The sequence below is a fragment of the Ornithorhynchus anatinus genome, chromosome X1, assembly GCF_004115215.2.
Source record: "Ornithorhynchus anatinus isolate Pmale09 chromosome X1, mOrnAna1.pri.v4, whole genome shotgun sequence".
Taxonomy (NCBI): Eukaryota; Metazoa; Chordata; class Mammalia; order Monotremata; family Ornithorhynchidae; genus Ornithorhynchus; species Ornithorhynchus anatinus.
In genome coordinates, this window is record NC_041749.1 from 80,700,405 (window position 1) to 80,826,236 (window position 125,832).

General features: G+C 50.3%; 3 protein-coding genes and 1 long non-coding RNA gene across 10 annotated transcripts; 2 read left to right on the forward strand and 2 right to left on the reverse strand.

The window, feature by feature from the left end:
- Nucleotides 1–11,541: 11,541 nt before the first annotated feature.
- CTCF (CCCTC-binding factor) lies at nucleotides 11,542–69,672 on the forward strand. 6 transcript variants are annotated; one of them, XM_029049640.2, is made up of 15 exons: nucleotides 11,542–11,751; nucleotides 21,519–21,584; nucleotides 26,949–27,114; nucleotides 48,618–48,771; nucleotides 49,260–49,311; nucleotides 49,519–50,308; nucleotides 50,630–50,800; nucleotides 51,418–51,551; nucleotides 53,650–53,770; nucleotides 54,382–54,531; nucleotides 55,144–55,304; nucleotides 56,055–56,237; nucleotides 56,557–56,692; nucleotides 65,820–65,981; nucleotides 68,006–69,672. In XM_029049640.2, the coding sequence occupies exons 6-15, from the start codon at nucleotides 49,528–49,530 to the stop codon at nucleotides 68,188–68,190; spliced, it is 2,184 nt and encodes a 727-aa protein (XP_028905473.1). In that variant the 5' UTR covers nucleotides 11,542–11,751; nucleotides 21,519–21,584; nucleotides 26,949–27,114; nucleotides 48,618–48,771; nucleotides 49,260–49,311; nucleotides 49,519–49,527; the 3' UTR covers nucleotides 68,191–69,672.
- Nucleotides 69,673–71,403: 1,731 nt separating this feature from the next.
- On the reverse strand, nucleotides 71,404–73,088 carry LOC114806448. Its single transcript, XR_003754487.1, has 2 exons — nucleotides 72,979–73,088; nucleotides 71,404–71,692 (listed from the first exon to the last, which is right to left on the reverse strand). It is a non-coding gene; the product is annotated as an uncharacterized LOC114806448 (long non-coding RNA).
- A 9,869-nt stretch (nucleotides 73,089–82,957) lies between these two features.
- On the forward strand, nucleotides 82,958–107,417 carry CARMIL2 (capping protein regulator and myosin 1 linker 2). Of its 2 annotated transcripts, XM_029051177.1 has the most exons (40): nucleotides 82,958–83,068; nucleotides 83,647–83,738; nucleotides 83,931–83,981; nucleotides 84,114–84,176; nucleotides 84,409–84,530; nucleotides 84,815–84,912; nucleotides 85,236–85,306; nucleotides 85,737–85,810; nucleotides 86,602–86,677; nucleotides 86,900–86,988; nucleotides 87,138–87,232; nucleotides 87,841–87,927; nucleotides 88,267–88,376; nucleotides 88,553–88,630; nucleotides 88,984–89,060; nucleotides 89,476–89,580; nucleotides 89,865–89,934; nucleotides 90,286–90,367; nucleotides 90,800–90,896; nucleotides 91,144–91,201; nucleotides 91,379–91,551; nucleotides 91,743–91,811; nucleotides 92,337–92,430; nucleotides 92,632–92,730; nucleotides 93,555–93,683; nucleotides 94,372–94,485; nucleotides 95,448–95,623; nucleotides 98,269–98,356; nucleotides 98,686–98,820; nucleotides 99,308–99,374; nucleotides 100,764–101,035; nucleotides 104,034–104,131; nucleotides 104,426–104,792; nucleotides 105,183–105,299; nucleotides 105,667–105,703; nucleotides 105,994–106,065; nucleotides 106,239–106,514; nucleotides 106,716–106,823; nucleotides 106,958–107,053; nucleotides 107,195–107,417. In XM_029051177.1, exons 1-40 carry the CDS (start codon nucleotides 83,029–83,031, stop codon nucleotides 107,365–107,367), a joined length of 4,395 nt encoding a protein of 1,464 aa, XP_028907010.1. In that variant the 5' UTR covers nucleotides 82,958–83,028; the 3' UTR covers nucleotides 107,368–107,417. The 2 variants fall into 2 exon arrangements, with proteins under 2 accessions (XP_028907010.1, XP_028907013.1); XM_029051180.1 differs by lacking the exon at nucleotides 106,239–106,514.
- ACD (ACD shelterin complex subunit and telomerase recruitment factor) lies at nucleotides 107,382–112,753 on the reverse strand. The gene is made up of 13 exons (XM_029051181.2): nucleotides 112,528–112,753; nucleotides 112,110–112,250; nucleotides 111,731–111,852; nucleotides 110,666–110,756; nucleotides 110,423–110,502; nucleotides 110,191–110,262; nucleotides 109,602–109,636; nucleotides 109,219–109,373; nucleotides 108,956–109,049; nucleotides 108,682–108,852; nucleotides 108,005–108,408; nucleotides 107,795–107,886; nucleotides 107,382–107,592 (listed from the first exon to the last, which is right to left on the reverse strand). Exons 2-13 carry the CDS (start codon nucleotides 112,212–112,214, stop codon nucleotides 107,526–107,528), a joined length of 1,488 nt encoding a protein of 495 aa, XP_028907014.1. The 5' UTR covers nucleotides 112,215–112,250; nucleotides 112,528–112,753; the 3' UTR covers nucleotides 107,382–107,525.
- Between the last annotated feature and the right edge of the window lie 13,079 nt (nucleotides 112,754–125,832).

Here is a 125,832-nt window from a genome sequence, read left to right on the forward strand (position 1 = left end):
AGCGCCTGTCATGACTGGGTGCTCAGCCCTGGGATAATCCAGAGGAAGTGTGACTCTGGCAGAGATCAACTCCAGCCACCAGGTCGGAGGGCTCGTCCAGGGAGAGTCAGTCAGTCAAATTAATTCATTCATTCAATCATATTTATTGAGTGCTTACTGTGTGCAGAGCACCATACTAAGCGCTTGCAAAGTACAATTTGGCAACAGATAGAGACAATCCCTACCCAACAAAGGGCTCACAGTCTAGAAGGGGGGAAACACATCAAAACAAGTAAACAGGCATCAATGTAAATAAATAGTCTGCATTGGCTGCCATAGGGAGGGATGGAGAAAGGAGAAGACAGAGTTCCTGCTTTCAAGGAGTTTACAGTCTGATGTGGGAAACGGGCAGATTCACAGATTTACAGACCCAAGCGGAAACATATCAACCAAATTTAGGGATGGATTGCCCAGGACTGGATTGGTTGGCACACCCAGAGTCATGTGGAATTAGTCTGGGTGCCGGGACACTGGATCCTCACTGAGCGTGGGTTGAAGCTGCTGTTCATCTCATGTCCCAGAAGCCATTAGTCTAGCATAGCCCATGCTGGCTTTGTTGGTAGGCTCTGATTAAATGAGGTAGCAGGGAGGCTGCTGGACAGGAGGGAGAACTGGGGGAGGGGGAGTTAGAGGGAGCAGGGGAAGACTGGAGAAGGAGGAAAAGGCATCAGTAAAGCTGGGCCTGAGCTGAACACAGAGACCTTGAGGTCAAGCACATTTTCCTGGGAAGCTGTAGGCTTAGACCTCTTGGTGGAAACCTGGTGCACACATTGTAGCTCTTCATGGGCCCAGGCCTGACCCCATGGGTCTCCACTGGGCTGTACCCAGCGAGGCAGGGCAAGCACACTCCTCACTTTGAACCATTTTAGATCAAGGGGATGGGAGAAGAGCCGAGGAGGGAAACAACGACTGAAGTTGGGCTGGGTACAGGTCCCGGACTAATGGAGCTTGGCTTGAACTAAACTGAACTCCACAGAAGTAGGGTGGCCTTAGTGGAAAAAGCCCTGGCCAGGGAGTTAGAGGACCTAGGTTCTAACCCCGGCTCCACCACTTGCCTGCCGTTTGACCTGGGGCAAGTCACTTAACTTTTCCGTTCCTCAATTTCCTCATCTATAAAAAATGGGGATGAATACCTGTTTTCCCTCCCAAGACTGTGAGCCCCTTATGGGCTAGGGACCATGTAGGATCTGATTAACCTGTACCTACTCCAGCCCTTAGTCCAGTGCTTGGCACACTGTAAACCCTTAACAGATATTATCATTATCATTGTTATTTTCATTCCCCAGGCTAATAGGTTGGGGTCCTGCATTCACCGAGACTGTCCTGGGAGCCCCTCATCTAACCTTGCACCCTCAGGGACAAGAATGAATATGGAGCCTCTATTTCTTCCTTTCTCTCTCTTCCCCCTCTGGACTTCCTGAGAGGGGACTTCCCTGGAGCTGGGGAGGGAAGAGGGGGAGAGTGCTTTCCAAATTGGGCTCTGCTCTGGAGCCATCTGAGTAGCACTTCTTCTAGGGATTGGGCAGAGCCTGAGGCTTGTTTGACCACAGGGACAGGGACTGGGGGCTCACCAGGCCCCCTGCTCACTAGAGTGGCAAGTTGGAATCACTAAACACTGCAGGGTGAGTCTCCTGCTGTTTGACAGTGCACTCTAACTTCTTGCAGCCAGGTCCTTCTCTTGCTCTGTATAGCTTAAACCTATGGTCCCAGAACAGGGACCTCAACAGATCATCTCATCTACTACCCCTTTCCTGTCTCCTACTTACTTCCCCTGCCTCATTTTTTAATGGTATTTATTAAGTTCTTACTCTGCGCCAAGCACTGTACTAAGCGCTTGAAAAGTTATTAAAATAATCAGGTTGGACACAGTCCCTGTCCCACATGGGACTGCCAGTCTAAGTGAGAGGGAAGAGGATTTAATCCCCATTTTACAGATGAAGTAACTGAGAGGACAGAGAAGTGACTTGTCCATGGGCACAAAACAAGAAAGTGGTGGAGCCAGGATTAGAACCCAGATTCTCCGATTCCCAGTCCCTTGCTCATTCCATCAGGCCACGCTGCTTCTCTCCCCCATACTGCTCATTCCCCAACAGTCTTAAAAGGTAGAGTGAGCTGCTGTCAAGCTTCTCTCTTTCTCCCTCTCCACACCCCTCCCCCCAGGAAGATACAATCAAGAAACCCCCAAGTTATGCCTCTGTAAAATCCACATAGAATTCACTTTCTGTTGTTCAAGCTCACTCAGTCCAGTGGGGTAATGATCCATAGGCCTGCCCCTCTGAAATACCCAGGTTGCCCTTGTTGCTGGAAGAACAGGCGGGTGTCTGGCTAGGATCTCCTGCTCCCCAGCTCTGCTCCCCACCCAGCAGAGTGAAGAAAAGTAGCAGCAGGAACCAGCCCAGGAAGCACCTGCTGGCAGAGTGCATTAAGTAGGCTCCTCAGCAGCCCAGCGGTTAAACTGGTTTGGCTTCCCAGCCCAAGAGGACTGGAGGGACAGAACATCAGGTTCAACTCCTGGTCCTTTGGTCAGGGAGAAGCCAAGCGGGAGATGAGGCCAGGAAGATACTGAGTCCAGCAGATGGTCCCCAGTACTCCATCTGAGAGCCCCCCACCTCCTTGGGAACAAGACACAGATGTTAACTGTAGGTACTGGAGCTCCGGTCAGAGCTGTAGGATGGGGATTTTATGTGACTGTTTGTGCTGTGGAATTCAGCACTGATTAGAGGCCAAAGGGTGTGCGTATGTGTTGGGGGATGGGGGAAGGGATGGCACAATCTAGAGACAGCCAAATAGTCCACGGCAGACCTATGATAAATAATATGGGAGTGAAGGAATGTGTAGCAGAAGGAACAAAGGGTGCTGGGAAGGAAGAAGGGGAAGGATCTGCCTCAGTCAGTCCATCTTAACAATAATAATAACTATGGTACTTGTTAAGCTCTTACTATGTGCCAAGCACTGTTCTAAGCACTGGGGTAGATACAAGTTAATCAGGTTGGAAACAATCCCTGTCCCATATAATAATTAATAATAATTATGGTACTTATTAAGCACTTATTATATGCCAAGCACTGTTCTAAGTGCTGGAGTAGATACAAGTTAATCAGGTTGGACACAGTCCCTGTCCCACAAAGGGCTCAAAGTCTTAATCCCCATTTTACAAATGAGGTAACTGAGCCCCAGAGAAATGAAGTGACTTGCCCAAGGTCACACAGCAGACGAATGGTGGAGCCGGAATTAGAACCCATGATCTTCTGACTCCCAGGCCCATGCTCTATCCATTATGCCATGCTGCTCACACTCATAATCTCCATTTTACTGATGAGGTAACTGAGTCCCGAGAAGTTAAGTGATTTGCCCATGGACACGCAGCAGACATGTGGCCGAACCAGGATTAGAACTCGGGTCCTTCTGATTCCCAGGTCCGTGCTCTATCCACTAAGCCATGCTGCTTCTACACTACCACTGTACTTGGATGACTGTAAAGAATATTAAGCCTACAGAGGTAGAAACACATAAGGGGCCCGAGATTAAGCGGTCACATGTGGTTTAAGATTTCTTTTTAAACTGAATATGTCTAGTGAGTTTTCTGGAATTTACTTGTGCTGTGAGGGCCATAAAATAATGGTCAGTGTTTCAATATGTAGCTGACAATCAAGCAATGTAAAACTGAGTGGGGCCTCTTAATTTGTCACCTTATATATGTACCACAGGCATATCTTAGAGTATACAGGGTGTGGACTGCCATACAAGAGGCTATTGGCAGGCCTAGGCCAGTCTGGATGGGTCTCTGAAGCCTCTTGAAGGAAGTTGTAGGGGGCAGGGAGGATGGGGAAGGAAGAGGAAGGGGAAGAGAAGAAGGATTGGAGCAAGGGATTTTCGGGTTCGGGCAAGGCCTCAGTCAAGGGTCTAAGTGTCAACTGTTTAGCATTCTGTAGAATGGAAGATGGGAGAGTAGCTGGTGGCCCCTGGAGATGGAGACCTGAGAGGTGGAGGGTGGGGGAAAGAAGCAGCATGCCCTAGTGGAAAGAGCCCAGGCCTGGGAATCAGGGGACCTGGGTTCTAATCCCAGATCCACCATGTCCCTGCTGAATGACCTTGGGCCAGTCACTAAATCTCTCTGGGCCTCATTTGTAAAATGAGGATTCAATGCTTGTTCTCCCTCCTACTTAGACTGTGAGCCCATGTGGGACAGGGACTGTGTCCAACCTGATAATCTTGTATCTATCCAAATGCTTAGTTCAGTGCTTGATACATAGTAAACACTTAATAACACAATTATTATTAGAGGGGAGAGAAGGCCAGGCTGCATAGGAGAGAGAAGTCAGGGAAGCCAAGTGACTGGTAAAGAGCTGTGGAGTCGGGGGGGAAGGGGAGGGATTTCCTGATGGAGGAATCCCACTTTTCCCTCTTTTTCTGGGGAAGCCCAGAAGCCTGCAGAGGCTGCGTGACCAGTTATCCAAGAGATGGTGCAAGGGGCCTGTTCTTGGGAGTGGGAACTTTCTGGAGGGACCCAGGGGAGGGACAAGTGAGTGGAGGGGTGACTTTAGGGAGAGAAGAGTAGGGTCTGGTATTTATTTGTGAAGGGGAGCAGAAAGAAGTACTTCATGTGGAATTAGGCCCAAGATGACAAGAGAAAAAGGCATAACATTGAAAAGTGTGATGACAAAGGATCTTAAAGGGAAATTTGGGTAATGAGAGCTCAGTAGATGCCCTACCTCAGTGGACCAAGGGACTGAGAGTCTGAGAGATCAAGCTTGGATGGAAGGGAATCCTTTCCATGCCTCAGTCGGTCCACTGAGATGGGGACCAACTGAGGCACAGAATAGATTCCCTCCCATCCTCCCAAGAAGAAATGTCCCAACCCATTCCTATAGCTGTTAAATATTTACTGGGTGCCCACCTTGGGCACTGCCAAGGGCCCAGAAAGAATCTAGGCACAGACCCATGGGACGACCAGACCGTTGCTTAGAATTGCAGCTCAGAAACCATTTATTCAATCCATCCTATCCCCCAGCATTTCCTTTCATTACATTATAACCAGATGAGGTCTGAGTCAGTCCTCTCCCACTTCACCGTCCTCTTCTTCCTTGGTTGGCTTGGAACAGCACCCTGGAGAACCATCCCCAATCCAAGGAAGACGCAGAAAGAGCAAGGTGATTGCAGACTTCTTTATTGCTTTGCTGTTCCCCTCTGCTTTTCCAGAAACCCCACCAATGCTGGCTCAGAACTGCAATTTTCTGGGACAGTGTGATGGTGGAGACCACTTTCTGAATAGTTGGTTGCACCTTATGTCTTTGAAGTTGGGCTAGGCAAAAGGCAAACATTAGCAGATCAGAGCATAGCACAGAGTAGTTACATTGGGTGAACAGAGCCAGAACATAAGGGAGTTGACCCAATCAATCAATCGTATTTATTGAGTGGTTACTAATAATGTTGATATTTGTTAAGCACTTACTACGTGCCGAGCACTGTTCTAAGCGCTGGGGATAGATACAGGGTAATCAGGTTGTCCCATGTGAGGCTCACAATTAATCCCCATTTTACAGATGAGGTAACTGAGGCCCAGAGAAGTGAAGTGACTTGCCCACAGTCACACAGCTGACAAGTGGCAGAGCCGGGAGTCAAACTCATGACCTCTGACTCCGAAGCCCAGGCTCTTTTCCATTGAGCCATGCTGCTTCCCCATGTGTCTACTATTTGTCTAGCACTATACTAAGCACTAAGAGTACAATACAGCATAATTAGCTGCCCATGACAAGTTTACAGTCTAGAGGGAAATTCTCCTCTTCAATGAGGTGAGAATGATGTCCTAACCTGTAGAGGTTGTGCCTGCCAGACCCATTCCAGTTTCTAACAGCAGAAAGATTCAAATTCAGTCACCTGGGGAAATTCTCCTCCAGAGAGATAAGGCTTCTTGAGGAAGGCTGGGAGAGTCAGAAAATGATCATGCAAACAATCCAGGGAACAACACTCCCCCCCCCTCCTTTTTTTTTAAATATTTGTTAAGCACTTACTATGTGTCAAATACCGTTCTAAGCACTGGGGTAGAAACAAGTTAATCAGGTTGGACACAGTCTCTATCCCACATGGGGCTCACAGTCTAAGTAGCGGGGAGAACAGATACTGAATCCCCATTTTACAGATAAGGGAATGGAGATATAGTGAAGTGAAGTGAAGTGACTTGCCCAGGGTCAGTCAGCAAACAAGTGGCAGATCTGGGATTAGAACCCAGGTCCTCTGACTCCCAGGCCCTTGGTCTTTCCACTAGGCCATGCTGCTCCTCAAATCCTGAAACCCAGCTTGATTCTCTGAGTCAGAAAAAAGTGACCACCCTAGGGTCTCTATCTGGGATTTCAGAGTCCCTTGCCCCTGGAGAATGTCTACCCCCAGAAAGAATTTCAACCACAGCTGGGACTTAGATAGAGCTGCCTGAAAACCAGAGGCAAGAAAAACAGAGAAGGAGCTGGTGAGACACAAACAGGGAAATGAAACAGGATCCTGAGAAGTCTCAGGGACCTCATGACTCTTCAACAGTAGCAGGTGGCAAAAAGAACTGAGTCAGTCTCCTGTGCATGGGGGCAGATGCTAGCATTTGGGAAGGGTTGTTGGAGCATTGGGTGCAAGGATAGGGCCAACCTGCTACCCACAGAGGACAGGCCATCTTGTATTAATATGGGAACTTCCACAGAAAAGTCCCTGCCTGAAGGGAATGGGGAAACATGAAATAGTTCAGGGGCAACCAGACTGCATTGCCTGGTGTATTCTCAGAACATGAGTCAGGTCCCCAGCTCAGCCAGCAGAAGCTGCTCTAGTTCTGAGCTAAGGGTCAAGAGCAAGTTGACAGATTCAATCAATCATTTTTATTGAGCGCTTGCTGGGTGCAGAGCACTCTACTAAGCGCTTGGGAGAGGCCGATATAATAGAGTTGGTAGACAGGTTCCCTGCCCACAACAAGCTTACAATCTAGAGGGGGAGACAATTAACATAAATAAATTACAAATATTGTACATAAATGCTGTGGGGCTGAAGGAGGAGTGAATAAAGGGTGCAAATCCCAGTACAAGGGTGATGCAGAAGGGAGTGGGAGAAGAGGAAATGAGGGTTTAGTCGGGGAAGGCCTTTTGGAGATTTGCTTTTAATAAGGCTCTGAAGGTGGAGAGAAATGACTGTCTGTCAGAGATGAAGAGGTAGGACGTCCCAGGCCAGAGGCAGGATTTGGGCGAGAGGTCGGTGTTGAGACAAACGAGATCGAGGCACAGCGAGCAGGTTGGCATTAGAGGAGCGCAGTGTGCGGGCTGGGTCATAGCAGGAAATCAGGGAAGTAAAGTGGGAGGGGTCAAGGTGATTGAGTGTTTTAAAGCCGATGGTAAGGAGTTTCTGTTCAATGTGGAGATGGATGGGCAACCTCTGGAGGTTTTTGAAGAGGGCTTATTGAGCACCTGCTGAGTGTAAAGCAGTGTACTAAATGCTTGGGAGAGTACAATCAAGACAAGCAGAGAAGCACTGTTGCCTAGTGGATAGAGCACAGGCCTGGGAGTCGGAAGGACCTGGGTTCTAATCCTAGCTCTGTCATCGGTCTGCTATGTGACCTTGGACAAGTCTGTACCTGTTACCTCAGCTGTAAAATCAGGATTAAGACTGTGAGCCCCATGTAGGACATGGACTGTGCCCAACCTGATAAGCTTATATTTACTCCAGCCCTTAGTACAGTGCCTGGCACATAGTAACTGCTGATCAATACCATAAAAAATTTTGAGATTAAGACATAATGTCTGCGCACAAGGAGCTCACACTTGACAGGGAAGACAGACACAGAATAAATGACTGACTGGAGGAAGAAGACTGGAAAGATGGTGAGCTGAATAAATGGTATTTATTGAGGGCCTAATGAGTATAGCACACTCTACTAAGCCCTTAGGAAGGACAACAAAAGCAAAATACACCTTCCCTATTTACAATCTACTGGGGAAGATACAAAACATTTACAAATAGCAGGCATGGTGGGGTAGGTGGTGGCTGAAAAGAAAAGAAGCAGCGTGGGGTGGTGGAAAGAGCCTGGCCCCCGAAGTCAAAGGTCCTGGGTTCTAATCCCGGCCCCGCCACTGGCCTGCTGTGTGACTTTCGGCAAGTCGCTTCACTTCTTTGTGCCTCAGTTTCCTCACCTGTAAAATGGGGGGTTGTCCCTCCCCCATTGATTGTGAGTTCCATGAGGGACAGCGACTGTGTGTGACCTGATTACCTTGTATCTACCCCGGCGCTTAGTACAGGACTTGACACCTAGTAAGCGCTTACCAAATACCATTACAAATGCCATTATAAAAGACAAGAATCAGATAGAGAGTAGAATGAATATACCAGGATGAAGTACCAGAATAAATGACTGTACAGTGACATATTTGCAAATACGTAAGTGGAAAGACGTTCTCCCTTTGGGAACGATGATGGATGAACCTTGGTCTTGTGACTTCGGGACCGAAAACCTGACCTGAGGAAATGATTCTAGTGCTAGTGATTTACACAGCACCACTCACACCATCTTGTCCCTGTCAGTTATGGTCCTACTGGGGCACGGAGTGTAACATGTGAGTAGGCGGGCAGAGACGCAGCAGACCGCAATGTGAGAGCAAAGGTTATTAAACGGATAGGACCTATTTATGGCTAAGGTAATGCTGTACTGTGGGACCGTGACCGGGCAGGCAGGTAGTCTCTGCGGACTTTGCACCATCCCCAGGTTAGCCAGTTAATCTTCAGGATTCCTGTTGGGCCTGGCCATCTCTAGGTGGTTCTCTGGTTGGAAACCTTCACCACTGATAGCATGGCCCCAATATGTATTCAAGTGGGAGTAGAACCCAGATCTCCTGGTTCCCAGAGCCAGGCTCTTTCCACTGGCCCAATAACAGAGTATTCTGAGAGAATAATCGGAATAAGTAACTGTCTGTACAACGATTGTGCAGCGGATGGATATAAATCAATACATATGTGCTAGAGGTGGCAATTGGGTTGATATGACTTGGGGTGTTGGGAGTTACTCAGGGAAGGCTTGCTGGATGGAGTGGGATTTTGGGAGGTCTGTATGATACACTTTAATATGGAACTATATAATCATTTGTTTACACCTACTGTCTTCCCCATTAGAGTGTATGACATTTTAGGGCAGGGGATTTTACTTTATGTTTTCCCCAAGTCTAGCAGTGTTCTGCACACATTTGACGCTCAACAAATACTTTTGCCAAGAGGTCGTGTAGCCTAGTGGAAAGAGCATGGAACTGGGAGTCAGGAGACATGGGTTCTAATGCCGATTTCCCCCACTTGCCTGCCATGCGGTCTTGGGGAATTGGCTTAACCTCTCTGTACCTTAGTTTCCCCACTTGTAAGCTGGGGGTGAAAGTCCCATTCTCCCTCTCCCTTAGACCGTGAACCTTCTATGGGCTACCCTAGTGGTTAGCGTAGCACTTGGCACCTAGTAAGCCTTAAGCAAAAACCAGAGTTATGATTTTGCTAGGCATCTCTCCACATCTTGGAAGTGTTCTTGGTTATTTTATATTCTTTTCTCAGTGTTTAGTTGTTAGTTGTACTTCGAAGGAGTGAGATTAGTAACTCATTTACCAGGGTCATTTGGGAAGGGCACTGATTCTGCAGAGGAATAGGCAGGATGGACCGACAGTGTGCAGTGTCCTTCATACATTCTAGAGCCTGATAAAAGATGATCTGGGAGGGAGCAAGTTTGTATTGCTGGGTACTGATTTAAGATAGCAGGATAGAAATGCCAGTCTCAGTCCCTGAATATGGCACTGCATTGGCAGGAAGAGCTATTAAAACTTCTCTGCTGTTGTCAGGCTTTGCTTTTCTGTTTGCTGCAGGTTGCTGTAGATGAAGTTGGTTCTGAGCGGGAGCAGTGCACTTGTCCCGAAGGTCCCCAGAGAAAGGCCCTTTGGCAGTGATTGTAAAGTTGGAGTGGACCCGGTTAGCTCAGTGGGCGGCCGAGGCTGGTAACAGCACAGTTCTTATCAACACCTTCCCCTGGGCAGGGCCGGGAGGTTGGTCGAAGCTGACTCTCTCAGTACTTGCTCGTGTTACTCATCAATCAATGAATCGATTGGTGGTACATACGGAGCACTTACTGTGTGCAGAGCACTGTACTAAGCTCTTGGGAGAGGACAATACGTTAGAGTTGGTAGACACCATCCAGTCTGGAGGGGGAGATATTTATGTAAGTTCCAGATATGAATTTTAAGTGCTGTGGGGCTGAAGGCAGGTTGACCATCGAAGTGCTTAAAATATACAGATCCTAACGCACAGGTGACGCAGAAGGGAGAGTGGATAGGGGAAATCAGGGCTTACTCAGGAAAGGCCTCTTGGACATGTGATTTTAGTAGGGCTTGGGGCTGGCCCCATGTGGCCCCAAATAAATCAATAAAATCAAATAAATCATTAGTATTTATTGAGCACTGTACATAAAGTTCTATACTGGTCCCTTGGCAGAGAATAATAGAATTAGTAAACATGGTCCCTGCCCTCAAGGAGCTTACGATCTAGCTGGGGGTGGGGGCAGAGGGGTAAGACAGACATTGAAATAAATTACAGGTAGGAGGAAGTAAGAGTATACACAGACACACACACACACACACAAAAGTACCTAGGTGTGTGCAAGCACCAAAGCGACAGTTGGGGAGGATATTAGTTGTGAGGAAAAAACAGGTGAAGGGGACTAGAAATTATTTGGTGGTGGTCTCCTGGAGATGTAATTTCAGAAAGACTTTGAAGATGGGGAGAGCTGTGATCTGTGGATATGAACGGGGAAGGAATTCTAGTCACGGGGGGAGGAGGGGGTGTAGAAGGAAACGCTAGATAGGGATGGGCAGTGAACGAGGTGAGGCGACATTAGGTTAGGTCAGCTGGAGAAGTACAAAGTCTGCGAGCTGGGGTGCAGTGGGAAATCAGTGGCTAAATAGGAGGGGGAGAGCTGAGTGCTCTGAGGCCAACGCTTAAGGGTTTCTGCTTAAGGTGGGGAGGAATGAGCAACCATTGGAGGCGTCGGAGGTAAGAATAGATGAGAATTTTACGCGAGAGGGCCGACCTTGGGATCGCCGTATTGCCCCACCTACTCCGAGCCGCCCCACCCTGCTCTCTCTGCGCTTCCCTCCCCGGGCCTCGATGGCAGGGCTGGCGGGAGAAGGGGCCCGGTACCACCGGCCCAACAGCCCCAGGCTGATACGCGCCCCGAACCGGGCTGAAGGGCGGAAAAGGAGAGGGGGGGAGGAGAACCCTAACCGATGACCCGGATGATTCTACGCTCGCGGGACCCACGCGCCATTCGGCCCGAGCGGGCGCGTGACGCGCGGCGTACCCCGTGACGCCATCGCGCCGGCATTTGAAAGTTGGCGCCCGGAGCGACTTCCCATGATGCTCTGCGCCCTCACCTTTACTCCCCCCCCCCCCCCCCCGCCCGCACCCTTCTCCCTCCACCGCCGGCCAGCTTCCCCCCTCCTCTCCCTTATCAGCACCAGCAGCACCGGCAGTCCCGACGCAGGCGCATTGCGCCGTGCCGCCGCCATTTTGTGTCCGAGGCTGTGGAGCGATTAAACCGTGCGCGGAGCTGCTTGTTTCCGAGCGGCGGCGGCGGCGGTTGGTGCGAGGCGGCCGGAGCAGGCCGGGCGCGGCCGGAACGGCCCGGGCAGCCGGAGGAGCGGGCGCCGTGGGGGGTGTGGCGCGGAGGTAAGGGGGAACGCGGGGTTTACAGGAGGTTTCGCGGGCCGCCTCTAGGTGTCACGATGGGGCCGCTCCGGTTGGCGCTGGCTGCAGCCCCGGCACCATCCGCCGCCGCCGGGGGGTGTTTGTCTCCCTCTATCGTCCCTGTTGTGGCGCCGGCCGCCGCCATTTCCCGACCGCTCGGCCTCCAGCCGCCCCGGGGCCGCCGCGCGGGCGGGGCCCGGCCCGGGCGGGGAGGCCCAAGTAGGCGGGCGGCTGGGCGGGCCGCACTGGAGTGTCGAGCGGCTCAGGCCCCGACTCCATTTTCCTTCCTTTGTCTCTCCCCGGCCCGGGCTCCGTTCGGTGGCCGAGCCCGGCCCGCTCCCCCCGCCCTTCCCCGCCGCCGCCTCCTCTGCCTTGCGCAGCAGCCCCCACCCCTCCCGCTTTCGGGGCCAAAGAACGACGGATCCCGGGGTTTTTCTTTCCTTCCTTCCCCCCGCCCCCCCGTCTCTTCCCGGGCCCCTTCCCCCCCCCTCCGCCCCGGGAACCTCGGGGCCTCGATCCCGCCTCCGCTGCGCTCCTGTCCGTAGGGATTGGCCCGGGCCGGGCCCCGCGGCGCTCCAGCTGGCCCCTCTCGCCCACCGGAGCCCCGATGGGCTGGGGTGGGGGGAGGGGGGGTTTGGGCCGGCCGGCCGCGCGTCTTCCGGGGTCGGCCGGCCGTCTCCCCGCCGTTGGCGTCAACGTCTTTCGCCTCTTCCCGCTGCTGGCAACCGTTGCGTTCTGGCCCTGCCGCCGCCGCGCCGCCTCCTTCGTCTCTGTCTCCTCCAGAGTGGCACAGGCGGCGCTGCTGCTGCTCTGAGGAGAGGGACCCCGACAGCTGGAGAGAGCTCCCTCTGCAAAGCAGGCTGAGCAGCTCCACGGATGCAGACATGAACTGCGGGGAGGGGGGAGGAGGCGAGGCGCGGGAGGGAGGAGGGGTGGCGGGGCGGCCGGGCGGCATACCTACCACACCGCCTTGAGCGGGTGCTCCTGCTCTGCGCTGCCCCTTGCCTGGCTTCCTCACCCTTATGGCAGCCCTGAAACAGAAGCAAGCACCCGGGCCTAGGCCTCCCCCGCTCGCCCCGCGTTAAAGCTGCGCCCGAAGCGAGCCGAGAGGAGACCGGAGGCCGACGGATTGTGCGCAGGATGCGTCTACCGACCGCTAAATTGTACTTCCCCCCCCAGCACTTAGTGTGCTGTTCTGCCCACCGTAAGCTCTCAATCAATACGATTGACTGATAATCCACTGATTCTTATGACCGGCCCTCCTGCCCACCGGAGGGCTGCTTCACGTTCTAGGGGACAGGGCAGCCTCATCCCTATTGAGGGAAATCCCTGGGCGGAAATAAACTTTTAATAAAGTATCCCCGGGAATTGGCGAGGCACCACAACTCCCTACCACTTTCCCCCCGCCCACCTCATAACTGTTCACTTCGTCCCGAAGTGAGACGAGGGAGCCCACCTTTTCCTCTCGATTCAGCCGTCACAGCCCGCAGTCTTCTAGGTGGGTGCATTTTAGAACCTTTAGAAACGTGGGATTGGTCCCGTAAGTGTTTTTAGTAAATCAACCTCTCAGAGCAATGAGTTACATATCCAAGTAGCACTTCCACTTTTTGAGAATAAACTGGAAAACGCAAACTGCCTTTGAGTCCATTGTGCTTAACGTGGCACCTTCTACGTACCTCTTTAAACCTCCTGCATTTCCTCATCTACTTCTTCCTCACAAACCCTAGCGCCCTTTTGCTTATCTCCTCTCTCTGGGTTCTCCTAGGCCTCTAACTTCTAGTTAGGGTCGGGCATCTCTATTTCTAAAATCCACGGTTCTTTGTGGTTCTCTTAGAGATCCTCAACTGAGCATAAAACTTGTCGAGGAGCTGACTGTCTTAATGAAGTGCAGTTTCAAGACCGAGTTTTTATTTCTGCTGCCTCGGCATCTACAGCCGAGGTTAATGGAGATTGTTTGCTCTGGAAGAAGTCTAATTCAGAGAGTAGCCAAGTAGTTTTAAATTAGGGATTCTGTATAAATCCACCAAACTTGATATCCACTCTTTTTGAACAGCATCTTCCTGTTCATCAGTAGATTATTTTTTTAGCCTCGACACTTTTAAAGCCACCCATTCTCTTTTGGACCATATGAAAAAACTGATATTCTTAGAAAGCGGTAACAGCACAAGAATAATAATTTAGAAGATGTTTTGGAGGTCCTATAAGGACCTCTCCCAGATGGGTTTTTGCCCTTCTCCCCAACCCTTAATCTGTCTTGGTTACCTTCTAAGTAATTGAGATGATGAATGTACTGACTACCCGCAATATGTTTGTTAGGTATTGGTATCACCCGTAACTTTTCTGGGAAACTGTAAACAAAGTTGGCCCCCCAGTTCTGCAGCTCTAGCTAATCTCGACTTCATTTCTTCTTGTCTTAAAATATTGCGACAGTCTCTTTGCTTCAGCTCTATTTTTTTTTTTATGGGGTATAGGATAGCGTTTTATGCTCATCGCGTTGAAGGGGCGATATCTGGATATTGTGACTGTCGTCATTCTTAGCTTTCCCAGAATAGGAAACTGAGAAGTGGAATGCCTGTGCTTGAACTCCCGAGTCTAATGCCCAATTGATTGCAGAAAATATTAAGTGCTTTACAGTGTTTGAGGCACTGAACCGAGTTCTGGGAAGAAGAATAATACATTGATCTTGATGCAGACACAGCCCCTTCCCATAAGGGGTTCAATCTAAAGGTGGGGAGGATAGATTAGGATAAGGGGAGCAAGGTAGAGAAGCTGACTAAAATAATAGCAACAACAGCAAAACAAACATTGGCAGCTAATGAGAGAGGAGAGCGTCCTTGATTTCCTCTCAGGTCATATGGGGCAAAGGATCGGTCCCAACCTTCTCAGGGTTCTAAAGGTTCGGAAGGTGACACTTCTGCCTGCCCTTCGCTTTTGGGGACAGTGCGGCTTCATTCCCAAACTAGCCAGCCAGAGGTTGGCGACTCCCCTGCTAGACTTTGTTGTGGGCAGGGAACATGTCTACCAACTCTGTTATATTTTACTCTCCCCAGTGCTTAGTACGGAGCTCTGCACACAGTAAGCGCTCAATATAAGTATGATTTGACTACTGATCCGGCAACCCCAGTGGCAGGGGGCTTCAGCGTGACTCAGTGGAAAGAGCCCGGGCTTGGGAGTCAGAGGTCATGAGTTTGGATCCCGCCTCTGCCAGTTGTCAGCTGTGTGACTGTGGGCAAGTCACTTAACTTCTCTGTGCCTCAGTTACCTCATCTGTAAAATGGGGATTAACTGTGAGCCTCACATGGGACAACCTGATTACCCTGTATCTACCCCAGCGCTTAGAACAGTGCTCTGCACATAGCGCTTAGCAAATACCAACATTATTATTCAGACAGTGTAGGCCCTCGCTCTTGGATTTGGCCAAATTATGGGTGTTTGAAAAGACAAAAAGGACTCTTGAACTCTCTTCTCATATAAAGCAAGAACTTTAGCCAATATTGTGGGCCTAGTTCATTCTGTATGTCAGTGTAAAGGGAGGAAAGATGAATTTTTTTCAGCGCACCCAGACCCATTTTGACAAGATTTTTTTCAGAGTTCCATTTCTGTATAACTTTTTCAGGATGATTGATCAGCTGGTTTGAATTCTTATACCTTTCCTTCAGACTGCCCTCTGGCTTCAACAACAACTCTGCAAATCCTGTCCAGCAGAATGTCCTATTTTAATGTGCGGTATAAGTCTACTCAATCAGTAGTACTCTGTTGAGCATCTTCTGGATGCAGAGCACTATGTCAAGTGCTTGAAAGTTCAAAAAAAAGTTAGACAAGGGCTTTACCTTCAAGAAGGAGTTTACAATCTATTCGGGGAAAGTGGCAGAGTCACCCATAGCTTTGAAACACAGAATGATGGGGCCCATTTGGTTTATTTTTATTTTTTCCTCTCCTTCCCATGTCCCAGTTTTCCAGTCCCCGATGATAATAGTAATAATGGTGGTGTTTAAACACTTACTATGTGCCAGGCACTGTACTAAGTGGTGGGGGTAGATGCATGATAATCAGGCTGGACACAGTCCCTGTCCCACATGGGGTTCACAGTCTTAAGTGGGAGGCAGGACAGTTATTGAATTTGAGGAGCTGCCTAAACCACCCACTATCCTTCCTGTCCCTGCAACCTAGTGTCCTCAACTCCTCATTGCTTTTCAGTGCCCACATCAATCATTTATCAAGCACTTACTATCTGCAGAGCAATACACTGAGGGCTTGGGGGAGAGTACAGTATAACAGAATTGATAGACACATACCCTGCCAACAAGAAGCTTATAGTCTAGCGGGGGAGGCAGACATTAATATAAAATTACAGATATGTACATAAGTGCCGACAAAAATCCAAGGGCAAGGCGATGCAGAAGGGAGAGGGAGCAGAGGAAATGAGGGCTTAGTTGGGGAAGGCCTTTTGGGGAGGAGGTGTGCTTTAAATAAGGCTTTGAAGGTGGGGAGAGTGATCATTTGTCAGATATTAAGGGGAGTTCAGGACAGGCAGGAGGTGGGTGCGAGGTTGTTGGTGAGATAGAAGAGATGGAGGTACAGCAAGTAGGTTGGCATTAGAGGAGAGAAATGTGCAGACCGGGTTGTAGTAGGAGATCATAGAGTTAGGGTAGGAGGGCACAAGGTGGTTGAGTGCTTTAAAGCATGTAGTAAGGAGTTTCTGTTTGCAGCCACTGGAGGTTCTTGAGTAGTGGGGAAATATGGACTGAGGTTTTGTTGAAAAATGATCTGGACAGCAGAGTGAAATATGGACTGGAGTGGGGAGAGGCAGGGAGCTCAGCAAGGAGGCTGATCCAGTAATCAAGGTGGGCTAGGATAAGTGCTTGGATCAGTGGGGTAGCAGTTTGGATGAAGAAGAAAGGGCGGAGTTTAGTGATGTTGCAAAGGTTGAACTGACAGGATTTAGTGACATATTGAACGTGTGGGTTGAGTGAGAGAGATGAGTCAAATAACACCAAGGTTATGGGGTCGTGAGACCAGGAGGATGGTGGTGCTGTCTACAGTGATGGGAAAGTCAGAGTGGGGGACAGAGTTTGGGTGGGAAGCTGAGTTCTGTTCCGGACATGTTAAGTTAGAGATGTCGGCAGGATATCCAAGTAGAGATGTTGTGAAGGCAGGAGAAAATACGAGACTGCCGAGAAGAGAGATCAAGCTACTTCTGCATTCAAACCCATGTTAAATTTTGCCATTTCCTCATGCATGTTACATCCTGTATCCTTCCATTCATCCAGCCAGATTGTTTCCACCTTCAATCACTCAGTGGTATTTATTGAAATCCTACTGTGTGACACACACTGTGTTTGGAAGAGTCCAATAAAAGACTTGAGCTCTGTCCTCAAGCATTTTACAGACATTAAAATAATTCAGGAGGAGGAAAAAGGGATACCGGTATGTGTTAGTGCTTAATAGGGTACGGAAGACACGTACATAAGTGCTACTGGTGGTTCAGTACACCGGTGTGTAGGTGGTGCAAAAGTGCTAAAGTGGCAATCGAGGACTATAACCTGAAGGGGTGAGATTAATTAGGGAGGACCTCCTGGAGGAGAGATTATTTCAGAAGGACTTTAAAGATGGGCAGAGCAGTGATCTGTAGAATTTGAGGGAGTTGAGAGGTGTTAGAGGTCAGCAGCTGGCAGTAGAAAAGGTTGAGGAACAAAGAGTGAGAGCTGGGGTGTAGTGGGAGAAGGGAGTGGGTAGGGAAGAGGGAGAGAACTGACTGTCCTTTAAAAATAATAATAATTATGGTATTTGTGAAGCACTTACTATGTGCCAGGCACTGTTAGGCCACAGTTCTCCTCATCTTCAGAGCCCTCCTAAAATCTCATCACCTCCAACAAGCTGTCCCTCATTAACTCCTGATATCCATCAGCCACCTTTAGCACTTGGGCATGTATTTATACCCTCCCTTATTCCATGTGTGCATGCATAATTTAAAAGTCCCTGTGTCCTTGGAACTGTGCTACCCTATCAGAATCAGGCTTATCTTCCTCCAGAATCGCCTTGTCTCACGTCCCCACACACATCCACAAAAAAAAAAGCCCTCACTTTACCAACTTGCATGAAGGTTTGTCCGTTTGTGTATTGAGGCAGTATTGGAGGTTGGAATAAAGACCAGATTTGACTCGGTCTAATATTCTCCATTGGTCTCCCCAACCCCTTCTGATCAGGTAATTGAGAGTTTATTAAGTGGGGTGCAGATTCATAAGAATGAATAAGGTTTCAGGGGTGGAGGGACCTAAATCAGTCCCTTATCTTTGAAGTGTCTTCTGTTCTTGTCCCTTATCACTTTCAGCCAAGGAATAGCAAGAGCCCTTTCTTTCTGAGATTGCTGTGCACACAGGGATCAGTTTCTGTTTTTCCTCGAATATCTAATTTCTCAATAAAAAGACTAATAATTATTTTCAAATTGTGTTTTTTTTCCCCTGGGGATAATGGGTGATTAAGTATTGAGTGGTGTTTTAGTAGGAACTTGTAGAATCCAGAGAACAAAGCAGTGCTTGATAGACTTTCTCATTAATCCATCATTTTGGGTGATTTTAGTATAGTGCACACACATGCAAAAAAACCTTTCTCGCTCTCATGCTTTTAACAAATAGGTCATTTCAATTGTTTCTGTGATGTGTAGTTAAATTAAAATCAGCTTTGCATTTTGTGAGGATTTGATAGTTGCTCACTTGCCAATATAGCTCAAATGTGTACTTCTGAAACTTTGTACAGTATGCACTTAGAATATGTTTCTTTGCTAACCTATTTTTTCAATAGAAGTGTTTGCAGCATCCAGTGATCTCTTGATCTTATGGCCGTGATTTGCGTTTTTTGTGGATTTTTTTTTTAAACTCACAAGGTGTTTGGAACTAATATTTAATTAGAGTAAAATATGACTAAGCAGTGTGCTTTTAGAATGTTGGAAAAAAGCAGTGGCAAACACTTTTTTCTTAAACTTTCTCAATCTAGTTGTAAAGCCTAGTTTCCATTTAAAAGTGAAAATTGACCTTTTTCAAGAACAGACAAATCAGGTATAAAGTCATGGGGACCATAGTATAATCAAATTCAGTAGTGTGAATATTTGTTTTAAGATGTAAGTTCCATATCCTGTAAACTGTAAACTTCTAGTGGGCAAGGATAATGGTTACTAACTCTATTATATTGTACTCGCTCAAGCTCTTAGTTCTGTACTCTGCACACAGTAAATACTGTGGCCTAGTGGATAGAGCACAGACCTGGGTTCTAATCCCAGCTCTACCACTTGTCAGCTGTGTGATCTGGGGAAGTCACTTAACTTTTCTGTGCCACAGTTTCCTCATTTGAAAAATGGGGATTAAGACTGTGAGCCCCATGTTGGACAGGGACTGAGTCCAACCTGATTAGCTTGTATCTACCCCCAGTGCTTAGTGCAGTGCCTGGCACATAGTAAGCATATAACAAATACCATAAAAAGAGAAATAAAAACCCAAATCCCATGATATACATTCAGCATAGAAAATGTAAAGTTGCAGTGCTATTTCTGATTTCCTACATTCTCTTATCTATTATTTGTGTACATAAGTAATTTTGTGTGTGTGTATGTTGGGTTTTTTTGTGTGTGTTTTAGTTTTCTGGGGTTTTTTTTTGTTGTTTTTTGTTTCTTTTTAAATAACGATATCCATCTCCTCATCACCAAGTATTTAACTGTCTTTGGGATCCAAAGCTCTGTCCTTGAAAAGAAAGGAAATGATTTGCCTATTCCTTTTCCAAAAGGCAACTGCTTTTACTGTTAAGTTGTGAGTGTGTGTTGTGGTGCAGGGAAACACATTATTGTGTGGCAACCAGTAAATAACGTAGCAAATCAGATTGCTGCTAATTCCTCTGAGGTCTCTTCCTTGATATCCTTCTTTAGCCCATCATACATGCCCCCATCTCCCAAGTTATTACAGAGATCCTCTTTGTAGATGTCAGTCATCTACCCATATGTTTTAGAACAATTTAAAATAATTGTTAACCTTCTACAGGAGTGTAAGGTGTAGTGATAGGGCCCTGGATGGGGCTTCAGAAAACTGGGCTTTAAGCCCATCTCTTCCCCCAAAGTGACTCTGCAGGCACAGTAAGGTATTGTGAGTTTTTTCTACTTCCTTATCTTTGAAAATGGGAACAATCCAACCTGATTCCTTCCTGCCTTTAGTAGTGATAATTGAGGCCTTCCTTGACTAAGCCATCATTTTCCCTACTTGCTCTCCCTTCTGCATCACCTATGCACTTGGCTCTGTATACCTTAAGCACTTTTGATACCCCAGTCGCACAGCTCATAAATACATATCTTTATATTCTGCCATTTCCCCTATCTGTAACTTATTTTAATGTCTGTCTTCCCCTCTAGATTAAGTCCTTGTGGACAGGCATCATGTCTACCAATTCTACTGTAGCCTTCCAACCTCTAAGGAGTTAGGAGTTAGTACAGTGCTCCACACTCAGAAGCCATGGATGGGATTTAAGTGCTTATTATGTGCCAAGCACTTGGGATAGAATATATGCAGATTGGACACACTCTGCCCCGCGGGGCTGTCTCAGTCTAGGGGAGGGGAGGAAGGGAGAACAGGAATTTAATCCCCATTTTACAGATGAGGAAATGGAGACACAGAATTTAATAATAGCTGTGGTATTTAAATGCTTACTATGCACAATGCACTGTAAATGACTTGCCCAAGGTCACCCAGCATGTGAGTAGCAGAACCAGGATTATATCCCACTTTGACTCTTGACTTCCAGTTCTGTGTTCTTTACACTAAGATACATTGCTAGCAATATTGCACTGAAGTAGTGCTTAAAGAGATGGAAGTTTCAGTGCTGGATTATACAAAGACCACGGTTCAACTGGATAGGGATAGTTTACTACTCTTTTTTTCACTAATTCATACCTGAAATTTTTATTTCTAAAACTCACATCGCAGTAGCTTGTTGAATTGGGGAGGAGCCATCAGTAGGCCGGAATTGTGTGGTTCCCAAAATAACTTGTACCCTGCAACTTCTGTTGGCAGGGTGGAAAGGGATTGCATTCTAATGAATTGCTCTGAAGAGAAGCGAATGGTGATGGAAAAGGTTTTTGATTCATCCAGCCTCCCAAACAGCTGGGATTTTTAGGAGCCCTTTAATTTTGTTGTATGCTAACTTTTTCTGGAGTAGATTTATTTAATTATTTGTCATCTTGGAGCTACTATCAACTTAGTAAGTGCTTACCAAATACCATTTTTATGATTATTATTAGCAGATGTCTAAAGAAAGTGGAGCCACTTCTTCATTGGTCCCACAGAGCTGGGGAACTTTCCCTGAGGCTGTCTCCCATGCAGTTGGATCTTATCAATAGCATTTGAGTGCCCCCATGCAGAGCACTGTACTAAGTCTGCTTGGATAAGTAGGCAGTTTTCTTATAAAGTGATGAGGCTAATTTGGGGAAATAGCCCTGAAAGGCCTGGTTGAGTGGCCCAGGATACAAGATGAGGATAACAGTGAGGGTTTGCTGGGGGAAATGGGGACTGAGGATGGGGACCGGGGGAGGCGGGATGGGGATGGAGATTGGGGAGGACCACTTTGTTAGACATGACTAAACCCAGGAGAAAACAAGTTTGTGTAAACTTAAATTGGGTGGATGGAAGACCAGAGTGAATGAAGACTTTGTTTAGCTCAAGGAGAAAATAGAAATGCATCCTGTTTAAACTATTTTGCTTTTTCCCCCTCAGAAAAGAAAATCAGGTGTTGGGGAGAGTGACAAAAGCCGAGAGGGTTGAGTTTCAATCCACGAGCAGGTATTTTGCCTATAGGCTTTCTGACTTTTCAACGTGGTGTTTTATGTGAGATTATACCATTAATAATACACACACGCCCATCTGGCATCTTCTGTATGTTGTCTTCGGGATGGTGCTGCTGATGGTGAAGTGAACTCATGGGTTTTGATGTGACTGAAGAAAATCAATGCAAGACTAACAGTCCCTATCCTACAAGGGCAAACCCAGACCATCTCTTGTTGGGTTTGCTCCCTGTCATTGTTTGCAATTTTGCCTTGATGTCATGATTCTCATGAAGCTTCTGCTCAAAAACAGCCAATCCTTTCTTGATTGCAGTGTGGCAGATTGGTCTGTCTCCTAACATTTAGCTGTGGTGCTGAATTGTCTGAGATGCTCTTCACTACATTCTTAGTGTGTATTCTCCATGTCCTCTCAGTCCCATGTTGTTTCCCCCGCTCCCCCGCCCCCCCGCCCCCCCACTCTCTTGCTTTCATTCACCATACCACAACCAGCTATTAGAGTACTCTGCTATTATGCACATGTCCCTCACAGCCAAGCTGTGTTGAGATGAACATAGCTTGAAGGAAGAAGTCTGACCACTTCAAGACCTCTTTGGCTGTGATCCTTTCTTGCTACTTAGTGTTGAACATAGGTAACATTGATGGGATTGCCCAAAGAGGCAGATGTCACCTGTGGTGAATTCACAACTTTGTAGGAGGTGGTTCCACTCTGTAGACATTGGGCTTCATCACCACAGTATCCTGAAGAAACGTTACTGATCTTGAGTGGATTTTTTTTGCCCATCCTTGTCTTGTTGTTGAATTGGTAGACAGTGAGTGGACTGCTCTGGCAGCAATTCAGTGATGGCCTTTAGTTCCGTATTGCCAGTGAAGATCTTTAGTTGTGTGTAGGGATTTCCCTGGTGCGGGCTGAGGGCATTTATCATATTTTCTCCCAACTTCTTGTCTAGCTGGCCCCGCAGAACTGTTCACAATCATTTGCTTGGCTGCTAATAGGTGCACCCGCATGGACCTTTAGAGCCTAATCAGCAGCAGGGCCTATTGGAAAAAGCCCAGCCCTGCGAGACAGAGGATTTAGGGGCTAATCCTGACTCTACCACTTCCCTGATGGGTAACCTTGGGCAATTCACTTCACTTCTCTGGGCCTCAGTTTCCTCAGCTATAAAATGGGGATTCAATACCTGTTCTCCCTCCTACTTAAAGTGTGAGCTCAATGAGGGACAGGAGCTGTTTCTTACCTGGTTATCTTCTACCTACCCCAGTGCTCATTACAGAGTTTGGCCCATATTAATAGCCTAGTTATTGTTGTTGTTGTTATTCATGAATGACAACTTCCAGGAGGGATCAAACACCTTTTGAGACACCAGCATCTTGGTCTCTTGCTTCTTCGCCATGGATGTTTAGGAAAAAGTTGAGTGTTTAACTCAATAAGTTGTATTTATTGAGCGCTTACTGTGTGCAGGGCCCTGTACTAAGCACTTGGGAGAGCACACTATAGCAGAGTTGGTAAACACATTGCCTGTCTACAATGAGCTTACAGCCTATAGGAGAAGACAGGCATTACTATAAATTATGGATACATATATAAGTGCTATGGGGGGAATAAAGTGCATATCCAAGTGTAAGGGTGATGCAGAGGGAGTGAGAGAAGAGGAAATGAGGCTTAGTTGGGGAAGGCCTGGAGGAGATGTGCTTTTAATAAGGCTTTGAAGGTAGGTAGAGTGATAGTCTGTTGGATATGAAGAGGGAGGGTGTTCCAGGCCAGAGGGAGGATGTGGGTGAGGAATCGGCAGCATGATAGACGAGATCGAGGTTGTTAGTTGGTTGGCAGTATAGGAGCAAGTATGTGGACTGGGTTATAGTAGGAAATGAGAAAGGTGAGGTTGGTAGGAGGGTGCAAGGTGATTGAGTGCTTTAAGGCTGATGGTAAGGAGTTTGTTTGATGCAGAGGTGGATGGACAACCACTGTGGAGGTTCTTGAGGGGCGGGGAAACATGGACTAAAGGGTTTTGTAGAAATCTGGGGAGCAGATTGAAATATGGACTGAAGTGGGGAGAGAGGAGGAACGGAAGTCAGCAAGGAGACTAATGCAGTAATCAAGTCAGGATAGAATAAGTGCTTGGATTACCATGGTAGCAGTTTGGAGAGGAGAGGGTGGATTTTAGTGGTGTGAAGATTGAACTGACATGATTTGGTGACAGATTGAATATGTGGGTTGAATGAGAGAGATGAGCTGGATAATGCCAAGGTTATGGGCTTGTGAAACAGGAAAAGTGATGGTGCTGTTTACAGTGATGAGAAAGACACTGGGGAGGACAGGGTTTTAGTGGGAAGATAGATAAGGAGTTCTGTTTTGGACATGTTAAGTTTGAGGTGTCAAGGGGACATCTAAGTAGAGATGTCCTGAAGGCAGGAGGAATTGTGAGACTGCAGAGAGGGAGAAAGATCAGGGCTGGAGATATAGATGTCGGTATCATCCACGTAGAGATGGTAGTTGAAGCCATGGGAGCGAATGAGTTTTCCAAGGGAGTGAGTGTAGATGGAGAATAGAGGGGAACCCAGAATTGAGCCTTGAGGGACTCCCACAGTTACCGTGTGCAGAGCACTGAACTAAGTGCTTGGGAAAGTACAATACAGCAGAGTTGGTAGACACGCTCCCTGCCCACAATGAACTTACAGTCTGTGGCTTCAGTTTTCTCAATAAAGTACATTGGCCAGGTCATTAGGGGCAAGAGATGGGGTGGGAGAGACAGGGGATTTGAGGAGGGAGTTGAACATGTGAAACAACTGGTAAGGGCAGTGGGCATAGGAGTCAATAAGGATGGAGAAATAATGTTGCCGGGCGAAGGAGAAGGCAGAGTTAAAGCAGGCAAGGATGAGTTTGAGATGGACCAGGTCAGCCTGGTATCTGGGTTTCCTCCAGCAGCTCTCTGCCTCATGCATGGGAGCGAAGGAAGTGGAGTGTAGAGGTGATCCAGGGTTGTGGGTTCGTGGTACAAGATCGGTGAAGGGATAGCAGAGAGAGTGAGTGGAGTTCAGTAGAAATGGTGGCGTTGAGGGTGTCAATTTGGTTGTTAAGGGAAGTAGTTTGGGTATGGAGACTAAATGGGGCATGATGACTTGAGAAAATTGGATGGTGTCAGAAGTTCTGAGTTTTGTGGGGAGGGGTTGTGTGGGCGGGAAGGCAGGTGAGGAGGTTGTGGTGGAATAGAGGCATTTCAGAATTGGTGAGTGACGAGACGTACAGTGACTAGAGAGGATGAGGTCAAGTGGGTGAGGTGGGGTGGAGCAGGAGGTCAGTGGAGTTAAAGGAGTGATAGAAAGTGGGCAGTCGAAGGGTTGTCAGGTACGTTTGTGTAGATATTGAAGTCCCCACTTCAACATAGGGATGGAGAAAAAGAGACGGAATGTGAGAAAGGGATCAAAATGGTTCAGAAAGTTGGAGGTGGAACCAGAAGGGGCACCTTTAGTCCTGATGCCTACAACAGGCCATTTCCATGAAATAAGGAATGCGAAAAGCACTATTCCAAATAACATGGAGTAGTCTTGGGATCCTGGACTTCTAAAGGCCAGCAGGGAAATATATTTCATCAGACTACTTGCTTTGTTTTGTTCTGTTTTGTCATCTGTCTCCCCCGTTTAGACTGTGAGCCTGTTGTTGGGCAGGGATTGTCTCTATCTGTTGCCGAGTTATACATTACAAGCTCTTAGTACAGTGCCCTGCTCATAGTAAGCGCTCAATAAATATTATTGAATGAATGATTGAATGAATGAACTTAGTAGCTTTCCAAAGCCCAGATTTGCTGAAGCTTTTATAAGGTCTGTCAAGAAGTATAGCGGCCTTGGTGGTCCTCACTGCACTTCAGATTGTGCTATACTGCAAAAATCACGTCTGTTGTGATCTAAAACCATATAGGTATTCTGGGAGTGTATGATATTCTTCAGTAAAATATGGTGCTTAAACATTGTGTCATGCTGTTGTAACGTTCTGAGCTTTGACTGAGATGGTAGTCTTCAGAACTATTGCTTATCAAATTCTAATGTAAAAATTAGAGCTGTAGGCTAAAATGGCCATCATGAAGTTTGTGCTGATCGGAGACCTCCCACTACTAATGCTCAAGATTTAATTCTGGATTCACTGACCTAGGGCAAGTGACTTAACCTCTGGGCCTCAGTGCCTCTAATGGGTGGTGGTTAGAAGTAGCTAATAAAATTAATTACTAAATGCCACTCAGCTGTTTCCTTTAACACTACTTGCCAAGTTGATTGTCTAGTTGCCCAAAAGCTGGCTTAAAATATTCAGGGTCTACGTAAGGGAGAGCAACCGACGGCAGTTAAGTATCTCATTATGTGGCTAAACTCTTTACCTCTTATCACACTTAACTATATGAGGGCATATAGAAATTGAGGATTTAATTGATTTCAGAAGAAAAATAAGATTGTTCCTGACTGTAAATTGTCATTCTGGAAATGCTCCCTTGGTTTAACCTTGGGGTTTTTTTTGTTGGTTTGTTTGCTTTTTGTAGAGGATACATATAGTTGTAGAGGTTGATCAGTCAGTGGTATTTGACTGCTTACTGTGTGCAGAGCACTGTATTAAGCGCTTGGGAAAGTACAATACAACAAAGTTGGTAGATGTGATCCCTGCCCACAAGGAGCTTACAGTTTACAGCAGTGATAGTATTTATTGAGCACCTACTGAATGCATTGTATTAAGTGCTTGGAAAGTACAACAGAAGTACAAGGCATGTTCCCTGCCTACGAGGCACTTACAGTCTAATAGCATAGACAAATATTCATAAACAGTGGAATAGGAATAAAATTGAGTGAACACAAACAAGGGTAGGCAAAAAGAATGTAAGTGCAAGAGACTAGGGTTAGGGTTAACCTGAAGGCTTTATGTGAGAGAGGGTGCTGTTGAGTAGTTGGAGACCAGTAAGGTGGGAGGGGGTGAGGCAAGTGGATCTGGGGAGGAAAGGAGTTCCAGGCCTTGGGGACCATGTGAGCAAGTGTGTAGTACAGTGCTCTGCTCGATAAATACCATGGATCGATTGGAGGCGGGCACGGCAAAGCAGGTGCTGAGCCAGTATAACTAAATGTAGGATCTTATAAGGAGCCTGTCCCTGAAGCATCCTCTTAATGGTTCTGACAGTTTAATACCAATAACCCAGGTAAAGGAATTGATTAGAATGCTAGTGGTGCGTGCAGAGCCACCCACTAGTAAAGGTTCTGCTGGGGCACAGAGTGCAGTGAGCAAGGCAGCGGGCAGGGTTGCAGCATGGTGCTGAGACAGTGCCCTAACCCAGTCGGTGGTTGTCTTGGTAACTCTTGCATTGTATGCCATTCATGTTCACTCTCTTTTTAGGATTCCGCCTGTACGGGAACGGAAGAGAATCGATCTCCTTTCTCCCATGTAAATTTCCAGCGCTCGGTCTCCTGAGATCAGATGTCTGGAGGTGTTAGAGTGGTTCCTTCTTCTCAAGGCTGAAGCTACAACAGGCTGGATTCCAAGCAGCTAGGTCAAACTTGTTGTAAGTTTGATCACATTTGTTGGCTTCAAGCTGTGGAAGTGCCTATTCCTCATCTCCAGCAGACTGAAAGTTTAGCGTCATTTATTTTGCTGCTCCTTCCAGAAGTGTGTGTGAAGGCCCGTGGGTCAATTCTTGCCCTGGTATAGCTCAATCAATCAGTCGTATTTATTGAGCACTTACTGTGTGCAGAGCATCGTACTCAAGTGCTTGGGGGAAGAGTACAATATAATAGAGTAGGTAGACACATTCCCTGCCCACATTTTGGGAGAGCCTGAAAGTTGCATATTTGTAGGATCTACCTCTTGATTAAACAACTAGCATTATAAGTCAGGAAATTACAGCTGGCTTGGCAATGTAGAGATTAGAAGCAAAAGCCTTCAGAGGATTCCCCAGTATGCCGGAGAGATAGCTACATTTATCAAAGCAGTTGAACTTTGTGAGGGTTGACAACGGGAACAGACAGCTGGGAGGGAGGAGGAATGTTTTTTGGAAGGGTCCTGGCTGGAATGCCCAAATAATAGGTGGGTTTAAAAGTGCTTAAAGCCCAAACTACATCTGAAATAGGTTATCTTTAAATAGCAATCATGCCCCTATTAAATTGGAAGAATATTTGGATAGAGTAGCTTCTGGCTTGTGAGCCAGGGGTTCTGTTTTGCCCTGTTTTTCCACTTTTTAGGAGGCAGTTTTTGCCTTTAATACTTAAACTAAAATGGTGATAACCTGCTCCTTATCGAATGGCTGGGAAGATTGATTTGATTTACATGTGACTTAATTATACAAGCTTTGCACTGTCATGTTTTTGAATTCCTATGGCTTACTAATGTGAAAAGAACCAAAATTGACTTTATTGGGATTTTCTGATTTCATTTAGTGTCTAATGGGGCTTCTATCCCCTGTAGAAGACACAGAAATGTGAAGTGTATCTTTTATGAGTAACCTAATAAGCAAACATTTTTAAAAAAAAGACCCAGAGTATGTCACATCTGATAGGCTGATACTGTAATTGGTCATACAATTTTAAAACCTTTTAGCTTTGACCCTTTTCTGGCTTCTTTTCTGAAAAGAGCCACCAATTCATGAATGAAGTAATGAGGTTCAGTGCTTAAATCTTTATCGTTTGAGCTTAAAATCCACTGTTTGCTAAGGATTTCGCCCCCTTATTTTATGGTGTAAAAGGCCTCTTTGAAACCTGATTACCTCTTTTGTAGGCGAAATCTAGCCCATCTCCTGTGAGCTTTTACCAGACTGCTCCCTGTAATTCACCTTTCAGAGTGTTCAGTGAACTCACTAGTGCTAAGTAATGGATCGTCCCCTTCATTTTATGGAGGTGGGGGTGGTATTCCTTAAGCTTTCGCTATGTGCTAGACACTATACTAAACACTGGCGTAGATATAAGATAATCAGTTTGGATACAGTACCATGTCCCACATGGGGTTCACAGTCTTTATCCCCATTTTGCAGATGAAGGAACGGAGGCACAGAAAAGTTAGGTGACTTGCCCAAGGTCACACAGCAGATACTTGGCGGAGCCCATATTAGAACCCCGGTCCTCTGACTCCCAGGCCCATGCTCTTTCCTCTAGGCCATGCTGTTTCTCCCTTCTCTGGGAAAAGTTCAATGATCATTTGATCTTCAGCTCCCCACTCTCATTTAGTTTGTGTGGTGTCATGCTAAATAATTCTTCGTTCACTCAGTAGTTATACTTTGGGGGTCTTTAGGTTATTTATGCAACACCTCCCTATTAACTAACCAAGCTTTTTTATGAATATGCCACATCGATCTTTTATTTCTTACCACAGAGCACTTAGTTTTGAGCCAAAAATTAGTTGAAATCATATCCAGACTATCTGAAACACTGAATCTAGAATCACATTCTTGTAATTCCAGGATATGGTCTCTTAGAGCCCTAAGCTGCATGACTTCAAGTAGTTCAGTAGTTTCAGGATATTTATACCCTTTGGTTATTTCAGGTCTCCTCAGTCAATCAATCTGTGGTATTAGAGTTTACTGCAGGCTCGTCCAACCCATTTCAAATGGTATTATGTTGTGGTTTTTTGTTAAGTGTTTACTATGTGCTAAGCACTGTACTAAGTGCTGTGGTACATACAAGATCATCAGGTTCCACATGGGGCTCCCATTTTAAGTAGGAGGTAGAACAGGAATTGAATCCCCATTTTGCAGAGGAGGGAACTGAGGTCCGAGGAAGTTGTGACATGCCCGAGGTCACGCAGCAGGCAAGAGATGGAGCCAGGATTAGAACCCAGTTCCTAAGAGTCCTCTGACTCTTAGGCCAGTGCTCTTTCCATTAGGCAATTCTGTCAGTCAATTGCATTTATTGAACATTTATTGTGTGCAGAGCACTGCACTAAGCACTTGGGAGAGTAAAGTGTAACAGATAGGGGGAAGTGTTCTCTGCCCACAACGAGCTTACAGTTTGGGGCGGGGGGAGACAGATATTAATATAAATAAATTAAAGATATGTCCATAAGTGCTGTGGGGCTGAGGGAGGAGCTAATAAAGGGTGTAAATCCAAGTGCAAGGGTAATGCAGACGGGAGTGGGAGAAGAGAAATGAGGGCTTAATCAGGGAAGGCCCCTTGGATGAGATGTGATTTTAATATAGTTTTGAAAGTGGGGAGAGTGATTGTAAAGTTTTTCATATTCCTTCGTATATTTAGAAGGCCCAATTCAGGGTTTATTTTGCAAATCAAGTTTAATGATGTTAGACATTTGGATTTTTTGGGGAGCAGGAGCTGATTTTTTTTCCCCTATACAATCAGCATCCACGTGACCCTTTCTCATCTCCAAACTGGCTTTTTTTTTTTTGGGTAGGGTGGAGGTAGTCCTTCATTTTCAAATAGTTTCCCAGTCCCAATGGACTAGGGAAGGTGAGAAACAGGAGGAAGATTGTGGTGGACAGAAGATTTAGTCATGCCAATTTCCCTTCATTAGTTTCCAATTTTTGAAGTATCACTGGTTCTTGGAAATTTCCCAGGCTGTTCTTTTCATATTACTTTTGCAATGTCTTATTTATTTATTTACTTTTGTTAAGCGCTTACTATGTGCAAAACACTGTTCTAAGCGCTGGGGGGATACAAGGTGATCAGGTTGTCCCATGTGGGGCTCAAAGTTTTAATCCCCATTTTACAGATGAGGTAACTGAGGCCCAGAGAAGTGAAGTGACTTGCCCAAAGTCACACAGCTGGCAAGCGGCAGATCCGGGATTGGAACCCACGACCTCTGACTCCTAAGCCCAGGCTCTTTCCACTGAGCCACGCTGCTTTTCTTATTAATACTTACCTATATATTTTTAAACCCTTTCTAAAAGGTCACTTAGGTATCTCGGTGATTTTGATCATCACTTTAATTTTTCCTTTGATTTGTTATTTTAAATCCCTTGGCTTGCGCTAATTTGTTGTTAATTCCATTGCGCCTCTTCCATGAAAACTAACCAATATTTGCATACATTTTCCAACACCAAATTTTCTTTGTTCTTTGAGCAGTTATTGAAATAATAGTAATAACAGTGGTATTAAGTTCTTATTATGTTCCAAGCACTGTGCTAAGTGTTGGAGCAAATTCAAGATAGCCGGCCCATGTTCCATCCAGGGCTCACGGTCTAAGTAGGAGGGAGCATAGGAAAGTGAGGTGCAGGAGTGACCTTACCCAAGGTCACACAGCAGCCAGGTGACAGGGCCGGGAGTAGAGCCCAGGTGATCTGACTCCCAGAACCGTGTTCTTTTCACTAGGCCATCCTGCTGCTCTCTTCAGAGAAGGATATAATGCTGCCTTTTTCTTTAAGCCTTAAGCAATGGTGGGGAAAGGGAAAGAGTCCAGTTAGGGCTCATTCCTTCCCAACTGATTATTGGTGTTCTGAAGTCCCCTATCTGGCCCTGGCCGCAGTTGCTGTCTGTGGGAAGGCAGAAAAAGAGGAGGCAGCAGAAACCTTTCCCAGGGAAGCTGTCCGTCCTGATGATCTTGAATCTACTCCGGTGCTTGGTACAGTGCTCGGCACGTAGTAAGTGCTTAAAAAATACCATAACTATTGTCCTGCAGTGACCTGATGGCTGCAGGTGAGAAACATAGGAGCATGTTAGTAATTAGGTATTTCCCTAAGAGCGTGTCTAACTTCCTAATGGCATTGTCGTGATAGGAGCCATTTTACTCTAAACTAGTATAATTCTGTGTTTTGGTTTTGTGAGTTTTTTTCCCTCCACCTGCAGCATTAGCTGGAGTTTCATCATAATGGAGCAAAGGAAACTACTCTAGAGCCATAATTAACCCAGACCTATGTTCTGTTTACAGTAGAACTAGCCATGTACTCACTTGCGTGAGTATCTGTATAAAACCTTCTAGGGCCTGGACTTGATTTCATAATTTTTCCAAAAAAAATTTTATCACATTTTACAAATTTTCTGGATGATCAGAAAGACGCCTTGCTCCAATTTGATCTCCGGGGTGCCCTTTAATGATAGAACACCCAAATTTCACAAAATGTCGTGTCTGTCTTTGTCACCTTGAATAGCATACAGAAGGGGTGGGGTTTTGTGCTGTCTCCAGTCATTTATTAGAAGAGGCCTACCCTACACTCAGCTGACAGCACAGTCTGGAACTGCCTGCACCCAATCCTCTAAGTGGTGAACAGGAACACCAGGGGAGCAGCATGGCCTAGTGGAAAGAGCTCAGGACTGGGAATCGGGATACCTGGATTATAATCCCAGCTCTGCCACCTACCTGCTCTGTGACCATGGACAAGTCACTTAACGCCTACATGCCCATGTTGTCTCATCTGTTTTTTGTTGTGTTTTTTTTTTAAAAAGTGGGGGAGACGATTAATTCATTCTTCTTCCCCCTTAGATTGTGAGCCCTATGTGGGGCAGGAACTGCATCTGATCTGATTGTATTGTATCTTCCCCAGAATTTAGCATGGTGCTTAGCATGTAAGTGCTTAACAGAGGCCATTATTATTATTATCATCATCATTATAACTACCATCCTGCTTTCAAAGAATTGAGAGAAGAGCAGGTTGTTGTAATCAATGGTATTTATTGAATGCTTACTGTGTGCAGAGTACTGCATCTAGTGTTTCAAAAAGTACCGGAACAATGGAGTTGGTAGGCATGATCCCTGCCCCACAAGGTGCTTACAACTAGAGGTGGAGACGGACAACAAGTAAATGTGAAGCAGCGTGGCCTAATGGATAAAACCCAGGCCCCGGAGTCAAAAATACCTGGATTTTAATCCCAGCTCAGCCAATTGTCCTGTGTGAACTTGAGCAAATCACTTAACTTCTCTGTGTCCAACCCCTGATTATCTTGTATCTACCCCAGTGCTTTGTACGGTGCCTGGCACATAATAAGCACTTAAATACTGTGGAAAAAAAATGCACCTAAGGGCTGTTGGTGGGGGGTGGGTGTACAGACATGATGTAGAAGGGAGGGGATGATGAGAGATCAGATAGGGAAGGCTTCCTGGAGGAGATGTGATTTTCATGGGGCTTTGAAGATGGGGAGAGCAGGGGTCTGTCAGCTGTACAGTGGGAGGGATTTCTAGTTTGGGGGCGGGGGAGTGTGAGCCCTTGATCAACTAATTGAGGCACAAGAAGTAAGTTGGTGCTAGAGGAGTGGAGTGTGCCGACTAGGTTGTGGTGAGAGAGGAACAAGGATAGGTAAGAGGAAAGAGCTGATTGAATGCCTTAAAGCCTAGGGTGAAGAATTTCTGCTTGATGTGATAATAGGTGGACAGCCATTGAAGGTTGTATATGAATGGGGAAGTGTGTGCTAGACAGGGCTCTTTTGTTTTGTTTATAATTTTAGGAAAAATGACCCAGGCAACAAAGCAGAGCGGCTAGAGGCAAGGTGGTCAATGAGGAGGCTGATGTAATAATGACCATGGACTATGACGTGTGTAGTCTAGAGTGTACAGGGTGTGGGAGGGAAATGTTCAGTTTTGGACACGTTGAATGCTTGGCGGAGGTTGGAGGGAGCGGCGGCGGCAAGTAAGCAGCAAATGGATAAGGTGAGATTCAGGCTTGAGGATTTCGCTCCATTCTGTCACTGTGTTTCGGGTGGCATGTGATAGCAAAATTAGGGAATGTTCTTCCGATAACAGGCATCTATCTGGATAATGTGATGCTGGAAGAAACAGTTGTGATGGATTCATATTAGACTCTTAAATACTTAGGAGAAATAGGAATAGCTCTTGGCCATTGGTATGGAATTTACCAGGAAGAAGATTAGTACAGCTTTTGACTTTGCTTGGCTACTTTTTTTTTTCGGTCTTTCTGAAATGTGCTTATAATTCAGTGAACACTTGGGTAGTTGTTGGCACAAGAACCGCCAGTTCTTCAGGCCTCTTATTAAACGCCCACCTTATTTTGTCGTCTATCTTGGTAATTTCACCTTGTTGCTATCCAAGGGATTTCACTACAGCACTTTAAATTATTATAGTGTTCAATAGCATGAAACTTTCAGAAGACAGATCCTAATGGAAAATCGTTCTTATCTTTAAGATTCCTAGTTCAATCAGTCAGTTGTATTTATTGAGTGCTTGCTGTGTGTTGAGCACTGTGCTAAGTGCTTGAGAAAGTACAATATAACACTGTAACACACACACATTCCCTGCCCACAGTGAGTTTATAGTCTAGAGCGGGAGTTTACTCACAATCATGTTCTCAGCACTGTGGTTAAAATGATTTTTTTTTTTGAAGAAAAGTGAATGAAGAATGAATTGCTAGCAAGCACTGTGAGATCTTTTAATTGTCCATCATAACTGACCCCAAAGGTGTGAATGTGGCTGAAAAGTACTGACCTTACTTTGTGCATAAAAAGATCGGCCCTCGTGATGCTGTTTGATATTGTCAGTGCCTGGTACTATGGTTTTCACTTCTTTCATCCTCTCAAACTCTCTTCTCCAAAGAGCCACTCCTTTCGTGATAGTAGTGTGCCAAGCCAATTCATTCAGTCATATTAATTGAGCGATTACCGTGTGCAGAGCACTGTACTAAGCCCTTGGAATGTACAATTCGGCAACAAAGACAATCCCTGCCCAACAATGGGCTCACAGTCTGAAAGTCATTTGGCTGCAATTGCCTCCACTTTTCAGCTGTGGTGATGTAAAACTCTTCCCAACTTCTAGGTCCTTTGATTTTTGTTTTTTAAATGGTATTCATTAAGTGCTAACTATGTGCCAGGCACTCTACTAAGTGCTGGGATAGATACAAGCTAATCAGGTTGGGCACAGTCCCTATCCCACATGGGGCTCACAGTCTTAGTCCCCATTTTACCGATGAGGAAACTGAGCCACAGAGAAGCGAAGTGAGCTGCCCAAGGTCACGCCGCAGGTCCTTAAGCTCTCAGGCCCATACTCTTTCCCCCAAGCCACACTTCTTGGGAGAATACAATATAACAAAGTTGGTAGACACATTCGCCCACAGTGACCTTATGATCTAGAGGAGGGGACAGCCATTAATATAAATGAATGAATTACAGATATGTACACAGGTGCTGTTGGGCTGAGGGAGGGATGAATAAAGGGTACAGTCCAAGTGAACATCAAAGATCATGCCTATCCTTCTGTGCAGCTGGTCCAGAAGAACTCTGGTTCTCCTCCTGTAGACTGTAAGACTGAATGTGTCTGCTAACTCGATTGTATTCCCCTAAGCACTTAGTACAGTGCTCTGCACATAGTAAGCGCTCAGTAAAAACCCTTGATTGATTAGTGTTTGGAGAACAATGAGATGGCGCTGTAGTTGTTGCAGCCTGATCTTTTTACTTTTCTAGGTGGTGGTGGTTCCTCCATGCTTGTAGATCTGAGCAGTTTTGTGCCGTTACTTCTGAGTACCTTGCCATTTTTTCAGAGTTCTGATTGTAATAGTTGGAAAAAGTGCTGTGTCTTCCTGAGTTGGTAGGTTTTTGTCCTTTGGGAATCCTCTTTGATTATTCAAGATGCGTTCAGAAGAATATTAATAATAATGTTGGTATTTGTTAAGCGCTTACTATATGCCAAGCACTGTTCTAAGCACTGGGGTAGATACAAGGGAATTAGGTTGTCCCACGTGGGGCTCACAGTCTTCATCCTCATTTTACAGATGAGGGAACTGAGGCACCGAGAAGTTAAGTGACTTGCCCAAAGTCACACAGCTGACAAATGGCTGAGCCGGGATTTGAACCCATGACCTCTGACTCCAAAGCCCGTGCTCTTTCCACTGAGCCACGCTGCTTAAAATACCATGGCCATCTTTAGAGGATTCCTCCCATGTCTGTTTCAAAGAGAGAGCCATCCGTACTCTTAAAGGTGCTCTAATAGCGGGGACAAGACCATATATAGCTTCTTTAGTGGTGTAGAGAAGTCCTCAGATTGGTCTGCATAATTTTGTTTCTCTTCAACTTTAGCCTCCCACGACTTGCCTGTTGTGTACCTTAAACTTTTGTCATGATGTCTAAAAGTCTTTTTGCCCTGGAGGGGGATGGGAGGAGTGGTCTGTAAGCCTGTCATTGGGCAGGGATTGTCTCTATCTGTTGCCGAATTGTATATTCCAAGCGCTTAGTACAGTGCTCTGCACATAGTAAGCACTCAATAAATACTATTGAATGAATGGTCTAGTGACGAATATCATTCTTTATAAGAGCATTCTTCATTGCAGATTGTCATATGTGTGATGATTGTGGCTAAAGCACTTTTGTTTTGGTGGCAGAATCGGTCAGAAGGACTTGAGTTCTAAGACCGGCTCTGCCACTTATCAGCTGGGTGACCTTGGGCAAGTCACTTAACCTCCGTGCCTCAGTTACCTTATCTGTAAAGTGGGGATTATGACTGTGAGCCCATTGTGGGAGAAGGACTGGTTTCAACCTGATTATCTTGTATCTACCCCAGTGCTTAGTATAGCGCCTGACACATATGTAACAAATACCACAGTTACTATTATCATTAGGCATAAAATCAGGTGGTCACTTAAGCCTTTCAAATTTGCCAGACGTCTGATTCAGATAACTGCTTGACTGATTCCAGTGCCTCGTAGCCATCCAGCCCATCTTTGTGAACAGTCCATCAGGTAGACTATTCATCATTAGTGGTATTTATTGAGTGCCTGCTGACTGCCAAGCTCCGTGCTAAGTGCTCCAGAGTATACACACACAAGGCAACTGCAGTCAAAGAGCTTACCGTCTAAAGGGTGAAAAGGCAGATGGGTCATTTTCAAATAGTGGGAGCAGGGGGAATAATAATAATAATGATGTTGGTATTTGTTAAGCACTTACTATGTGCAGCGCTGCGGTAGACACAGAATAATCAGATTGTCCCACGTGAGGCTCACAGTCTTAATCCCCATTTTACAGATGAGGTAACTGAGGCACAGAGAAGTTAAGTGACTTGCCCACAATCACACAACTGACAAGTGGCAGAGCGGGGATTTGAACCCATGACGTCTGACTCCCAAGCCCATGCTCTTTCCACTGAGCCATGCTTCTTCTCTATTAGAGCAGGAAGTAATGCACAAGTATCAGGGTAAAAATAACGGAATAAATGAAATAGGGAAGTGCTTAGATTAGTGTCAACTAATCTGGGGAGGCTTCCTGGAGGAAGTGGGCTTTTCAGGAAGGCTTTGAAGATGAGTGAGGGAGCTCTGGGTGAAGAGTGTGAGTGAGGGGTTGGAGGCAGATTGTTGCTCTCAAGGTACAGTTACAAGGTGGGAGGTGGGGAGGAGTGGGCAGAGAGACATGAAATGGAAGATAAAGCTGATGGAGAGCCTTGAGGCCAGTGATAAGTCTCCTTTTGTGGAGAGAATGAGAGCCCCCCCCCCCCCCCCCCCCCCCCCCCCCACTGTGAGCCCGTTGGTGGGTAGGGATTGTCTCTATCTGTCGCCAAATTGTACTTTCTAAGCATAGTACAGTGCTCTGCACACAATAAGCGCTCAATAAATACGATTGAATGAATGATTGTAGTTTTGAGACTAACAAGTGCTGTGTATAGCTGCCAACCTCTTTATAGCCTAGAGGTGAATTTGAGGTAGAGCTTTGAGGAAGTGGGGCTTCTTAGGGTCAGGAGGGGGGTGGGAGGGCATTGATTGGCCCTGGAACTAGAAAGGGGCAGGAGGGACCTACCCGGCTTGAATGGCTTTGGCCAGGTGAGGGCCTGTCTGGTCCAGAAATGGACATGTCACCTTGGCCAACCCGCATCAGGAACCAAGAGGCATATGGGAGCATTGCTTCCAATTAACAGGGGCTCAGGTGTGGAGAAGTGCTTGTGAAATTCAGTATGGCCAAATACTGATTTGATTTTTCACACTTGAGGTTGGCTGACTAACTTGAGGCTCAGTATTTGTTTCATAACTGCCGAACTTTGTAGGAGCCCACAGAACCACTGACGATGCAACTCCTGCCTAGACGGCTTATGCCGTTTATTAAATTGGTCCCTGCCTGTCCTCTCCCATTCTGGCCCCGAAGTCCTATCAGTCACTCATGCATGGAAAGTGAGAATATGAAAGTTAACATGTTGTCACTTAGGAGAATCTTTCCCTGTTCTTCTCTTCTGAGCATAGCGATGGTCAAAAGCCTGGGAGAAGCAGTGATTAAATGGCTGATTTTTACTTGAATATATATTCTTTGGGATGGGCTAATAATAAGTTGTGGTATTTATTAAATGCTTAGTATGTGCCAAGCACTGTACTAGGCACTGGGACTGATACATGATAACCAGATCAGAATCCATCCCTGTCCCACATGGGGCGCACAGTCTAAGAGGGAGGGATAACAGGTATTTAATCCCCATTTTACAGAGGGGGACCAGGGAAGCGACTTGCCCACTGTCACACATCAGGCAAGTGGCAGAGTCAAGATTAGAGCCCAGGTCCTCTGACTCCCAGGCCCTTGCTCTTTACACTAAGGCTGCTTCCCTAGTGCTCTTGTTTGTTCTGCTGCCATCCGTATCATCAAATTGTGTATTTTATTTTTTTTTTTTAAATATAGTGCCTTTCTCCAAAAAGCCAGAACTCTTGCCAACCTTGCCCCTGCCTTGCAGAGGTGCTATGGAAGGCACAGGACCCAGTGATGGCACAAGAGGCAACTAAGCTCCTTAAGCTTACTTTGATAATCACCCCACAGCACTTATGTATATATTTGCATACTCTGCCATTTCCCCCTTATATCATTTTGTTTTAATGTCCATCTCCCCTTCTAGACTATAAGCTCCTTTTGAGCAAGGATCATTTCTACCAACTCTAGTGAATCAAACTCTCCTGAGTAATAATAGTTTTTTATTAAGCACTTACTGTTTGCGGGACACTATTAAACACTCCTGAGTAATAATACTATTTATTAAGCACTTACTGTATGCAGAACACTATACTAAATGCTGGGAAAGAATACATAGGTGGGAATTAGATACAGCCCCTGCACTGTACTAGACAATTGGGGAGTACAGAATACCAAAGTGATACAATCCCTGCCCACAAGGAGGTTGCATCCTAATGAGAGACAAGCCCAAAAGACAATTTTTTAATGGTATGAGTTAAGCATTTACTCTGTGTTAGGCACTGTACTACACACTGCGATAGATACAGGCTAATCAGGTTGGACATAGTCCCTGTCCCACTTAGGGCTCACGATTTTAATCCCCATTTTACAGATGAGGAAACAGGCACAGAAAAGTTAAGTGACTTGCCAGATTCAATGGCCTCTACTCCATCCTAATCCTCCTCGACCTCTCAGCTGCCTTCGACACTGTCGACCACCCCCTTCTCCTGGAAACATTATCCAGCTCTGGCTTCTGACACTGTCCTCTCCTGGTTCTCCTCCTATCTCTCCAACTGCTCATTCTCAGTCTTTCATGGGCTCCTCATCTGCCTCCTAACTGTGGGAGTCCCTTAAGGTCCAGTTCTGGATCCCCTTCTATTCTCCATCTACACCCACTCTCTTGGTGAACTCAATCCTCCCATGGCTTCAGATATCACCGCTTTGAGGATGATTTCCAAATCTACATCTCCAGCCCTTCTCTGCAGTCTTGCATTTCCTCTTGCCTTCAAGACATCTCTATTTGGATGTCCTCCCCATAATTTTCCCATCACTAGAGAGCACCACCATCCTTCCTGTCTCACAAGCCCATAACCTTGTCACTAGCCTCGACTAATCTCTCTCATTCAACCCACATATTCAGTCTGTCACTATATTGCTAAAATCCACTCTTTCGTCTCCATCTAGAGAAGAAGCATTACGTAGTGGATAGCGTAGCATGGGCCTGGGAGTCAGAAGGCCATGGGTTCTAATCCTGTCTCTGTCACTTGTCTGTTGTGTGACCTCAGACAAGTCACTTCACTTCTCTGGGCCTCAGTTACCTCATCTGTAAAATGGGGATTGAGACTATGATCCCCACATGGGATAGGGACTCTGTCCAACCCAATTTGCTTGTATCCACCGCAGTGCGTAATACAGTGCCTGGCACATAGTAAGCGCTTAACAAATACCATCATTATTATCTAGACTGCTACCACATTGATCCAAACAGTTATGCTATCGCACCTTGATTACTGAATCAACCTCCTTGCTGACCTCCCTGCCTCCCGGCTCTCCCCACTCCAGTCCATACTTCATTCTGCTGCCCAGATCATTTTTCTACAAAAAGGTTCAGTCCATATCCCGCCACTCCTCAAGAACCTCCACTGGTTGCCTGTCCACCTCTGCATCAAACAGAAACTCCTTACCATCGACTTTGCAGCACTCAATCACCTTGCCCCCTCCTACCTTACCTTGCTTCTCTCCTACTACAACCCACCTCTAATGTGAACCTGCTCACTATACCTCGATCTCCTCTGTCTCGCTGCCGATCTCTTACCCGCGTCCTGCCTCTGGCATGGAACGCCTTCCAGGTGTTTCTATCTGACCGACAATTACTCTCCCCACCTTCAAAGCCTTATTAATAGCACATCTCCTCCAAGAGACCTTCCCTGACTAAGCTCTCATTTCCTCTTCTCCCAATCCCTTCTGTGTCGCCCTTGCCCTTGGATTTATGCCCTTTGTTCACCCTTCCCTCAGCCCCACAGCACTTACCTACATATTCGTAATTTATATTAATATCTGTCTCCCCCTCTAGACTGTGAGCTCATTGTGGACAAGGAACATGTCTTACCAACTCTTTTGTTGTACTCTCCCGAGTAGTGCTTAGTACAGTGCTCTAGAAATGTGATTGATTGACTTGCCCAAGGTCATACAGCAGACAGGTGACGGAGCCAGGATTAGAACCCAGGTCCTTCTGACTCCCAGACCCGTGGTCTATCCAGTAGGCCATTCTGGTTCTCATTTCTAATGAGAGTAGTCAGAATAGAGTGGACACTTATCCACGAGTGCTAAGGAGGGTGGAAATCAGTTCGTAAGTGCTAGAGTTGGCCTAAGGGCTGATATAGCTCAGGGTGCTGAGAGCAGGGATTGGCGCTTCTGACCCTAACTTCCCTAACTGCTTAGCACAATGCCCTGCACGTAGTGGGTGCGCAATCAATACTATTGCCTGAGAATGGTGCAGGAAATAAGAAAACCCCTCACCAAACTCTGCAGAATTGGGATGAGGCAGTGTTTGGGTTGTGACAGTAGCTGCAAGATATGATAAACCATGCCTACTTGCCAGGCTCTTCCAAAGAGAGTGCAGAGGAACAAGAAAACCATGTCTACATGGCAGAGCACCTTACTAAGCTCTTGGGTGAGAAGAACACAGCGGAGTTGGTAGACACGTTCCCTGTCCACAGTGGACATACAGTCTAGGGGGTACTTCCATGGCCTCTACCAGTCAGGGGTGCTGGGCAGAGGAGAGTGGCTGGAGGGCCAGGACAGCGACTCTAAAATCCAAATGCAGGAGTGCAGGTGAGTGCAGCTAATCTGCAGCCCGAGCGTGGCGTGTACCCAGGCTAGCCAGGACCCGGGCCGGGATCTGGAGAAAATGCTTGGGAAACGGCAAACAAGGTCCTTTATGGTAATGTACATTTCAAGGTTGTTTTTTAAATCCATCAAAGTACAGCCTTGCAACTAGGAGAGAAGCTGACTGTGCCAACTCATTATTCACCAAGTGGCAGACTATGGGAAAGGAATGTGGGACAGAGCTGGCTAGATTGGAAAATGACCAGAGAGGCTTTCAGGTCAAAATGCCTAGGTGAACTTCCTGGGACTGTGCAAAAAGAGAGGGAGGAAAGTAGTTCTGAGGCAGGAAATAGCTCCTTTGTGTCCACCCCTAAAACAATGTGCCCAGGACACAGTCCTCTAAACTGTAAGCTTGTTATAGACAGGGAAGCAGCATGGCCAAGTGGAAAGAGTTGGGGCCTGAGAGTCAGAGGCCCTGGGTTCGAACACTTGTCTGCTCTTGAGCAAACTGTCCCTTCTCTGTGCCTCAGTTACCTCATCTGTACAATGGGGATTAAGACTGTGAGCCTCACATAGACCGTGGGCTGTCCAACCTGAGTAGGTTATATCATTTAGTACAGTGCCTGGCACATTGTAAGCACTTAACAGATACCATTAAAAAAAAAGCTCTGCCAACTCTGTTGTACTGTACTCTCCTAAGCACTTTGTACAGTGCTCTGCACACAGTAAATGTTCAATAAATACAAGTGATTGACATCTGCGTTAACTCCAGCAAATAAATCTGAAAAATATTTAAAGGTTTTTGTTATGTGCCTGGTGCAGCATCAAATTATTGCAGATTAATTACTACAAAAACTCAAGCCTTTAATATCGAGGCCACAAGCTAATCTGAGTTTGTGCAAAGAAATAACTTGATAATGTATGTATTCTCCCCCCAACCCTGCACCATGGTGTCATTTTAAGGCATCCTCTTTGCCCTAGCAGGGCACAAGGAAGAACTGGGTTCTAATCCCAGCCACATGCTGGCTTTGTGACCTTGAGCAAGTTCACTTAACTTTCCTCAACTGCAAAATGGGGCTCCAATACCTGGTCTCCCTCCTCCTTCGACTGTGAGCCCCAAGTGGGACAGGAACTGTATCTGGCTTGATTCACTTGTATCTGTCCTGGTGCTTGACCCATAGCAAGCATTTAACAAATACCATTTTAAAAAAAAATAAACAATGCCTATGAGACTTGTGGGGCTAGGAATCAGACCTGGCTACAGAAAGGTGTCTGTGCTGTCTCCCTCCCCACTCCTGTTGTATGCCTCCTTGAGCCATGAGGAACTATAGTGCCGGAAACTGCATGTTTCAGCAATACATAGGGATGCCATACACATCAGGTGTGTATGGCAGTCCTCTTTTCTGTCACTCTGCCCATTCACTCCCAACTTTCAAGTCAGGGTGGGCCAGTCCCCACATTTTCAGCCCAGGCCAGTTTTGCTGAGGATATCAGTAGCCTTTTCAGTGTGAAGAGCAGGCAGGCAGCTGACACAGAGGTCAAATTTGGATGAGAGAGATATGAGGGGCTCACTGGGAGAGATGGGTCAGAAGAACGGAAGTCAAGGATATGCCACACTTCATGGCAGTAGACTTCTGATCTAAAATCTAAAGTTCCCTCTTCACAAAAGCATGAGAACCAGGCTGCACGTGCTGGGGTTGCTTGTAGCGTGAGGTGAAAAACCGTGACAAGCTTGAGTAGAATGTGACTTGCAGGCCTTATGCTGCGTATTTCTGTCACCGTGAAAGGGCCATGCATTTATTGGGCTTCCTGGCAGGACAGTTGGTTCTCATTTGTGCTTAGTTTTGTGTGTGGGTGTCTTTCCAAATTAATTTTTAAGATTTGGGTTCCTGGGCTCTTTAATAATAATGTTGGTATTTGTTAAGCTCTTACTATGTGCCGAGCACTGTTCTAAGTGCTGGGGTAGACACAGGGGAATCAGGATGTCCCACGTGGGGCTCACAGTCTTAATCCCCATTTTACAGATGAGGTAACTGAGGCACAGAGAAGTTAAGTGACTTGCCCACAGTCACACAGCTGACAAGTGGCAGAGCTGGGATTTGAACTCATGACCTCTGACTCCAAAGCCCGTGCTCTTTAGACTCAAATTATAAATGTGGCAAAACTCAAGGTCACAGATTTGAGCTTTTGAGTTTGCATTGACAAGTGATCTCCTGTGCTTGACTTCTTTCCTACAGTTTTTATAGACTGGGAGATAATTATTGTTATTATTATAGTAGTAATATTTAAGTGCCCACTCTGTGTCCAGCACTGTTTTAAGCACTGGGGTAGACGCCCTTTCCTCGCCACCCAAACGGCTACCTTACTGATACGGGCTCTCGTTATATCCTGGCTAGACTACCGTGTCAGCCTTCTCTCTGACCTCCCTTCCTCCTCTCTCGCCCCGCTCCGGTCTATTCTTCACTCCGCTGCCCGGCTCATCTTCCTGCAGAAACGATCTGGGCATGTCACTCCCCTTCTTAAACAACTCCAGTGGTTGCCTATCGACCTCCGCTCCAAACAAAAAGTCCTCACTCTAGGCTTCGAGGCTCTCCATCACCTTGCCCCTTCCTACCTCTCCTCCCTTCTCTCTTTCTACCACCCACCCTGCACGCTCCGCTCCTCTGCCGCCCACCTCCTCACCGTCCCTCGGTCTCGCCCATCCTGCCGTCGACCCCCGGGCCACGTCCTCCCGCAGTCCCGGAACGCCCTCCCTCCTCACCTCCGCCAAACTGATTCTCTTCCCCTCTTCAAAACCCTACTTAAAACTCACCTCCTCCAAGAGGCCTTCCCAGACTGAGCTCCTCTTCTCCCTCTACTCCCTCTACCACCCCCCCTTCACCTCTCTGCAGCTTAATCCTCTTTTCCCCCATTTCCCTCTGCTCCTCCCCCTCTCCCTTCCCATCCCCTCAGCACTGTACTTGTCCGCTCAACTGTATATATCTTCATTACCCTATTTATTTTGTTAATGAAATGTACATCGCCTCGATTCTATTTAGTTGCCATTGTTTTTACGAGATGTTCTTCCCCTTGACTCTTTTTATTGCCATTGTTGTTGTCTGTCCGTCTCCCCCGATTAGACCGTAAGCCCGTCAAAGGGCAGGGACTGTCTCTATCTGTTGCCGACTTGTTCATTCCAAGCGCTTAGTACAGTGCTCTGCACATAGTAAGCGCTCAGTAAATACTGTTGAATGAATGAATGAATGAATGAATGAATACAAGTTAATCAGGTTGAACATGGTCCCTGTCCCACATGGGTATCCACTCTAAGTAATTGGACCACTGAATCATTGCTTCAGTATCATGTAGCTTGTTGGTGGCCTCTGAATTCCTGATCCATCCCTTTCTAGACCATGAGCTCCCAGAGTTTCTGGAAGATTTTTACTCTTATTCAGGGGCATTATTCCACACACAGTCCCCGCCTTTACGTGCTACCTTTCTCCAGACACTGGCTGGAGGCTGTGGGACGTGAAAAAAGGGAAGACTCGAAACAGTAGGTACAGGTCTGGCATCTACTATTCTGCCGGGTGGTCTAGTCTTGCAAGCGCTGTACCCTCTCTCTCAAATGCCAGGTATGTGGTACAAAGAAAATGAATTACGATCCCTGTTTTGTCTAAACTGCATCCACCTTCATTGGCTTGGGCTGCTCTCATGCTTCTGGGACCAAGTGATACTGCTGTCATAAGAATACAGTCGACTTGGTCGCTACCCCGTTTAGATACAACGTGATGGCGGAATTGGAGAATGCTATTCCAGCAGCACACCTCATGAGTAGGTTGCAATGTAGCGTCAAAAGACGCAGGTATAGCAGCGGGCATAGGGTGAGGGCTAAAATGTGGTTTTTCCATAATGGAGAGTTTGTCAAGAACACAGCCCCTGGGTTATAGGAAACCAGTGTATTTGATTTGAGAAAAACAGATGTATTCACTCCATAAACACACACCTTCCACGCTCCCCTATCTTACCTCTACACCCTCCCTTTTGATCCACACATGGAAGGACCATATAGCCACATGGTGGAAACTAAAAACTTAGAGCATTTATTAATTAATCATTCAGTGGTATTTATTGAGTCCTTCCTTTGCACAGAACACTGTACTAAGCGCTTGGGAGAGTACAATACAACCGAGTTGGCAGACACAGTCCCTGCCCCCAGTGAGTTTACAGTCTAGAGGGGGAGACAGACATTAATATACACAAATAATTTGTAATGTGTAATTGATAGATATGTACATCAATCAGTCTTATTTATTGAGCGCTTATGTGCAAAGCACTGTACTAAGTACTTGGGAGAGTACAACAGAATTGGCAGATGTTCCCTACCTCTAATGAACTGACAGCCTAGAGGGGGAGACAGACATTAATACAAACAAATAAGTAATGTATAATATATAATTTTAAAATATGTACATAAGTGCTGTGGGGTTGGGGGTGGGGCAAATATCAAATGTCCAAAGGTCACAAATGGAAGTACATAGATGACAGAAGGAAGAGTGAGCCAGGAAAAAGAGGGCTTAATCAGGGAAGGTCTCTTGGAGTAGATGTGACCTAAGTAATATTTCGAAGGTGGAGAGAGTGACGATCTGGGGTGTGTGGAGGCGGAGGGTGTTCCAGGCTAGGGAGAGGATGTGGGAAAGGGGTCGGCAGCAAGATAGACGAGATCAGGGCACGGTGAGTAAGCCGGACACTAGAGGAGCAGGGTGTGTGGGCTGGGCTATAGTAGATTAGGCGAGGTAGGATGGGGCAAGCTGAGTGCTTTGAAGTCAAGGGTAAGGCGTTTCTGTTTGTGGAGGTGGATGGGTAGCCATTGGAAATTGAATGGGGAGACATGACCTGAACATTTTTGTTGATAAATGATTTGTGCAGCAGAGTGAAGTATGGATTGGAGTGGGGAGAGATAGGCAGGGAGGTCAGCAAGGAGACTGACGCAGTAATCAAGGCAGGATAAGATAATAGCTTGGATTAACATGGTAGCTGTTTGAATGGAGAGGAAAGGGTGGATTTTAGCGATATTGTGAAAGTTGAACCAACGGGATTTAGTGATAGTTTGAATATCTGGGTTGAATGAGAGAGATGAGTCAAGGGAAACACCAAGATTTTGGGCTCGTGAGACGGAGGATGGTGGTGTGTACAGTGATGGGAAAAATGAGGTGGGGAGACTGGTGGTCTGTTGTATTCAGAGCGGGAAAAGTTCCAGGTCAGAGAGAGGATGTGGGAAAGGCGTCGGCGGGGTAGGTGAGATCTGGACACAGGGAGGAAGCTGGTGCTAGAAGAGCAAAGCATGCGGGCTGGGCTGTAGTAGGAGATCGAGTGCTTTAAAGCTGATGGCATGGAGTTTCTGTTTGTGGAAGTGGATGGGAAACCTTTGGAAGTTCTAGTGGGGAGATGTCTAAGAGGAAGGGACACAGTCTTGAAATTTCTCACTTCCTAGCTCTTCAGCAGGCCACCAGGTCGACCTGGACTCCCTCGTGGTTTACTCTTCTCCGTTTCCTGTAAAGCTTCCTTCTAACTTCGGTGAATTTGTTAGCTTAAGTGAATATTTCCTACTTTTAAAGGTGATTGAACATTGGAATGGGGTATGAAGTGGAATCTGCTTCTCCGGAGACCTTTTTTTTTAAAAAAAAAAAAAATAGGATAGACTCGCACGTGAGACAGTTTGGTCCTATATAAAATCTGGTACAGAGCTGAGGAACGTAATCAGTTCCTATGAGTGCTGTACTTCATCTTTATCTGGGAGGGGGAAAGATGTTCTTCAGATGAATGGCCAAGTTAAAAACCAAATGAAAATACTTTTGTACTGTCTGCTTTTCTACCCCTATTCCTGGAGCAAGAGTCTTGTAAACTCCCATCAGGGTATGAGCTCCTTATGGACTGGGAACATAGCTCTTGTTTCCAAGCACTTAGTGCAGGGGAGGCTGGAGGCGCCAGATTTGAGTGAGGAGGAGGTTTCGTGGCAGGGTAACCATGTGTGCAATGGATCTGAGACAGTGGAGTCATGAGGTACACATATGTACTAAATCCCTCTGTATGAAAAGTGTTGTCGGCTACCAGGTTAACATAATTAGCATTTTTCACAAGTACAATTAGTACATCTAACCAAAAACGTCAGTCTCCCTCCCGTCTGCCTTTACCCCTGTTCACCCTCTTGTTCTACCTCTTCTGGACAACAACAATGTGGAAGTTGGAATTACCAGAAAACTGGAATGCCCTTTGTGTGCTGAGAGGCCACACATATGAATCTTTCACTTGGTGGGAGTAAGGAGTGAGAGTAAGGGGAAAAGAGGATTTTTGTGGCTTAAGGTCTCCCCTGCCTCAGCCAGTGTCTTGTTAATAATGCTAGCTTTCTGACTAGTTCCTTGTCCTGGAAACTTTTTAAGAACAAAATCCATTCATCCTCAAATATGAGACTCTGGCTTTCTTTCAGGAAACTAATTTTACAACATGAAATTGAAGTCTTTATGCTTTGTGTTGGAGGTAAAAAAAAAAAAAGTTGAATGCCTGCAACACTTCCATGTAGCCAGTTCTCTCGTAGCCTATTTTTTCACCACGTGTTTTGGATTGAATGTGATAGATGGATTGGGGAGCAGGTGTCTATATGGATAGAATGTGATGATGTGGTGTTAGGTGCCATCAAGGTGTGAATTACTGCAGTGCAGATTTTCCTTAACCTGGAGTTCGTCAAAAATGCAACTCCGGTGTTCTAGGAACTCGTCTGCCCCAAGGGGTCACAAGTCACTTAACTTGGGCAAGTCACTTCTCAGTTGCCTCAATTACCTCGTCTGTCAAATGGGCATTAAAACTGTGAGCCCCATGTGGGACATGGACTGTGTCTAACTTGATTAACTTAGTAAACAGTGTCTGGCACATAGTAAGTGCTTAACAAGTACCATTAAAAAAGCATTACCCTAAAAGGGCATTGACTTTGCTGTTATCATGTGCAAAATTAAGTCTCAGTTGTGCTTTCCTTGTCACTGACAGTACACCTTAAACACTTATTGATTTGGTGGAAATTCTGTCAGAGGGAGAACTTAGCAGAAGGGGTGGGGCAGTAGGACTGTAACGTGAGGGAAAACTGAAACCTAAATATATTCTTATTGGGTTGGACAGGTAGATGAACGTAGGAGAGGGAGTGTGGTTACAGATTTTAGAATTGCTCAATGGGTTGTAAATTGAGATGCAGTTTAGACAAACATAGCAGGGGATAGTTTCTTTTGGGAAGGGTCTCCTGGAGAATCTGTAAAAGTTCATTACTCAAGACCTCACCTGGGCAGAAGAACACCCGAGATGAAACCTGTGAAGTCTCATGTAGTGCACCATTTTAAGTCATGCTTGCCATGGGGGTGGTGATCATTGGTACCTATTTCACCATTTTGAAGTAGGCTAATTTGGATTAGATAATAGAGAAAGAACAAAACTAGCTGACTTTCATCTTTGCGATCCTTCTCGTGATGGAACCAGTCTAGGAAAGAAGATTGGGGTGAATAAAATAGGGGTGAGAGGAGCAGTATGGAATAACTTTTTTGAGAGTGGGGGGGGTGGTGAAGAGGCCAATGTAGACTGGGAAAACTTATGCTAATTAATGTCATGAGCTAATTTTGAAGCTGGGGCATGGCCTGATATTTTGCAGGAAACTGCCTTCCCAATCTGTGTTCTTCAGCAGACCTCGGGTGCCAGCCACCATGTTTGCTCTTCTCGCATCTGCCTGGGGGTTTTCTCCCAAGCACATTCACGCATGTCCAATGCAAGCTTAGTTCCGAGGCACACCGTAAACCCGGGGACAGGTATTGGAATGCCTTCTTCTCTTGGGGCTGGTGATGGAGGGTGGCGTGTATCCAGAAAATGGCCCCTAAGTTTTAGGGTTGTCTCAAAACATAGGAGCTTGGTATGCATTGATCTAAATCAGGGGTCGGCAACCATTTTGGGCAGGAGAGCTAAATAAAATGAAGGCTTTGAGCAGCTGAAATGCAGAGAATCAGTCATACCATTTAAACGCTTATTAAAGTAGCCTACGTCATTGTGAGACTCTTAATGATTTGGAATGCCTCATCTTCCCTCACCCCTGTGCACTGGCTATGGCTCTTTGGTGTTATGGGACACCCCCTCCACCCCCCCACTGTGTGGGCCCAACCCCAGAGTCCCCCAGGGTGCTTGGGACAGGGGGTGGGGGGGGTGGGGGGGGGTGGGGGGATTATACAGCACCCACCCCATGTGGTGGCGGACCTTGGGCAGACAGGCTGGCTGCTGATTCCTCCCATCTTCCTACCCCCAGCGATGGGCCAGATGGAGTCCAGAGACCCTGCGCCATCTGCCGTGGCTTCTAGGTAGGTTGCAGCGGTTGTGCCATGTACATATAGTAGTGGCACCCCACTTTACGGGCTGTCTGCCCGCCCTTGTCCCAAAGCAGCAGCCTTTAAATGCCCCCAGCTGTTTTTGCCTAACTTGTCCTCTCCCGTTTTGTGTTGGAAGTGTTTACAGATTTGCTCCTTCCGGCAGACCTTATCCAGCCTTTCTCTTTTGTGTTTGTAAAGGAGGAGGAAATGGAAGGTGAGGCAGTTGAAGCCATTGTCGAGGAGTCGGAAACTTTCATTAAAGGAAAAGAGCGAAAGACTTATCAGAGACGCCGGGAGGGGGGCCAGGAAGAGGACACTTGCCATATAGCACCGAACCAGGCGGACGGAAGCGATGTGGTTCAGGATGTCAACAGCAGCGTGCAGATGGTAATGATGGAGCAGCTGGACCCGACACTTCTTCAGATGAAGACCGAAGTCATGGAAGGGTCAGTGCCTCAGGAAGCAGAGGCAACCGTGGATGACACGCAGATCATAACACTCCAAGTTGTGAATATGGAAGAACAGCCTTTAAACCTCGGGGAACTTCAGCTTGTTCAAGTACCTGTCCCGGTGACTGTACCTGTTGCTACCACATCTGTGGAAGAGCTTCAGGGGGCTTATGAAAATGAGGTATCTAAGGAGGCCATGCAGGAAGGGGAGCCTATGATTTGTCACACGTTACCTTTGCCTGAAGGGTTCCAAGTGGTTAAAGTGGGAGCCAATGGCGAGGTGGAGACGCTAGAGCAAGGAGAACTTCAACCTCAGGAGGATCCCAATTGGCAGAAAGATCCAGACTATCAGCCTCCAGCCAAAAAAACAAAGAAAACCAAAAAGAGCAAACTGCGTTACACAGAGGAGGGGAAAGATGTTGATGTTTCTGTTTATGACTTTGAAGAGGAACAGCAAGAGGGTTTGCTGTCCGAGGTCAATGCAGAGAAGGTGGTTGGCAACATGAAGCCTCCGAAGCCAACGAAGATTAAAAAGAAAGGTAAATTTTTAAGGAGCCTCTGGTCTTCTTAATGCTGGTCTGCAGCCCGATGTTTCCGGTCACGGAAGGGGCAAACTGCACACACTCGGCGGGATTTCTGTTTTGAATGAAACCTTGGGGTCAAAACTCGTAGCACTGCTAACTCTTCCAGATTGAGAGCACTTTGAGGTTTTTAATGTCAAGGTGGGACGACATAAACCCATCTCATTTCAACATTTTAGAAAATGTGGCTAGGTGTATTTGCATGGGTGATTAAGGGGCAGAAATTCCAGAATTTTACTTCAGCAGAGCTTGGGCTCAATTATTCCACTTTGTGCTTAGGTGTAAAGAAGACATTCCAGTGTGAGCTGTGCAGTTACACGTGTCCACGTCGTTCAAACTTGGATCGTCACATGAAGAGTCACACTGATGAAAGACCACACAAATGTCATCTGTGTGGCAGAGCTTTCCGGACAGTTACCCTACTGAGGAACCACCTTAATACTCACACAGGTGCTGTATGAGAAAGAGACTTGCCAAATGTCTATGGGGCGGGGGGATTTCTCTGTGTCTGCATGGTCTAATGCACTCTTATGGTACCTAAAAATGTGGGCTTTCAGGGTTGCAGGCTGAGCTGAACAGCTGGTTCCAGAAAGTTGCAGCAGAAAGAGAATAACTGTGGTACCCCAAGTGCTTGCTGTTATCATCAGTGGTTTTTGTTGAGCGCTTCCTGTGTGCAGAGCACTGTTCTGAGCGTTTGGGAGATTGCAGGACAGCAGAGTTGGTAGACACAGCAAGAGGGAGAGACAGTAATGTACATAATTTATAATATATAATTTATAGATGCATACAGAAGTGCTGGGAACTATTGTGCTGAGCATTGTACTAAGCACTGGGGCGATATCAGAGAAGCAGATTAGACACCGACCCTGCCCCACGTGGAGGTCCCGGTCTAACTGGGGAGGGAAAGACACTTTTTTGCTACTTGTGGGAGCAGAAGACAGTATAGCGATTTGCACTTGGTGCCTTTTTCTGTTCTCCGTTAATGCCTTGCACTGGATCGTCTTGTATGTGCTTGGTCTTGAGCTCTCTTAAACCTCACAGAAGACCTCCTCCCTTTCGTCTTTTAGGTACCCGCCCTCATAAGTGCCCAGACTGTGACATGGCCTTTGTGACCAGTGGAGAATTGGTTCGGCACCGCCGTTACAAACACACCCATGAGAAGCCATTCAAGTGCTCAATGTGCGACTATGCCAGTGTAGAAGTGAGTGTTTCTCTTTGCTTATTAGAGCAGAATTGGACTCTTGCTGGAAATGGGCATCCAAGACACTACTGTATGTATTTGTAGTGGGATTCATCTTGTTTCTTCTTCCCCTTCCCTCCCTCCGCCCCCATGACACTTGCCTGATTTTGGGGTGTGGATAGTTCTTAAAAAAAAAAAAGCCCACAAACCACCCCCCAAGAACCTACTACTTGATTTCTAAAAACTTTACAGTAATTTGTAAAATAGAATTTGGAAGGACATTGTCATCTTGTGTTCAGGTTCCTGTTAATAGATTATAATCAGCCAGTAGAATTTTGGGGTGCCTGCTGTGTGAAAAGCACTGGGTTAAGCACTTGGGAGAATGCAATAGCATTTGTAGACATTATAATAATAATTATGGTCCTTGTTAAGAGCTGACTATGTGCCAAGCACTGTTCTAAGCACTGGGGAAGATACACGTTATTCAGGTTGGTCCCAGTCCCTGTCGCACATGGGGCTCACAGTCTTGACACCCATTTTACAGATGAGGTAACTTAGACCCACAGAAGCTAAGTGACTCGCCCATGGTAACACAGCAGACATGCGGCAGAGTGAGGATTAGAACCCAGGTCCTTCTGACTCCCAGGCCCTTGCTCTACTCACTAAGCCACACTGCTTCTGCTGACATGACATGATCTTGCCCACAAGGAGTGCCCAACAAGCGGTTGAGACAAACACCAAAGTAATTTACAGATAAGAGGGAAATGGACAAGTGGATATGTAGATGGGTGCTTAAGTGGACATGTGCTAAAGGTGGCACAAAAGTACATAAATGCATGGCTGACACAAAGTGCTGGGGTGGTACTTGGTGGGGATAAAACTGGTGGAAAAGAGAAGTGAATTGGGAAAGTCCTCCTGGAGGAGAGGTGATGTCAGAATCAGTATCAGTGGTGTTTGTTGAGTGCTTACCTGTGTGCCGAGCACTGTACTAAGCGCTCGAGAGAACACAATGCATCAGAGTTGGTAGATACATTCCCTCCCCACAGTGAACTTCAGAGGGGGCTTTGAAGAAAGTGGTCTGGCTGATATGAAAGGGGCAGGAGTTCCAGGCAGGAGAAAGGGCGTGAGACAGGAAAGGTAAGAGACATAGCATATGGGCAATCTTGAGGAAAAAGAGTGGGAACTGGGGTGTGACTGGAGAGTGCTTTAAAACCCACCGGTCAGGAGTTGGCACTCTGGGTGGGTCGAATGGCATTGTAAGCATTTGGGCAGCAGAGTGAAGTATGGACTAGAGGGGTGAGACCGGAGGCAGGGAGACCAGTGGAGAGGCTGATAGTCCTCTAGTTGGGGTCTGCCCAGTGCCCGCCTGCACCAGTGTGGTGACCATTTGGCTGTGGAGGAAGGGGCAAGTCCTGGCACTGCTGTAAAGGAAAGACTCATTGAGTGTGGGAGTTGGAAGAGAGAAGAGTTGAGGATAAAGCCGCCATTATGGACTTCAGAGACACAGGGAGGTTGGAGGGGTTGTTGAATGAAATGGGAGAGTTGGTAGAAGAGAGGGTTTCCTACACTCATTACAATTCTAAGGTAATGAGTTCTATGGTAGGTAGATTGCCCACCTTGATCCATCCTGATGACTTTAATGACTTGGGAACTTTTTTTATTTTATGGCTCCCGTTTTGTTTTCACTTTCCCTACCCCTCTGCCCTGTGGGTTCATCACTGAACTACAGAGGAGTCATGAATATGCCTCCTGCACCTCACCAGCTATTTCTACTGTACCCCAACCCACTGGGACCATAGCATGAGTGATACAAGGTGGTATATAAGAGTTGCAGCGTGTGTGTGTGTGTGTGTGTGTGTGTATCATTCAACTGTAAAATGCAACAGTTTCCCGAAAGATAGAGGCTCCTCTGTAGTTTATGGGTGCTTTCCCTGCACCCACCCCCTAGTTAAGGGTGCCATAATTTTTAAGGAAAAAAAAATGGCTTCCTCTTAATTCTGGCCTTTCGTACACTAGAAGTTAGGACCAACCAAATGGGCTACAGTGGTCAGCATCCATTGCTGACGGAAATCGGGACCCCTTCCTCAGTATTAAACAGTATTCAATGCTTGTGTTTCAGGTCAGCAAGTTGAAACGTCATATTCGCTCTCACACCGGAGAGCGTCCATTCCAGTGCAGCTTGTGCAGTTATGCCAGCAGGGATACCTATAAGCTGAAAAGACACATGAGAACTCATTCTGGTATTCATCACTTTCTGATTGTTCTTCTGCATAGATCCATTTTATGCCCACACTCAGCAAATGTATGCAGCATTAAAATTTGAGTTGGATACAAGAGGGCCTCTCTGTCCAATGTTTCTGAATGCACCAGATGAAATTTGGGTTGAGGAATATTTTTTTCCCTGCCCAAACCTTTTCAAAGAGAGGAAGAATAAGCAGGAAAATGCACAGTATCAGCTTCTGTTAAGAGGTAACCCGACTGGGTGGATCTCACAGATCTCGGCCTTTAATTTGTGAAAAAGTTGGGCCGAATCAAGATCCAAGTGCTAAGAGACAGCCAGGGAAAAGGGTGATGAGGAGAGTTGAGTGTGTAGGGGTAGGTGGGTGCAGGGGTGGAGAACAGAGAGAGAAGGAGTGAGATGTTAAAATGGCCTGAGGGCTCCGGCTACAGTTGGGGATGCTGTTGCCGGTCTTTGGAGGCTGCTAGTTGGTGCACGCAGATCTAGGCAGTGACCTTCGATTATTAAGTAGTCTGTGTGCAGTCGAAGAATGATTCTCAGGTTAGTTTTTGTGCAGGCTAGTTCTGTCCAACCTGCCTACTAATTCCATGTCTCATCCTTTTCCCCCTTAAGGTGAAAAGCCCTATGAATGTTATATTTGTCATGCTCGGTTTACCCAAAGCGGTACCATGAAGATGCACATTTTACAGAAGCACACTGAGAATGTGGCCAAATTTCATTGTCCCCATTGTGACACTGTCATAGCAAGAAAAAGCGATTTAGGTAAGTTGTTTTTTGTCTTGATGTTGTCATGTTGTTTCATTTCATCTCTCCTTATGTGGTCTGTCACCTTTCAGATTGTGTGCCTGCCGAGGATCAGGGACCAGGTCCCATCTGTGTACTCTTTCCCGGTTACTTAATCCAGTGCCCCATACTCAGCAAGCGTTTGATGAATGCTGTTACCACTACTCTTACTAGTAGTAACAAGAGATGAGACCTAGTAAAGAGTTGAGCTGGAAAGGTTCACCTTCCATCTTGTGATTTGGGATTTCTCAAAAAAATGGATGTAGCCTCTATCGCAAAGTTTTAAGAGCTCATCCACATGAAGTGGATAATAGTAGACGCAAGTCCTGAAATGCTCCGTATCTCATTGCAAAGCATCAGTGGGGTGAGAGCTCCTGGCTGCTAGGTGAACTACCTTATAATCCCAAGAGGGTAGGCCTGAAGAGATTGATTCATTCACTCATATTTATTGAGCACTTACTGTGTGCGGTGCACTGTACTAAGCACTTGGGCGAGTGCAATAATAAACACATTCCCTGCCCACAACGAGAAGAGATGATATTCCATTTGCATTTTCCTTGATTTTTTTTCCTCTTTTATTTTTCCCCCCAGGTGTCCATTTGCGAAAGCAGCATTCCTATATCGAGCAGGGCAAAAAGTGTCGTTACTGTGATGCTGTATTCCACGAACGCTATGCCCTCATTCAGCATCAAAAATCCCACAAGAATGAAAAACGTTTCAAGTGTGATCAGTGTGACTACGCCTGCAGACAGGTAAGCTTGTACATGACTCCCAGGAGGTGTAGAAGATGGAAAACCACCTACTCCTAGTGTTTCTGAACATCCAAAGGGTGTGTTTCTATGCCTTATTGCACAGCATCAAGGAGGAAGAATTTTCATCACTTTTTGTCATGCCAAGGCGTGGTCTAAAACTGACAGCTAATCACACTTGATGCCACCTTTAGGAAAAGTCCATTTTTGAATGACAGCAGCAGTGGCGTCATTTTGAGTAGGTGCCTTCTAGGGCAGAGTAGCTTCCCACTAGTCCGACTGTGGTTGGATGTCAAGAAGAACAACTATCTCACTATGTTCCCCTGCAGGGATCCTTTGGTGCTCCTGCCAGGCACCAAATTCTAGGCAAGGTGGGACTGGGAAAACAGTGGTGACCGTTGGTGGGAACATTGGGAGGAGTGGGTTTAAGAGGGAAGTGTACCTCAAGTGTCAAACATTTCAATGGTCTATAATGGGAAAGAGTTGTAAACTGCTGCCCCAGGAGGCAGAGTTGCAAGAAACCTCCCTGTTTTTATACTTTGAGAGTGGTAGCTAGCTCTTTGAGCCTCTGTCTTCCAAAATAAAAGTGGGAAACTGCATCTAAGCATAAATGGACTTCTTTCTCATTTCCTCAGTGAAGTTCCTCATATTGAAGAGAAGTGGAGGTTGTATGATAAATGGAAGAGACACTATGGTAAAAACTGCTACCAAGAATCAGTCTTTGAAGCTATTTCTCTGCTCTTTCTCGCTCAGGAACGGCACATGATCATGCACAAGCGAACCCATACTGGAGAGAAGCCTTATGCCTGTAGTCATTGCGACAAAACCTTCCGCCAGAAACAGCTTCTCGATATGCACTTCAAACGTTACCATGATCCTAACTTCGTCCCTGCTGCCTTTGTCTGTTCTAAGTGCGGTAAAACATTCACGCGCCGGGTAAGTGCCAGCGTCTTGCCTGCAAACTTATTTCTCTTAACATGCGGCCTAGGTCTTTTACTTCTATGAGTGTCCAAAAGTTCACTCCCTAACTGTTCTTACCCAGTCCTTGTCACATTTTCCATAGCAGGTTGGGATTTGGGTGCACCTTGATTGACTGCATATTGGGCTAAACTAAGGGAACAACTAGGTCCTTTCCAGGTTTGCTTTGCTATTTCCTCCTTCCCGGACTTTGTGAATAACCTTGCTCACTTAGAGGTGCCTTATTTTATTTTTTTAATTTTTAAAGCTAAAGAGTAGTTTTCCTTTCTCTGACTAGAACACCATGGCTAGACATGCTGATAACTGTACCGGTCCAGATGGTGTAGAAGGAGAGAATGGAGGAGAAACCAAGAAGGGTAAACGTGGGAGGAAAAGAAAGATGCGCTCTAAGAAAGAGGATTCTTCTGACAGTGGTAAGAGATTTGCTGGCTGGTTTTTATCCCCTTCCCATCTCAGAGCTACACAAGTCGGACATTCTGTGGAACTGATTTCCGTATCTTTAAAGCAGGCCATTTCCTCTCTTCCACCCAGGTGTGAGCCCATTTCTGATGTGTGCTGCTCTCATCTGCTCTTGACTGTCAGGAAGCATTGGATTTGTGTCCATAGTCTAAGTCATGTGGGGAAAAACTTAAAATATAGAAATACAGTGACTAAAGTTGAGGCGAAACTGTCAGAAAAAAAGAGAATCTCAATTCTTTTTCTTAATCCTAACTAATGAAATTAAACTCAGTAGCTAAATAAATTGTAAGGTTTGAAAGGGCCAAAAAGCAGTAAGTAGAGGTTTGTTGTTTTTTTTTCCTCTTGTCCCCACCCCTTCCACTTCCCTTCATAAAACTACACCTGGGGCACAATTCCTGATAGGCCTTGGGCTTCTTGACTGACAGCCGCTACCTTGGTCAGACAGTTTCATATCTCTTCCTGGTTTCACTTCTCTCTTCGGTGTTCTGCCATGTTTTCTTTTCTAAACTTGGTTCTACTTTTTGAGCAGTAAAATAGTTACGTTCCCAGACTATATATTCACAGATAAATAGGGCAGTCAAACTTCCTAAGTTTGGGTTCTTTTGAGTCAGAAAGATTGGCTAACATCACTTGCTCTTATTGGCTAAGTAAGGGTTTGCAATTTTATATGACTGGCTCCTGGGAGGGAGTTTAAAAAAAATCGGAGGACTAATTACAAAATGTTATTTCTTGGGTAAAAATTGGGTTTAAATATTGGATTTTATTTGACTTTTTGAGTCACACCCAACAGCATCTGCATGGCAAGTGTTTGCTGATTAATATTACTCCTTTCTGGCATTAGCCAATGACTGAATGCGCTCCTGACCTCGCAGCTGTCGGTTTGCATCATGGAGTCTCCCGTTGGGAGTGGTCGATGAGCCTCGGCCCTGAGGCTTCAGAACCAAGAACCTGCATGAAGGAATTGATTTTAGTGCTAGCAGTCATGTGGCAGTACTACACTCTCGTACCTGCCTGCTGTGTTCCCTGCACAAGGGCCCGGAGTGCGAGCAAGTAAGCGGCAGACGGGTGTAGCACACAACGAAGAACGTACGGAGGGGGTTTTTTTCCTTAGTTTTTTGTTTTTGTTTTTACATGCAGGTCCTATTTATGGCCAAAGCGACTGCAGCACAAGTAACCTTTTTGCATGCATAGCCATGTTACGGCAACTTTAACATTCGTATCAGTGCACAGCATAACTGCCTAAATTTTGATTTTGAGGTACAGGATCTATAAAAGTGAAAGAATGAATACACACATATTAGGGATAAGCAAAATTTGTCAAATGCCCATTGGGGAAATTCCAGAGACAATACCCAGGAACTCCAGGTGGAGAGAATGGAAATCTTCCCTATTTTTCTCCCCACAAATATATTTTTTGATTCATTTCTAAATGATCAAATTTGCAGGTGTCACTTTCCAAAATATGTAGACTGCAATCAATAATAGTGGGGATGAATACGACCAGTCATTGCCCAAATGCGTTAAAGCAACTTGCCGGCTGTGGCTGGATAAGATTGTAAGGTCCTAGGGCAGAAACGGTGTCTTCTATTTTTATCTCTTCCCAAGCACCTAATAGTACAGTACCCTGAACACAGGAGGCACTCTGCTGCTGAAGGTGGATTTGTAACTTCAAATGCATATTGGCAGTCCAAGTGGAAAGGAAAAACTTAAAATTTTCAGAACTTTGTTATCCCTTTCAGGTTTAATCCTTCTCCACCTCCCCCCCCCCAATTTTAAACTATTAGCAGGGGGTGCCCCACCTACATTCCCTCTTAAGCCTCCCCTCGATTGATGCATAAATCCATGTCCTTACCACTGCCCTTACCCTGCTGTTCTGTCTCTCACACCTCCACCTCTGGACGACTTCCAGGTACACTTCTTTGGTTCCGATGCTTGTGTGGCAGAGCGCTGTTAGCGGAAATCTAGGCACCAGGCCGACTGACATCTACCCCTTCAAATTCACCCTCACCTGTTACAACTCCGTCCCTTCTTCGGTTCAGCAGTGTTGTTTCTCCTCCCTCATTAATGTCCGCCGCCCGCTCCTGAAGTCCCCAGTGTCACCTCTTCCCCCCTCTCTTGCCCCAGGTAACTTCACCAATTACTTTGTCTATTAAAAGTTGAAATCAGGCATGCACGCTCCCCTTTACCCCTACACCCACACTCTTCCTTTTTAGTCATCTCTCAAGGAGGTGTCATGCCTGCTTTCAAAGTGTTTCACCTCCTCCCTGTCTCTGACCCATCCCTCTCCCCTTCTAACGGTACTTGCTCCTGCCCTTCTTCCCTTTCTAACTGCCATCTTCAACTGCTTACTCTCCGATGGCTCCTTCCCCTCTATCTTCAAACATGCTCAATTCTCTCATGCTTAAAGAGCCTTAGCTGGAGAGGGCCGTAGAATCCAAAGTCCACCCTACTCTCGTTCCTGTCCGAGCTCCTTGAATGGGTTGGAATCACCCGTAGCCTCCACTCCCAGTCCATCTCCTATATTGTCCTGCTGCCATCTGGTTCCCACCCTCTTCATGCTGCTGAGACCGACCACACTCTCCAAGGTCACTGTTGACCTTCTCCTTGCCAAACATGATGGTCTCCCCTAATCTAATCCTCCCTGACCTGTCAACCACCTCTTCCTCCACCTCATACCCAAAGACATAGTGGGTAATAGTATTTATTTTGTACTTACTGTGCAGAGAGCACTGTAGTTACCACTCGGAAAGAATCCACGGGTGGGAACTAGTTCTGGTTAATGTCCCTTCGGGGATGTCTCACACTTAGGGCTCTGTTTCGGGTCCCCTTCTCTTCTCACTTCGCACTCGCTTTCTCAACGGGCTCATGGGCTCCCCTGATTCAGCTCCCACCTCTGTGGCGGACTCCCAAGTATATTGCACTAGCCCCAACTTCCCTTGCATTTCCGCACACTTCCATGATATCTCCACATGCGGTAATCCTGCTGACACCTAAAGATCACCTAAAACCAAACTCCTCCCCTCCCAAATCCACTTCTGCCCACACCTTTCCCCTCAACAGTGCTACCATCCTCCCCATCTCTACCTGGTATTATGCTTGACTCCTTGCTCTCTCTCTCACCTCTCTCAGTATGTCACTAAATCCTGCCAGGCTGTGGTCCATAACATCTCCTGGATCCCCTGCTTCCTCTCCATCCAAACAGCCACCACTCTGGTCCAGGCATTCATCCTGTCCCGGCTACACTACTGAATGAGCCTCTTCACTGGTCTCCCTGTTTCCAGTCTCCTGTCTCCAGTCTCTCCCCTCTCCAGTACGTACTTGACTCTGCTACCCAGATCATTTATCTAAATCTCTCCATGCCTGAAAAACCTTCAGTAGTCACCTCTTCCTCTCCACATCCAGCAGTATCTCCTGACATTGGCTTTAAGGCACCCCATCAAGCTCTCTTACCTCTTACTTGAAGCAGCGTGGCGTAGTGGAAAGAGCACAGGCCTGGGAGTCAAAAGACCTGAGTTTTAATCCTGGCTCTGCCGCTTGCCTGCTGGATGACCTTGGGCAAGCCACTTCACTTCTCAATGCCGCAGTTTCCTCATCTGTAAAGTGGGGATTGAGTTCTGTTGCCTCCTTCTTAGACTGTGAATCCCACGTGGGACAGGGACCGTATCCAACGTGATTATCTTCTGTCTACCACAGAACGTAGTGTGGTGCATTCTACTGTTGAAGCACTCACTTATCCACCTTCCCATTTTCTTCTTCCACCTGTCTGTAAATGTATTTCATCATTTACCTCTAGTGAACTCCTCCAAGCACTTAGTACGGTGTTCAGCACATAGTGGGCGCTTGCTAAATAGCAAAATCCAGATCCCATGGAGTTGAATCACATAGATGTAATTTCTGGTATTCACTTTCACTTCCATTTGACCTACATAAAGACACCTTTTTCCCCTCCTGTTGCTGTGGCGGAGGGGACTTTTCCACTCCTCTCCCTCTTCCTTTCCCATCCACCAAAACTGTTGTTTTAGGAATGGCAGCAATGTAGCCATCCGAAACAAGAGAAAAGGGGGAAGAAAATAAGCAGGGGAGCGGGGGGAAAAAAATCTGTAGTACTGACCACGAAATGAGCTCCAGAGACAGGTTGCTAAACTACCTGTAAGTAGATGCAACAGCTGTGCTATCTTGCACGTCTAAGGTGTCTTGTGTGCTGGGTGTTGGAGGTCGGCTTATGCGCCAGGGAAAGAGCAGCAGCTCTAGCATCCTGCCACGGGAGAGTTGCCTACTTCAGACAAAAATGTACTCGGAGCATTGTGTTTTTGGAAACCACCCTTTTGGTTGATCACCAGCCTGACATTTTAGGGATTATCAAAGATAATTTATAAACCACAGAGCCACTTTTCCAGACTTTTTTTAAATAGCATTTATTAAGCGCTTACTATGTGCCGTGTGCTGAACTAAGTATTTGGGTAAACATGTTAATCGGGTTGGACATAGTCCATGTCCCACATGGGGCTCACAGTCTTAATCCCCATTTTTTTACAGACAAGGTAACTGAGGAACAGAGTAGTTAAAGTGGCTTGCCCAAGTTCACACTGCAGACAAGTGGCAGAGCTGGGATTAGAACCCAAGCCCTTCTGATTCCCAGGCCCTAGCCACTAGGCCATGTCTGTCGGCAGCTTCCTTTCCCACTGAATTCTTAGACTGGGAGCCCAGTCTGATTCCCAGTGCTCCATCCATGAGGTCATGCTGCTTCTTCCACCTGTGTGGTTTACCTCTCTGTTAGGTCAGACTAACTGGACTTCACTCAACCCCTTTTGGGAGCTGCCGGGCTTCTGAGTTATGGCTGCTCAATTTCTAATAAAAGAAAGGAATCTCTGCCTGTGTGTGTCAGTGAACCAGTGGTTTGTTGTGATATTTTACTGGGGTGCTTTTTTGTGCATAACTTACTGAATAACTCAGGCCCCATGTGTGATCATCCTCGACAACAGTGAGCGCCTATGGTAGACAAGACCCTGGGATTAAGGCTAGTGTTTTGGGAATCTTAAGTGGGTTCCGATGTACAGTGTGTAGGACTTAAGGTCCTGTTGTATCCCAAAGGGTTAAATACTTCCAGTTCTGTAGCTGACCTGAGTATTCTGTATCTACCCCAAGGCTTAATACAGTGCTTGGCACATAGTGTATGCTTAACTAACACCACGTTGCTGCTGCTGCTGCTGCTATTCTCCCATCTTGCATGGGTTGTTTCTCGCAAAAACTCACATCGTAGCACTCACCGTGTCCAGCGCGAGTATCTGCCCCAATAGTTCCTTCCAGTGCTGCAACATGTTTTATCCAAACAAGAAAGCTGGGGCAAATGTTGCCCTGTTCCCTAATGATGGGCTAGTTAAAATGTGTGGTGCAAGCATCTGTTCTGGCAGAATAGAATGTATATTAAATCTAATATCTTTTGTCCGCTTCCGCCCTTTAAACCTGAAGTTCTGAAGATTCTTCTGATGGGAAAATCATTTAAGCATCATATTTTTTATGGTATTTGTTAAGCACTTTCTGCGTGTCAAACACCGTTCTAAGTTCTGAGGTAGATGCAAGTTAATTCAGTTGGACACAGTCCCTATTCCGCAAAGGGCTCACAGTCTAAGTAGAATGGAGAACAGGAGAATTGAGGTGCAGGAAATTTGTGACTTGCCCAAAGTCACACAGCAAGCACTTGGCAGGGCCGGGGTTGGAACCCAGACCCTCTGACTCCCAGGCCTGTGCTCTTCCCACTAGGCCACGCTGCTTCGCATTCTGATTAGTTTTGGAGATGTGGGCTACTTTTGAGTGTTAGCCCACAGTGGCCTGGGAGTCAGCAATCCCAACACTCTTGCTAGAGCTGGGCAGAATGATACACCAAACCACCCCGTCTGGCTCACTGGCTACTGTCTGTGTCACTCTTCTCCTCCAGGCCCACCCAGAGAACCTAGGTGTGTTCGTAGGGCTAGAGGTCAGAGACTACCCTCTTGGCAACAGAGAGAATGGGGAGAGTGTGAACTTACTGGTTATTCACAAGCTCCTCCTGCCTCCCCTTTGGCCGAAGCTCACATCTGTTTCAGTCCCAGAAAATTCCATAGGTACCCTAAGCCAAAATTGCAATTTAAAGAGGATGAGGTATCTGACTTAAAGCATTTTGCCATATGGGAAACTTACTCTGACTGAGCAGTGAGCAGCTGATTTAGGGTGACACCTTTGCTATTTTGCCAATTTCCTCTAACCAGGGTGAGGTTGATCCACTACAGTTTATATCATTACTCTGTGTGGCCATTTTGAAATAGCCACTAATGGGGACCTCTGCCACTTTTCTTGGGAAGCTGCTCCAAACCAAGTCTCCCCCCACCCACTCCGTTTCTAATCTCATTACTTTGGAAAGTTACTGAACTCTTGTCCTAAGTCAACTCATGGAAACCAGGTTCTAATAATAAAATGGTATTTGTTAAGCGCTTACTACGTGCCAAGCACTGTTCTAAACCCAAGATACAAGTTAATCAAATTGTCCCATGTGGGGCTCCCATTCTTCATCCCCATTTTACAGATGAGGTCACTGAGGCACAGAGAAGTTAAGTGGCTTGCCCAAGGTCACACAGCAGACAAGTGGCAGAGCTGAGATTAGAGCCCACGTCCTCTGACTCCCAAGCCCGGGCTCTTTCCCCTAAGCCACGCTGCTTCTCATTGACGTTCTGTTGACGTATGTTGTAAGCATCGTAAAATACAGGACCGATTGTTTTGAGCTCTTATTCTGTACAGAGCACAGTACTAAGCTCTCGGGGGAGTAAGAGTTTGTAGATGAGATTCCTGCCCTCAAGGAGCTTGCAGTCTAGTAGTAATAGTATTTATGAAGCACTTAGTAGGTGCAGAGCGCTATACTAAATGCTGGGAGAAGAATACACGGGTGAGCATTAGACAGGGTCCCTGGCCCTCACGGGGCTCACAGTTTAAGAATTCAGTGGGGAAGGAAGTTGCCGACAGACATGTAAGGAGAAAAGAAAACAATAAAAACCAAAATCAACATAAAAAAGCTGAGGACAGCATTAAATACAAAATAAAATGTAGGGTTCTGGGGCTAGAAGAGCAGTTGCAGGTTTCTCACGGCACAAGAGCTCAACAGGCACTGAAGTCTATGATGGGCAGGATTGGTGGGAGGGGAGCAGGGGGGGAAGCCCCCAAGTGCATAGCTTGTGCAGAAGAGTAGGTATTGGGTCAGGAGAGGAGAGATTAGCATCATGCTTCAACCCCATGGTGCCAGGTAGGAGAGCCTTGTGTGGGCTGAGATTCCTGGGCTGGACCCAGACCTAAACTCGAGAGGGTAGACCTGTACCCAGGCCTCAACCCCCACCAGGCCCGGAAGGAGCCAGTGGCCCTGCCAGCTGGGGCCACACACTCCCAGTAGACCGTGCTTGGTGGAAGCTGCTGCTCCCCTGGCCTGGAGGAGCCCAAAATAGGGTCCAGCCGGTGCTGTGATCCTCTGAATAAACTGTGATCTTCAGAGATCCAGGAAATGTAAAGTCCCAGGAACCATCCATGTCTGCTTAAAGAGGTTGCAGATCTGATTCGGTCAATCAATCAATGGTCTTTATTGAGTGCTTACTGTGAGCAGAGCACTGTACTAAGTGCTTGGGACAGTACAATATAACAATACAATATAGAATAATAATTTTAAATGCTCACTGATTTTTCTCTCCCCACCCTGATTTGACCCTCCTAAGTGAGCTGGCAGTAACTCCTCCCTGGTCAGCAGACAGGAGGATGGGGCAATGGTGACTTTCTTTGGCGGATATTTCAGACAAAAGGGGGTTTTGGGCCATGGGGACTTGCAGGTGCTTTGGGGGCTCGAACTTCAGTAGACCTGACTATAATGGCAAAAAGGAGGAGGGTGAGGGTAGGTTGAAATCCCTTATTTTAGAGTACTTAGTCTTACACTTAATCTGAGCCAAGTACTGGGGTAGATACAAGAGATTCAGATTATCCCTGACCCACATGGGGCTCTCAGTCTTAAGATGACGTGGAGAAATACAAAATAACATCCCTCCAACTTATGTTGAATTTTGCACATTGTTTTGCTTTCTCCTTATGTGTCTGTCTCTTCCCGCCCCCCTTACCCCACAACCTTAATACCTAGATTGTGAGCTCTTTGAAGGCCAGGGACCCAAATTCTCCCCTGCGTATCTTTTCCCAGCATCGAGTGCAGTATTCTGCATGCAGCAAGTGCTTAATAAATATGACTGATTAATAAATACTGTTACTATTACTACAGAGCCATCATTTCGTAGAGCAGGGAGCCTGATCACTTTCCCAAAAGTGCAACCATGAAGCTCCAACCAGAATTTTAGTGCTCCCTGCCAAGGGCCTCATGAACAATCAAGGGGTCTCTCATGAAGGCCCCTGGGAGCAAAACCCAGTCAAATGGCTTTGGAGCGGGTGCAGGAGATTGTAAGGGTCTGTGACAGAACAAGGTAAAATAAATAGAGCTGAGGGAACTTAAGCTAGAAACCAACCCAAGGCTTTGAGAATGGTTTCTTGAGGGAGTGTTGAAATTCCCCCATCCATTGCTTAGTATTTAGGGCTGCACAGAGAAATGAAGTCTCCCTTAGTGGCTTGGCCCCACCTTGACCTCAGGGAGACGGGTTCTTTCCCCCCCCGCCCCATTTCTGAGGATCCAAGAAGCTAGGTAACAGTAGTAGATTGTGTATCCATATATTCGTTAGGCATCTGTGTTTTCTAAATTGAAATGTCTTCCTTTCATCATTTAATGCAAAATAATGACTCCTGCTTAGGAAATGCATGGGTTCCAAAAAGACTTTAGTTTTCCATCTTTCTGGGCCAGTATGGTACATCCTGTCATGCTCGTACATTCTCTCTAAGTGATGTCCCATTCAAACTCTGTGACGTAAGAAGGTGTGGGGTGTTCCATGCCCCAGCCAAAATCCAGCAGGGGCTTAAAAAGAATGGACTTTTCCCAACAGAGGTTGGGGGAGGGTCTGTGGAAGCAGACTCTATCTGAATGAACTGATGGCTCTGTGTTTCCTCCCTCTTTTGATCCTCCCATCTTTCAAGAAGAAAATGCCGAACCAGATCTGGATGACAATGAAGATGAGGAGGAGACGGCAGTGGAAATTGAAGCCGAACCCGAAGTAGAGCCAGTGACCCCAGCCCCGCCGCCAGCAAAGAAACGGAGAGGAAGGCCACCGGGCAAGGCCAACCAACCTAAACAACCCCAGCGTAAGTTGCCATGCCTGTCCCAGAGGGAGACCCTCATGCCCTCCGCAGTTCCTCTTTCCTCTCCCCCACACCCCAGTGCAGGCACACAGGTTCTAATTTAGCACAAGAACAGCCTCTGAAATCTGCACTTTCCTTTAATCTAGAAAGAAGAGTCAGTTAGGTTGACATCAGGGAGGAGCATTTAAAAGGCGGTTCCCATGAAAACAGTCCCCTACTTCAGGCTAGGAGAGTGGAACCTGTTTCTATGGGATGGCTTATGCGGGACTCTTGTAGGGTGGGGTGGGGTCCTTCACTCAGGCCAGCAAAGAGGGGAGCCGATTTTAGAGTTAAATTATGTGGAAGAGTGAAGAAACAGTTTTTGTCTCTGTGTGTGGTAGTTCTTGGGAGGAGTTAGGATGGGGGAGGCAGGGGTAGCTGCTTGGTTTTTATGTGGGTGCGAGTAAAGAGTTTTAAGTGGTTCAACGGCTGTCTAAATCTAATGAAATGATAGTGCTTTGCAGAACTGGACGAGATTGAGTTGCCCCAGGACTAGCCCCTAAGTTGTGGCAGCAAGTTGACAGGACCGTGGAAGAGCTGCCTGTAGAGAGAGAGAAGCACAGTCTCTTCTGTTGAGGAAATATTCAGGTTTCTTAAAGGAGGACTTTAGGGATGGCCTCGCAAGTTCAACGTTTTGTTTTTGTGAGTGTCCCCAGGGATAGCGTTCGTGCATTCTTTCAGACTGTCAAGAAGCAGTGTAAAGTAGGGCACAGAATATATTAGAACAGGCATCACTAAAGTGTGCCTCCTCATTTCTAACATCTCCACGGGCTTCTTTTGAAAGCTTTAAGTCTTTCTTTTTTTTTAATTTTCCTATGTGGCTTTCTTTCGGGAAAATTCAAAAATTATTTTTAGAAGCCATTTTCTCTTCTACTCCCCCTGTCAGCCCCTCTCTCTGCTTAAAGTCTTTAGGGAGGTGGTGGCAGTAAAATGGCTCACTCCCAAAGCATCTACAAACATTCCTGGAGAGTGGAGCATGACACTGTCTTTATGAGGTCGGCCTGTACTCTGGTTATTCGGGAGCAAAGTAGAGGGCGCTAAGGCAGCTAAAGAGAGAACAGGATGTCGGTTCTAATCCCTATTTTGGGATAGGTTCCTTCTCTAAAGAAGCTTTACCTCCCTCTTCCCCAGCTGGGTCAAAGACCCAAGGAAAGCAGAGTTTGTGATGCCTGGTTCAGGAAGTGTGTGAGGGCGGGTCTCCCCACCCCTGTGTGTTAGCTGGGTCTCTGTACATTTGAGCACTGCAAGGCAGTGGATGGGAAAACAGCTTTGTTAATGTTGGTATTTGTTAAGCGCTTACTATGTGCCGAGCACTGTTCTAAGCGCTGGGGTAGACACAGGGGAATCAGGTTGTCCCACGTGGGGCTCATAGTCTTAATCCCCATTTTACAGATGAGGTAACTGAGGCCCAGAGAAGTTAAGTGACTTGCCCAAAGTCACACAGCTGACAAGTGGCCGAGCCGGGATTCGAACCCATGACCTCTGACTCCAAAGCCCGGGCTCTTTCCACTGAGCCACACTGCTTCTTTGTTCTGCTGGAGTGTTTGTAGAATCTGTATTCTCCTAAAGGAGCAAAAGAAAGCCAGTTTCATTCATTCCTTCAGCGCCTAACAGGGTCTTTGTAAGCCCAGATTCCTCCAAAACATTGCCCCGCTGCCTGCCACAGTAGCAGCATGCTGTACATCCCGTTCTCCCTCGCACCATCCCCCTGCAGTGTTCCTGGGAGCGGCTGACTTAAATGGGGAGATGGGGAAGGAGGTTTGGGGCTACGGGAGACTTCTCTCCCTGTAGACTGTAAGCCCGTAATGGGCAGGGAGCGTGTCCACTGATTCTGTGGTATTGTGCGCTCTCAAGTGTTTAGTACAGTGCCCTGCATGTAGGTGCTCAGTAAATACCACTGACAGATTGACTCTGTTTTAGAAGTCAACTCATGGCTGGTATTGAACTTTTTTTGTTCCTTTGTCCCTCTTTTCCATCCCTACTGCTAGCTACAGCAATCATTCAGGTGGAAGACCAGAACACTGGTGCCATTGAAAATATTATAGTTGAAGTCAAGAAAGAACCGGATGCAGAAACAGCCGAAGGCGAAGAGGAAGAGCCACAGGCAGCTGTAGCAGAAGCTCCCAATGGTGACCTCACTCCGGAGATGATTCTCAGCATGATGGACCGGTGATGGAGGAAAGGCTGTGCTCGTTGACTAGACTGGCCTGGGCTGTGTTTCAGCGGCTCCAATATACCTTTTTCCTTTTTATTATTTTTCTTGGCTTTGGGAAGTGCATCATTTTAGACCATTTTACCAAAAGTACTGGGGAGTCAAACTTCAAAGATCGTGGGAGATGTGGCTGGTTTTTTTGTTTGTTTGTTTTGTTTGTTTTTGGTTTTTGGCTTTTGTTTTTTTTTTTTTAAACTAGAACTTGCCATTTTATGTTAGCGTTTTCAGATCATGAGGCTGAGAGTGACTTTTGAGGCCTAGAGGGTTTTCTGTGAGGTGCTCAATGCTTTTCTGCTCAGTACTACTATGCGATGGTGGTCCAAGGACAGTTTTGACACACGACCAGTTTTAATACAGAAGTGGAGAGACCGAAGCCCTGCGTTCATTATGGCAAACCACTCCAGCAGTGCCACAAGGCTTCCCGAGCTTCTACGTCATCCTCCCAAGAGAGTTTTTAATTGTAAATGCAGACTTGGGAAAAGGGTCTTAGACTTTAATCCATTTTTGTTTTGGCTTTCCCCCTGACTTCCTGTGGTTCGGAGTCAGCCGCACACCAGTAGTATGGCATGCTACGATTGGTTTCTGTCATGAGCACTTTGCTTCTCGGCAAAGTATTTGTAATGGTCAAGCTTGTAAATAACTCGTTTTTGTTTTGTTGGGGTTTTGTTTTTTTTTTTTTTGGTTAACACTTTAATCTTTTCCATTAAGAAGTTGGACAGAATGAGTTAGATCCAACTTTTTAATTCCTTGCAAGTGAATTGACAACAGATTCAGTAGTTTGTGACTGTGGAAAAAAAGCTGTCTGATAACCAATCACAATTACTTAAGAAAGAAAAGGTGCCCAGCCTGTCACTTGCTGAATAACAGAAGTCACAAGGGCAATCTTGATTCCGAGCACTTGGAGCTGGCATTTGAAACTTAATTAATTCTCTTCCGTTCTGATTTCACACCTACACTTTCTTTGCTCTGTTTTGTAGCTGTATTTTGTTTCATGACTTCTATGGTGAAAGCAAAGTGGCAGTTGTAAGTGGGTCCAGTTCCCACTGCCGCCCTGGAAACCTGGGCCGGGAAATCTGACTAGGTCAGTCAAATTTTAAATTATGGCTCTTCAAGAGAAATGTGAAACAAACACAAAAAACCAAACAAAAGATGCTTGTATATGAACTGTCACATGTTAAAATATGTAAGCTTTTTATAGAGCCAGTCTTGCTGATTTCAAACCAATTTTTCTTCTCTGTATCGCTTTTAAGAGAGCTATCAGGTTAGCTACCAGATTCTAGGTTGATGCATTTTTGTACTTAGCTGTACTGTGTGATATTTTTCATTATTTTAGGAAGCCGATATGAGAAACATTATAAAATATGTAATGGGGTTTGAAAGCTAGGAAGGAGAATATACTGCTGTACAGCTAATAAATAATAACGGATTAACATGTGCTCACGACCACTGGCTTCGTTTGAACTGTGTGAAAAGAAAAACTCGTTGCCTGCCTGATACATTTTGTTGCCCGTGGCTGTCCTTCAAGCTGTGCGCCAGCTGCCGCGGGCTAGTGTGTCCAGGTTTTGTTTTCTTCCCTACACGCGATCAGCATGCCATGTTCCTTGGCGAGGCGGTATCTGCGCTGGCATATGGACAAGCCGGGTCACATGCCTCCCGTTTTGAGAAACCTGCCTGGGGTTTAATTCTGGGAAGTGTCAGAGGGTCGAGGAAAGTGGACTGAAGGAACGGTTTCCAAGTGCCCTCCCCACCCTCCCTGTTTGGCGAACTTATGGCAGAAAGGGCTGGTGTAATAGGGTGTGTTAAGTTCCAGTCACCAGAGCCCCAGTTGAAAGTTTGGCAAGAACTGGGTAATGGTCTCCAAGGAGAGAGGTTGAATCTCTTCTCTCTTCTTCCTCCTCCACCCTCCCCCCCCACCCCGCCCCCAACTCCCCGGGAGGGCATTTAGGGGCAAAGTGGAATGGACATCTTCTAGCTCCCTTTGGGTGCGCCTTCCCCCCGCCACCCCCACCCCCAATGCCCCATTGCCTATACAAGGCCTCTAGGGACTGGTCTGATGAGGTGTCTGTCTGGGCTCCACCCCTTCTCACCAAGCCATGGACTGTGGGAGCTCATAGAATGGTGAGAGCTTGAGCTTAGTATTTTAACCAGGAGTGCAGGGGTCTTTTCTGTATTTCTTTTTTCCATCCAGTTCACCCCAAAGGAGTGCTTAATATAGTGGTGGGGACATAGTAAGCACTCAATAAATGCCATTGATTGCTCCCTCTTTCTGAGAAATAATTCAGGATCCAGACCTATTGACTTCCTCAATTTGCCCAGTTTTCCCCGTGGTCCTATTTCTCTGTCTGGTCCTTCGTACTGGGGTAGAAAACTTTTCTCCTTGGTGTTTGCTTTCCAAACTGATGTTGGTGTGCTTAATCAATCAATGGTACTGGAGTGCTTACTGTGTGCAGAACACTATATTAAGCACTTGGGAAAATACATTGAGAATTGGTAGACGTGACCCCTCCCCACAGAGAGCTTAGTCTACAGACCCACAACCTCCCTTTCAGTCTCCCCTTTATTTCACTAAAACCATCCTAGTTCTCCAGATTGGGCCTGAGTCACATATTCAGCCTTCCTTCACTTTTTCTTTTCTTTACCTTTTTTCCCCCTTCATCGCTTAATACTCACCTTACTGGTGATTCCTGTCCTGTGTTTGGGATACAGGTGCCCTTGGCCTCTGCCAACTCTAACCCAGTAAGTCCCTTGGAGCCTACTTCCTGCTTTTGCTGCCTGCTAGCTGTGCTAGCTCGGGTTCTGATCAGTGTTCGAGCATTCTTGAGCTTTCCATCTGGCTTATTACGTAACATTTACTCAGCACCCTGAGAACATAGAAAAGACAGTCTATTCCTGAGAATCCTCTAAACCTTTTCCCCTCCAACCGAGGCTCTTGCAGTGATTTTTCCCCTGGGTAGATTGCCACTTGTTTCCAGTTGGGCCCCATGTTTGTTCAAACGTGTATCCTTCCTGTCCCGTTCCGTCGAGGTTGCCCGAGTCGGTGCCGTCGTCTGATTCACCAGCATAATTACCAGCCGTCCCTACAAAAAGGCGATGAGGTACTGAGGCCAAGACACCTACACTCACACACTCTTAATCACTGCAGCTTCATTGCTTGGTTTTCAGTTCACTTTAGAATGGCATTGTTACATTGATTTTATTTATTTTGTTGAGAAGTGTTGTTCCTCCATTCTGCTCCCCACATTCAGCGCGTCTTTTGGAGTCTTGGGTAGGCTCACGGAGTCATTGGGCTTGATGAATCAGTGGGACCTTACAGGCTCTTGGAGTGCCTGCGTGGTTCCAGACACTTTCCAATAGGGGGTTCCTTTATGTAACCCAAGGCTGGGTCAGGCCATTAGTATCCGTCTTCCATTCTTCTCATTTCCTTTCCCAGGTCTCGGTCACAAAGCGATGTACTATACCAACACTTGGGAAAGTACAACAGAAGCAAGGGACTCATTCCCTGCCCACAAGGAGCTTACGGTCAAGCAGGGGAGGCAAGAGTAGATATAAGTAGAAGACTGTATAAGCGATTACACGTATACACACAAGTCCTGCGGAAGAGGTCGAAAAGGTGGTGGAGGTGACAGTTGGGTTGATATGACTCAGGAAAGGCTTGTTAGAGGAGATGGGATGTTCGGAGGGCCTCAAACTGGGAGAGCTCTAATGTCTCGGATTAGTGAGATAGGGAGTTCCAGGCCGGGGAAACAGTTGAGTGAGGTGGGAGGAAATGCCTCTACCAACTCTGTACTCAACACTTTGGAAGAGTACAATGAAACAGTGTCCTGCACAGAGTAAGCGCTCAATAAGTACCACTGGGAGAGCCGAGAGGAAGGAAAAGTTAGAAGGTTGGTTTGGGAGGAACAAAGAGAACAAGTTGGGGAGTAGTGGGTGAAGACAGTAGATATATGTGGTGGAGTGAATTGGGGGTGAATTGGCAGAGAGCCTCGAAGCCTACTGTGAGCTGTTCTTTGCTATGGAGGGATATAGGAAACTGAAGAGGATTTTTTAGGGAAGAGATGTGAGATGGGCAAAGCAAGAAGATGAGTGCAGCAATGTGGCATATAAATTGGAGGGGGAAGTGGCTGGAGATGGTGAGGAGGCTGATATAATAGCCTAGCTGTAAAACAACAAAAGCTCATCCCAGGGTGGTTGTAGGTGGGTAGAGAGATGGGCAATTGTGGGAAATGTTGGGTTGGAAGACCCAAAAGGATTTAGCAGCAGGTTGAGTGTAAAAGCTGGAAGGTAGTTGAATGATACCAAGGTTGTGTCTTCTGGGGCAGGGAGAACGGTGGTAACATCCACAGAAATAGGCAAATTAGGAGTGGACTTAGGAGGAAAGGTGAGTAGTTCAGTTTTACACAGTGTGTGAGGTTCCAGCGGACATCTAAGTGGACACATACCAGAGGCAAGAGAAGTTGAGGGATTGTAGGCTAGGTAAGAAGTCAGGAGTCACCCGCATAGAAGCGGTAGCTAGAGCCATGTGAGTGGATGAACTCCTCGAGGGTGGTGATAGAGTGAGAGGAGTAGGGGCCCCAACAAGGCTGCCCACTCCCCAATTTGAGCATGAGACAAACTTGGTGGAATATTGAGGGGCCTCTGAACCCCACTTGGGAGTAAGGGGGTGCTAGTTAGTAAAGGAGAACAGAGGAAGAAAGGAGGAGGGAAAGGGCAAGGGGAGAGTGGGAGGAAGAGGGAGGAAAAGGTACTCACCAGGGCTTCTCTTCCTCCACTGCTGATTTAGGTTCTTGCCCAGCAGCAGGGTTGAGCACGGGTGGCTTGGGTTAGGAGGGGTGTGGCGCACAGTTGTTGGGGACTGCTGCTCCACAGATGACCCTCCAGAGTGGCATAGATGTGTCCAGCAATAAAGCAATCCTTTCTCTGGTCCCTGCTCAAAATTCCCATATATAGGAGCGGTCTGCCTCCTCGAAAGCCACCAGAAATAGCCACAGGACACGTGTCCCTCTTGGCTGGGCAGCCTCTGAACCTTGGTACCGATGTTGGCGAGGCACCATGGGCTTGGAGTCCAGGTAAAGGGCACTCGGTCGAAAGGCCGCGCGACTAAGCAACGCTGTGCTGCTTGATGAGGCCCAGGCACTCGGGTGAATCTCAGCAGAACTCCGGCTGGCACAAGGCCCCCTCCTTGTGGGGGTTTGGAACAGAGCTGAAACACAGTTGCTTCTCAGCCGAAGTCTGCCTGTGACAGGAGGGTTCTGGAACTCTGGACCCTGAGCCTCAGGGGAGAGCTAGAGAAGTGACGGCAGCAAGCTCCCCCACCACCTCGTCCTCCTCCTCCTCCTCCTCTGCCATCATTTAGCTCACCTGAGGCTCTAGTTTGGATGGCCTGCTTTTGGTCCAATGGCTGCTGGCTGATGGCAGCGATGATTGAGTGACAGGTTGGGGGGCGGGGAGGCAGCTCCCCACCCCTGCCATTGGCCCCAGGGTAGAGGCTGAGAGCAGCTCCAGTTGGCTTTGTGGCCTGGTGAGGCCAAGGGGAAGCCCTCTAGTTTTCCAAACCAGGCTGGAGGCTAGCGGAGAGCCAAGTGTAGCGCGAGCTACCTCTTGGTTCTACCGCCAGCTGTTTGGCTCTGAGAGACAGGGTGGGCCAGTTATTTCCTGCTCAAAGAGCTGTGGAGGTGGACTAGAGGACCTAGATCAGAGCCTGGCAGGCCACCTACAGTTGGGGGCTGCAAAGGACTACAGTGAGGAGCTACCTACAGAGGAGCTCTGTGAGATGCTTGCTCAGTCCCTGGTGTGATGACTACTCAGCCATTCTCCAGATTGTTTAATAATAATAATAATTTTAATGTTGGTATTTGTTAAAAGCTTACTATGGGCCAAGCACTGTTCTAACTGCTGGGGTAGATACAAAGTAATAAGGTTATCCCACATAGGGCTCACAGTTTTAATCCCCATTTCACAGATGAGGTAACTGAAGCGCAGAGAAGTTAAGTGACTTGCCCAAAGTCACGCAGCTGACAAGTGGTAGAGCTGGGATTACAGCCCACATCCTCTGACTCCCAAGTCTGTGCTCTTTCCACTAAGCCATGCTGCTGCTGCTTCTTTACTATGCTATCCCACTGCTCCATGGCCAAGGTTTCCCCTTCCTCCCAGGTGTGGTTTCTAGCTGTCTACTCTCTCAGTGGGGCAGTGGCCATCTACTTGTTTTGTTGTCTATCTCCCCCTTCTAGATTGTGAGCCCATTGTTGGGCAGGAACTGTCTCTGTTGCCGAATTGTACTTTCCAAGCGCTTAGTACGGTGCTCTGCACACAGTGAGCACTCAATACATGCGATTGAGTGAATGAATGAGTATCCTGGGTCTTGAGTTTGGGGACTTAAATGAATGTTGTGTTTCCCTGGTGCTCAAGGCAAATTTATCATCCTGCACCTATCCATTTAAAATCCCTAATGCCCTTTATCTTGCCCCTTCCCTCATGGAGGAGCTTCAAGTATGCCTATGTGGTGTGGGGATAGGGGTGAAGAATGTTGAAGTGATTGACGTTTGAATTGTTTTGAATTTTTTTTTTAATGGTATTTAAGTGCTTACTAAGTGCCACGGGGGAGAACTAGAGAAATGACAGCAGCCCATCTGCTGCCTGGGCACCTCAGAGTCCAAGGTAGCTACCAGGTAATCAGGTTGGACACAATCCATGTCCTATGTGGGGCTCACAGTCTTTATTCCCATTTTACAGGTGAGGTAACTGAGGCACAGAGAAGTAAAGTGACTTGCCCAAGGTCACAGAGCAGAGCAGAGATTAGAACCCAGGTCTTCGGACTCCCAGCCCTGTGGTCTCTCCACTAGGCCATGTTGCCTCCCAAGTAGGAGAGCACTGGGATTTCTCCACCACCCACCCCCTCCTGCTCTTGTGTGTGAATAAGTGGCTAACAGTAATAATAATAATAATAATAACTATGGTATTTGTTATATGCTTACTATATGCCAAGCACTGTTCTAAGTGCAGGGTAGATACAAGTTAATCTGGTTGGACACTGCCCCTGTCCCACATGGAGCTCACACTCTTATCCCCATTTTACAGATGAGATTCCTGAGGCTCAGAAAAGATAAGTGACTTGCCCAGTTGGGGTCACAGCAGGCACGGGGTGGAACTGGGATTAGAATCCTGGTCCTTCTGACTCTCAGGCCTGTGCTCTATCCACTAAGCCATGCTGCTTTTGTTACCATTTTTCTGCTGGGAGTGAAGTTCCAGGCTGGAACTATCTTAGTCTGGTTCCACTTGAACCCAGTGGATTGTCCTCAGATTTCCTTGACGCGTGTAGTGCACCTGGGATAGCTAGATGCAGGCAAAACTGGTTTGGGCCACCTCTCTTGTGGGAGGAAGTGGAATAGTTCTGCTTCCCCGCTCTTCCTCCCCATTAACCCCCTGTAGAGGTTCTGGGTAACCTCGAAACAGCCCCACATAACTGAGACTGAGACTGACCGGGCCCTCCCTGAGGAATCTTCCAGTTCCGCCCCTTCCTCTCCACCCGAATTGCTACCAGCCTAGTACAAGTTGTGATCTTGCTTCAGCTCAACCATCGCATCAGCCTCCTCGCAGGGCTCCCAGCCTCCAACCTCTCCCCCGCCCAATCGCTGTTGCATGGATGGATCATCTTCCCGAAGCATCGCTCGGCCCACATCTCTCCTCTCCGGCTCTCTCTCCACATCAAACAAAAACTCCTCACACTTGGCTTCAAGGTTCTCCACCAGATCACCCCACTTACATATCATCTCATTATTAATGATGTTTATTGAGTGCTTACTGTGCAGAGAGCACTGTGCTCAGCACTTGGGAGAGGACAGTGCAACAGAGTTGATAATATTTATGAGTGCTAGCTATGTGCAGAGCACTGTACTAAACATTTGTGAGAGTACAATATAACAAAATTAGTGGACGTGTTCCCTGCCCATAATGAGCTTAGAGACTATGTGTGGGGGGGTGGGAGAGACAGAAAATACTGTAAGTAAATAATTTATAATATATAATTTATAGATATCTGCTCTCTTCATCCACTACTCCCCAACTCTCTGTCCTCACTCCTCCCAAACCAACCTTCTAACTGTACTTCACTGAGTTCTCCCCACCCCACCAATCTGACAGACCACAGCTCTCCCCCATTCTGAGGCCCTCCTAAAATCCCAGCTCCTCCAACAAGCCTTTCCCGAGTAATTCCCAGGACCCCCATCCCTAGCACTTTTGCACCTGTTAATTGTACATTCAATTATTTAACTACCCTATTTGTAAATACTTAAGGCCATCTTACCCACATTTAGAGTGTAAGCCCCTTGTAGGTAGGGACCATATCACTTTCCATTTCTACAATTGTATTTACTGAGCACTTAGTGTGTGCAGAGCACTGTACTAAGCACTTGGGAGAGTACAATACAACAATAAACAGCCATATTCCCTGCCCACAACGAGCTTGCGGTCTAGAGGGAAATTTTGTCCTGTACTTCCCCAGCATCCAGTATAGTGCCCTGCACCAAGTGGATAGATGCTCAATAATTGTAACCACTACAGTTACCTCCTCAACCCCTTCAAGCAGTATCTTCCCTTATCTTCTCTCCCCTAAGGACTCTGATTCAGTCTGGTTCTGCCCCAAGCCTCATGTGGGTGGGCACAGGCCTAAAGGCAGAAGCGGGGGGTTGGAATCTCTGTCTCACTCACTGGGCTGTAAAGTTTTGCCAAGTATGTGAAGAAAATGACCTGACCTCTGTTCTTGTCCTTGCATTTCCTTGACGTGCAGGTTGGCCAGAGTGATAGATTCTCAGCCCAGCCCTTCCATTGGAATGGTATATTTAGAGCATCTACCTAGGCTTATGTGCTCTTAAAATCCCTAGGATCATAGAGCTGCCTCCAGGGCAGGTGACTAAACCGTTCTGTCCTTGATCTCCAGGGATGGAGTTTCCTCCACCTCCCTTGCTAGTTCAATCCTGCTCTTCTTCCTCCAATAGTCAGGAAGCTCTTCCTTCCATCCAAATGCAATCTCTCATTCAGTCCTCAGTGCCTGGGGAAATGGTCGGCAGCAGTACTCACCTTGGTTCTCTTTTACTTCTCAACTTTGCATTTCATTCTGCTGAGCCCATCCCTGACCTCCACGAGGGTGCCCTGGGAGTAAAAGACTTTTTTTTTAAAAAAAAAAAAGGCAATTTCCCTTGAACAGAGAAGTGGTGAAGGTCATGCTATTTCACCACCACATTTTAGCCATAGTTTAACAGCCGCTCATGCCTTCTCCCCTCTCCCTCTCCTAATTTCCCAATATAAGCTGGGAGGTGTACAATGTGAGCATGCTTCTAACCATTGACTCCTTATTCATTCATTCATTCAATCATATTTATTGAGTGCTTACTGTGTGCAGAGCACTGTACTAAGTGGTTGGAATGTACAATTCGGCAACAGACAATCCCTGCCCAACGACGGGCTAAGTCTAAAAGGGGGAGACAGACAGCAAAGCAAAACAAGTAGGCATCAATACCATCAAAATAGATAAATAGAATCATAGGTATCTACATATCATTAATAAAATAGAGTAATAAATAGTATACACAAATATACACAAGTGCTGTGGGGAGGGGAGGGGGTAGAGCAGAGGGAGGGAGTAGGGGGAATGGGGAGGGGGGAGGGGCAGAGGGAAAGGGAGAGCTCAGTCTGGGAAGGCCTCCTGGAGGAGGTGAGCTCTCAGTAGGGCTTCGAAGAGGGGAAGAGAGTTAGTTTGGCAGATGTGAGGAGGGAGGGCATTCCAGGTTAGTGGTAGGATGTGGGCCAGGAGTCGACGGGACAGGTGAGAAGGAGGCACAGTGAGGAGGTTAGCAGGAGAGGAGCCGAGTGTATGGTGTGGGCAGTAGAAGCAGAGAAGGGAGGGTGAGGTAGGAGGGGGTAAGGTGATAGAGAGCTTTGAAGCCAAGATTGAGGGAGGAGTTTTTGCTTCATGAGAAGGTTGATAGGCAACCACTGGAGGCTTTTGAGGAGGGGAATGACATGCCCAGAGCGCTTCTGTGCAGCGGGGTGAAGTATAGACTGAAGCGGGGAGAGGCAGGAGATGGGAGATCAGAGAGGAGGCTGAGGCAATAATCCAATCGGGATATTATGAGAGATTGTACCAGCAAGGTAGCAGTTTGGATGGAGAGGAAAGGGCGGATCTTGGCGATGTTGTGAAGGTGACTCCTTAGTTGTCTCAGTGGTAAAGATGGTAGAATGACTGCAGGGGTTGGGTCCTAATAATAATAACTGTGGTATTTGTTAAGCGCTTACTATGTGCCAAGCACTGTATTAAGTGCTGAGGTGGATACAGTATATGCAGATTGGACACAGTCCCTGTACCACATGGGGTTTACAGTCTAAGGGAAAGGGAGAACAGATGAAGAAACTGAGGCCCAGAAAAGTGACTTGCCTAAGGCCACACAGCAGGTAACTGGCAGAGCTGGGATTTAGAATCCAAGACCTCTGACTCCCAGGCTCTTTCCACTAAACCACACTGCTTCCTGAGAGAGTGAACTTCAGAGTTTGCTCAAAGAAGCTGCTGAGAATAGACAGGATCCACAACAAAGCAGACTCAGCATCAGGTTTAGGCAAGATCTCTTACCTTTGATTGGCCTAGGAGCTGGTCTTGCTTCCTGGTTATTAATTCTGTATGGGCTTTGGATGTAATGTGCCTGCCTGCCAGGTCTCAGCCTTTTCCCATAGCAGCTGCTTACCTGTTGAGGCAGGTGCCCTTACCTGAGCCTTGGCAGTACAAGGTGGGTGCCCTGCCCCCCTGAAGCAGAAGCAAGGCTTTGGGGCTTCTAGGTGTTTTGTTTTTTTTTTGGAGAGGGCAGGGGGTGATTATGGTATTAAGTGCTTATTATATGCCAAATACTCTTCTAAGCGCTGGGCTAGATATGTTAATTAGGTCAGACACAGTCCCTGTCCCACATAGGGCTCATAGTCTAAGTAGGCAGGAGAACAGGTATTTTAATCCCCATTTTACAGTAGAGGGTAACTGAGGCACAGAGAAGTTAAGTGACTTGTCCAAGATCACACAGCAACCAATTGGCCAGAGCTGGGATTAGAAGCCAGGTCCTCTGACATCCAGGCCTGTGTAATTTCCACTAGGCCACGCTGCTTCTCACCCGCACCGGTTCTGCCTAAGGTGGAAACCCAGGCAAGGAGGCAGCTTGCTGCCACTCTATGATGAGGGGAAATGGAGGATACCTACCATGCTGCGTGCCCAGCCCTGAGAGCTAAGAAGGCTAGGCTGGATTGGGCCTGCTACCCAACTTTGGCTGCTGCAGCAGCAGCAGCTTGCCCACCCATCCCCTCCTTGGTGCGAACAGAGCCGGGAAGCAGAGATCTTGGTTCTGTCAGCTTGCTCTTTAGTCTAGGTAACAGAGTCGACTTGCGGGTGTCCCACTAGATTCTGCAACTCAGGAAGTGGGCAGCAGGCAGCCGAAGGGACAGAGGAGACAAAGATGCCACTGGTTAAGGAGGCTGGAGAAGCAGCTTCAGGCAGGGGAGGAGTTAATAATCTTGGTATTTGTTAAGCGCTTACTATGTGCAGAGCACTGTTCTAAGCGCTGGGGTAGATAGAGGGTAATCAGGTTGTCCCACGTGAGGCTCACAGTTAATCCCCATTTTACAGATGAGGTAACTGAGGCACAGAGAAGTGAAGTGACTTGCCCACAGTCACACAGCTGACAAGTGGTAGAGCCGGGAGTCGAACTCATCACCTCTGACTCCGAAGCCCAGGCTCTTTCCACTGAGCCACGTGTGAACAACAGTGCTGGGAGTTGCTACCCAAACTGGGCCCTCCAAACCCATCCTATCCTGACTTGGGGGGGCGGGGGGGGGGGAGAGGTGAGAGCTGCCTTTTTGTCCCTTTCACAGCACCCATCCTGGGTGTTGGATAAACTTTCAAGGAGCTGTGGCAGGGAGAGCTGCCCTTGAGCCCAGACACAGGAGAAATAAGAATTATGGCATTTCCTTCCTTCATCCATTATGGCATTTATTAAGCGCTTCCTAGGCACCAGGCACTGTCCTAAGCACTAGGGTGGATATAAGCAAAGAAAGCAGGAGGAGCCATGAGGCTTTCTCATCTAGGTCTTTGGCCTCTTCCTCCCTCGACCTCTTCTAGGGATCCTGCCCTCGCCTCTCCAGTGAGCTCAACTCAGGCCCTGTGGACTTGGAGGAGACTGTGCGCACTGCTCTCCTTCCCTGATGAAGAAATGGCTCTCAAGGACCGCCTGGTGGGGATTGCCCTCTAGTGTCCCCTGAGGAAACTGCAGCTTTTAGCAAGGGGAAGAGGCGCTGGGATGGTGGTGAGGGAGGAACAGTAGACGGTCATTCATTCATTCATTCAATAGTATTTATTGAGCGCTTACTATGTGCAGAGCACTGTACTAAGCGCTTGGAATGTACAAATCGGCAACAGATAGAGACAGTCGCTGCCCTCTGACGGGCTTACAGTCTAATCGGGGGAGACGGGCAGACAAGAACAATGGCAATAAATAGAGTCAAGGGGAAGAACATCTCATAAAAACAATGGCAAATAAATAGAATCAGGGTAATGTACATCTCATTAAACAAAATAAACAAAATAAATAGGGTGATGAAGACATATACAGTTGAGCGGACGAGTACAGTGCTGAGGGGGTGGGACGGGAGAGGGGGAGGAGAGGGAAAAGGGGGAGAAGAGGGTTTAGCTGCGGAGAGGTGAAGAGGGGGGTAGAGGGAGCAGAGGGAAAAAGAGGGGAGCTCAGTCTGGGAAGGGGGGAGTCAACGGTATGTGCAAAGCCCTGGACTAAGCGCTTGGGAGAGTACAGTACACCGGAGTTGGTTGACTCGATCCCTGCCCTCTAGAAGTTTACGACCTAGAGGGGAGGCAGACAAAACAAATTACAGCCAGAGGAAGGAACAGAGAGTATGGATCCGAAGATGTGAGGGTGGGAGGGGAGTATCAGAGTAGGGATGCAAGTGCATAGGTGATGCTAAAGAGAGGGAGAACAAGGTAGGGGAGATGAGAGGTTCATCAGGGAAGGCTTCCTGGAGGAAATATGATTTTATTAAGGCTTTGAAGATGGGGAGAGGGCCTAGGACAGAGTACCCTCTCTTGGGGACAAGCTTCCTGCTCCTCTCCCCTACAATCAACCCGTTGGGGAGCTCATTAATTCTCACGGTTTCTTCTATTACCTCTTGAGAGGATTAATAAGAGCCCTGAGGGCAGGGATCCTGTCTACTTATTCTACTCGACTCTCCTAAGAGCTTAGTATTGGACTCTGTATGCAGTAGGTGCTCAATAAGCGCTATCGATTGGCTTTTGTAATTGGCTGTTCTGCTACCTCGTCATCCCCGTGCCCCCCAAACCAAAGCCATCTGTACCACCCAATTTCCCCTTTTCCGGGTGCAGTGCCACGATCCTATCTGCCCTCCACAGTCGAAACCTTGGTATAGTCTCTGACTCTCTCTCTCTGCCTCCCTCCCACCCAGTAGCCAAGTCCAGCCTCTTCCTTCACCACAGTGTCCCTTCATATCCAACCATTCCTTGCTTTCCTCCCCATGTCCTCACCTGTCCAGCTCCCAACCTGGATGTCTGTAATCCGGCCTCCCGGCCCCTCCCTCACTCCACAGTGTTCTACGCTCTGCAGCTCAGACCATCTTCAGTCAGTGGTATTTGAGTGTTGACTGAGTCCGAGGTACTGCACTACGCACTTGGTGTGTAAGAGAGTACAACAGAACAGTGATACATATTTCCTGACCCCAAAGAGTCTACAATCTAATCTTCATCCCAGCCTCGCCCTCACCCCCCAGCCAGACTCTCCATTGCCCTCTGGATCAATTACCCCACCCCCTTTCCATCCCAAGCTTCGGCCCCCCAGGCAGCACCCTCCTGAAATTACTGTTCCGGTAGCTGCATTCTCTGTCAGATGAAGTGTGGCCTAGGGCTTTCACTACTCTTCCACCAGTAGGCCTTGCCCTCCCTAGCTGCTGTCCCCTCCCACTCTCCTCCACCCCACCCTTTTCCTGTCCCCAAAATTTAGCCCAAATTGTCTGTACCCACCCCCTCCCTGCTCCCGTCCTCTGTCCTCTTTCCCTTCCTTTGTATCTCAGCTCAAAGCTGCTGCCTCCTCCCCCTGGTTTACCCCACCCCCCTTTCCTTCCCAAGCTCCAGCCCCCAGCCAGCACCCTCCTGAAATTACTGTTCCGGTAGCTGCACTCTGTCAGATGCAACATGGCCTAGAGGAAAGAGCATGGGCCTGGGAGTCAGAGGACCTGGGTTTTAATCTCAGCTCCTCCACTTGCCTGCTGCGTGACCTTGGGCAACTCACTTCAGTTCTCTGTGCCTCAGTTACCTCGTCTGTAAAATGGAGATTAAGACTGTGAGCCCTACATGGGGAATGGACTGGGTCCAACCGATGAGCTATCTACCCCAACGCTTAATACGGTGTCTGACACATTGTAAGCGCTTAAATACCATTAAAAAAAATTAGATGCTCTGAAAGGGAGGCTCGATCTGCCCAGATTGGACTCTCTCTCACTAGGGGGGGGTGGCTGTGCAGGGGATGAGCAAGGTCCAGGGTGGGAGGGGGGAGGGGGCAGGAAACCGCCTGCACCTTCCGCAGGAGGAGGAGCAGGTGGTGAATAACTGGTGGGGGGAAGAGAGGCCTCGGGCTTCCTGTCCCTGCCACGCTCGCTCGCTCTTTCGCTGTGCCGAGACCTAGCTGCCCCCCGCCCTGGCTGCCCCCCGCCCTGGCTTCCCCAGCCCTACCACCCAGCTCAGCCCTTTCAGCAATGGCCCACCTCACCGAGGGGATCTCCTATGAGTTACAAGGTGAGTCTGGGCCCCTTTGGGTACCCCTTCCCTCTCTGGCTCCCTCCCAGGACAGGGCCCCCCCCATCCGGCACTGGGGGCCTGCCCGTCCACCTGCCTACCTGCCTGCCCAGGGTTCCTGTGTCCTTCCAAGGAAGCTGCTACAATTCCAGTGCTGGACCAGGGGACTGAGGTTGCTGGGCAGGAAGGCCAATATGAGCAGCGTAGGGATCCCAGTATTCTCACTTTCACAAAATGCCCCCCAAGGACCCAGTTTCTCTCTGGCCCTTTCTGGGGACTCTGCTGCTTCCTCTCTCCCCAAGCCCCAGCCCTCCAGACTTCCCCCAGTGCCCCCACAGCCCCTCCTTAATCCCCTGTTCCCCTTGATTTGAGCTGCCAATCAGGGCAGAGGACAGGGAGCCCATCCCCAGAGTTTCCCCTGACTCGAACTTCCCGGCACAGAGTAGGTAGAGCTGTGGATTCTGAGCATGAGCCTCCACGTTCTGGGCTTCAGAATCTGGTTGCTGGGCTCCAAACCCTGGGTCTTGGGCCAATCTCGGCCTCCAGGATGACTAGGTGGCTGTGTGGCGGTCCCACAGATGCCGTCACCAGGTTCCTGTGGCCCAAGGAGGTGGGGCTGCTGACGGCCGTGCAGCTGCAGGGGAAAATTCAGGCTGAAGAGCGTGTCCTGGTATGGAGGTGGGGAGCGGGAGGATGGGAGTGGGGGGTTGCGCACGCTTGGATGGAGGGGCGGTGGGGAGAGGGGACTTCTCTTCCCCAGTCCCCACAGAAGACCTAACCCAGTATATTTTCCTCTGCCTGACCCCAGCCTGAGTTCTAATGTCTAATCCCATGACCCTGGGGCCATGCTATTTCCCTGCAGGCACTACTGCCTTGGAGAGCCTATCTGCTTCACTTTGCCCTCCCCGTGCGGGTGAGTTCCCAGAGCCCCCTGCCCCGATGCTACCCTTTTCCCACTCCAGCCACCCCAGGCCCCCTCTCCTCGACCCCCTTCTCCTGAGCTAGGCCAGGGGTTGATCCAGGGGTAGGGGTGGGACTATTGCAGGTGGACACCACGTTCAGTTACCTCGAGGTGCGAGAGATTGGACTGCGGGAGACGCCCCCCCAGGTAAGTCTTTGTGGCCCCTCGTCCTCCTTCCCCACCCTGGTCCGAGAAATTCCCTGATCCAGAATGGCCCGACATCCTCCTCCCCTCCCTGATTCAACACTGCTTCCAACAGAGGTACCCTGACATCCTGGATTCCGTCCCTCTCCCAGGCTCCACCCCACAAGCCCTCTGGAAATGGAGGTCGGGTCCTGAAAGTACTGGGGAGGGGGTCCATCCTGTCTCCCCCTCACAGTTGACCATCGAAACAGAGCCACTGGTGCTGAGCCTGCGGCTGCCTGGCCCTGGGGTCCTGGAGCAGGCTGCCCTGCATATCGCCACCGCCATCAAGAAAGTCTTTCCAGAGTCCTCCCTGGGGTGAGTGGCCAGACCCCTGTTTTGCAGGGGGTGGGGGGAAGCTTCTTCCTGGGCCCCTACCCGGGCCCTGTCCCAAGGCCCTGAGTTTCAGCTAGCTCAAGAATGGTGGCCCTGGGCATAGACCCAGAGTGGGACCTCAGGCCAGGAGCTAGCAAGTTGCCTTCCTTTAGACCGTGACGGTGAGACCTGCACAGGGTTGGACGGGAATACTGCCCTTGGGGTGGGGGGAGGAGGGGAGCGGGTCTCTGACACCCCAGTGCTCCCCCCTACTAACCCTCTCCCAGGAAGCTGTTCAAGATGTCCCCTCCCGCCTTGTTGGCCCGGCTGGAGCAGCGGAGTGGCGCCCGGGAGGAGAAGGAGCCCGGCGGGCGGGGGCCGTGTGGTGAGGGAGGGGGCAAGGGAATGGGAGCCAGAGGGTGGGGGTTGGCTCGGGAGTAAAAGCAGGGGCTTGAGCCACAGCTGCCTTTTCCGTGTCTCCCGGGATGAGATGAGTTGAGAGGAGGAGAGGCCCAGGGAGGGAACTCGGGCAGTAGGCAGAGAGGAGGGGGGAGGAGAGAGAGGGAGGAGGGGAGGGGAGGGTGGGTTAGGAAGCAGGCCCACTTTGGCCAAACCTGCTGGTGCCCCCTCAGGTCCCAAGTGTAACTTTCTCCACTCCCGTCTCTCTCCCTCCGACTCTCTCCCTTTCTGAACCCGTCCATCCTCCAGGTGGATTCTCGGAGACATACGCCGCTCTGTGCGATTACAACGGGTTCCCTTTCCGGGAGGAGATCCAGTGGGTGAGCTGGGCTGGGTTGGCAGGCCTGAAGGGGCAGGTTGGGGAGAGAGGTCAATGTTGGGGGAAAGGTCTGTATTGGGAGCATCCATCTCACAGTTGGGGGGCAATCTCAGGAGCTTTTACTCACCTGCCCCCAATGCCTTCTCCCATCATCCCACTCTGTGTGAGAGAGAAAGAGAGCAAAGTGTCTGCAACTATTCTTCTGTGTCACCCTGGGAGGTCAGAGGGTGGCTGTGTCACCCTGGGAGGACAGAGGGTGGGTCAGTTGACTTGGGGGTTGATTGGGAATGGGCATGAGGGCTGACCCAGGGAGAGAAAGTGGGTCAGACTGTGGTGGGGGAGGTTGGCCCTTGAGGGAGAAGGAGTCAGGATCAGGCAGGTGGTGACCTGCTTTCGGAGTGAAGGGGTGAGTTCTTGCTTGCTTGGCCCAGGACGTGGACAACATCTACCACAGCCAAGATTGCCGACACTTCCGACTGCGGGACTTTAGCCACCTGCACAGTCGGTGAGTGAGTGAGTGAGTGAGTGTGTGTGTGTGTGTGTGTGAGAGAGAGAGAGAGAAATTGGGTGGGGAGGAGGGTGGGGAGGAGGCAGCTGGTCTGGAGGCACAGGGAGGGAGTTCAGGCCCAAGGACTCCAGTTCAACCCATCCTCCTGTGCCTCAGTTTGCCCCCAGCCCTCTCTGCCCCAGTACAGAGCATGGGGTGAGAGATGGGATTGATGGGTCCATCTGGAACCTGCCCCCAGTTAAGTTCAGGAGGGCCCTTCATTCATTCATTCAATTGTATTTACTGAGCGCTTACTGTGTGCAGAGCACTGTACTAAGCACTTGGGAAAGTAAAATATAACAATAAACAGTGGCATTCCCTGCCCTCAATGAGCTCACAGTCTAGAGTGGGGGAAATAGACATCAATACGAGTAAATAAAATGACAGCTATGTACATAAGTGCTGTGGGGCTTGGAGCGGGAAAGAGCAAAGGAATAAAATAAAATTAGATATGTACCTATGTGCTTTGGGGCCGGGAGTGGGGAAGGGCAAAAGGAGCAAGTCAGGGTGAGGCAGAAAGGAGTGGGAGATGAGGAAAAGTGGGGTTTAGTCTGGGAAGGCCTCTTGGATGAGATGTGCCCCCGGTAAGGCTTTGAAGCAGGGGAGAGTGGTTATCTGTCAGATTAGAGAAGGAAGGGTGTTCCAGGCCAGAGGTAGGATGTGGATTAGGGGTCTCAGCCCTGGCTCTGCTGCCCACTGGAGTTGGACTGTGACTGCCAACTCCCCTCCTTTCTGCCCCCACCACATAGGGACATGGCCCTCAGTGTGGCAGCCCTGTCCTACAACCCATGGTTCAACCGCCTCTCCTGCAAGGACTTCAAACTGGTGAGTGTGGCAAGAGGGGGACAGGGAAGAGAAGGGGGCAGGGTTGTAATAGTATTTATTAAGCACCTACTGTCTGCAAAGCACTCTACTAAGCACTGGGGGTAAAAGAATCCACAGGCGAGCAGCTAGGGGGTCAGAAAGGGAGGCAGGAAGAAAGAGGAAAAAGTTGGAGGAAACAGGGAGCCACCCCTTAGCTTAACCATGGGCTGCCCTCTCTCTTAGAGCCTGGAGATCTCGGAGCAAATGCTACACATGCTGAGTAAATCAGTTCGGCTGGAGGAGCTGGTGCTGGAGAACTGTGGCCTGAGAGGGTGAGGATGACAGGGGGCCAACGTCCAGAGGCCTGTGTGTTCAAGGACCCCAGGTGTCCAGGTGCCTGGCCCTCTGGCTGTCCACCCATCTGGGGGGTCTGAGCATTTGGATGTCCAACCAGAGGTCTGAGTGCTTGTGGTCTTTGCAGAGACTTTGCGCAACGCCTGGCCCAGTCCCTGGCCGAACATCCCCGCTCAGTCCTCAGCTCCCTCAGCCTGGCTGGGAACCTGCTGGAAGACAGAGGTGTGACTTTCTAGACCTAAGAAACTCTCCTCATCCCAAATTATCCTCCTGCTGTTCCCCTGCCAGGGCCCCTGGTCCCGCTCCTCACCCTTGTCCTCCTCAACATCCTGAAACCCTCTCTGCCTGGACTCCCCGCTCCCCACCCTTGTCCTCCTCAACATCCTGAAACCCTCTCTGCTGGACCCAGATGGCCTGTTTCTGTTCCATAACCTGTCGGGAAGACGCTTCTAGAGGCTCAAATCAAGGAAGCAGTGTGGCCTAGTGGAAAGAGCAGGAGCCTGGGGGTCAGAAGGACCTAGATTAGAACATAGGTCCTTCTAATTCTGACTCTGCCACTTGTCTGCTGTGTGACCTTGGGAGGTCACTTAACTTCTCTGTGCCTGTTACCTCATCTGTAAAATGGATATTTTATTATTATTAATAATAAAAAAGACTGTAAGCCCTATGTGGGACAGGGACTGTGTCCAACTTGATTTGCTTGTATCTACTACAATGCTTAATACAGTGCCTGGCATGTAGTAAACACTTAACAAATACCATTAAAAAAAAAAGAGGGCAGAGTGGGGAGGGCTCCCAGTCCCTTCCCAACTATTCCCCTCTTCCCACAGGGGTGGCTGCACTGAGTCGGTACCTGGAGAAGCGACCAGGGGCTCTGACCACCCTCAACCTGTCTCGGACTGGGATGAGCACCAGAGGTGGGGGTGCTGGGCACCGGAGTGGGAAGCTGGGGATGGGGTTGGGTGGGCGGGGAGGTTGGGGACCCTTGAAGTATTTTGTGAATGAGGCATTAGGAGGCAGCCACCTCCCCTCCTCTGACCTCGGGCCCGAGCCCCAATCCCCCTGTTCCAATTCAGACTCCCCGGGCCCTCCTTTCCTGCACCTTTCCCACCTGTCCCTCCCTCCCTCACTTCCTCTCTCCCACACTGGACAGATGCGCAGCACAGAACAGAGCAGGGAACCCAGCTAGGAAAGGGATGGGACTCACCACAAAATTGACTCTCTTCTCCTCCCCTCTACCCACCGGGACTCCACAGGAATGAGTGCTCTGTGCCAGGCCCTGCTCACCAATCCTGCTTTTGCCTCCTCCCTGAGCCACCTTGACCTCTCAGGCAACCCAGGAGCATTGAGCACGGAGGATAGTGGGGTGAGTGATGTCCTGGGGTCCAAGCAGAAGTGGAGAGTGAGACCAGGTTGAGGGAGGTGTGGGGCCTAGGCAGGGTGTGTTCAGTCTGGAGAGAAGGAGGAATGAGGGTGGGTCCAGGACATCCATGGTGGGAAAGTGCCAGGGCATCTCCCCACCCCCTCCTCAAACCCCCAAAGAGCCTGCACTGCTTCCTGAGCCGTCCCAATGCCATGACTCACCTCAACCTCTCCGGGACTGACTGCGCTCTGGATACAGTGAGTGTTGGGCCGCTACTGGGAGGGGTCTTCTGGGGCCAGACAGCCCTGGATCTGGGCCTGCCCCCTGGGGAGCTCCCAAGTCCAAGCCTGGCAGCCCCCTCCCACTTACATCCTTCCAAATATACCTCACTAGATCGCCTTCCTTCATCTCTATCTTCCCCCTCCCCTGCCCCAAATAGTCCACATAATGGTCTCCCATTATCTCCTCTATCCCCTTCCTCAGAGCTTCTGGGAGGTGGGACAACTGTCTGAGACTCCTATCCATGGCTGTGCTGCCCTAAGGTCGGGAGGGGGTAGAGGGGTATTCTCCATCTTATCACCCCTATTTCATCACTCCCTCACCCCACAAGCTCTTTGGTGCACTGTCCCGTGGCTACTGCACCAGTCTCAGCTACCTGGATGCTTCAAGAAATGTCTTCTCCCACACGTGAGTGTGAATTCCCAATTCCCTGACTTCCTCTGACCCCTGACCTCTCCATTCCCTGAGCACAGGTTGGGGGGTGGGGGAGACCTTGGGAGACCAACAGAGTGGGGGTGGGGGGTGGGGAAGAGGAGAAGTGGGGTCCAGCGTGGCTGAGCCCCCCAATCTCCCAAGCAGAGAAAGTGACCAGGGTAGACAGGGGTGCGGAGAGGTGCTGGATAAAAGGCCTTATGTCCTTTGGAATGGAAAAGTAGATTTTTTTCTGACCTGGGACCTGATCTCATCCCACCCCCAATTGCTGTTCTCAGCTCCACATCAACAGTTGCTCCCCCCGCCACAAGTGATGCCCCCTGTGCTCCCCCTCTCCCCACCCCATCCACTCTCACCTGCCCTCAACGAGCTTCTCTCTGCTCTTCCCCAGACGGAGCCGGGTGGCCCCTGCTGCCCTTCAGATCTTCTTCAGCCTGGCGGGAGCGTTACACCACGTGGGCCTGGCTGGTACCAAGTTGCCGCCTGAAGCACTCAGGTTGGTGGCTGCTCTCCCTGGGGGCAAGGGAGCCAAGGAGAGAGACAACCAGAGAGGTTTGGGTGGTAGGGGGGGATTTGGGTGATGCAAGGGAGGCAGCAGCAGTTGGGAGAGGAGGGTAGATTAAGCAGTGTGGGCTAGCTGGGCCTGTCCTTCCTGTGAAAAGCCATTTGCTCCTTTCTCTCTTTTCTCTCCTTTTCCTATGCCTTCCCCTCCCCTCCCTCTTCCCTTCTCTCCCCTTCCTTTCCCTTCCCTTCCCTCCATTCTTCCCCTCCAAACCCCAGAGCGGTACTCCAGGGCCTGGCCTTCAACACTCAGATCAGTGATGTTCACCTGGACCTGAGCTCCTGTGAGGTGAGTGAGACCTGGTTCCCAGCCCCTCTCAGCCTGGCTGAGGCTGGAAACCAGGACTCCAGCCCCACCGCTTTGCAGACTGGAGGTGGCTTGTGGTAACCCAGCCCATTGGAGGGGTTGAGCTCAGGGAAGATTCTTGGGGCCCCAAGTTCAAAGATAGTAGGCATGTGGGTGGCTGCCCTCAAAGAGTCCAGGGGAACCTGGGAATTGAGACACTGCCTCCCCTTCTCCTCATCCCCTTCTAGAATCCCTCCAATTAGTCAATCACCTCTCTGCCTCCACCCTCACCATCTGGGTCACCCCTGGCACAGCCCTGGCTTACCCAGCCTTACTCCTCCTCCTGCCCCGCAGCTCCGCTCGGCTGGAGCCCAGGTGATCCAGGACCTGATTTTTGACGCCAACTCAGTGACGACCCTGGAACTTTCAGACAATGGTGAGCCCCTCCGGCTGAGGGGACCCAGCCCTTTTCCCTTATCTCCCCTGCATGGGAGATAGTGGGCTGCCCAGAACCATGCAAACGTGGGGCTCTAAGCCCCCCGGCCCACTTCCTGTTACCAGGTTCTGGAAGAAGGACCCCTCTGACCCTACCCTCCCAGTCGGTAGGGGAAGCGGAATGCCCGAGTTCTTGTCCTGGCTCCACTGAAGCCCCTTGGGCTGCTTCTGGGGAGGTCCCTGACTCTTCAGTCCTCTCCCACGATGCCCAGGCTGGGCTCTGGGACCGGTCCAGGTCCCACCCTCCAGCCAGCCCCACGCTCCAACTTTGCTTGGACAGTCTGGCCAGGGGAGGGACTGGCCCAGAGAGGGGACTGGCTGGCTGGCCTGGGCAGGGGGCTCTCTGGCCAAGCTGACCAGCCAGGGGCCCCAGGGTTTGACTCGGACATGGTAACCTTGGTGCTGGCCATTGGGCGGAGCAAGTCGATCCGGCACGTCTCCCTGGGGAGAAACTTCAACATCAAGTCCAAGTGAGTACCCTGCTTCCCCCTACCCACATCGCGGCTCAACCTCCCTCTCTTCATCTTTCCACCATCCCCTCCCTGAAACTGGGGAGACCCAGGAGCCCTTGAATTCTCCACCTGTGGGAGGGGCCAGCTGGGATGAGGATGCTGGGAAAGGGGGGAGGGCGTCAAGGGGTCACTGGCCTGCTGGTCGACCCCCCTCTGGCTGCTCTCCTCCTCCCCTCCTCCCCTCCTCCTCCTCCTCTCTTCCTAGAGAGTCCCTGGATGATGTTCTGCACCGCATTGTCCAACTGACCCAAGATGATGACTGTGTGAGTTGAGGGCTGGGAGGATTGTGGGGGGCAGAGAGAAAGAAACGCACTGGGGGCTAGGACCCCAGAGATACAAGTCAGACCCCAGCCTTGTGTCTAACTGGAGTGCCCAGTGCTGGAAGTGGTTATATAGTCTGCCTCTTGATGCCTTGCTCTCCCCCGACCCCCCAACCTTAGCCCCTGCAGTCGCTGTCAGTAGCTGAGTCCCGGCTGAAGCTGGGTACCCATGTCCTGCTGAATGCACTGGGAAGCAATACCAGTCTAACCACTCTGGACATCAGTGGCAACGCCATGGGCGACCCGGGTGCCAGGGCACTGGCCAAGGCACTGCAGATAAACACCCGGCTAAGGTGGGTAGCAGGAAGGGGAGGAAAGAGAGGGGTGGGAATCCAGGGGAGGAAAGAATGGGGATGGGGTGGGATGGTATGAGTGTGAGGGTCTGCTGAACCAGCTGATTCTGGTTTCTGATTGATCCATCACCATCTCTCTCCCTGTCGCTGCACCTCTGTCTCATTGAGTCTCTGTCTCTATTCCCCCTCAGGACAGTGATCTGGGACCGGAACAACACGACTGCTCAAGGCTTTCTGGATGTTGCCTATGCCCTGGAGAGGTTTGGCCCCTGCTCCCTGCCCCTTCACTGCTCCCCAGTTGTTCAAAGCCCTCCCAGCCTCCCTTCCAGGATCAGGACACCAGTGTCCCTGCTCAGGAACAGAGACTTGGGCAGAGCCCTTCTGTTTCCAGACCTCAGCTTTCCCCTTGGGAAGGAGGGGAAAAGTCTCCAATGTCCTCAGCGTTTTCCCCACCCCATCAGTTTCCTCTGTCCCTTCTCCACATTCTGCTGGCCACCCCATCCGCATCTCAAAGAAGGGGCTGAAGGGACAGCTGGGAGAGGCAGGTGGGGTTGCAATGTGATCCCTAGTATTTACTGAGGATCTACTGGGTGCAAATGTGGGACTGGGGGAGGGAATGGAGCCAGGGAGGAGTTGCGAGGTCTGGAGAAAGGGGGCGACCAGGCAGTGGGCAAGAGGAATGGGGATGGGGGAGACCTAGCCTGGGGCAGCAGATACAGGGCCAGGTGAGGAACCTGGAAGACCGTTCAGGCCTCTGGAGCCACTACCCCCTGTACCCTCCTCAGGAACTACACGCTGAAGGCTATGCCCCTGCCTCTGAGCGATGTAGCCCAGGCCTATCGCAGCTGCCCGGAACGGACAACTGAGGCTGTGCACCAGGTACAGTAGGGGGAGTGGGGCAAGGGAGTCTGGGCCTTCCTGAAACCCTGAGCCAACCCAACTGCTCCAGAGCTGGAGCCCATCTGGTCCACCCTCACCGTCCCCCTAGCTGGTCCTGGCCCTGACTTGGTCCTGCCTTCTTGGCCTCCATGTCCCCTCTTCCCTTTTCCCTGCTTGTCTCTTTGTCCCTGTCACCCACAGATCCAGGCCTGTCTCCTGAGAAACAACCATACACGCCGAGCACTGCCTGACCATGCCTTCCGCCTCCAGCAGGGCATAGTCACTAGCTCCTCTGAGCAGGTCAGCCTTTCCCTCTCCCTGGCTCCCCTCCCAGCCCCCTGGGGGCAGAGGGATAGAGCAACTCAGCTGAAGAACCCTCTAGGACAAGCAGGGTAGGGGGGCACAGCATCTGTGCTTGTGCCGGTAGGAAAGAGGGTTGGGGCAGAGAGCCTGTGCCGGGAAGATGATGGGGAAAACTGGTGACTGGGGTAAAGAGGGAAGAAGGAGGTGGGGGGAGTGGGAGAAAGGAGGGAAGGTCACTCAGGGGAGAGGCTGAGGGAGAGGAGGTCAGAAAGTTGAGGTGGGAGGAAGAGGCCAGGGAGGCTTTCATGAAGGAGTTGGGTGTGAGGAGAGGCCTGGAGAGGAAAGGATGCTGTGTGGGGGCACACCCTCAGGATCGGGACTGGTTTTGGGGTCTGCTCCCTGAGGGCCGTTGAGCCAGGCTGGAGACCTCAATGATGGCCTAGAGGCAAGAGCACGAGCTTGGGAGTCAGAGGTCATGAATTCTAATCCCACCTCTGCCACTTGTCTGCTGTGTGACCTTGGGCAAGTCACTTAACTTCTCTGGGCCTCAGTTACCTCATCCGTAAAATGGAGATCGAGACTGTGAGCCCCATATGGGACAGGGACAGTGTCCCACCTGATTACCTTGTATCTACCCCAGTGCTTAGAACAGTGCTTGGCACATAGTAAGCACTTAACAAATACCATAATGATGATAATAATTATTATTAGATTGACCCCAGGGCCCAGGCTGGGAAGGAGGGGCAGGAGGCCAGGTGAGCAGCTGCCTGTGCCCTCTCTCCCCTCTACTCTCCCCCCACCCCCACCCCACCCCACCCCAGATGGTGAACGAGATGTGTGTGACAGTGCAGGAGCACATGGAACTGCTGGGTTGCTGTCCAGGCAGTCAGGCTGAGGCTGCCCTGCTCCAGGCCGAAGATGCTATCCGGGATGCCAACTTCTCCATCAGTGTGAGTCTGCCCACATTCCCCTCTGCTGCCACATATGGAGGGGGGTCACTGCTAGAAACACTGCATGTATAGAAATGCCAGGGTCAGGCTTGACCCAGCCTGGCCTCGAGCCAGTTGCGGGGGATGGGTAAGGATGGGAGGGATGGACCAGTCCCAGTGGGGCCAAACCTCACCTTCTGGAGAGGTGGGAGTTGGGAATGAGTGGATCATGTTGTGGGCTGATGAGATTTGTAGACCCAGAGTGCTCAAGAGGATTTTAGTGGATGAGCGATCTTTGGGCACCACAAGCAGGTTGTGCTGGCCCCACACTGCCACGCTAGCCCGAGGTGCCCAAAAGGGGAGGAAACTTGCCTGATACACTGAACCTCTGGGGGTGCCCTCTGTCCCCACTCACCCACCTCCCAGGCCCCACCTTCATCATCATCATCAATGATATCTATTGAACACTTCCTGTGTGCAGAGCACTGGACTAAGCTATTGGGAGAATACAACGGAGTTGGTAGACATGTTCCCTGCCCACAGCGAACTTAGAGCCTAAGACGGGGAGAGAGACATTACCCATCTTGTGGCATTTAGGCCTGAGCTGGGGGTCTGTGAGAGGGAGGACCCCAGGGTAATCTTCCAATCCCTTCTCCATTATTTCTTACTACCCTCTTCCTCCCTCTCCCCCTCCCCGGGGACTCTCCAGATTCTGCCTGTTCTGTATGAAGCTGGGAATGCCCCATACCACAACAGCCGACTGCAGCAGAAACTGGAGGGCCTCCTGGAAGAGGTGGGCCAGGCCTGTCACCAGGAAATCCAGGTGAGATCTTTTTCCCTTCTGTTCTGGTATAGAGATACCTCCTTGTCCCCAAACACATCCCCTGCCAGCTCAAAGGCTTCTACCAGTAACTGAGGTTTTGGGCAGCAACTGAGTGCACCTCTGACTGCCATCTCTCAAGTCCCTCTCTCTGTGTCTCCCAGCCCCTATCCCTAAGGGGTATCTTTGGCAGCATTCTCTGTCCCTCTGTCATCGGAGATGGCTGTGCTTGGACTGGTAGGAGTACCCCAGTATCGAAAGAAAGCCCACAGAGGCTGATCCAGCTAAGCAACCATGACCTACCATTACACTGTGAATGGGTCAAGCATCATCTTGGGATCACCAGCCCCATCTTCTACTACCACATAAAAGGCAGGCATCCTAGATGCACCCTTTATCTAAACAGTAGCATCTCACTGGATGTTCATAGTATGGAGAAATCAGTCTAGTAGTGCTAAAGCTTTGCTCACTCCAGTGCTGCTTCTCTGGGGTTAGGGCCATGTGAGGAGGATTCTCCAACGGCTCCTTTACGGTGAGCTGAAATGGAGTGGCTGAAAGCGAGGGGAGACAACAGATAGGTTTATAAAATAATAGAGTGCAGAAGTGCAGCCTCGGATGGCCCACCGTTGGAGGGAGCCGATGGTGGTAGATCGACCAACCTGGCAGGCTGCAACCCGGAAAGGAACGGCTCTTTGAGCTGAATCTTCAAGAGGGTTGTGTGAATTAAGAGCCAGTGATGCCAGATGTTGAAAGCAGCAAATATGCCCCCCTCCAACAAAGGTCATTCTTTGTATGAACATAATACAATTGGGATGGTCCACCCCATCTTGGCCTTTTCATCTTTCCTCACCCCCATAGTCTTAGATATCTGTCCCTCCTCCATCCTTTGTTTCTCTCTGTGCCCTCCACATCAACGATTTCCCCGGTCCCCTTGCCCTCACATCTCCCTGTTGCTGTGTCCACAGACCTTTGTGCAGGCCACGTTGGACACCACCCAAAGCCTTTGCCCGCGGGTGCTGCAGCGACCGGGCCGGCGGGAACAACTGGGCAGTGCCATCTCCAGCCAAGTCAGCCGGCAGGACCACCTGCGACTCAGCCTTCTACTAGAGCAGCTGCTCACCGATGTCTTCAACAAGCTTAAGTGGGTGGGAGGGATGGGTAGAAGGGGCATGCTGGTTCGGGATGGAAGGCAGGGGTTCCTGGAAGCCACTTGCTCCTTAACTGCTGCTTCATATGGGAAGCAGGCTTTAGTTTCTTTCCTATGTCCCACCTCTGCATCCTGGGAACTCTCCCAGGATCAGGTATTTGTCTCCCTTTTCTAAATATGGGCAGACCCTGTCCCCCGCTTCTTGGGATTGGTCACGGGGCTGGTGGGGGGCAGGGGAGAAGGAGTTGTCCAGGGGAAGAAGTCCCCTCCATCCATTGGCTCGTGGGGTTGTACTTGGAGAGCAGAGAGGGTCCTGGGGAGTTTACTTCCATAAAATCAGGACCTCAAAGAGGGAAGCTAAGCTTTGACAGATCTTTCCCAGACATCATCCTCTCCCCTTGTGTCCCACAGATTGGAAAACAAATCGAGTCTGTGGCCAATTTTAGTCTGATCCCGTGCCCTTACCTCCACACCAGTAATAATGGTGTCATTTACAAAGGGCCATGTGCCCAGCACTGTGCTAAGCAGAGGGTATAAGATAATCAGATTCGAGACAATCCCTGTCCCACATGGAGTTCACAGAGTAGGGAAGGTACTTTATCTCCCATTTGACCGATGGGGAAGCTGAGGCAAAGAGAAGTTAAGTGACTTGGCTGAGGTAACAGAGCTGAGTCTAGAACCGAAGCCTCCTGACTCAATCCCGGGCTCTTTGCACTAAGTTTTGCTGCCTCTTGGAGTAGACTCAGCTCTGCCACACTGCATGTTTTCACTAGTGTTTTGGCTAAAAGTGCTGTTTGAGAATTAGGGACCAGTCTTCCGACACCCCGCCCTATTCAGACACCGTGTGGCATGGCGTCGGAAGAGATGGTTGTGTCAGATACAGGGTCAGTACATACTACAGCGTGAGTTTTCCTTACCACAGGGTTTTGCAGGAAGGTGTCCCTCACTTTAGGGGAGACGTAGTTCAGTCTATACTGGGGGCCCAGAGAAACTGTTTTGGAAATACAGGCAGTCCCTGGAAAGCAAAAATTATCTCAAAGGAACCATGTTATAAATGAGGGGTTAGTTTCTGAACCAAGGCCACATATCTGCCTTGCCCAGACCTCCCTGCCTCCTGTCTTTTAAAAAAAAATAAATGGTATTTAAGTGCTTACTGTGTGCCAGGCACTGTACTAAGTGCTGGGGTAGATGCAAGATGGGACACAGTCCATGTCCTTCTTGAGGATCACAGCCTTAATTCCCATTTTACAGATGAGGCAACTGAGACACAGGGAAGTTGTGACTCGCCCCAGGTCACACAGTAGACAAGTGGAGGAGCCAGGAGTGATATTTATTGAGTGCTTACTGTGTGCAGAGCACTGTACTAAGCACTTGGAAGAGCACAATATAACAGTGTTGGTAGACACGTTCCCTGCCCAAATCAAGTTTACAGGCTAGAGGGGGAGAATGACATTAATATATGCCTCAGCTATGGAGCTGAGGCAGGGATGAATAAAGCATTCAAATCCAAGGTTAGAACCCAGGTCCTCTGACTCCCAGGCTCATGGTTTTTCCACTAGGCCACGGTTCTCTTTCTTCCCCTCCCAGCACTCCCAAAACACACCTTTGTCTCATCTATCTCTCTGGGAAGCTGCATGACGTAGTGGATAGAGCAATCCTGGGAGTCAGAAGGTCATGGGTTCTAATCCCACTCCGCCATTTGTCTGCTGTGTGACCTTGGGGGAGTCGCTTCATTTCCCTGGGCCTCAGTTACCTCACCTGTAAAATGGGGATTAAGACTGTGAGTCTCATGCGGAAGAGGGACCGCGTCCAACCCAATTTGCTTGTATCCACCCCAGCACTTAGTACAGTACGTGGGACATAGTAAGAGCTTAACAAATACCACAATTATCATCATTATTATTATTTACTTCGTTGCTCCCAGTTCCCTCTACAGCTTGTGGCCCACAGCCCGCCTTCTCCCCCCACCCATTTCCAGGGGTGCAAAGCCAAGGGGCCAGGGTTGGACCAGGGCGAGTTGTGGGGAAGGTGGGTGACTGAGGAGGTGAGCAGAGGAGAAGGTCCAAGTCAGCAGCCCCTTTTGGCAGGCCCCTCTTCTCTCTGCTCTGATTGCCTCCCTTCCCTCTGTCTGGCCGCTGAGGGAGGGAGCTACGGGCCGCAAAGGGGAACAGCAGAGGTAGAAGCAGCCGCAACAGCTGTTAAAAAAAAAAGAACTGAAAAAGAACCAGAGGGGGCTGTAAGGGGACAAGAGGATAATAATAATGATAGTATTTGTTAAGTGCTTACTATGTGCCAAGCACTGTTCTAAACGCTGAGGTAGATACAAGGTAATCAGGTTGTCCCATGTGGGGATCACAGTCTTAATCCCCATTTTACAGATGAGGTAACTGAGGCACAGGGAAGTGAAGTGACTTGCCCAAAGTCACACAGCTGACAAGTGGCGGAGCCGGGATTAAAAGGGAAGGAGGGTGGGTATTGCTGTGGGTGTTGGTGGGATGTTCAGATGGGAGTGATTGGGGATGTGCAGCTGGGGAAGGGGGTGTAGTTACATGTGGAGAGGTGGGTCCAGGGGTCCCTGTCCCTCTTGGCTGGAATCTGACTGCCCCCTTCTTTTCTCTTTGTCCGCCCCCTCACCACAGTGAGATCAAGCTGTCAGTCACTGCAGCGGTGGCTGAGCGCATCATTGATGAAGTGGTGGAGGACTTGAGTGCGGCACAAAGTGGGCTGGTAAGCCACGCTGGGAGAGGAGGAACAAACCGGAGAGGTGGAGGGGAGAGGTCAGATACCTACGGGATAGGCTCTGGTGGTTAGGTCCCTGAGCCCTCTCCTGATTTGACTCTCAGGGCAGGGAACCCTGCCCTGGCCTTTGTCCTGAGCTCCTCCTAGCAGGATCTCTCGGGAAGGGGCACGAAGTCAGGGGACATCTAGGGGAGGGGTGCAACCTGAACCCAGGAGTGGAAGTGTGCCCTGGATCCCTGAACCTCCCCTGCCTGGCCCTGCCCGGCCCTGGCCTGGGTCCCATCTCTGTCACAGTGTGATTCTGCCAACCATTTCAGGTGGAGAGTCTGTCCCAGCTCACACCGGAACTGCCCCCTTCTCCTCTCCTGCCGGATGGTCCTGAAGATGAGCTTACAGCTAAGAAGTGTCGAGCCCCACAGGAAGGGGCTGAGAGAAGCTTGGCAGGGGAGGAGGTGAGTATTGTCTTTGGGGGTGGGAAGCAGAAGGGGCAGAAGACCAGGAGTGGGAGCTGGGTGACTCCTACCCCAAGATCCCTCTCCTACCCTCTAGAGTAGGAGAAGAAGGCTGGAGGGTGGGATCCAGGGAAACCAAGCCCCTGCCACACTGAGCCCTGAGCTCCTGCCTCCCTGCCATCTCAAGCAAGATTTGAAAAATTCCCAGCTCCCCCCCAAATTCTAAGCATAGAATTCCAATATTCCTGGAATTTCTAAGGAGCATCTTCTTCTGAGTTTGTATCACTAAGCTTTCCGGTCTCCTGCCCATATTTATCATATACCTCAAATTCAGCATTTAGAATTCTTAACACCCCCCACCCCCACCAATTCCAAAGTGCAAGCCCATAGCTTGGGCATCCCAATATGCCTCGGGGCCCAGTGGAGGTGGAGGGGAACCATGCTTGGTCATGTGGACTGAGCCACTCTTCCCTCTCCATCTCCCCAGGACAAAGTCGCCCAGTGGAGGAGGAACAAACACAGCCGGAGCATCCGGCCTGCTCCTGCCGTCCAATGTAAGGAAGGCCCTTGCCCCAGTCTGGATGAGCTCTCTGCCCTGTTTGTATTCAGAGCAGGAAAGGTCGGACTGGTCAGGGGCTGGGTCAGGATGAACTAGGCGCCTCACCCCCCAGATCCCCCTTCCATAATACTCCAGCACTTGAGAGGGAAACGCCTCGCCCCACGTGGGCCCAACCCACTTCACTCTCCTCATCTTTTCCTTCCCTCAAGGAGGGAAGCAGGAGGAAATAGATCTCTCAGGCTGCTGGCACTGCCCTAGAGGTCTGGGCAGCCCTCTGACTCCCACCTCCTCCCTTCCTTTCGTCTGTGAGGGCACTGTTTAGAGAAGGCCAGAGAGGTGGTGTGCTCTGCTGCTAGGGCTGCTCTCAGGAGGGAATGACTAAGGAATGTCATCTGCATGCATCCTTGCCTCTAACCTTGATTTTAGGAGAGTACTGGCCACCAAGCTGGAATCCATTCTCTCCAGGATTCCTGATTCCCAAGCAAGCCATGCATGTCTACAGATCAGGCAGGAGGTGTACAGGAAGGGGCTGGTTCTTGTCCTCCCTCTTCCCTTGTCCCAGTTGCCCATCAGAGAGCAACCTAGACCCTACCACGGCAAAGGACTGGAGTGGGGCAGCCTGGCTACTAACCGCATCTGTCCCACGAAGTGCCACCTGCTCAAAGTGGAGTGGGAGTTTGGAGGGAGGAGTGTGGGTGCATGTGTGTGTGAGAGAGAGAGAGTGAGGGAGGGAGAGAGAGAGACTGAGACCACAGCTTCGACATCATGCTCTCGGTTCCTGCTTGTTCTGAATAGAATGGGTACTTCACCTCCTCTCTGCATCTTTCTCAGTCCTCTGCCTCCTGCTTTGTTCCCCAGCAACCACCTCCTCGCCTTGAAGTGGGTGGCTGTGTTTAGTCCCAGGTCAGGTCGGCCCTCCCCCACGGGAATCCTCCCTCCCTCCCTCTCCCCTACTAATCCCCCTCTTCCCAGGCCAGGACTTGCTCCCCAATTCCTCAGGCAATTGAATAGGGGCTGGCAGGAAAATTAGAGGGAAGTGGTGGGGAGGTTGACGGAGGAGGGAGTTAGGGGCCGTGGGCGTAGAAATGAGGGGGATGGGTGGAATAGCACGGGGTGTGTGGTGGGCGGGGGGGGGGGGGAATAGGAAGACTGGGAAGGAGACAGGATGGGGGAAGGAAGAAAAGGAGATGGAGGAGGAAGACGGGGAGGGAGAACTGATCCGCTCCTCCGCCTAGAACACATGGCAAATGTCACTGGGTGGGGGAGAGAGGGGGAGGGGAGGCGCCCAGCAAGAAGGGAGCAGAGGGAGGGGGCGCCTGGGCGGGGCGGGGCTTGGCTTCCCCCCACTCCCGTTCAGCCTGCACTCCCCCCACCCTGCCCGTAGGTCCGTCGGAGGAGCTGGAGCCGGCGTTGGCTCCGGAGGAAGATGCGGAGCCAGCGGGCGGGCAGCCGGCGGGGCTGTCAGTCAGCTGCTCCCCTGGCAGATCCCGCCCTCCCCCGGCCCCCACCGGCCCCGGCCCCGTCACCGCCGCCGGCAGCCCCGCAGCCCCGCAGCCCCCTATGGACTTGCCAGCGCCGGGCCCGGTCCTGGACCACCCGACCCGGGCCAGGCCCAGACCTCGCCGTCAGCACCGGCAGCCGCCCGGCCGCTTCCATGTGAGTAGCCCCGAGCCCTCCCCCCGCCCCCCCGCCCCCGCTCAGCGTGGAACGGCCGCCGCCCCCCACCTCCCAGTTCCCTGCAGCATCTCCGAACCCCTGAGGCTTGGGGGTGGGGGGTGCAGCCGGGCTCGGCGTTGCCTTGGTAACAGGCTGGGGGTTGTGGGGGAGCAAAGTTCGGGGAGGGGAGTGCGGGCAGGTGCGTGTGTCTGTATGTGCATGTCTGAATATCTGGGTCTGTGCGTCTCTTCGGCAATCTCAGCCCGTATGCAATCCGTGCCTGGCTTTCTCTGCCTATGTGTGCGTTGGTCGTGTATGTTGCATTTTGGAACTTTGTATGTATCTGGATATTTCTGTGAGCGTTTCTGTGGTGGTGAGCGTGTATGCGTCTATGTGAGCGTGTCTTTGAGTCTGCTGTATGTGTGATGGTGTCCGCCTGCGTGCATTTATTTATGTATCTGTGTGTCTGCATCTCTGCCTGAACGTGTCCTAGACTGTATCTGTACGAGTGCATATTGCTCGGTCTTTGGGTGTATCTTGCTGCTTCTCAGTTGGGGGTGGTGTGTGTGTGTGTTTTCTCTATGTGTCTATCTCTGTTAGTGGGTGTAGAGTATCTACCTCAGTGCTTAGTACAGTGCTTGACACATATAGTAAGCATTTAAAAAATACCATCGTTGTTATTATTACATGTGTCTATGTTTGTGTCTATGTGTGTCTGGGGCTCTGGGTGTGTCTAAATGTCCATATGCGTGTGTGTGTGTGTGTGTGTGTGTGCGCGCGCGCGCACCCGTGGCTGCTTATCCTCGGTGGTTGGCCCCGAAGAGAGTGTCCTAGTTCCCTCTCCCCTGGAATAGGCAGTATTGAAAATGCTGGTTTCGTGGCTCCCCTGCTGGGCCGGGACCCACTGGCTTCTAATGCCCTCGGCTGAATCTGCCGGGGACAGACCAGGTCCCTCCCAGCCCCAGGCCCAGCCCCTGCCCCTCCTACAGATGGAGAACTGCAGCCGGGTACCGGGAAGAGGGTTGGGCGGGGGAGCGAGCTGGGCGAGGGAGCCGAGGTCCCGAGGGAGATGCTGCAGGTGCTGGGGCTGGAACTGGCCAAGGCACCAGAAGTTTTCCCGGATAGTTTTCCCGTTTCCCAGAAAGGAATGGTCGAGGGGGCTCAGGACAGGGAGGGGCAACTTCGGAACACCTGCAACTGGCCCCCCCTAGCAGGAGCTCTCAAGAGTGAAGGGAATCGGTGGGATCATGAGAAAGTCCTTGTGAGCACCTGAGAGGGGGGGCTATGCTCATATGCCCTGGACACCTGCAGTAGGACTTGGATACAGGACTCAGCTGCTCAGGGTCTTGGGGTAGATGGAGGCAGTTACAGCCCGTGGTGGTGGTTGGTGGGAGGGAGTGGAGGGAATGGAGCGGGGACTAGAAGCAGCTTCCGTCTCGAACTCCTTCCTATGCTCACCCTCCCTGCTTGCTGGGGGCACCTTGGCCCAAGGGCAGGAAAACTGAACCCAGGAAGTTCCACTCTCCTTGTAACCTTGGCCCCGTGGTAGAATGTGGTGTGTGTGTGTGTTGGGGTGCTGAGGGGAGGTGGTGGCCGGGGGAAGAGGGAAGCTCCAGAAAGCTGCCCGCCAAGGCACCCAGGGGCTGAGGCAGGAAGAGAAGCAGAAGTCCTGTCCCCCGCCCTCCCCTCAGTTGGCTGACTTCCTTGAAGCGGGGCCCTGGCGACCCCAAGCTGCCCATTTCTGGGTCTCAACCGAAACCCAGATAGCTTGTTGCAGAGTTCTGGGGAGAGGGGAGAACTCTGCAGGGTGGGAGTGGCGGGGGTATGAGCACAGCTCTGCAAACTGGAGGTGGAGTGGATTGGGGGGGAGAAGTACCCACCAGCTAGGACCCTCTGTAGCTACAGAGTGGTTTGTCTAGGGGTAGTTGAGAGGGTTGGAGCTTTGGGAAGATGAGACAAAACCCCAGACAGGGAGCACCCATTCCGCACTCCCCGGACCCAATCCCGGAGGTGAGGTGGAGACAGGTTTCCTCTGGCTGTGGATCTTCCCCAGGTTTTCTGCCTTGAGCCCCTTCCCACCCCCAGTCCGGTCTCCCCTCCCCTCCCCCACGGCATCTGCTTTTTCTCAGCCACCCCTCAACCTCCCATTTTCACTCTGAAGTCCAAATCCAATTTTCCCTTCGGTTTTAGAGAACTACCCCAGAGTCTGATCCACCGATTCCCAGGAGCACTCCCTCTCATCCCTTGCCAGCTCAGACCAGCTGTCTTCTTTAGACACTCTGGTCCTTGCGGGGGAGAGGGGGTGAGCGCCTTCTCCTCTGCTGCTCCTGCCCTCCAGCTACCCGTAGTCTAGGATGATTCTTCCTTCAGAGTGCGTGGAGGGTTGGTGTGGAGTGGTTGGGGGTGGGCGGTGCCTGTATCCAGTTGGGTCTGCTCGGGATGGCCCTTCGGGCCAGCTGGAGGAAGACTGTCAGCTGGGCACTGCAGGAAGGAAGTCGTGGTGGAGGGGGTTGGAGGAGATGCCGGGAGTCTGACGCAGCATGAGGGGAGGGGGGAGGAGGAGGAGGAGACAGAGACTGCAGGGAACTTCACTGGCAGATTCCCTCGGATGAGGGGGAAGAGTGTGGTTAACCGTGTGTGTGTGCGCGCGCGCGCCTGGGACCGCATGCATGTGTGTCCGTAAGTGTATGGATGTGTTTCTTCTCATCTTCCCAGGATCACCTCCTGACCCCCCACCCCAAAACACACACAGCCCACCCCTGGCGCCCAGCCTTGCTGGCCAGACCCAGGGAAGCCAGTCCCTTCCCCCCGCCCCCGAGGCTTCAGGAAATGTCGGGGATTGGCCCCTTGGCTATCCCCTCCTCCCAGGCCCGGGCTTAGCAGGTGGCACTCCCTAAGGCCGAACGAGGGCCAGCCATGGGAAGCTGCGGTCCACCAGCTGGGGAAGCTGTCCTTGGCCAGAGGCTCAGATCCCAGGAAGGTTTCCATTTACTCCCAGGTGCCCCCGGCTGTCCCCGAGGAGAACGGGGCAAGCACACGGGTGGATGAGGGTGTGGAGGAGTTCTTCTCCCGGAGGGTGATACAGCGGGAGCGGCTGTGAGTGACAGGGTGGGGGGGCAAGTGAGTGGGTTGGTGACTGGCTGGTGGGGGAGGGACTGGGTGGGGATGCTGGAGGAGCTCTAAGTGCCCCAGGTACCCCGGGGAGAGCTCAGCCCCTGCTCGCCTGCTCTCTGGCCCAAATGGCCCCACGTGGGGAGGGAGGGTCGAAGTGGGGGCTGTCCCCCCACCTGCTGGGACTGGCTGCAGGCGGGAGGCAGGGGACACAGGCTGGGGTGGGCGAGCAGGGGCTGTGGGCCCCCCAATGGAGCTCCCGGGCATGTCCCCCCACAGCCTGTCCACCTTGGGCGCGCCCCCGGACCACACTGGCCCGCCCCCGAGTGGCCGCACGCTTCGGAAGAAGCTGGGGACCTTGTTCGCCTTCAGGAAGCCGCGGTCAGCGCGGGGTGGGGGCAGCCGGACCGAGCCAGAAGGGAGCCCTGGGGCTGCCCGGGGCCGCAAGGCCACGCTCACTGACCTGCTCCGGCCGCCCAGCCGGCCCGGCCGTGGGGATGAGGTGGGGGGCTCTGAGGGAGGGCCCAGCAGCACCCCTGACCCCGCCCGTCGGAGTCGGCCCCGCTATGCCCGTGATGGCAAAGCCCAATCCCTGATCCTGCTGCCTGGGGACGAGGAGGAGGCATTGGGGGTGCGGCCAGACAAGGTGAGACTCCCCACCCGCGTCCCCCACTTCGCCTTGTTCCCGTTTCTCCCCTCGGCCCCTCCCCCCAGTCCCAGAAGGAGTGACCCAGCTCTTTTATGCCCCATTATGTGTGGGGAGGGGGCAGCGGCTAAAGGCAGCACACGACCCCCCCCCCCAACCTGCCTCCCAATTTGGGGGGGGTGGAGCAGACAGGACCTCTCTAACCTTTCATGTCCCCTTATGTGACAGCACAAGGCAAGGACAATTGACGGGGGGGGGGGGGGGGGGGCAGGGGGGAGGCGAGAAAGAGGAAAGCCACCCCAGGATCGCTTAGATCCAAGCTAAGCTGTGGGTGGGAGGAGGGTCCTAGGACTGGATCCCCCCTCCCTACGATCCCCATTTCCCCTACAGCGGCGGCCTCTGGAGCGGGGGGATACGGAGCTGCCCCCCTCGTTTGAGCAACGGGTGCAGGTGATGCTCCAGCGTATTGGCATGGGCCGAAGCGGGGCCGAGGCCAAAAGAAAGCAGGTGAGGGGGGCGGGGAGCAGGCCCCCTGGAGGAAGGGGCGGGGTCGGGTAGGGGTCCCGGGGCTGGGAACCGACTCTCTCAGCTGAACGGTCAGAGATGGTCCTGAAAAGCGGCAGCAGGTTCAAGAGAGGCTCAGATCAGTTTGTGAACCAGTGATCCATGAGTTACCAGAGGGATATTTTGGGATGTCGGATGGTCCCCCCCTTCTCTCTCCCCCTCCCTTCCTTCCCTTGAGGGTTCATGTCAAGGAGGGCAACCATCCCACAGTTCCTCCACGCATCCTGTGTTAGAATGAGCATTGGTCTGCCCCAATAATACAGTGCTTATGGTCTTGTCCTCCCACCCCCTACTCCTCACTCTCCCACAGTGCAAAGATGGGGAGATCAAGAAGGCTGGCTCCGATGGTGAGTGGGGTCTGGGGTGGGGTGGGGTGGTGCACCGGCTGAGCTGCAGGAGGGGTGGGGGCAGATCTGAACCAAGAAGCTGGCAGTGCAGGGAGACCTACCAATGACTCCCCCGGCCACTTTTGCCCCAGGAGTCAGGGCTGGTGAGTTGGCAGGGGAGGGGGAGGGGAAACCAGATGGACAGAGATCGTTCTATCTGGCGCTAGAATGGGGAAAGAGTCACATGTCAAGGAGATTGGGAGGAGGGTAGAGGCTAGTGAGCTGGGCTGCTTAGCTCCAAGGTCTTCTAGGTGACATCATGGACAGCTCGACTGAGTCCCCGCCCCTCTTGCTCAAGTCCCGCACCCACTCAGTCTCTGCAGGTACAGGCTGGAGGCGGCTTGGGTCGGGGTGTGGGGGGCTGAGGAATGCCTCAGGAATAGGGAAATCGGGTGTGGGAATGTGGGGAGTTCAAGGGGTGGGGGAGTAAAGTAGCCCTGCTGTTGTACTCCCCTGGCTAACCCACTCCTCCCCTGCTAACCTCCCTTCTTTGCAGACCCGTCATGCCGCCTGGTCCCAGGGAGCCGGGGGGCTGGTCAGGGGGGCTGGAAGGTGCTGGGGCAGCAGCTGAACGCAGAGCTACGGGGGAGGGGCTGGGAACGGGCCGCATCACCCTCTCGGACTCCCTCCCCTGCTCGCTGCCCTGCTCTGCTGCAGCCAGAGCCTAGTCCCCTCCATCCCAGCCTGTCTCGGGGCTCCCCCGCTCGCAGGACCAGCAACGCCGGGGACACAAGGCCCCCCCGGCAGTTGGGCCCAGAGGCCTGGAGTGAAGGTATGGTGGAAAAGGCACAGGTAGAGGGGCAGGGATGTGCCTGTGGGCCTGGGAAGTCACCCATACTAACATGGTTTCCCTCTGCCCTCACCGCCTCCTGCCACTTGCCCCTGTTCCACATACATCTGACTACAGGGCCTCGCAGGAGGTGGGAGGCAATGGACTGGACCAGGAAGGGCTCACATCTCTGTTCCCCCGCAGACAATCGACTGACTCCCCACATATGGGGAAGGGCTCCAGCCGCCCGGCGAGCCGTGTCTGTGCACGAGGAGCAGTTCCAGACACCGGCCTATGGGACGGTGCCGGATGGTGAGCTGGCGCCTTTCTTCCCCCCAGCCAATCCTCTCTGAGGGCCCGAGGGAGGTCGGGTCCCAGTCCCCATGCCCAGCTGTGCTCCTCTGGCCCTCTTTTCACCCTTGCTGCAGCCTCATTTCTCATTGCAGAGAGTCAGGTGCCTATGCGGCTCCAGCGCTCACCTGTCCTCAAACGCCGACCCCGAGTTGAGGTCTCACCTGCGGCTTCCCCCTCGTTGGGTCTGGGTAAGATGGTGGGATGGCAGGTTGCAGAGGGCCGGGTGGGGACGACGACCAACGCTGGGGCTGGAACCTAAGGTCCAGCTAAGGGGTGCCCCCTCAGGGTGAGGGCTCATTTCACCCCGGCTGCTCCCTTATGCCTCGCAGGTTCAGCCCTGGATCCGGAGCATCACCGGCCGGGGCCCGAGGAGCCAGATGCCCCCGTGGGCGGGGCACCCCCAGCCGGAGAGCTGCCTCCTGGGCTACAGCCTCCCCCCACCAGTCCTCTGCTCACTGGCACCAACCAAAGAGCAGAGAGCCCTGCCCTCCCTGACCCCTGACACTGACACCGATGCCGCATGAGATTATTTTATTAAAAAACTAAACTGACTGCCCTGGGATGAGCCCCCTGACTGGTGGGAGGGGAGAAAATAGGAACGAGACAGAGCAGGTCTTCACCCCTGTCTCCAGCCCAATTTGGGAGTGCACACCCATCAGGTTAGGCCTCAGCTGGCTCCTGCTCCGTCAGGACCTGACAGGCCCAGGCCAGAAGCTCTTTAGTGATCCTGGAGAGAGCAGAAGCCCAGGTCAGGGGGGGCAAGGGGGCGAGGGGTGGGGGGGAGGGGCTAGCTCTGGAACGGAGCACTTTTGGAAAAATGGAGCCTAGGCCCATGAACTCCACAGCTGTGGCTGGATTGCAAATGAGAACACTGAGGTCGTTCTGGCCTCATGACTCCATGGGGTGGGAGGGGTGGGGAGGTAACTCACCTGGTGGCCCTGACTTCAGTGCAAAGCTGAGTAGAGGGGACAGGGTAGTGGTACTGGAAGGAGGAGCCATCCTTGTGATGCTGTGGAGGGGCCTGGGGGGGGGGGGGGGGAAGAGAGGTAAGAAGAGATGGTGTTTCCACTTTGTCCTCCCCCAGCCCAGGCCAGTTACCCACGCAGGCCAACCCCGCACGATATCCAATGGCATCTCACCCTGGCTGGGCTGCCCTGGGGGAGATTCTCCGGGGGAGGAGCAGCTGTTTCGGGCCCATCAGGTGCAGTGTCCCAGACCCTCTTGACATTCCTGTGGCCCACAAACTCCAGCATGGGCATCAGGCCCCCGGGTCTCTTGGTTCCTGGCGGACCCACACCCTGGGCTCTGCCTCCTGTTGCTATTTGCCCCCTAGAAACCTGCCCCCAAGCAGGGAGGACAGGGCTTCGGCCCCTGGCGTAACCGGCAGAGAGCACAACGGGGTCCCTGGCGCTCTGGGCCCGGCCCATGGAGGGCACAGGCCTAAACGAAGAGGATGTCTGCTTGGGAGATGCGACGATGTCAGAGCGGCGGCTGTCCTGGGACGCACGGCTTGCTTCAGCGATGGCCGCCAAGAGCAGGGCTTCTGGAAATAGACACCACCACACTCAGAGAAAAGACTCCCCTGCGAGAGGAGGAGGAAGAGGAGGAAGTAGGCCTCAGGCCAGGCCAAATACCTCTAGCCACTATTCTGGCCAGAGAGAGTCACTAGCTAGGGCCAAGAGAAGTTGTGATGACTCCAACCCCTTTTACAGGCTCCTCTCCACAGGAACGGCCCCACTCTCATTCCCCGAAAGTACCTGGGTTCCTGCTGCCTCTGGAGGATGGCCGTCATGCCTTCCTCCCCTCCACTACTCACCATCAGAGGAAGAGGAGGCGGCACAGGAACAGGAGGAGGTGGAGGAGGACGAACAGGAGGAGGAGGAGGTGGTCAGCGTGAGGGAGAGGCAGGGGTGCAGAGTCCAGGGGTGGCTAGAGGTCCTATCTGGGCTCGGGAGCAAAAAATGGCACTCCAAGTCTTGAGGGGATCCTAGCGGGAAAAAACAGCCATTCACCCTCTTACCAGAGACCTGGGAAAAGACAGCTGTGCCCACCACTGTCCCAGCACCGGGGGCTCCGGCCCCAAACCCAACCTGGGGCGTGATCTGCCCCCAGGAAGCCAAGAGCCGCCTCCTCTTCCTCGTCGGTGCATAGCCGCAGAGCCGGGACAGTGAAGACAGCTTCTCCCTTGTTGGGGTAGAGAAAAGGACATGGCCCTGTTCAAGTCCTGGGCGGGGAGGAGAAGAGTGCAAGGGCCCTGGAGGGACATCGTTTCCCTCTGACATTCCACTCCCAACCTGGGAACCCACCCAGCTCTTGGCTTCCAATTTCTGCAGTTCCCATCCCCAAGACTGACCTTGGCGTTCCTGCGGGCAACTGCCCACTGGGTAGAGAGTACTTTTTCGGGGGCCCCTTCTGGCTCTTGCAAGTCCAGGCAATCCTGGGCTAGCTGGGTCAGCACCTCACGCTGGCCTTCATGCATCTCCTCTAGCAGCTGGGACAACGCAGTGCCTATGAGGGGAAAGGGAAGCAGGGAAGGGCTGGGAGTTGCTAAGGAATGGACCTCCATGGCAACAAGAGAATCTCACCCTAGGAATTCTTCCCCCTCACCAGCTCCCCCACCCCACCCCTGGTTCAACCACCACAGCTCTGCTGCTCTTAACAGTCAAGGTCCCCCAAATGCCCCACCTTAGGGATTTTCAAACTCCCCTTTCCCAGTCCCTATAGGTCCCTAAGTACCTGAACTGGGAAGGTTTCTCTCTTGGAGCTGTTTTCTACAAGGGAAGAGCAGAGTTTGGCACGGCTGGGGAGGCACGCCCTAAGATCCATCAGTGGTATTTATTGGGCCCTTGGTCCAGGGCTCTGCCCAGGGGATAAGTGCTTGGAAGAGTACAAGAGAGTTAGACACAATCCCTGTCTTCGAGGAGTTTCCAATCTAGTGCGAGAAGACAAACCCTAGAGGGAAAGACCAAAAGCACTGCTAATACCGACCACGAACGGTTGTCTATCCAACGAGTCTTCTACCTCTGATCACAGAAACGGGCCACTTGCCACCCATCCTGATGGGTAGTTGGAATCTTGTAACACTCCTAGCTTGCCCTTTAACCACCCACTTACGGATCACTCACTCAAATTCTTCTGGAAGCCATCTGTATCATCTGCCTGCGTAACTTCCTGTGGTAATGAATTTCACCCTTGGGGTGACCCCTCTCCCTCAGAGTGGACCACACCAGGCTACGAGCTGGAGAGTCTTGAGGTCCAGAGCTTGGTGCTGGGATCTTTAGGGAGACACCCCCCAGCCTTCTCCTTGCCCCCGAGCCCCACTCACTGCCACAGCTCGTCCAGTCGCTTGCGTATCGTGGGGTCCTCTTTACTGTCACAAATCCCAGAACTCCATCTCCTGGGGACACAAGGACTTTAACACCTCTTCCCCCAGGGAGACCAACCCGTCACGGAAAATGGGGACCCCTGCCTCCAGGAAAGGGGATTAAGCCAAGGACATGGGGAAGGGGGTGACAAGGCCCATGAGACAGCAGAGAGGGAAGAAAACAATGCTTTACCAGTCAGTCAGCACCTGCCGGGGTTGCTCTAGAGGCAACAGGCTGAAACTGTGGACAGTCAGATAGAACTCCCAGTCCTCCTGAAGGAGATTGTGGGATGGCTGGGTTAGGCACAACAACAGAAATCGGCTCCTTCCCTCTTTGCACACCCCTCCCCTCAGGCTAGTATGCTGGTCCCTCCCGTCAACGAGCTCCTCTGTCTGTCCTGCTGGGCTCTCCCCTCAGCACTTCCCCTCCACTCACCAGGCGAGGCCCCTCCCGGAGAGAAACCGTGTACTCCTGCAACACAATCAGTTGTCCCACTGCTCGTCGGAATCCAAACTGCTTCTCCTCCCTGTGAGGACCAAGCCCGTCACTGACAGTGAGAGGAAACTGGGACTAACTGGAAGACAGCTCTGGCAAGCAGATAAGAGGCGGCACAGGTGTTCCGGAGGGAATGGTTCAGAGGCACCGAACCTCGCTTTGCCCCGGCCGCGCCATTCTTCCTTCCCACTGCCATGGGAGGGAGGTGCGGGGTGGCGAACACATGGAGTGTGAGCCTTGCTAGGGCAATGGGTTGGAGGTGACCCGGTGGCCCCACAGGGCCTCTCTCCAGCCCGGACTGATTCAGCCCGTCCCCTCCACCCCCACCTCATCACCCACCCAGTCGCTCGGTAACCTATCACACCCTTGCCACGCTCCCTGACCCCCACCCTGCCCCAAGCCACCGTGCTGCTTCCGGGGCCAAGGAGGCGTCAACAGCCCGCTCACTCCCTCCTCCCTCTCGCACCGCCGCTGGCCACTGAGCAGCGGTTAGGGGATGTGAGTGGAGAACTTTCTGTGGAGGGAGAGTAGCCCCGAGACCCACCAGGATGGCGCTTGGCACTCCCTGCCTCAGTTTCCCAGAATCCTCACACACTTTGGGTTCAAGCAGCTGTCTGGCCTTTGTCCAACCCAAACTGTGGCTCTGTCTCCAACCGGGAAACTGTTGGTTCGGCCCAAGCCCACGCTCCCAGCTGGAGGCGGGGAGAACCGTTCTGGGTGCAGGGCAAGTAGGAGAGGGGCAGGGTCCCTTCCTGGGGGTTTCTGCCTCCTGCCTGACAGATGGGAGCCAGGGAGAGGCCGAAGCACTGGGTCTCCACCCCCCAGCGGCCCCTCTTCTGATTTTTACATTAGCCCCGTTTCAGCTCAGGGTGTCAGCACGTTCCTCTGCATCCCCGATGTAACCTGCATGACCTCATGGGTGCACAGACAATACTCTTCTTTTTAAAAAAAAAAAAAACCTTCCACCCCTGCCCATCGCACACGCCCCAAGGTACCACTACTCACCAGGACGTACTGCTTGTGGCTTCCCCGGTTATTAAGCAACAGACACAGCTGACTCCATCGGATACACGTACCACATCCTCCGAACCTGGCCACTTTTTGGCCCCTTCGGCATCCTGTATAACCTGCTCATCACATATACGTTAGATCAGTGACCCTTCCTACATCCCTCTTGCTGATCAATTAATCGTATTTACAGAGCGCGGAGTGTCATGCTCCCACCACGGTAAAGGTGGAGAACTGAGACAGGGTACGAGGCCTAGACTCCACAGGTGATCGGGCTAGTTCCTCCAGAGACTAACTCGGTTAGTCCCCCTGCCTCCCTGCCAGAGGCAAGGGTCCTCCGGAGCCACCCCGGGCCCCCCTCCTTCCATCCCCTCACCTCCAGCAACTGCCCAGGCAGGGGTCTGTCGGACCAGCATCCGTTGGAGTTCAGCAGCAACTCCTGGATCCAGGGCTGCAGGGCAAGGTTCCCCGAAAAGGCCATTGGCGGAAAGGTATATGGGAGTGGGGCTAGAAGTCCCTGCGGACAAAGGGGAGAGAGGAAGGGAAGCGAGAGCCCCTCCGGCCAGGTTATCGGAGTTAAGGGCCCTGTGTCTGAACCGCATCTAAGGACACCCGGGTCCCTGGTGCATATGCTCCCCTCCAAGCCACTCCTCCTCCCTCCCCTCGCGTCCTGGGTGTGCGGGTGCCCGAACCGGTGGCACTCTCCCCTCCCCCGCTCACGGGTAGACACCCCGGGCGGGACCCGTCCCCGGTGTTCCCCTGGTCCTCCCTCCGGCCCCGAGATCCTCACTCACCTAGGGGGACGATGCGGGGAAGGCCCAGTCGCTCGTTGCGGGCCTATCTGAAGTCGTACTGGGCGGAGGGGCTCCTATCCGCGGCCGAATGAGCGGTCCTCCGGCCAGGTCCGAGTGCCGTTGCGCCCTCGGGTGCCGAAGCTAACCTGCTAAAGCCGAGCCGATCCTGGTTCCCATAAAATCGACGACCGCGGCCGCTCGCCCCTCCCCCGACCCCAGGAAGAGGAAACGGGGTCGGGGCCGGGGAAGCGGAAGCGGAAGTCTAGCCCGCCGTCCGCCGCCCCGCCTCCCTGCACTTCCCAGTCTGGCCGACGGGGGAGCCCGTTGGCTCACTCAGTCAATCCTAGCGCTTGAGCGCTCACTGGATGCACAGCACTGTACTAAGCGCTGGGGAGGGTACACTAGCACAATAAACAGACACATCCCCTGCCCACAACGGGCTGACAGTCCCGTCTACAGTCTACAGTCAGCGCTTAGAACAGCGCTTGGCACATAATATTCATTCATTCATTCAATAGTATTTTTTGAGAGCTTACTATGTGCAGAGCACTGTACTAAGCGCTTGGAATGTACAAATCGGGAACAGATAGAGACAGTCCCTGCTCTTTGACGGGCTTACAGTCTAATCGGGGGAGACGGACAGACGAGAACAATGGCAATAAATAGGATAAAGGGGATGAACATCTCATTAAAACAATAGCAAATGAATAGAATCAAGGTGATGTACATCTCATTAACAAAATAAATAGGGTGATGAAAACATATACAGTTGAGCGGACGAGTACAGTGCTGAGAGGATGGGAAGGGAGAAGGGGAGGAGCAGAGGGAAAGGAGAAGGGGAGGAGCAGAGGGAAAGGGGGGAAAAGAGGGCTTAGCTGAGGGGGGGGGGGTAGAGGGAGCAGAGGGAAAAGGGGAGCTCAGTCTGAGACGGCCTCTTGGAGGAGGTGAGCTTTAAGTAGGGTTTTGAAGAGGGGAAGATAGTTTGGCAGAGGTGAGGAGGGAGGGCGTTCCAGGACCGCGGGAGGACGTGGTACATAGTAAGCGCTTAACAAATACCATCATTATTATTATTATTATTATTATTATTATCAGAGGGGGAGACAATTAATAGAAATAAATCAATTACAGATAGGGACATAAATGCTGTGGGGCTGGGAGGGGGGATGCATAAAGGGAGCAAGTCGGGGCGATGCAGAAGGGAATGGGAGAAGAGGGAAGGAGAGCTTAGTCAGGGAAGGCCTCTTGGAGGAGATGTGCCTTCAATAAGGCTTTGAAGTGGGCCAGGGGTTGGCGCAGAGAGATAGATGAAATGGAGGCACAGCGAGAAGGTTTGCGTTAGAGGAGCAAAGTGTGCGGGCTGAGTTGTAGTAGGAGAGTAGCGAGGTGAGGTGGGAGGGGGCAAGGTGATTGACGGCTTTAAAGCCAATGGTGAGGGGTTTCTGTTTGAAGTGAGGGTGGATGGGCAATGCCTGGAGGTTCTTGAGGAGTGGGGAAACGTGACCTGAATGTTTTTGTAAAAAAAATGATCTGGGCAACAGAGTGAAGTATGGGCTGGAGTGGGGAGAGGCAGGAGGCAGGGAGGTCAGCAAGGAGGCTGATACAGTAATCAAGCGGGGGATAGGATAAGTGATTGGATTAACGTGATAGCAATTCAGAGTCGACTTGGACCTGGGAGCCCAGCTCACCTACCACAGCCCAGCCCGCTACCTTCCGTGGCCAGGCAATCAATTAATGGTGTCTATTGAGCACTTACTGTGTGCACAGCACTGTTCTAAGTGCTTGGGAGAATACAGTACAACAGAGTTGAGAGACGCGTTTCCTGTCCGCAAGACCGTGAGCCCGTTATTGGACAGGGATTGTCTCTATCTGTTGCCAAATTGTACACTCCAAGTGCTTAGTACAGTGCTCTGCACATAGTAAGCGCTCAATAAATGCTATTGAATGAATGAATGAATGAATGAATGAATGAGTTTACATCTAGAGGGGGAGACAGACGTGAAAATCAATTACAGTTACGGGAAGCAACAGGGTATGAGAATAGGTATATCTATGTGGGAGCTAGGCTGGATATCAAAGTGCTTAGGGAGTACACTCCCAAATGGATAAGCGATACAGAAGGGAGGGAGAATTAGGTGAGGGGATGAAAGGTTAGTCAAGGAAGGCTTCCTGGAGGAGATGTGAGTTGAGTAGTGCTGCAAAGATGGGGAGAGTGGTGGTCTGTCAGATATTGGGGGGGTGGCGGTTGAGAGGGTTCCAGGCAGATGGAAGGGCTCGAGCAAGGGACTGACGGTGAGAGAGATGAGATTAAGGCACAATAAGTAGGTTGGTGTTAGAAGAGCAAAGTGAGCAGTGGGTTGTAGTGGGAGAGGGGTGAAGATAGGTAGGCAAGAGAGAGCTGATTTAGCACCTTAAAAAGCCAACAGTGAGGAGTTTCTGTTTGATGCAGGCATCAGGTTTTCGGCTGGTCTGTGCCTCGACAGTACTTGAAGGCACAATTTACTTGAAGGCACAACTCCTCCAAGAGGCCTTCCCAGACTAAGCCCCACTTTTCCTCATCTCCCACTCCTTTCTGTGTTGCCCTGACTTGCTTCCTTTGCTCTCCCCGCCCCAGCCCCACAGCACTTATTTATATATCTGTAATTTTACTTATTTGTATTGATGTCTGTCTCCCTCGCCCCAGACGGTGAGCTCGGTGTGGGCAGGGAATGTCACTGTTTATTGTTGTATTGTGCTTTCCCGAGCACTTAGTACAGTGCTCTGCACACAGTAAGCACTTAATCAATACGATTGAATGAATGAATGAACTTTTGAGTCCTCTCAGTGGACCCCCAAATGCTGCCCCCAAAGTCAGTGAGTCTGGATTGAAGAGGGAGGCTCACCCAAGTGGAGGTGTTGCTCATTTGTCCTGCTCCCCCCGCCCCCTACACACCACTCCCTTCTCCAAAGCCTTCCAGGCTACAGCCCTATTAGTGTGTGTATGTCTACGTCAGGGTACTGGGCAGGAGGTGGGGTGAGGTAGAAGGGAGAAAGAGAGAGAGAGAGTTAGGTGAGAAAGTTTACCCTGGTTTTAGAAGTCAAGAGTACCTAGTAGGCAATGGTTTTCACCTTTCTTACAAATGAGATCCCCAAACCCAACATAACTACAGCATTGCCTAGTGGAAAGAGCACAGGCCTGGGAGTCAGAGGACCTGGGTTCTAATCTTGGCTCTGCCAATTGCTTCCTGTGTGACCTTGGACAAGTCACTTAACTTCTGTACCTCGGTTCTCCTGTTTTCCGTCCTGCTCAGACTCTGAGCCCCATGTGGGACAGGGACTTGGTCCAACCTAATTAACTTGCATCTACCCCAGTGCTTAGGACAGTGTTTGACACATAGTAAGCACTTAACAGATACCATTAAAAAAATATCACATCCTAACTTGGGGGGCTCTGAAGGGGCTACCTCAGAGGAGGAGGCTGGATGTGGTATAACTGACCCTTGTAACATACAGATCAACTACATGCCACATCTCATAATCTCACATCTCAAACTCTCATAATATCCCAAACTCTCATAATATCCCGGCTGGATTATTGTGTCAACCTTCTCTCGGATCTCCCTTCCTCCCGTCTCTCCCCGCTCCAGTCTACTCTTCACTCCGCTGTCCGGATCATCTTCCCGCAGAAAGGCTCTGGGCATGTCACTCCCTCCTTAAAAACCTCCAGTGGTTGCCTATCGACCTCCACACAAAACAAAAACTCCTCAGTCTTGGCTTCAAGGCTCTCCATCCCCTTGCCCCCTCCTACCTCACCTCCCTTCTCTCTATTGCCCACCCCGCATGCTCCGCTCCTCTGCCGCTCACCTCCTCACGGTCCCCCCCTTCAAACCTATCCCGTCGTCAACCCCTGACCCACATCTTACCGCTGTCCTGGAATGCCCTCCCTCCTCACCTCCACCAAAGTAACTCTCTTCCCCTCTTCAAAGCCCTACTGAGAGGTCACCTCCTCCAGGAGGCCCTCCCAGACTGAGCTCCCCCCTTTTCCCTCTGCTCCCTCTGCTCCCCCTCCGCCCTCTGCTCCTCCCTCTTTCCCCTTCACCTCCCCTCAGCTAAGCCCTCTTTCCCTCTGCTCCTCCCCCTTCCCCTTCCCTCAGCACTATGTTCATTTGTATATATTTTTTATTACCCTAGTTATTTTGTTAATGAGGTGTACATCCCCTTGATTCTATTTATCGTGATAACGTTGCTTTTGTTTTCGTTTCGTTCTGTTTTACTCTGCCGTCTGTCTCCACCGATTAGACTGTGAGCCTGTCACTGGGCAGGGATTATCTCTATATGTTGCCGAATTGTACATTCCAAGCGCTTAGTACAGTGTTCTGCATATAGTAAGCGCTCAATAAATACTATTGAATGAATGAATGAATCTCTAGACTCCTTGTGGGCAGGGAATGTATCTGCCAACTCTGTTGCATTATTCATTCATTCATTCAATAGTATTTATTGAGCGCTTACTATGTGCAGAGCACTGTACTAAGCGCTTGGAATGAACAAGTCGGCAACAGATACAGACAGTCCCTGCCGTTTGATGGGCTTACAGTCTAATCGGGGGAGACGGACAGACAACAACAATGGCAATAAATAGAGTCAAGGGAAAGAACATCTCGTAAAAAACAATGGCAACTAAATAGAATCAAGGCGATGTACATTTCATTAACAAAATAAATAGGGTAATGAAAATATATACAGTTGAGCAGATGAATACAGTGCTGAGGGGATGGGAAGGGAGAGGGGGAGGAGCAGAGGGAAATGGGGGGAAAAGAGGGTTAAGCTGCAGAGAGGTGAAGGGGGGTGGTAGAGGGAGTAGAGGGAGAACAGGAGCTCAGTCTGGGAAGGCCTCTTGGAGGAGGTGAGTTTTAAGTAGGGTTTTGAAGAGGGGAAGAGAATCAGTTTGGCGGAGGTGAGGAGGGAGGGCGTTCCGGGACCGCGGGAGGACGCGGCCCGGGGGTCGACGGCGGGATAGGCGAGACCGAGGGACGGTGAGGAGGTGGGCGGCAGAGGAGCGGAGCGTGCGGGGTGGGTGGTAGAAAGAGAGAAGGGAGGAGAGGTAGGAAGGGGCAAGGTGATGTAGAGCCTTGAAGCCTAGAGCGAGGAGTTTTTATTTGGAGCGGAGGTTGATAGGCAGCCACTGGAGTTGTTTAAGAAGGGGAGTGACATGCCCAGATCCTTTCTGCAGGAAGATGAGCCAGGCAGCGGAGTGAAGAATAGACCGGAGCGGGGCGAGAGAGGAGGAAGGGAGATCAGAGAGAAGGCCGACACAGTAGTCTAGCTGGGATATAACGAGAGCCCGTAGCAGTAAGGTAGCCGTTTGGGTGGAGAGGAAAGGGCGGATCTTGGCGATGTTGTAGAGGTGAAACCGGCAGGTCTCGGTAACGGATAGGATGTGTGGGGTGAACGAGAGAGACGAGTCAAGGATGACACCGAGATTGCGGGCCTGAAAGACGGGAAGGATGGTGGTGCCATCCACGGTGATAGGGAAGTCTGGGAGAGGACCGGGTTTGGGAGGGAAGATGAGGAGCTCAGTCTTGCTCATGTTGAGTTTTAGGTGGTGGGCCGACATCCAGGTGGAGACATCCTGGAGGCAGGAGGAGATGCGAGCCTGAAGGGAGGGGGAGAAGACAGGGGCGGAGATGTAGATCTGCGTGTCATCTGCGTAGAGATGGTAGTCAAAGCCGTGAGAGCGAATGAGTTCACCAAGGGAGTGAGTGTAAATGGAGAACAGAAGAGGGCCAAGAACTGACCCTTGAGGAACTCCAACAGTTACCCAAGTGCTTTGTACAGTCCTCTGCACAAAATAAGAGTTAGATAAATACCATCGGCCTGCTGTGTGACCTTGGGCAAGTCACTTGACTCCTCTGTGCCTTGGTTTCCTCATCTGTAAAAGGGGGATCCCATGCCTGTTCCCCCTCCTACTTAGACTGTGAGCCCCATGTGGGACAGGACTAGACTACAAGGAGGTCATTGGTGACTTTCCAGAGTGCGGACTTGGTGCGGTGAAGGGAATGAGTGTAGTGGATCAAGAAGAGAGTTGGTTGAGATGAAATAAAGGCAGTAGGTGTAAATTACCTGTTCCAGGATGTTGGGTAGAAATGGGAGCAGGGAGAAGGGACGATAACTAGATTCATTCATTCAATAGTATTTATTGAGCGCTTACTATGTGCAGAGCACTGTACTAAGCGCTTGGGATGAACAAGTCGGCAACAGATAGAGACAGTCCCTGCCGTTTGACGGGCTTACAGTCTAATCGGGGGAGACGGACAGACAAGAACAATGGCAATAAACAGCGTCAAGGGGAAGAACATCTCGTAAAAACAATGGCAACTAAATAGAATCGAGGCGATGTACAATTCATTAACAAAATAAATAGGGTAACGAAAATATATACAGTTGAGCGGACGAGTACAGTGCTGTGGGGATGGGAAGGGAGAGGTGGAGGAGCAGAGGGAAAAGGGGAAAATGAGGCTTTAGCTGCAGAGAGGTAAAGGGGGGATGGCAGAGGGAGTAGAGGGGGAAGAGGAGCTCAGTCTGGGAACGCCTCTTGGAGGAGGTGATTTTTAAGTAGGGTTTTGAAGAGGGAAAGAGAATCAGTTTGGCGGAGGTGAGGAGGGAGGGCGTTCCAGGACCGCGGGAGGACGCGACCCAGGGGTCGACGGCAGGATAGGCGAGACCGAGGGACGGTGAGGAGGTGGGCGGCAGAGGAGCGGAGCGTGCGGGGTGGGTGGTAGAAAGAGAGAAGGGAGGAGAGGTAGGAAGGGGCAAGGTGATGGAGAGCCTTGAAGCCTAGAGTGAGGAGTTTTTGTTTGGAGCGGAGGTCGATAGGCAACCACTAGAGTTGTTTAAGAAGGGGAGTGACATGCCCAGATCGTTTCTGCAGGAAGATGAGCTGGGCAGCAGAGTGAAGAATAGACCGGAGCGGGGCGAGAGAGGAGGAAGGGAGGTCAGAGAGAAGGCTGACACAGTAGTCTAGCCGGGATATAACGAGAGCCCGTAATAGTAAGGTAGCCGTTTGGGTGGAGAGGAAAGGGCGGATCTTGGCGATGTTGTAGAGGTGAAACCGGCAGGTCTTGGTAACGGATAGGATGTGTGGGGTGAACGAGAAGGACGAGTCAAGGATGACACCGAGATTGCGGGCCTGAGAGACGGGAAGGATGGTCGTGCCATCCACGGTGATAGAGAAGTCTGGGAGAGGACCGGGTTTGGGAGGGAAGATGAGGAGCTCAGTCTTGCTCATGTTGAGTTTTAGGTGGCGGGCTGACATCCAGGTGGAGACGTCCCGGAGGCAGGAGGAGATGCGAGCCTGAAGGGAGGGGGAGAGGACAGGGGCGGAGATGTAGATCTGCGTGTCATCTGCGTAGAGATGGTAGTCAAAGCCGTGAGAGCGAATGAGTTCACCAAGGGAGTGAGTGTAAATGGAGAACAGAAGAGGGCCAAGAACTGACCCTTGAGGAACTCCAACAGTTAAAGGATGGGAGGGGGAGGAGGCTCCAGCGAAGGAGAATGATCGGCCAGAGAGGTAAGAGGAGAACCAGGAGAGGACAGAGTCCGTGAAGCCAAGGTGAGATAAGGTATGGAGGAGAAGGGGATGGTCGACAGTGTCAAAGGCAGCAGAGAGGTCAAGGAGGATTAGAATGGAGTAGGAGCCATTGGATTTGGCAAGAAGGAGGTCATGGGTGACCTTAGAGAGAGCAGTCTCGGTAGAGTGGAGGGGACGGAAGCCAGATTGGAGGGGGTCTAGGAGAGAATGGGAGTTAAGGAATTCTAGGCATCGATTGTAGACGACTCGTTCTAGGATTTTGGAAAGGAAGGGTAGTAGGGAGATAGGACGATAACTGGAGGGGGAAGTGGGGTCAAGAGCGGGTTTTTTTAGGATGGGGGAGACGTGGGCATGTTTGAAGGCAGAGGGGAAGGAGCCCTTGGAGATTGAGTGGTTAAAAATAGAAGTTAAGGAAGGTAGGAGGGGACCGGAAGGGCAAGAGAGAGCTTTTTTAGAATATGGAAGCCTTGAGTGTCTTTGAAGGCAGAGGGGAAGGAGCCCCCGGATAGTGAGAGGTTGAAACTAGCAGTGAGGGAGGGGAGCAGAGTAGGAGCAAGAGACTTCAGGAGGTTAGAGGCGCAGGTAAAGGGGGTTGATTTGGAGAGCAGACAGGAGACTTCCTCTTGAGAAACAGCAGGGACCCAGAAGAAAGATGAGGAAGCAACAGAAGGTTGTTGGTGAGGGAGGTTCACACCCGATTACTTTGATTTTACCAACAAAGGGATAGGGAGGGAGATGGTGGGGGTGATGGGGGCTCCAGGAGGAAGTCGAAGGTTTGGAAAAGTTGGTGAGGGTTGTGGGCGTACTAGTCAATGAAGGAGCTAATAGCAGTAGTAATAGTATTTATTAAGTGCTTACTGTGTGCAGAGCACTGTATTATCAAGTGGTGGGAAAAGAATGTACGGGTGAGGGTTAGACATGGTCCCTGGCCCTCCAGGGGCTCACAATTTGAAACTACGTTGGGGAAGGGTCTGGCGATGGGCACAACAGGAAAGATGAAGTAAGCTGAATACCAAACACCATAGAACACCACATCCAGTACATGGTCAGAGGAGATGTACAGGGGCTTCACCACCCAGGTCATCGAAAGGACGGTTAGGACCAAAGTTCTAAAATATGTAGAGGCTGCAAAACCGCTGCTGCTTTAAACCCCTCGTGGACCCACCTGCACAGGGCGTGTTGGGAATGGGAGCCCTGGATGTCACGATGGAAAGGCGTCGGGGATTCCCGGAGGTTTCGCTCGGCAGCCTGGTCGAAGGAGTAGAGGAGTCTATAGTTGACAAGCGGAAAAAACAGGGCTGAGCACGGCAAAGTGAATCTGTAGTGACAGAAGTCAACCCAGAGCCTGGAGTTCCGCCAGCTGCGTTCAGCCACCGGGGCTCAGGAGAAGAAGCAGACTGTGCCAGTGATACAGGGTTGTGCTTGGAGATAAAGAGAGGGACGAAGGAATAGTGGTGCAAGGGAGTTGAGATTGGTGGAGAGGATGGAGTCGAGGACGGGTATTTCCACAACTGGGGATGGAAGGTCCAGGGATGAGAGAGCCTGGGAGAGGGAGGCCAAGTGAGTCTAGAGTACAAAGGTCAAAGTAGAGAGTGAGGACTGAATTCAAGGGACAGGGAGCGGAAGTGAAGTGGCAACACAGAAGACTGTAGTCGGTACGTGGTGAATTGATGATGATGATGATGATGATGTTGATATTTGTTAAGCGCTTACTATGTTCCAAGCACTGTTCTAAGCACTGGGGTAGATACAAGGTAATCAGGTTGACCCACGTAGGGCTCACAGTCTTCATCTCCATTTTACAGATGAGGTCACTGACGCACAGAGAAGTTAAGTGACTTTCCCAAGGTCACACAGCTGACAAGCAGCAGGGCTGGGATTAGAACCCGTGACCTCTGACTCCCAAGCCCGTGCTCTTGGAGTTGGTGAGGTTAGAAATGAGGCATTGTTTGGAGGTGACTGGATCAAGCACGGGTCCATGATGGTGGGTGTCCGAGGTAGGGTGTGGTGAGAAGTCAGAGGTGGTTAGGAGTGAGAGGAAGTGGGTGTCTGGGGGGGGGGGGGGAGATCGGAGGGATCATAAACACAGTGGTTAAAGTCCCCAAGGATCTCAGAAGGGAAGGGAGTGAAAGGAGGAAGGTGAGCCAAACATCAGAAATCAACCAGAAAGGCAAATGTGGGACCGGGAGGGCAGGAGATGACAGCACCTAAGGGCTGTAGAGTGTAACAGACACAGATGATGGGGGAGCCCTGTTGCCAATGTCCTCTAGGCACCCTCACTTATTGAAGTCGCTCCAGCCCATCCTCCCCAAAGCAGAGAAGCAGAGTGGCTCAGTGGCAAGAGCCCAGGCTTGGGAATCAGAGGTCATGGGTTTGAATCCCGGATCCACCACTTGTCAGCTGTGTGACCTTAGGCAAGTCATTTAACTTCTCTGTGCCTCAGTTACCTCATCTGTAAAATGAGGATTAAGACTGTGAGCCCTACGTGGGACAACCTGATTACCCTGTATCTACCCCAGCGCTTAGAACAGTGCTCTGCACATAGTAAGCGCTTAACAAACACCGTCATCATCATCACCCCTCCCTCGTCCGGCCTCCTGCACGAGGCAACGAGGGGCACCAGAATCCGCCGGTGGGAAGGAGGGAGGGGGAGGAGGCGGGATGCCTGGGTTCACCCGTAGGCTTGACTTGGGCCTGGACCTATCCCTCCCTTGAACTAGGAGCTGGAAAACTGGGGGAGGAGGAAAGGTAGGCAGCAGGCTGCACTTCTTAGGATGAGAGTTCGGTCCTCTCCTAGGACTCGGGCAAGGGCCTCGGACAAAGCCAGTCTGCGCAGCCCCGGAAGGTGGCGCTGCGGGCCCGGTAGGCCAGTAGATGGCACCCTAAGCCAGGGGAGCGCGTATCCTCGGGGCGAGGCCCGACGGCAGGTTGGCCAATCCGGCCTCGGGGGCCCCATTCCTCGGCTACCCTGGGAGGAACGAGGCCACCCGGGCCCGACGAGAAGGAAGTCGGGAGGGGACGGGAAAGAGGGAGGGAAAGCGGTACGCCGTAGTGGAGACAACCCGGGACCGGGAGTCAGAAGATCACCGCTTCTAATCCCGGCTCCGCCTCTTGTCTGCCGTGTGACCTTGGGCGAGACGCTTCACTTCTCTGGGCCTCGGATACCTCATCTGTAAAAGGGGGATGGAGACTGCGAGCCCCACGAGGGACCCTGTCCGACCCGATCTGCTTGTAACAATAATAATAATAATAATGTAATAATGTTGGTATTTGTTAAGCGCTTACTATGATGTGCAGAGCACTGTTCTAAGCGCTGGGGTGGATACAGGGTCATCAGGTTGTCCCACGTGAGGCTCGCAGTCTTCATTCCCATTTTCCAGATGAGGTCACTGAGGCCCAGAGAAGTGAAGTGACTTGCCCACAGTCACACAGCTGACAAGTGGCAGAGCTGGGATTCGAACCCCTGATCTACATCTCCGCCCCTGTCCTCTCCCCCTCCCTTCAGGCTCGCATCTCCTCCTGCCTCCGGGACGTCTCCACCTGGATGTCGGCCCGCCACCTAAAACTCAACATGAGCAAGACTGAGCTCCTTATCTTCCCTCCCAAGCCCGCTCCCGCTTCCGCTCCCAGACTTCTCCATCACCGTGGATGGCACGACCATCCTTCCCGTCTCTCGGGCCCGCAATCTCGGTGTCATCCTTGACTCGTCCCTCTCGTTCACCCCACACATCCTATCCGTTACCGAGACCTGCCGGTTTCACCTCTACAATATCGCCAAGATCCGCCCTTTCCTCTCCACCCAAATGGCTACCTTACTATTACGGGCTCTCGTTATATCCCGGCTAGACTACTGTGTCAGCCTTCTCTCTGACCTCCCTTCCTCCTCTCTCGCCCCGCTCCGGTCTATTCTTCACTCCGCTGCCCGGCTCATCTTCCTGCAGAAACGATCTGGGCATGTCACTCCCCTTCTTAAACAACTCCAGTGGTTGCCTATCGACCTCCGCTCCAAACAAAAACTCCTCACTCTAGGCTTCGAGGCTCTCCATCACCTTGCCCCTTCCTACCTCTCCTCCCTTCTCTCTTTCTACCGCCCACCCCGCACGCTCCGCTCCTCTGCCGCCCACCTCCTCGCCGTCCCTCGGTCTCGCCTATCCCGCCGTCGACCCCTGGGTCACGTCCTCCCGCGGTCCTGGAACGCCCTCCCTCCTCACCTCCGCCAAACTGATTCTCTTTCCCTCTTCAAAACCTTACTTAAAAATCACCTCCTCCAAGAGGCCTTCCCAGACTGAGCTCCTCTTCCCCCTCTACTCCCTCTGCCATCCCCCCTTTACCTCTCCGCAGCTAAAGCCTCATTTTCCCCTTTTCCCTCTGCTCCTCCACCTCTCCCTTCCCATCCCCACAGCACTGTACCCGTCCGCTCAACTGTATATATTTTCGTTACCCTATTTATTTTGTTAATGAATTGTACATCGCCTTGATTCTATTTAGTTGCCATTGTTTTTACGAGATGTTCTTCCCCTTGACGCTGTTTGGTGCCATTGTTCTTGTCTGTCCGTCTCCCCCGATTAGACTGTAAGCCCGTCAAACGGCAGGGACTGTCTCTATCTGTTGCCGACTTGTTCATCCCAAGCGCTTAGTACAGTGCTCTGCACATAGTAAGCGCTCAATAAATACTATTGAATGAATGATCTCTGACTCCCAAGTCCGGGCTCTTTCCACTGAACCACGCTGCCCGGTGCTTTGTACGGAGTCTGGCACGTGGTAAGCGCTTAACAAATACCACGATAATCATAATGATTATTATTAGAAAGAGGGGCGGGTGAAGAGGGAGAAAAGAAGGAGGTGGGAAAGAGGTTTAGTCGAGCGAGGTCATCTTTGGCGTCCGATCCCCGGGGGTTGAACTTCTGTAGCGGGACACCAAGTGGGAGATTGACCTCTTGAGAGTTGATGGAACCAAGCTGCGCTCCTCCCCGGCGTTAGAGGGAGACCCGGGAACGGAATGGAGAGTGTCCCTCCCCCCTTCCCCGACCCCTCCTTAAGAGGCGGCTGGAGTCAGTCAGCGTCCGCCGCCCGCCGCGGGGGTTATTATGTTCCGAACCCTAGTGGGGAGTGCGAGTGGAGGAAAGGAAAGGTCTCGATGGCCCGAAGGTAAGTTGGGCAGGTGTGGGTGCGTGCGCACGTGCGGCCCCACTCCCGGATTTATCGGTAGCTTCGGACGCTATTTACCGTGTAATCTCGCCCGGAAACTGGAGAGTCCGAGCCTCTCCGCCCCGACTTTCCCGATCACGCCTTCTGGCCCAATTTCGGGAGTGGCGGGGGTTCGGTGGCATCCCGTGCGCCTATCCGTAATTAACGTCCGTCTCCCCCTCGGGACCCGAAACTCGGCGCGGGCAGGGAAGGCGACTACCAACTCTGTTGGCCGGTACTCTCCCAGGCGTTTACGACGGCGCTCGGCGCACCGTAAGTACCGTCTATTTCCCCATCCGGACAACGGGGCCGGGTCTCTCTCGGAGATCGCGAAGGCCAGAGGGCACGGACCCCTTCCTACCCACCGTCCGCGGTACAGCCCCCGAGCCTCCGTTACCCAGGCGACGTCGTCTCCGCGTTCCATCCCGCCGCCCGGCGGATTGTTTTCGAGGCGGTCTGGACGGACGTCATAGCCAGTGCGGATCCGCCCCTCCCCTCCCCTCCTCTCCCCTGCCCTGCCCTGCCCTCCCCTCCGACTCCGTCCCTGTCCT

Bases quoted from the DNA above. Each gene is read 5' to 3' on its own strand.
- ACD (XM_029051181.2), bottom strand. From the start codon at position 112,214: ATGGCCTTTTCGGGGAACCTTGCCCTGCAGCCCTGGATCCAGGAGTTG. The intron at 109,050-109,218 runs GTCAGTCTTGGG...TACCCCAACAAG, and splicing joins TTGCCCGCAGGAACGCCAAG to GGAGAAGCTGTCTTCACTGT. The intron at 107,593-107,794 runs GTGAGTTACCTC...TGCTCTCTCCAG, and splicing joins ACTGAAGTCAGGGCCACCAG to GATCACTAAAGAGCTTCTGG.
- CARMIL2 (XM_029051177.1), top strand. From the start codon at position 83,029: ATGGCCCACCTCACCGAGGGGATCTCCTATGAGTTACAAG. The intron at 83,982-84,113 runs GTGAGTTCCCAG...GGACTATTGCAG, and splicing joins ACTTTGCCCTCCCCGTGCGG to GTGGACACCACGTTCAGTTA. The intron at 98,357-98,685 runs GTAAGCCACGCT...CAACCATTTCAG, and splicing joins GTGCGGCACAAAGTGGGCTG to GTGGAGAGTCTGTCCCAGCT.
- CTCF (XM_029049641.2), top strand. From the start codon at position 49,528: ATGGAAGGTGAGGCAGTTGAAGCCATTGTCGAGGAGTCGGAAACTTTC. The intron at 50,801-51,417 runs GTGCTGTATGAG...TTCGTCTTTTAG, and splicing joins CCACCTTAATACTCACACAG to GTACCCGCCCTCATAAGTGC. The intron at 65,982-68,005 runs GTAAGTTGCCAT...CCCTACTGCTAG, and splicing joins CCAACCTAAACAACCCCAGC to CTACAGCAATCATTCAGGTG.